The following is a 144,179-nucleotide window of genomic DNA, read 5'->3' as shown; positions in this document are numbered from 1 at the left end:
ATCAGAGCTGTGCGTTTGTGCTCTGCTCAAAGCTAAAGTGAAATTAAGACTGGATGGCATGACACATTTCCCTTCTGGTGATGTCATCTCTCAGGCTCTCCCCCACTCATGCCTCTCTCTGATCCCTGCTCAGGTCTCCACTCTGCCCTGCCGGCTGCGTGCTCTCCCAATAAAGACACTGAAGGCAAACCATGTGTGATCAATGGAAGGTGGGGGGGGGGGGGGGGGGGGGGGGGGGAAGGGACCTTGGTGCAGATGACAACCGTACTTTTGAGGATTTTGGAAAAAAGTGTCGGGACATTGGAACACGGTTAAAAACCCCGGCAGTTCTGGCCAAACCGGGACGTCTGGTCACCTTACATGAGTTCCAAAATTTCTCACAAGTCAGTTGTGCAGAACAGTATCAAACGCACAGTTTTCACTAGAAAGCTAGAAATCACTAGCTTTCGGAGCACAGCTCCTTCCTCGGGCGAATGAAGAGGTATGTTCCAGAAAGTTTCTTGCAATGCTCTTCTTACTCAATAACACCACTCTTCCTCCTTTTCTTGATTTCCTATCAGTCCACAACACCTTGCACCAGGAATCTTAATCACCCAGTCCTGCACTTCTTTGAGCCAGGTCTCTGTTCTAATCACAGCCTCGTATTTCTACATGGCAATCCATGCCTCTAACTCACCAACCTTGGATGTGATTCTATGTTCTGGAGCCGAAGTGCTCCCGCCAATGGAGAATTGCTACTGATCTCCACTGGCACTAGGAACGGTGCCTGGCATGTGAGTCTCTCACCTTTACCATGCTAATTAATGCATGTGGTAGCGCTCAATGGATTCCATTGGAATGTAAGGGAAATCCCAGCAGGAGCGACTGGAGCCCAATACCCAGCTCCTCTTTTTCTCAGCAGAAAGCACTTAGCTCCTTTTGAAGTGGTGAGGAGCAGTCAATGATAGAAAGAGGGTTGACAAACTTTGTGGTACACATCAAAGCAGAGCAATTGAAATGCATTTAAGAACGAAGGGAAATATAAATAAGCAGCTGTGTCTGGACCAATAAAACTGTCAATCACTGGCTAGTGAAATGTATGGCTGTGTGAAATTGAATGGAAGATTTGCATTTCAAAGGCTGTTCAGGGATTTGAAGCTCTTTGAAGTGTATTTGCTTTTCAAGGAAGACCCTGACACTTGTAACAGCTGCTGTGGAGACTCTGGCTTTGAGCCTGTTAATGATAGTAATATTTATTTAAATGCTTGATTTGCATCCTGGCCTGGCGCGGGCGGGTAGCACGCTGAGGCCCCCGGAGGGGGATTGGAGCATCGCAACGGGTGCCAAATTCACGTTTCCCTCGACGCTCCATTCTCCCACCAATCGGAAATCCCGGTCAGAGGGACATTGGGCTGGAACCTTCAAAGAGAGCAATAAAGACATGACATCACCAGAAGGATGTGTCCCCACGCCGGCGTAAAAACGCTGCCATTTCGCGCCAGACTTAAAAAATTACAGCGATTCTCCAACCTGGAGGGGGCTATGAGGGCCCAGCAGTGCTTCTCGCAGCTCTGTGGATAGGGGCCCCCGCACCTCCGGTTGGGAGTCCGTGCATGCGCACGGTGGCGGCCTGCAGCAGCCCGCCTGCGGATCCAAGCCACCCAATCTCTTCGCCGGTCACCCATGAGGCCCCCTCTGGTGCTCAATCCCCCCGGCCCCCCACCAAAGCAGAAGCCACCTGAGTTCCCGACCGGCAATACATGGTTAGAACCACGTCGGCGGGAACTCGTCAAGTTTTGCCCGGAGAATCGCTGGGGGGGCCTCTGTCAATGGCCCCCCAGCAGGCGCCACGAAATCCATGCCCGAGCGATTCTCCGGGGACCGGAGAATCGCGGGAGTGGCGCCAGGCACAATTCCCGTGTAAACATTGATTTTGGTGCGGCGCTGCAGAGAATCCCACCCACTGAATGGAGAATCCTCCCCCTTATTTACCACACTCTGTGCATTCACATACATACACTGGAACCTGAGTTAGACGCCATTATTTTGTTCTTTACTCTGACCCCACCTATTCACTATTTCCTGTTCTAGTGCCAGCTCTCTCTCCCGGTATTCGGTGCCCTTTTGTATTCACTCTGATATTACCTGCTGGTTCGCACATCCCTCCCAAATTACTTTAAACTCTCTCCAATTGCAGTAGATCTAAGCTATTGGCAAAGGAACAAGAGGAGAAGGAGAGGAAAAAAAACTTGACAGCTCCTCAATAAAGTTTTTTTCAGAACTGATTGTGTGAGTACTGGTGAATATGTGTGTGTGTGTGTGTGTGTGTGTGTGTGCCTGTTTTGTGTGTGTGGATAAACATGTGGGTGTGTGTGTGGATGAACATGTGTGTGTGTTGTGTGTGGATGAACATATGGGTGTGCGTGTAGATGAACATGTGTGTGTGCGTGGATGATCGTGTGTGTGTGGATAAACGTGTGTGTGGATGAATATGTCTGTGTGTGGATGAACATGTATGTGTGGATGAACATGTGTGTGTGGACAAACAAGTGTGTGTGGATGAACATGTGTGTGTGTGGATGAACATGTGTGTGTGTTTGGATGAACATGGGTGTGTATATGTGGATGAACATGTGTGTGTGTGGATGAACGTGTGTGTGTGTGTGTGTGTGGATGAACGTGTGTATGTGGATGAACATGTGTGTGGATGAACATGTGTGTGTGGATGAACATGCGTGTGTGTGTGTGGATGAACGTGTGTGTGTGTGTTTGGATGAACATGGGTGTGTGTATGTGGATGAACATGTGTGTGTGTGGATGAACGTGTGTGTGTGGATGAACATGTGCGTGTGTGGATGAACATGTATGTGTGTGTGTGTGGATGAACATGTGTGTTGAGGGAAAATTAAGGTTAAAAAAAACCAAAGAAAACGGAGAGTTGACCAGAGGCAGAGATCTGGAGAAATTATGAGATGTGAATTTGCCTATCAGTGCAAAACGAGGAGCGGTATTTCCCGTCCCACCAGCTCCGTTTTCCTGTGCGATGCCCCCCAGCTGGCAGCGGGGTCCTCCGTTCCGGCAGCCGGCCGATGGGGTTTCCCACTGTGACTATCTCACGCCATCGGGAAACCCGCGTGCATGGGTACGCTGCCGGAGGATCCCGCTGATGGAGAATCCCGCAGAGTATTTTACATGTGTGACCAGAGAAAACAATGAGGCTATAGAGGTGGTAACTTCAAAGTGGACAGATAAGGAAATTGACATATAGCGGCCAAAAAGCCAACTCCACAGGGTGAATAACAACAAAGGGAAAGAAATAGTATAACTATAGAGTCCAAAGGAAAGAGAGCGTACGCGCGAGAGAGAGAAAGAGAGGCAGCTAACATCAGAACTGCAGCAAGATGCACACTCCTGACAGAAGCTATCATTTCTCACCTTCGCTGAGCTGGAAGACAATTCCCCTGACATGGCCACCTGAACCTGCTTGTGGTAACTATTTAGCTCATAAAGTTATTTAATATTGGATATTGTTTGGGAAAAGGGGTGTCTCAGAGTTCAGATAAACGTAGGTAGTTTGGGACCAAGGGATAGTTTCCTGTGAAAGTATGTGTGTGTAGCGTATTACCCTCCCTCTTGTCATGTGTGCATTTGTCTTTCTTTTAAGTTAATAAATATTCTTTATTCATTTTTCACACAGCGACTGGACTGTTGCTCACTGGGCTGCACATTGTTCATCACATTATACCAGGAAAAACACATCATTTGGGCAGCATGGTAGCACAAGTGGCTAGCACTGTGGCTTCACAGCGCCAGGGTCCCAGGTTCGATTCCCCGCTGGGTCACTGTCTGTGCGGAGTCTGCATGTTCTCCCCGGTACTGCGTGGGTTTCCTCCGGATGCTCCGGTTTCGTCCCACAGTCCAAAGATGTGCAGGTTAGGTAGGTTGGCCATGATAAATTACCCTTAGTGACCAAAAAGGTTAGGAGGGGGTTACGCGGATAGGGTGGAAGTGAGGGCTCATGTGGGTCGGTGCAGACTCGATAGGCCGAATGGCCTCCTTCTGCACTGTATGCACTATGTTCTATGTACCACAATGAACCGGAGTACCAGGTTACCCTTCTGGGTTTTGAGATACCCTCGCATTAAACACTATCGTGATTCAGTAGCACTGTTGCTTCACAGCGCCAGGGACCCAGGTTCGATTCCCGCCTTGGGTCACTGTCTGTGCGGAGTCTGTACGTTCTCCCCATGTCTGCGTGGGTTTCCTCCGGGTGCTCCGGTTTCCTCCCACAGACCCGAAAGACGTGCTGATAGGTGGATTGGACATTCTGAATTCTCCCTCCGTGTACCCGAACAGGCGCTGGAATGTGGCGACTAGGGGATTTTCAGTAACTTCATTGCAGTGTAGTCTACTTGTGACACTAATAAAGATAATTATATGATTATTATGTGTATTGTGTGTGGGTATGTTCTGTGTGTGGATGAATATGTGTGTGTACGTGTGTATGTGGATAAATGTGTGTGGGTGAATATATGTGTGTGTTTGCGTATGAGTGAATGTGTGCATTGTGTGTGATTGTGAGCGAATATGTATGTGTGTTTGTGGACATGTGTGTGATGTGTGCATGCAAGTGAATATATTTGTGCATGCATGTGAGTGAACATGTGTGTGTGTGGTGAATACCTGTGTGTGTGTGAATATGTGTGTGTTGTGTGTGTGGGTGAATGTATGGAGATGAATATGTGCGTGTGAGTGAATGTGTGTCGATATGTGTGGGTGAGTATATGTGTGTGCATATATGTGAGCATGGGTGAGAATGTGTGTGTGAATATGTGGGTATGTGTGTAAATATGTGGTTGTGGGTGAGTATGTGGACGTAAATATGTGGGTGGGGTGAGTGTGTGGGTGTACATATGTGGATGGGGGTGTGTATGTGTGTATAAATATGTGGATGTTGGTGAATATGTGTGTGAGTTAATATGTGTGTGTTGTGTGTCTGGGTGAATATGATGTATGTTGTGTGTGGGGGGGTGAATATGTATGTATATGGGTGACTATGTGTGTGTGTTGTGTACATGGATGAATATGTGTGTGTGTTGTGTACATGGATGAATATATGTGTGTGTTGTGTGTACATGGATGAATGTGTGTGTGTTTTGTGTGGGTGAATTTGTGTGTTGTGTGCGGGGTGAATATGTGTGTGTGTGTGTGTGTGTGTGTGTGTGTGGGGAGGTGAATATGTGTGTTTGTGGGGGTGAATATGTGTATGTGTTGCCTGTACATGGATGAATATGTGTGTGTGTTATGTGGGTGAATTTGTGTGTGTGTTGTGTGGGGGTGAATATGTTTGAGTGTATGGGTGAATATGTGTGTGTCTGTTGTCTGTATGTGGATGAATATGTGTGTGTGTTGTGTGTACATGGATGAATATGTGTGTGTATTGTCTGTACGTGGATGAATATGTGTGTGTGTTATGTGTACATGGATGAATATGCCTATGTGTTGTGTGTGGGGTGAATATGTGTGAATATGTGTGTGGGGGGATGAATGTGTATGTATTGTGTGAGAGTGTGTGTGTGTGGGTGAATTGGTGTACGTGTGCTGTGTGGGTGAATATGTGTGTTGTGTGTACATGGATGAACACGCGTGTGTGTTGTGTGTGGGTGAATTTGTGTGTGTTGTGAGTACATGGATGAATATGTGTGAATATGTGTGTGGGGGGGGATGAATATGTGTGTATGTTTTTTGTGTGGGTAGGTGAATATGAGTACGTGTGTGTTGTGTGGGTAGGTGAAAATGTGTATGTGTGTTGTGTGAGAGTGAGTAGGTAGATTGTGAGTGTGGGTGAATGTGTGTGTGTGTGTGTTGTGTGAGAGTGAGTGGGTAGATTGTGAGTGTGGGTGAATGTGTGTGTGTTGTGTGGCTGCTTTCGGTGCCAGTGCGCCTGCCTTTTATTGGGGGTTGGTTTGGGGGTGGGCTAGCCACCTGTCACATTGTACGTGCCCCTCATGCTGAATACATGCTCCACGGTGGGGAGCCGTAAAAAAAAGTCCAGCCCATTGTCTCGTGCTCCTTAATCTCACAACTGCATGAAGAATATCCCTTTAATCAACGTTTAGTTTGCATTCAGACCCGACGATAACCTTTCCACTTCTCCCCTCTTGCAGCTGTGAGGTTAGAGACGGAAGGATGTTAATTATATGTGAGTCCCTTCCCAGGCCTGGCCTCCCGGGATTACAGACCAATGCACCAGCTGTCCCCGTCCACACTCCCATCCCATCAATTAGACTCTGCTGCATCTCCTCTCTTCAAACATGGGGCAGGTTTCTATGGCAACAGGCGTGCAGCACATTGACACACAATCTCACGTTGGTGCCTGTCGATTGCACAGAGTGGCTCAGCGCTCCAACCCACCCCGGGGTGGGGGAAAGGCTGGTGGGAAAGGGGGGATTAATCCGCGCTGCACAGGACCTGGGGCTGCAGACTGTCCTGGTGGAATAGCTCTGCTTTCAGCCTGTCAAACTGCACGTGATGGACTTCAGCAAAAGCAAGAAACACATCTGAACGGAAAATGGCAGAACTTCATCTATCTCACCCCTTCTTTCAATTTGGCTTACTCTGTCTGTGTATCTCCCTGTCTTTATCTTTCTGTCTCATTCTCTGTGTTTGCTTCTCTTTTGCTCGTTTGTGGGGAGATCGGCCCTCCCCACCCCCATTGTCCTCCCTCCCCATTCCCCAACCCCGCCTTCCCTCTTCCCCCACCCATTCCGCATCCCCATTCCCCACCCCACCCCCTATCACTCCGCTCCCTCCCCGACCACACTATCCCCCCCCCCCCCCCCCCCCCCTCCAAGGGTCTGTGTAACACCACTCCAGGATGATGGGCCTGTGTGGGCACGGTCAGCGGGTCATCCGCACAAGGCAGGGGAGCGATGATCACTCGCTGTGAGGGAAGCTCCTCAGTAAATCTGACTCCTGTCTTTCTGCTGACAGCGCTCACACCCATCCTCTGATCGGGGTCTGCATCGGGGACGTCTGATCTTGGACCACTGTGCCTGGGGGGGCGATGGGAGTTGGGGTGGGAGCGGAGGCCGGCTGGGGATGGGGTGCGGAAAGGCCCACTGTGAAGATTACCGTGACAGAGGCTTCACATGTATGAGTTGTGACATGGATTAAGAGTGAACATTTACGTGTGACAGATTTCCATTCCGCCCAGTTACAGATAGTGACCCCCACCCAGAGCTCCTCACTCGTCTTGATCCTCCAAGGTCTAGCGCTATGTCTAAGTGTGTCCTTAGGTGGAGGCAGCCGGCTGCTTTCCGCACCCTGTGGCCTTCAGTGCCCTTGGCGGATATCCTCTGGAGAGTCTGGACCGGGGGGGGGGGGGCTGCAGTGGCTGTGCCGTACGACATGGCGCCAGCCGCTCGTGGACCTGGCCCGCAAAATAGTACCCCCCCCTTTGGCCAGCTCGCGCGCCCTGGACCACCCCCACCACCCCCCCCCCCCTCACAGTGCCCTGATAAAGCCCCCCCTTGCCCGTGGATCTCCCCTACCCCGACTGTGGGGGCGCTGGACTCAGACCGCAGCCTCCACACCGAGTTCCCGACGGATGAGAACACACGCCCTCGGGAATACGGCCGGTTGGGGGCAGAGTATCGTGTGGGGGGGGGGGGGGGGGGGGGCAATGTCTTGAGGCCATCGATACGGCGGGCGCCGCTTTGAAGGGGGTGGAGCATCGCGAAAGCGGTGCCGCCCCCGATTTGGTCGGGAACTGAAATTCTCCGGCTGATCGCCAAACGCGGTTTCGCCGTCGGCGTCGCCGACCGCAGAATCCAGCTGCTGTTTCCCATTTGCGGGATTCTCCGTTCCTGAGACTAGGGGGCCAGATTCTTCGATTCTGAGGTTAAGTGCGGAGGACCTGTGGCGTTTTACATGGAATAAATTGGGCCTCCCCCTCACTGATGCTGCGTCTAGTGAGGGGTTAGTGGCTGCGCCACGTAAAGCCCCCGTCCTCCAGAGAATGGCTGGGTCCGTGGCCACACATGCGCACAGCGCCGATCTGCAGCAGTCGCGCCGTACAACATGGCGCCGGCCGTGCGTGGACCCGACCTGCCAAATAGCGTCCCCATGGGCACCACTTGCCCACCCCCCCCCCCAACCAGTGCCCCCAGCCCTCGCAGAACCCCCCCTCCCCGGGCCAGCAGCCATGGCTCCCGCCCGACTGTGGTGGCACTGGACACAACCGCAGCCGCCATGCCGTGTTCCCGCACGGCTGAGACCACACGCCCCCCCGCGTGGTCAGGAAACGGCCCATTGGGGCAGAGCAGCAGGGGAGGGCCTTCAGGTGACATCCGCCGCGATGACGCCGTTTCGGAGGGGGCAGAACATACTAAACCTGCGTCAAAGCGGCACCGCCCCCGATTTCAGTGCCAAAAGGGATTGTCCGCCCGATTGCCGATTATGGAATCGGCGTGGGAAACGGAGAATCTCACACTAAGTGTCGACGTCGACGCAGAATTCTTGAACTTTCATGACAGCAAAATTGGGGCCGCACCTGGATCGATTCAGCGACTGTTCAGGGGCTAGCACCGGAGCCACATGGAACACAATCGATTCCAATGAGAAACGGTGCGGGATTCATCGGTTTCAAGATTGTAGCTCAGGAGGCTGACAGGCTGCAGTCACATATACACACTGCACTCCCCACACACACCATCCCAGCCAACAAGGTGGCAAAGAGGAAAGCAGCCCAAAGGTTCGGGACACAGACCTCGAGACACTCCTGGACACCAGGGAGAAGACAAGGATGACCCTGTACCTCTGCCCGGGAAGGAGGCTGCCAGCCGCTGCCGTTTGCCATACCTGGGCGCAGCTGGCAGAGGCGGTCAGCGCCGTGGGAAACGTCGTTCGGACTGGCCAGTGGTGCTGGAAAAACTGCATAACCTCCTCAGGGTGGCCAGGATGAGTAGGCAGAGCTGTGCCCTTGGAACAAACTCCTCCCCCCCCACCCACCCGGAGGGTGGGCAAACCCCCACACTGCACCACATGCTGGCCGGGTGCCCTGGCTACTGAGACCACCAGCTACCCACCCCCTGGGCTGCATACGTCGGACTGTCTAACACAGCGGTGGGCAAACTACGGCCCGTGGGCCGCATGCGGCCCGCCAAAGGTCTTTATGCGGCCCACCAAGATCAAGTCATATAAAAAAATTTTTTTTTTTTCTTTTTTTAAATTTTAAGGTTAATGGGGGGGGGGGGGGGAGGGGGGGGGCTGTTGAGTTACTGGTATAGGGTGGATACGTTGACTTGAGTAGGGTGATCATTGCTCGGCACAACATGTGTTTCATGTGAAGTTTCTACTTTAAAATATTAATTAATAAAAATGAAGTGCTTTTTTTCTTTAAACTGAGTTACTTTGTTTTTCAAATAAATGTGTTTCATGTAAAGTTTCTGCTTTAAAATATTAATTAATAAAAATTAATTGCTTTTTTTTTCTTTAAAAACCTTTTATTTTGGCTATTTTAAATATTAATTATTTTACTTAATATACTATGCGGCCCTTTAAAATTGTGAATTTCTGAATGTGGCCCTTGCATGGAAAAGTTTGCCCACCCCTGCAATAAGCCTTATTATTGTTTGTAACCTGGACTCCTATTGGTCTCACACCCAACTAAGCCGACCAATAAGGCAGCCCCACTCATCCACCCCACTACGCGCGTTTTTATCATTGACTCGGCTAGGCTGTGCTTCTGTCAGTGTTAAGGATCAGCACAAGCAACTTGACACCTGATTTCAACAAACCGGTAAATGACTGCAGTCAGATGCATCATTCTCATTGACATTGTTCTGTTACTTACTGAGTTACTTTGTTTTTCAAATGAATGTGCTTTTTTTTCTTTAAAGACCTTTTATTTTGGCTATTTAAAATATTAATTATTTTACTTAATATACTATGCGGCCCTTTAAAATTGTGAATTTCTGAATGTGGCCCTTGCACGGAAAAGTTTGCCCACCCCTGGTCTAACACTATTGTTTCCGGACGTCCGGAGTGAGCGGTCGCATATTTGGCAGCTCCCACTCATGGTGGTCTTTTTGTGGCCTTTAGGCCGGTTTGTCGCAGGAATTTTGTAGGAATAAGGTGCAAAAGTGAGAGCAGAAGAGAGCGACCCCCGAGTTTATGGAGTGGCGGTCCAAAGGTGCCCGGGAAAAGGCGAACCAGTTGGCTGAGGCGAGTGAGGAGCGGACAATGCACGCGGAGATGGCGGATGTGCAGGGTCTGTCCCTGTCGGCTCAGTGGTCGATGGGCCAGTTGGTGAGCTTCCTGAATGAGAGGTTTACCAAACTGCGGAAGGAAAGTTCGGAGGAGCTGGCCCGGGCGGTGGACTCGATCAAAGCGGTGGTTGACCGCGTGGAGACGAGACTGGCAGCCCAGGGTCAGGCGATCCAGAAGTTGGAGGAGCTGGCGGGGGAGCAGGAGGAACAGTCCACCTCGATGGCAGCAGAGATCGGGCTGATGCGTGACCAGCAGGAGCGACTGCTGGAGAAAGTGGGGGACCTGGAGAACCGTTCTCGGAGGCAGAACATCCGGATAGTAAGTCTGCTGGAGGGAATTGAAGGACCGGATGCGGGTGCATATGTTGGGAAGATGAAATGAAATGAAATGAAAATCACTTATTGTCACGAGTAGGCTTCAAATGAAGTTATTGTGAAAAGCCCCTAGTCGCCACATTCCGGCGCCGGTTCGGGGAGGCTGTTATGGGAATTGAACCGTGCTGCTGGCCTGCTTTAAAAGCCAGTGATTTAGACCAGTGTGCTAAGCCAGCCCCAGATGCTGGAGAAGCTGCTTGGGGAAGGTGCTTTTGACCGGCCATTGGAGGTGGACCAGGGACCAGGGGCGCTGATGCGCAAGCCCCGGGGAGGGGGGAGGGGGGGGGGGGGAGCCGCAGAGGATGATGGTGGTACGATTGCATCGGTTCCTGGACAAGGAACGCATTATGAGGTGGGTCAGGCAGACGAGGTGATGCACTTGGGAAGACGTCGGGATTCGGGTGTACCAAGACCTGGGAGCAGAGCTTGCGAAGAGGAGGGCGAGCTTTAATAAGGTCAAGTTCACGGAAGCAAAGTGGGGGGTGAGCTGAAGGTAAATGGGGGGGGGGGTAGTGGGTGTGGGGGGGGGGGGGTTGGGTTGCTGACGGGGAGTGGACTTTCAAAGTGGAGGAGGAGGAGGATCGATGACAGTAGTTGCCCCAGGGGTGGGCCAGGGGAGGTGCGGGGCATGGGCTGCAGACTGGCTGCAGGGAAGGGGGGAATCGCCAGGCTGGTCATATGGAACGCTTGTGGACTGAATGGGCCTGTCAAAAGGGCCCGTGTTTACGCACACTTGAGGCAACTGAAGGCGGACATGGCCATGTTGCAGGTGACACATCTGAAGGTGGGGGATCAGATTAGGTTAAGGAAGGGATGGGTTGGGCAGGTGTTCCATTCGGGGTTAGACTTTAAAACAAGGGGGGTGGCAATCCTGGTCAATAAACAGATGGCATTCGAGGTGGGGAATATAAAAGTGGACCCGGGGGATAGATATGTTATGGTTAGAGAGAAGCTGGAGGGAATGGCCGTGGAATTGGTAAATATATATGCCCCAAACTCGGATGACGTTGAGTTTGTGAGTCGGGTTCTGGGGAAGATCCTGGACCTAGATTTATATCGACTGATTTTGGGGGGCGATTTCAATACGGTATTGGACCCAAGGCTGAACTGGTCGAGTTCTTGGTCTGGGAAGGTATCAGCTATGGCGAAGGAGCTCTGGGGACTCATGGAGCACATGGGGGGGAGGGGGGGGGGGGGGGGGGGGGGTCAATCCGTGGAGATTTGGGAGGCCGAGGAGAAAGGAGTTTTCGTTCTACTCCCATGTGTATTAGGTGTATTCCCGGATAGACTTTTTTGTTACGGATAAGACGCTGTTGGCTGAGGTGGTAGATGCTGAACATTCAGCAATAGTGATGTCAGACCACGCCCCCCCCCACTGGGTGGACCTGCGAGGTTGGATGTGGGGCTGCTAGCGGAGGAGGAGGCGTGTGAGCGGGTGAGGGGTGCCATTTGGGGATATATAGGGATCAATGACACGGATGAGGTTCCGGCAGGGGTGGTTTGGGAGGCACTGAAGGTGGTTATTAGGGGAGAGCGCATCTCAATTCGGGCCCATAAGGAGAAGGCTGAGCGGGCGGAGTTGGACAGACTGGTAGGCGAAGTTTTGCAGACGGACAGGAGGTACGCGGAGTCTCCGGATGAGGGACTTCTGAAGGAGCGTCAGAGAGTGCAGCTGGAATTTGGGCTCCTGTCCACAGGTGAGGCGGAGGGACAGCTGAGGAGGGCGAAGGGGGCGGTGTATGAATATGGGGATAAAGCCGGCAGGATGCTGGTGCACTAGCTGAGGAAACAGGAGGTGGCGAGAGAGATTGGGAAAGTGAGGGATACAGGGGGGGAAGGTGATTCTGGATCCGGCGGGGGCGAATGATGTATTTTGGGAGTTTTATAGTAAATTGTATAAATCGGAACCCCCCAGCCGGGGAGGAGGGTATGAAGCGATTTCTGGGGGTGGTTGAGTTCCTGAGGATAGATGAGGAGTTGGTGGAGCATCTGGGAGCGCCAATTGGGTTTGGGGAGGTTATCGACGGGTTGGGGGGCAATGCAATCGGGTAAAACCCCGGGACCAGACGGATACCCAGTTGAGTTTTATAAAAAGTTTTCCGGGCTGTTGGGGCCGCTCCTGGTAAAGGCTTTTCATGAGTCAAAGGAGTTGGGAGTGCTCCCCCCCCCCTCCCCAAATGTTATCGCAGGCATCGATTTCCCTCGTTTTGAAACAGGATAAGGATCCGGAGAGCTGTGGTTCGTATCGGCCACTCTCCCTGCTACATGTAGATGCGAAATTGCTGGCAAAGATCTTGGCCATGCGGATAGAGGATTGTGTTCCGGGGGTAATAGGGGAGGACCAGATGGGATTTGCTAAGGGACGACATCTGACGTCCAACATTAGGCGGCTCCTCAATGTAATAATGATGCCTGCGGAGGGGCGGGCGCGAGGTCGAGGTGCAGAAAAGGCCTTTGATCGGATGGAGTGGAAATATCTGTGGGAGATCCTGGGAAGGTTTGGGTTCGGACAGGGATTTGTGGTTTGGGTCCGGTTGCTATACCAGGTACTGGTGGCGCATGTAAGGACAAACCGAGTTCGATCAGAGTATTCTAGTCTGTGCAGGTGAACAAGGCAGGGGTGTCCACTCTCCCCACTACTGTTTGCCCTGGCCATAGACCCTTAGGCAATGGCGCTGGGAGCATCGAACATTTGGCGGGGGATAGTGAGAGTCGGGGGTGGAACATAGGGTCTCGCTCCGTGCGGACGATTTGCTCCTTTATATAACAGATCCGTTGGGGGGGAATTGCAGGAATGATGGGGATTCTGAAGGAATTTGGCCGGTTCTCAGGTTACAAACTGAATATGGGCGAGAGTGAAGCTTTTGCGATCCAGGCAAGGGGGCAGGAGAGGAGACTGAGGGAGATGCCGTTCAAAGTGGTGGGAGGGAGTTTTTTTGTACCTGGGGAATCAAGTGTCAAGTCAGCTCCATAAACTAAATTTGGGCAGGTTGATTGAGCAAATGAAAGGGACTTCCGTAGGTGGGATATGCTCCTGCTGTCATTGGCGGGAGGGTACTGTGAAAATGACAGTCCTCCCGAGATTGCTGTTCGGGTTTCAGTATCTTCCAATCTTCATCCCCAAGGCTTTTGTTAGGAAGATGAATGCGGCGAACTTGTGTTTTCTATGGGCCGGGAAAGCCCCGGGGGCGAAGAAGGTCCTTCTTGAGCAGGGGGCACAGGGAGAGGGGCTTGGCCCTTCCAATCTTAATCAATTACTACTGGACGATGGTTAGGAAATGGGTGGTGGGGAGGGGTCAGTGTGGGAGCGATTGGAAGTGGCAACTTGCAAGGGCGCGAGTCTGGAGGCTTTGCTAATGGCACCACTCGCTGGCTCGGTACTCCACAGGCCCAATGGGAGTGGCAACCCTGAGAGTGTGGGGGCAATGGAGGTAGCACATGAGACTGGAGGGGACGTCGCTGTGGTCACCGATCTGTGATAGTCACCGGTTCGTTCCGGGGGAACTGGACGGGGGCTTCTGGAGGTGGCAGTGGGTAAGGATTGAGATATTTTGGGATCTCTTCATTGAGGAGCGTTTCCCGAGCTTGGAGGAGCCAGAGGAGGAGTTTGAGTTCTCGGGTGGGAACGGATTTCGGTACCTGCAGGTACGGGATTTTGTCTGGAAGCAGGTCCCTCGCTTCCCTCGCCTCCCACTAAGAGGACTACAGGATAAGGTGATGTCTAAAACAGGGGTGGGGAGGGTCTCGGAAATATACAAGGAGCTGATGGAGTGAGAAAGGGTTCCAATTGGGGAGGTGAAAAGGAAGTGGGAGGAAGAGCTGGGAGGGGAGGGGAGAAGGCCCTGAGGAGAGTCAATGCATCCTCATCGTGTGCCAGGCTCAGCCTGATCCAGTTCAAGGCGGCCCACAGGGACTCGTATGACTGTGGCCTGGATGAGTAGGTTTTTTGAGGAGTTGGAGGACAGGTGTGGGTGGTGCGGGGGAAGTCCGGTGAATCATGTACATATGTTTTGAGCGTGTCCGAGGCTGAGGGGATTTTGGCAGGGATTCTCAGAAGTCGTGTCAGAGGCCCTGGAAGGGAGGGTGACTCCGAGCCCAGAAGTGGCAATATTCAGAGTGTCGGAAGTTCTGGGAGCTCAGGGGGGGAGAGTGGCCGACGTTTTGGCCTTTGCCTCTCTGGTGGCCCGGAGTCGGAATTTGCTGGGATGGAGGGACTCAGAGCCTCCAAAGTCGGGGGTGTGGGTCAGTGACATGGCTGGGTTTCTTAGGCTAGAGAAAGTTGAGTTCACCTCTTGGGGTTCATTACAGGGGTTCGCTCGGAGGTGGCAGCCGTTCATCGATTTCTTCGAGGAGAATTGACCGTCAGCAGTGGGGGGGGGGGGGGGGGGGGGGGGGGAGAGGGGGGGGGGGTAGGCGGGAAGGGGAACGGGGGAGGCATGGAAGTGACGAATAAGGGCAGTGAATCGAATGTATGGTAGTTAGGGTTTAGGGCTGGGGGAAGTTGGGTATGTTATTGTGAGGTTTTTGTGTGTGTTGGATCTCTCTGTTGTTTAAAAGGTTAAAATCATAAATGCCTCAATAAAATATATTATTTTAAAAAACATTGTTATTTCCATTTCCCCCCAACTACCCCCAGGCGGAGGCCGTATACAGCCGCCGGGAGCGGGAGAAGACGGAAGGGGGACCGCAGGACCTGCGAACCCCCACCGGGGCAGAGCCCTTCCTATTGATAAAGGGCCCTCCCCACTTGTCGAACTAATGCTCAAGGGCAACATGTGAGCCATCGATCGCCCCCAGGGCTGGGGCATGCCAGCGATGGCGGCCAATCCTGCTGTCTGGGCACCCAGTGGGGTTTACTGTGGGTCTCCTCACTGGGTCGGCCTTGTGCTTCTCCCACCAGGAATGTGGCAACTGGTTGTGTGGTTGAGACGGTCAAGCTGTGCAGCCAATCATCTCCAGGCTAAGAGCCTGGTGTGCGAGCAGGTCCAACAGATCGGGGTGAGCGGGGGATGTTTGCAGGGGCCTCAGCTGCAGTGTTGTGACAGGGATCTGATCAGGTTTCCTGGCTGGGGTGGGCTGGATGGGATCAGGGGCACGGTGGACAGGCAGAGGACAGGTGGGATAGCTGGTGGGGCTTTTACTCTGAGAGGGGCTGTGTGCCAGGGAGGCTTCCAGCAGCAACGGTGCATTTGTCCTTTGTTTGGGGTGAGTTCTGCTATTCCACTGCTCCCTCTGCTGTGTGGCAGCGGCTCTGAGGGGTGCCGACGCCTGATGGGCTGGCGATTGAGTCTGGTCACGCCCATCCCCTTGATGATTCTGCTGGAGTATGAGGGTTTCCAGAGGGATGAGCTGGGTGGGTTTCCGCATGACTAGAAGCCCTCAGAACATTTACAGGATACTGTCAGTAGTCTTAACAGCCAGGAGCCTGTCTGTCACAATTAGGGGGCAGGGGGTTAAATCAATTAATGCAGCACGTACTTGCCGCCAAGTGGCTCCCTGCTACTCCCTGAGGTCCAGGCACCCCCCCCCCCACCCCATCCCATCCCCCCCCCCGACCCCCCAAGCAAATCCCAAAAGTTTGAAAACTTTTCTTACCTCCTTGCTCCCCCTCGACGGCCATGGTGCCTGGGTCCCGCTTGTAGATACTTGCACCGACTTACGACCACGTGATTCCCACCTGAGAGGGGTGGAGCTTCTCCAGGGGTCTGGAAAATCGGGCTTCCAGCTCGTTAATCAGATTTAAATTCATGCGAGTCGCGGTTTTGCATGGTGTCGCCGCGCTGGCATGTAGCTCGCTGCCTCCGCCGGCAGGGTCTCAGGACATCGCAACGGGATTGGCGCCTGATGCGGATCCCGTTTATGGGGGTGGCACGGGAGCCCAGTGGGTTAGCACAGTTGCTTCACACCCCAGGGTCCCAGGTTCGATTCCCGGCTGGGTCACTGTCTGTGCGGAGTCTGCACGTTCTCCCCGTGTGTGCGTGGGTTTCCTCCGGGTGCTCCGGTTTCCTCCCACAGTCCAAAGATGTGCGGGTTAGGTGGATTGGCCACGCTAAATTGCACCTTAGTGTCAAAAAAGGGGTGGGGTTACGGGGATTGGGTGGAGGTGTGGGCTTAGGTAGGGTTCTCTTTCCAGGGACCGGGGCAGACTCAATGGGCCGAATGGTCTCCTTCTGCACTGTAGATTCTATGATTCTATTCTATCACCCGATGTCCCATTATCCACCAAATCGAGAAATCTGCCACTGACGTCGACTAATGGAGAATCCATCCCTATAATATACATGGGGCTTCTGCTCTTTATAATCTGCACCAGGGCTGATATCCTCTATCACCTCAGCAGAGGCTGCAATTCTCAATATTGTACAGAGGGGGTGCTGTTCCCTGAAATATATATAGGGGCTGCTATTCTCTATAATGGCCACAAGGGTCTGGATTCTCCCTTCTGGAGACGGCCTGAGAGGAGACTCACTCTGCTGGTCTTGGAAGCGATGCTCATGTGCGATTCCCCCTCCTTTTCCGTGCTACTTTATGCATGGAGGAGAGCTTGCCAGATTCCATCGGTATCGCGGTATCGGGCCACTCGCTCTAAATGGAGGCTCATTTGGTCCGGTGACGGGCCCCGTTCCTCCCCTCCCCCTCACAATGCAATTCCTGTCCTGCCCTCTCCGCTGGCAAGTAGCGACATCCTCTTCACATCAAAAGCAGCTTCCACTTTTTTCACAGCAGAAAGGATTCAGCTGCTGTTGATGTGATCAGGAACTGTCAACGTAGCAAGAGTGTTTCTAAACATTGTGGTTAGCATCAAAGCAGGGTAATGGAGATGCATTCAAGCATGAAGGGAAAGATAGATCAACAATCCAGGAAGCACATGTCCCTGGAATGATAAAATTGTCAATCACTGACTGCAATGTTTTGAAATGTGGAATTGATGGAAGATTTGCATTTCAAAGACTGCCAAGCGATTTGAAGCCCTTTGAAGTGTATTTGACTTTCGAGGAAGCCTCTGGCACATATGGCAGCTGCTGCTTTAAACACTTTTGTCTGAGGCAGCAGATGTTAGGGTAAGGGAAAATGTAACAGTTTTTCACTCTACTGTCTGGACTGCTCTTCAGCCTTCAGGCAAGGGTGACTGATGGGAATCTCTGATTGGACCTCTGCTGGGGGGGGGGGTCTCTTTTGGGGGTCACTAATGGAGGTCTCTGATAGGGGCTTCGACTCTAGGGTCTCAATCTTAAAAGGGATTTTCACCTACCACTTCACTTTCAAAATCTGAAGCCTCTCTCATTCGCCAGTACTTCCCTTCATGAATGCCCACCTTCTCAACATAGTCCCTCACCTGAGGTGTGGCAACCCTCAGGTTAAACCACCACCAGTCAACTCTCCCCCTCAAAGGGGAAAGCAGCCTATTGTCATCTGGGACTATGGCAACTTTACCTTTTACTTCCTTGCATATAATACACATGGGGCTGGATTCTCCCAAAATGGGGCTATGTCCCCACGCCGGCATATAAATACTGGTGTTCTACTCCCCAGTTTCCCGCAAAAAATAAAAGTCGATTCATTTACCTTCTGGGGGCTAGCAGGGACCCGGTGCTTCACGGAGCTTTGTTTGCGAATACGGGCCCCCGCATTTCCAGTTCCGAGACCGCGCATGCGCATGGCGGCCTCCAGCAGCCGCACCCAGCGCCATGGCGGAATCGGACCGCTAACCAACACCAACAAACTGCCCCCCCCCCGATCGGCCGCGCGCCCGAGGATCCTTCAGCCTCGATCGCTGCCCGGCCGTCCATAAGGCCCCCCCTGGTGCCCATTCCCCCACCAGGGACTGAGTCCGCAGCCACCACGCTAGAGTCCCGACTGGCCATACATGGTTAGAACCACGCAGTCGGGAACTCGGCCTGCTGGGACCGGAGTGTCGCTGGGCGGGCCTCTGTCAAATGCTCCCCCCCCCCACCCTTAGACGCACAGCATAATTTGCGGATGTGTGGATATTCGGGGCCTGGAGAATCGCCGGAACGGCGCCGGGCCCGATTCCATCGGGAACTTTGATTTTCCACCCCCGCGCCAAACGTGATTTTGGCGCAGGGCTGCGGAGAATCCAGCCCACGGGCTTTGCATCTTTATTTGCAATGACGCAATTGACCAAACCGTACCTCAAAAAGTCATCTTTATACTGCTTTGCTCCCGAGTTAAATTTCTTCTTTGTAGGCTGGTAACCAGAGGTCCGTCCCTGGACTCTCCTGTGCAGCTCTCTCAAGCAGATTCTATTGTGAGATCCTGTCCAATAGGCAAACTGTACATTTGAGCATCTGGATGTTTCTTAATTTTCAGGAAATGATCCATCTTCACAATCCTCTTGCCTGCAGCTGGAAAATAGAAGCAACTCTGCTCCGTGATCTGGTGCCAAAAGCACGTACGAGGCACTTGACATCAAGTGTACGCGCAGGGCGCGTGACTTGCTCTCTGCTGCCGCTTCTGGCCGGAAGACTCCACACAACTTAATTTATTTCCATTGAAATTGGGGCAGCGGCCGCCATTCTTGATGTAAAAGCCAGCAGCGGCTGTTGGGCGCTTCTCCCGCAGTCATGACCACCGCGGTAGTGGCACGACCGGTCGCTCTGCGACCCTCCCGACACCCTGCCGCAGGTCACAACGTTCACTTTGTAAACCCTGCTCTATATATACACAGGGGGTGCTGTTCTCTATGATTTACACAGGGGATGCTGTTCTCTATGATTTACACAGGGGCTGCTATTCTCTATGATTTACACAAGGGGGTGCTGTTCTCTATGATTTACACAGGGGATGCTATTCTCTATGATTTACATAGGGGGTGCTGTTCTCTATGATTTACACAGGGGCTGCTATTCTCTATGATTTACACAGGGGCTGCTATTCTCTATGATTTACACAGGGGCTGCTATTCTCTATGATTTACACAGGGGGTGCTGTTCTCTATGATTTACACAGGGGATGCTGTTCTCTATGATTTACACAGGGGATGCTATTCTCTATGATTTACACAGGGGGTGCTGTTCTCTATGATTTACACAGGGGATGCTATTCTCTATGATTTACACAGGGGGTGCTGTTCTCCATGATTTACACAGGGGGTGCTGTTCTCTATGATTTACACAGGGGGTGCTGTTCTCTATGATTTACACAGGGGCTGCTATTCTCTATGATTTACACAGGGGGTGCTGTTCTCTATGATTTACACAGGTTTATCCGTACACATAAAAGCTGTTATTCAGTGCAATAAAGTTTACAAATAAATGACATTAATCATAATGGTTGAAGGATTTTTACTGATCTTCTGTAGATTGCAGCCTGTAAATGCCCCTGCCTTTCAGTGGAAATCTAAAGCTGCTGTGGAGAAGCGGTTTGTATCGATTCTTGTATCTAATTACCAATGAAACCCAGCAGAGTTTGGTTTTCAAGTCGAGTGTAAAGATCATTGCCGCTGACTACACCATTGTCTTTGCCTTAGGCAGTGAGACAGTGGCTACTGTTAAAGATAGACTGCTGTTTCCCTGGCGTACCTATCCAAAACGACCAAACTGTTGGCCTCCTTTTCCTCTTCTTCCCCGTTGGAAATACAGAGTCTACATGAATCTGGTTTGAGAATCTCTGAAAGCTGACTCCCTGTCCACATGACCCCTCTCTCCTCCTCAGCAAATATTTCTTTGGAGACATTTGCAAGCCTTACCCTGAGTGACTCACATTCAGCGCACAGAACGGTCTCGACATAATGCGTTGCCCGCCAGTTCACTGTTGATCACTGTGACGACATTAATAACTAATGCCAATGTGGTCCACTCTGCCCCAGCACTCTTTTCAGATGCCTGCTTCTGCAGCTTGCACCTGGCAGACAAGGGCAGCACGGTAGCATTGTGGATAGCATAATTGCTTCACAGGTCCAGGGTCCCAGGTTCGATTCCGGCTTGGGTCACTGTCTGTGCGGAGTCTGCACATCCTCCCCATGTGTGCGTGGGTTTCCTCCGGGTGCTCCGGTTTCCTCCCACAGTCCAAAGATGTGCAGGTTAGGTAGATTGACCATGATAAATTGCCCTTAGTGTCCAAAATTGCCCTTAGTGTTGGGTGGGGTTACTGGGTTATGGGGATAGGGTGGAGGTGTTGACCTTGGGTAGGGTGCTCTTTCCAAGAACCAGTGCAGACTCGATGGGCAGAATGGCCTCCTTCTGCACTGTAAATTCTATGATAATTTGAAACATTCCCGGTGTTAGCTTCCTTGTTATTTGAGTATGTCCAGCTGTAAGTGACGTCCTCCTCTTCTGTGAAGAGTCCCATGTGGGGTTGGCATCATGCCCACAGGCAGTGTAGAAGGAGCTTTACTCTGTATCTAACCCCATGCTGTATCTGTCCTGAGATTGTTTGATGTGGACAACGTTGAGAGAGATTTACTATATATATTATCTATTCTTAACTGCTTTGCAATTCCCTCCCTAAACCTCTCCATCTCTTCCCCTCACTCTCCATTTCAACTTTTAAAACATGGACTGCCAATTCTTTGGATACTCTCTTGGGAGAGGGGGGAGAATGGATTTTAAAAACAAGATGAAAATATGAGAAGTTCCTCTCAGATGCCTGTCATGTTCAATGGTTTGATTGATCTGTGTTTGATTATGTTATCACATAAATTAATCTCTGTTCACTGTGCTTGAATGCTTATGCCTGAGTGGAGTCTCTGGGTGCTAATGTGAACAGAATTCTCCAGAGAAAGACCCATAAAACCAGAGCTGGAACATGTATGTAGAAAGCTTGCAACTGAAGAACTATGTTAAAGTATTATAACTAAACCTGTTATAGACGTAGAAATAGTGTTATCTCTGCATTGCTCTGAGAAAAATCATATATAAAATATCCAGCAAACCAGTGAATACAAAACACACTACTTTAGCGACCAAAGCTAGTCCAACAGATCCCTGATAATATTTCATGGTACATAGCTTGTGTACATTGCAATCTCTGCTGCTCTCGCTAGAAGGAACTCAGTGAATTGGTGTCCCCCGGACAAGCCAGCCAGGTGTCCCAGGTATTCTCTTGATAAAACATCCCCTCCAGATGTCTAACCAAGATCTGGTCATGTACAACTTGAGATTCCTACCTCAGATCCTCGCTCAGCAAAGCGATTAGAAAAAATGCAAGCAGAACACTTTTTATTCACTTAGAACATAGAAACATACAGTGCAGAAGGAGGCCATTGGGCCCATCGGGTCTGCACCGACCCACTTAAGCCCTCACTTCCACCCTATCCCCGTAACCCAATAACCCCTCCAAAACATTTGGTCACTAAGGCGCTTTATCATGGCCAATTCATCTAACCTGCACGTCTTTGGACTGTGGGAGGAAACCGGAGTACCCGGAGGAAACCCACGCAGACATGGGGAGAATGTGAAGACTCCTCACAGACAGTGACCCAGCAGGGAATCGAACCTGGGACCCTGGCACCGTGAAGCCACAGTGCTAACCACTTGTGCTACCGTGCTGCCCGAGAGAGAGAGCGCTAAGCTCCCTCTACACCAACTTCATCAAAAATTCCCAGGGCAGGTACAGCACAGGGTAAGATACAGAGTGAAACTCCCTCTAACAGTCCCAGGACAGGTATGGCATGGAGTTAGATACAGAGTAAAGCTCTCTCTACACTGTCCCCATCAAACACTCTCAGGACAGGTACAGCACGGGGTTAGATACAGAGTAAAGCTCCCTCTACACTGTCCCCATCAAACACTCCCAGGACAGGTACAGCACGAGGTGAGATACAGAGTAAAGCTCCCTCTACGCTGTCTCCATCAAACACTCCCAGGGCATGTACAGCACGGGGTTAGATACAGAGTAAAGCTCCCTCTACACTGTCCCATCAAACACTCCCAGGACAGGTACAGCATGGGATTAGATACAGAGTAAAGCTCCCTCTACACCAGGGGTGGGCAAACTTTTCCGTGCAAGGGCCACATTCAGAAATTCACAATTTTAAAGGGCCGCATAGTATATTAAGTAAAATAATTACTTCATCCGGTTATGATTCTGGGCGCCTCATATAGAACATAGAACAGTACAGCACAGAACAGGCCCTTCGGCCCTCGACGTTGTGCCGAGCAATGATCACCCTACTCAAGTCAACGTATCCACCCTATACCAGTAAGTAACCCAACAGCCCCCCCCATTAACCTTAAAAAAAAATTAAAAATTAAAAAAAAAAATTCTTTAAAAAAAAAATTTTAAAATTTTTTTTTAATGACTTGGTGGGCCGCATAAAGACCTTTGGCGGGCCGCATGCGGCCCGCGGGCCGTAGTTTGCCCACCCCTGCTCTACACTGTCCCCATCAAACACTCCCAGGACAGGTACAGCACGGGGTTAGATACCGAGTAAAGCTCCCTCTACACTGTCCCCATCAAACAATCTCAGGACAGGTACAGCACGGGGTTAGATACAGAGTAAAGCACACTCTACACTGTCCCCATCAAACACTCCCAGGACAGGTACAGCACGGGGTTAGATACCGAGTAAAGCTCCCTCTACACTGTCCCCATCAAACAATCTCAGGACAGGTACAGCACGGGGTTAGATACAGAGTAAAGCTCCCTCTACACTGTCCCCATCAAACACTCCCAGGACAGGTACAGCATGGGGTTAGATACAGAGTAAAGCTCCCTCTACACTGTCCCCATCAAACACTGCCAGGGCAGGTACAGCACGGCGTTAGATACAGAGTAAAGCTCCCTCTACACTGTCCCCATCAAACACTCCCAGGACAGGTACAGCACGGGGTTAGATACTGAGTAAAGCTCCCTCTACACTGTCCCCATCAAACACTCCCAGGACAGGTACAGCACGGCGTTAGATACAGAGTAAAGCTCCCTCTACACTGTCCCCATCAAACACTCCCAGGACAGGTACAGCACGGCGTTAGATACAGAGTAAAGCTCCCTCTACACTGTCCCCATCAAACACTCCCAGGACAGGGACAGAACGGGGTTAGATACAGGGTTCACCCAGTGTCCTGACCAACATTCCTCTCCCAGCACATTCCAGTTGCTGAGGTTGAGCTTTGCTGTTGTATCCTGCCCTCATTACAACAACCCTTTCACTTTATTATAATTCTTTGTATATTATGTACTGCTGGAAAATACTCTGTAGAAATGTAAATCTTTTTCTGCTCTTTTGTTTGCGCGCAGCCTGGGATGCATAGTCACAGCCTGATGATCCCATCTTGCTCCCACAGGCTCCCTCAGGGCCTAGCTTGAAGCCAAGCCTGACTGAATTAAAAGGCAGCGTGTTGGATAATGGGAAGTGATCGATGGAGACAGCCACATGAATAAAACATCAGGGGCGTCGAGTGGGTTTCGCTGTTCTGTGATGGTTCCACTGGTTTCAGGAGTGTTTACTGGTGAGTTGCTTTGAAAAATCCTCTGTGGAGTAAATCAGGAGAATTGCAACTGCACAAAGTCAGGAGCGTGATGGAATACTCTCCACTTGCCTGGATGAGTGCAGCTCCAACAACACTCAAGAAGCTCAACACCATCCAGGACAAAGCAGCCCAGCTTGATTGTTGCCTCATCCACAAACATTCACTCCCTCCACCACCGACGAACAGTGTCAATTGTGTGCACCATCTACAAGATGCACTACGGGAACTCACCAAATCTCCTAAGGCAGCACATTCAGCTGTGACCACCACCATCTAGAACAGGGGTGGGCAAACTTTTCCGTGCAAGGGCCACATTCAGAAATTCACAATTTTAAAGGGCCGCATAGTATATTAAGTAAAATAATTAATATTTTAAATAGCCAAAATAAAAGGTCTTTAAAGAAAAAAAAGCACATTTATTTGAAAAACAAAGTAACTCAGTAAGTAACAGAACAATGTCAATGAGAATGATGCATCTGACTGCAGTCATTTACCAGTTTGTTGAAATCAGGTGTCAAGTTGCTTGTGCTGATCCTTAACACTGACAGAAGCACAGCCTGGCCAAGTCAACAATAAAAACGCGCATAGTGGGGTGGATGAGTGGGGCTGCCTTATTGGTCGGTATAGGTGGGTGTGCGACCAATAGGAGTCCAGGTTACAAACAATAATAAGGCTTATTGTTTGTAACCTGGACTCCTATTGGTCGCACACCCAACTAAACCGACCAATGAGACAGCCCCACTCATCCACCCCACTACGCGCGTTTTTATGCGGCCCGCCAATGAGGTGCCCGGAATCATAACCAGCATTTTTGAAAAGCCGCCGGGGAAAAGCCGCTGAAGTAAATGCGCTTATTGAATAAGCGCAAAAATGCCGGTTATGATTCCGGGCACCTCATTGGCGGGCCGCATAAAAACCTTTGTCGGGCCGCATGCGGCCCGCGGGCCGTAGTTTGCCCACCCCTGATCTAGAAGGACGAGGGTAGCAGACACACGCGAACCCCACCACCTGGAGGGTCCTTTCCAAGTACACACACCACCCTGACTTGGAAATATATCGGCCGTTCCTTCACTGTCACTGGGCCAAAATCCTGGAACTCCCTCCCTAACAGCACTGTGGGTGTACCTACACCTCAGGGAATGCAGCGGTTCAAGGTGGCAGCTCCCCACCACCTTCTCAAAGGCAATTAGGAATGGACAATAAATGCTGACCAAACCAACGATACCCACATCCCAAGAATGATTAAGAGAAAAGATAGCAAGATATGAAAATATTCCGACACTGGGAATCTTGTGAAGTCAGTCTCTGAGGCAGTCAAGCCATCTGATTTTCTCAAACAACAGCAAAACCTTAAAACAAATGGCTTTGGGGATATTGTCCTTCAGGTAGAGTATTAGAGTGAGGCTCCATCAGCCAATTCCAGTCAGTATTGGTAAAAAGAAAACTAGGTTTATTTGATTTAATTTGATTTGATTTATTGTCACATGTACCGAAGTACAGTGAAAAGTATTTTTTCTGTGGCCAAGGGAACGTACACAGTACGTGCATAGTAGACAAAAGAATAATCAACAGAGAACATTGACAAATGGTACATCGACAAACAGTGATTGGTTACAGTGCGGAACAAGGGGCCAAACAAAGCAAATACATGAGCAAGAGCAACACAGGGCATCGTGAATAGTGTTCTTACAGGGAACAGATCAATCCAAGGGGGGAAGAAGCTGTTCCTATGTCTGGATGTGCGGGTCTTCAGGCTTCTGTATCTTCTGCCTGATGGAAGGGTCTGGAAGAAGCCAAAGCCTGGGTGAGAGGGATCTCTGATAATGCTGTCTGCTTTCCTGAGGCAGCGGGACGTGTAGTCAGAATCGATGTGGGGGTGGCAAGCTTGTGTGAGGCGTTGGGCTGAGTTCACCACACTCTGCAGTTTCTTATGATCTTGGACCGAGCAGTTGCCATACCAGGCTGTGATGCAGCCGGATAGGATGCTCTCTATGGCACATCTGTAGACGTTTATGAATGTCGATGCAGACAGGCTAAATTTCTTTAGCTTCAATAGGAAGTAGAGACGTTGTTGGGCTTTCTTGACTGTTGCATCAACGTGAGTGGACCAGGACAGACTTTTTATGATGGTGACCCCCGGGAACTTAAAGCTATCGACCATCTCCTCTTGGAGCCATTGATGCAGATGGGAGTGTGTATTGTGCTATGCTTCCTGAAGTCAATGATCAGTTCCTTGTTCTTTCCAACATTTAGAGAGAGGTTGTTTTCGGTACACCATGTAACCTTCTAGCTCCCTTCTGTAGTCTGATTTGTTGTTGTTTGCGATACGGCCCACCACAATTGTATTATGAAATGAAATGAAATGAAAATCACTTATTGTCACAAATAGGCTTCAAATGAAGTTACTGTGAAAAGCCCCTAGTCGCCACTTTCCGGCGCCTGGTCGGGGAGGCTGGTACGGGATTATCCGCAAACTTATAGATTGAGTTGGAGTACATTTTGCCACATAGTGTACAGGGAGTACAGTAGAGGACTGGGCACACATCCTTGCGGCGTCTGCTCTGTCGGTTCCATACCTGGCCGACTTGAGATAGAACTCAATCCTGAATGTCCTCGGGTTCCCCACCCCCGTAGCGAGGGAGCTCCTCTTCGACAAGACTCATGGGGAGATTGAATGCTCCCCAGCCCCGTAGGTCTCATGCGGGCTATAACACCATTCATCTCATTACTATCTGTGGGATATTGCCGGTTGCAAAATACAAATTGCAAATCAATACAATTCAAAATAATTCAATGTATGTGAAATGTTTTGTGATGTCTATGGGGCATTGTGAGTGCTTGCTTTAGGCAATATTTCTGAATTGCCACTAAGTTCTAATATCCCCAATCTTACCGCTTTGTGAGAGAATGTACAAATTGTTCCTTTCGCCGGAATCTTTCTCATTCTGCAGATATTGCAACTCCTGTCGGTTGCCCAGCAACAGAAGAAACAACCAATGAAATTGAGTGTACGTTTGTGGATGGAGACCTCAACACAGCCCCCATCACAGGAACAGTGAACTGAGGGACTCGTTTATAAATTATTTTCCCAGTGATGATTCATGTTGCAGTGATGATTTTGCTTCTGTCTCTTTCTCAATGCCTCCCCCTCTCTATCTATCTCCACCATCCCCCATTCTTTGTGACTCTGTATTGATCTGTTTGGCTCTGCCTTAACTCTGTCTCTACATAGCTCTGCCCATTCTCTTTCTCTTCCTTCCTCTTCCTTCCTCTCCCTTCCTCTCTCCCCTCTCTTTCCCTCTTCCTCACACTCTCCACCATTCTTTTCCTCCCTCTCCTGCACCTCCTCTTCTTCTTTCTCTGCCTTTTTTCTCTTTCTCCTGTTGCTATCTTTATTAATAACCACAAGCTACGAGTATGTTTGTTGTATTAACCAAATGGCCACACAACAGGTATGTTAATTCAAAAGACAGTTTATTATTAAACACAAGATTTATCTCTCTGTGCAATGATACACGCGGCTACACATTAAACTACACCTATCAACTAAGATGACCTTTACTTAACTTCTGGATGACCGGCTCTGTGCGGATGGATAAGGCCTTTATCTGAGTCCCCACGTGTGTTGGCTGGAAGTCGTCAGGTTTGTCTCGGCTGCGGCTCTTCTCTCTCAGGTAGCGATCGCTGGTCTTGAACTCGGCACAGGCTGGCCCCAAAAGAGACCGATCCCTAGTTCCACAGGGCCTCTTATCCTTCTCCTTTTTTGTGCCCTTTTGGGCGGGGTTAACTAAGGATTCAATGGATCGATGGGGGTCTCGATCACCCTAATCGATTCCGGCCAATTAGGGTCGGGTCCCTCGAAGGCTGCGTGGGTCCTAGTTACCATTGTCCCAAGTACGTATGCCTTTCCAAATAAGGGGAAGTGGCGCTGGTGAGTCTGTTACTGTTGCTATTTCTTGATTTGAGTCTATTGTCCTGGGGAAATCGCCGATTGACCTTTAACAGTGTGGTGAATGTGTAACCACTATAATTCACACTGTACATTACTGTGTCCCTGTAGGCTCCATCTGTGAGCCGTTGCGCGGCTCTGCCCACAGGGGGAGCTGAGGAGCATGTACAGGGCTCCGCCCTTGGCTCCGCCCCCAGCAGGAAGTATAAGTGCTGCGATCCTGCGAGTCCGCCCTCAGTTCAGCATAGTCGCAGGCAGGCTCAGTTGTAAACCGATTAAAGCCACAGTTTACTTCAACTCGTGCCTCTGAATGAATTGATGGTTGCATCAATTTAATCGACTTAAAAACTACTATGGAATCAGCCCTCAAACCTGACCGACTGGAACTCGATCACCAGGCCGCAGAAGCAAAGGAATTTTTAAAAATTGGCTTCGGTGCTTCAAGGCCTACCTGGCTGCGTCGGCTACCTCCTCTGTTACAGAAGAACAGAAACTCAGTCTTCTCCACGCACAGCTGAGCCATCGTATTTCAACTCAACTTGATGTAACTGACTCTTATACTGAGGCCCTCGCGATACTCGACCGCCTGTACATGCGGCCCGTGAATGAAGTCTACGCGTGGCACATTTCTACAACTCGCCACCAGCGCCCTGCAGAGTCGCTAGAAGACTATCTGCGCGACCTTAAAGCCCTAGCACGAGAATGTAACTTCCAGGCCATGACAGCCTCCCAGCACATGGAACTCGCCGTCCGAGACGTGTATGTTGCAGGGGTCCGATCCAATTATGTGCGGCAGCGTCTTCTCGAGAAAGGGGCCCAGAACCTGGAGGACACGGTAAAACTAGCGACCTCGTTAGAGGTCGCTTTCCAAAGCCTACCTGCTTTTCCGGCCGATCACGCGACCCCATTGTGGACCCCCGACCAGAGACTGCCCCAGGTCTGCGCCGCGCCGCCTCCCGACCCCCACAGAGGGCTATCGTGCCACTTTTGCAGCCAACACCAACACCACTGGCAGCATTGCCCGGCCCGCAACGTGACCTGCAGCAACTGCGGGCGGAAAGGACACTTTGCTAAGATCTGCCTGGCCAAAGCTAAAAACTCGAACCCTAACCCGAACACTCGCTCCTCCGACTCACAGGCCCGCAGACCCCGCAATGTGGCAGCGTGTCTGCCGACTCCGCCTCCGCACAACATGTGCGACTCACGAGGGCCGTCATCTTGGCAATCCTCCCCCACAAGGCTGGCCATGTGCCATTCATGGGGGCCGCCATCTTGGGTACCATCTTCCTCGCCGCCCGCCACGTGCGATCAACGGGGACCGCCATCTTGGCCATCACCCGCTACGCCACTCGAAGGTTACGACCTCCGCGGACAGTCATCACGGGGCCGCTCCAGCACCGCCGACCACGCCACCGACTACCCGCAGCTCAGCGCAGTCACTTTGGACCAGTCGCGTCCAAAGCACCTCAAGAGCTCCACGATGTCCGTCCAGATCAACGGATACGAGACACCGTGCCTGTTCGACTCCGGGAGCACTGAGAGCTTCGTTCACCCAGATCTGGTAAGGCACTGCTCGCTCCTGATATTCCCAACACAGAAAACAATCTCCCTCGCCTCGTCGCACTCAGTTCAAATACAGGGGCGCACTACTGCGACGCTAACAATACAGGGCGCCGACTACACCAATTTCCAATTGTATGTGCTCCCAGACCTCTGATAACCTCCTAGGACTGGATTTCCAGTGCAATCTCAGGAGCCTAACACTCAGCTTTGGCGGACCCCTTCCCCCACTCACGATATGTAGTCTAACAACTTTGAAAATCGACCCCCCTCCACTCTTCGCTAATCTCACCGCCAACTGCAAACCAGTGGCCACTCGCAGCAGGAGGTATAGCCTGCAGGACAGGGCCACTCGCAGCAGGAGGTATAGCCTGCAGGACAGGGTGATTATCAGATCCGAAGTCCGGCGTCTGTTGCGTGAAGGAGTCATAGAGGTCAGTAATAGCCCCTGGAGAGCTCAGGTGGTGGTCGTCAAAACCGGGGAAAAGCTCCGGATGGTGGTGATTACAGCCAGACTACTAACCGGTTCATGCACCTTGATGCATATCCCCTCCCCGGATTGCAGACATGGTAAATCAGATTGCCCAGTACTGCATATTCTCCATGGTGGATCTGAAATCTGCATACCACCAGCTCCCAATCCGCCCGGAGGACCGCCACTACACGGCGTTCGAGGCAGACGGCCGCCTTTTCCATTTCCTCCGGGTTCCCTTTGGCATCACTAACGGGGTTTCGGTGTTCCAACGAGCAATGGACCGAATGGTGGACCAGTACGGGCTGCGGGCCACGTTTCCGTACTTGGATAACGTCACCATCTGCGGCCATGACCAGCAGAACCACGACGCCAACCTCCACCGATTTCTCCAAACCGCCCAAAAATGCAATCTCACCTATAATAAGGAGAAATGCGTTTTCCGCACAACCAGACTAGCCATCCTCGGCTACGTTGTGGAAAACGGGGTCCTAGGACCCGACCCTGACCGTATGCGCCCCCTCTTACAACTCCCTCTCCCTCACTCTCCCAAGGCCCTCAAGAGGTGCCTCGGATTTTTTTCATACTACGCCCAGTGGGTCCCCCAGTATGCGGACAAAGCCCGCCCATTTAAGGCCACACTATTCCCATTGTCAGCCGAGGCCCGCCAGGCCTTCAACTGCATTAAGGCAGACATCGCCAAAGCCGCCATGTGGGCGGTAGATGAATCCGTCCCCTTCCAGGTGGAGAGCGACACCTCAGAGGTCGCTCTCGCTGCCACTCTGAGCCAGGCAGGTAGGCCAGCAGCGTTCTTTTCCCGAACCCTCTCCGCTTCGAAACTTTGACACTCCTCAGTCGAAAAGGAAGCCCAAGCTATTGTGGAAGCCGTACGGCACTGGAGGCACTACCTCGCAGGTAGGAGGTTTACCCTCATCACTGACCAGAGATCGGTTGCCTTTATGTTTGACAACTCGCAGCGGGGCAAGATCGAGAATGACAAAATCTTGCGGTGGAGGATTGAACTCTCCACCTATAATTACGATATAGTATATCGTCCTGGGAAGGTCAATGAGCCCTCAGATGCCCTGTCCCGCGGCACATGCGCCAGCGCGCAAGACGACTGACTACAGGCTATCCACAATGACCTCTGCCATCTGGGGGTCACCCGGCTCGCTCATTACATAAAGGCCCGCAATCTGCACTTCTCCACCGAGGAGGTTAAATCCGTCACCAGGAATTTCCCGATCTGCGCGGAGTGTAAACCACACTTCTATAGACCAGACAAGGCCCACCTGGTAAAGGCATCCCGGCCCTTTGAACGCCTGAGTATTGATTTCAAAGGGCCCCTCCCTTCGAACAACCGTAACATCTACTTTCTCAATATTACAGACGAGTTCTCCCGTTTCCCTTTTGCCATCCCATGCCCCGATATGACCACCCCCATGGTTATCAGAGCCCTGCACAGTGTCTTCACCTTGTTAGGCTTCCCCAGCTACGTCCACAGTGACAGGGGTTCGTCCTTCATGAGCGACGAGCTGCGTCAGTACCTGCTCAGTAAGGGCATCGCCTCGAGCAGGACTACCAGCTATAACCCCAGGGGGAACGGGCAGGTGGAGAGGGAGAACGCGACGGTCTGGAAGACCGTCCTACTGACCCTACGGTCCAGGAATCTCCTGACCTCCCACTGGCAGGTCCTTCCCGATGCGCTCCATGCTATTAGGTCTCTCCTTTGTACAGCCACAAACCAGATTCCTCACGATTGATTATTTATCTTCCCTAGGGGCACTACCACGGGGGCCTCGCTTCCATCCTGGTTGAGGACACCGGGCTCTGTCCTCCTTCGGAAGCACATCCGGACACATCAAACAGACCCCCTGGTAGAGAGGGTCCTGCTCCTGCACTCAAACCCCCACTACGCGTTTGTCAAACACCCTGATGGCCGACAGGATACCGTTTCCCTCCGGGACCCGGCACCTGCAGGATCTACTACCACTACCACCACCACTACCGCCGATGTACCTCCCACACTACCCCCCACCCGACCTCCCATGCCCTGCGCCCCTGCACCTATTTGCTTCCCGCGCTCCCTTCCGCCTGACACACCGGTCCGCAGGAACGAAGCTCAGGAAGAACCACCCCCGGAGACCACCCTCGGACTCGCACCGAACATCCTTCCACACCAATCCAAAACGGCTGCAACACCAGTGCTTCGTCGGTCGCAACGCACAATTCGGGCGCCGGACCGACTGAACTTGTAGACTCGTCACCCCCGCCGGACTTGATTTTTTAACAGGGGGTGAATGTGTAACCACTATAAATTCACACTGTACATTACTGTGTCCCTGTGGGCTCCATCTGTGAGCCGTTGCGCGACTCTGCCCACAGGGGGAGATGAGGAGCATGTACAGGGCTCCACCCCCAGCAGGAAGTATAAGTGCTGCGGTCCTACGAGTCTGCCCTCAGTTCAGTATAGTCGCAGGCAGGCTCAGTTGTAAGCCAATTAAAGCCACAGTTTACTTCAACTTGTGTCTCTGAATGAATTGATGGTCGCATCAAACAGGTGCGAGTTTCAGTCCAGTCTGGTTTTCCTTTGCTCAATACACAGGGGCTGTGTACTGTCTGTGTCCCAACATGACCACAATGCCCATTATCCTTTGCAGGTGCCATTTTAGATGGCCACACTCCCCCACCTCGCTTCCTGGCTGGCTTCCTTCCCTTTGCTATTTCTCTTTTTCCCCCACGCTCACCTTTCTTTCTTCACCTCTCGCTGTTAACAGTACTTTTCAATGTCATTCTCATCTCTGATGTTCTAACAAAACCCCCTGATTTTGCCCTGCTGAATTCCTTAGCCACTGTTTCCCAAGGGCATTGGGAGAGTGTGAGCCGAGTGTCAGTGTACAAGACTGTTGCCTCTTGTGGGTTTCAAGGCCCACTCCAGACACTTGAGCACTAAATCTAGGCTGTCTCTCCGGTGCGGTAGTGAAAGAGGGCTGCACTGTCGCAGGTTTCGTCTCTTGGATCAGACATTAAATCAAGTTTCTATATGCCCTCTCAGGTGGGTGTAAAAGACTCCAAGAGCTGAATTTTACGTTGGAGATGGGGAGCCGCCCGTGGGGTGCAAACGTCGGCAGAAAGTCGGCTCATGTAATGATATGTAGAATATCGTTTGTGTATATAACATAATAACCAAACTGTATAGAAACATCAGTGCCTGCATGCATACATCCCAATCTAGCATCCGACCACAGGTGGCATGGCTACAGGAGACCGTCACTGGAAGACACCCACATGGGAGACAGGACCTATTCTAGCATCCGACCACAGGTGGCGTGGCGGCAGGAGACCGTCACTGGAAGACACCTACATGTGAGACACAGAATCTGGGTAGCACTGAGACACAGCCTGGACTGCAGGCACAGATCGAGCAGCTCTGGAGTCAACAGTAATTAATAATAGTTAATCATAGTTGTTTGTATTTAGCTGTCCTATCCAACTGTAATCTTAGTAGACATCATAGAAACCCTTTAGTGTTTTAGCTAATTAATAAACAGTTTGTTAATTTATAAAGCCATATGTTCTCTGATCACTTTAACTACAAAGACCTCACCATCTATTCTGTGCATACAGAGAACATTACGGGCTGACACTGGAAAACTTTTCCCCACCATTTAAGGGCTGTTGTGCCTTTAATTGGCTTGAGGCAGGCCCTCCACCCCCATTCTTGGGAGGACATTTTATCTCTGAGCCGGTCGGGAGGCCGGTGCCAAGCGTTCAGCTCGTCAGGTGAAACCTAGTGAACTTGTGGCTAGGCAGGAGAGGGGCTGCCTCCCTTTTTCTACCCTCTGTGCCAATCAGAACGCTTCCCCCCCCCCCCCTCCATGGTATTCTGTCCTCCCCTGTTTCTCCTCCCACTCACCCCTCCTGTCCAGTGTGGCCTCCCTTCACCTGGCTATTTAGGGGCCTCAATCGGCCAATGGGCGAGCAGGCCACCTGACGCCTCTCCCGCCACGGGTAAAGTTTCAGCGGGACGGGCGGAGGTGGCCAGGCACCTGGAATGGAACTTCTGGCCTGTGATAGCCCCCAGGAGGACCACGGAGAATCACTCACTGCTCTCCCCATGGGGCTTGCTGAGTTCCCATGGTAACGGACAGAGGCCCACCCAACTGGGACTTGCTACCGAGCCCTTTAAACGGCGTCCCGAACCCGGGCCGGGAGGGAGTGCTGTTAGTACGGGGCTGGACACCTGTGCGTTACAGGTGCAGCTTTACGTTTTAGCTTAAAATAAATCAGTTTGATAAATCATCTGCAAATCATGCTACAGCACCAAACTTTACAACCCCTCCCCGCCCGCTATCCCACCCCCACACAGGCCATATAATTCTGTCCCATGTCATGGGGGTGGGAGGGGGGTGGAGTTCTAACCTGTGCCTTGCCCAATATTTATCCTTAAATCAACATTACAGAAATTGACTGCTCTGTTCCCACACAGCAACAGTGACTGCACAACGAAAGTATTTAATTGGCTGTAAAACACTTTCGGATGTCCTGGGGTTGTGAGCAGTGCTACATCAATACAAAACCTGCTCTTTAAGGTGCGAGGGGCAAGGTTTAGAGGAGACGTACGAGGCAGGTCTTTTACACAGAGGGTAGTGGGTGCCTGGAACTCGCTGCCGGAGGAGGTGGTGAAAGCAGGGACGATAGTGACCTTTAAGGGGCATCCTGACAAATACATGAATGGGATGGGAATAGAGGGGTCCGGACCGAGGAAGTGTAGAAGATTTTAGTTTAGATGGGCAGCATGGTCAGCACGGGCTTGGAGGGCTGAAGGGCCTGTTCCTGTGCTGTACTTTTCTTTGTTCTTTGTTCTCGTCTCTCCAGAATTGTATTGGGGTAGAGATGGTCCGATGACAGGTAATCTTCTGTAGAATTGCTCTTCACCCCCAGCCGTTGGGTTAACAATGTAACTGTAGCAAACAGAGCGACATTTACACTTCACTGGGCCTCATCGTTTATGCTGCTAATGTTTGAAGCAGCTGCTAATTGTTGCCTCTCACTTCCTGGAATAACATCACAGTATTGATCAGCTCAATACAGATCTGATTGATTGCTTTTCATCTCCGTGACAACCCCTCCCGAACAATGGTCATCACTCCTGCTGGCGCTTTCAATGATCTGAAGGGGCTGTTGGACTGCTTGTAAATCCACATGGCTTCATGTGCGCAGCGATTACTGATCCCCTATGAGGCGGACTGACACTTTATGGGGACCCCACCCCCCTTCCCAGCGGCCGGCCGGCTCACCACCTCTCTCCCCCCCCGTGGCTTTCTTTCCCCAATTCACAAAAAAGTTAGTTAAGTCAACTCAGGAGATCTTGGCCTTGACTGCTGCCTCTCTTCCTTCCAAGTCGCCCCAGCCTTCACCAGTCTGTTTTCCCGCTCTAAGGGGACTCAACCAATGAGAGTCTGATGTCGCCCTGCATTGCCTGCTGAGGTGCCCACTGACACCGACCAGCATAGGCTCCCTCATTGATCGGGGACCAGTGCCCGAGGGCATGGCGTGTAAATCCGTCTCTGCCCCATATCCCTCATGAAGGAGAGCCTCTTCAAAATGTCTTTACTTATTGTGACCCATACATGCCCATTTGGGCAGCACGGTAGCATACGTGTACAGCACTGTGGCTTCACAGCGCCAGGGTCCCAGGTTCGATTCCTCGCTGGGTCACTGCCTGTGCGGAGTCTGCACATTCTCCCCGTGTCTGCGTGGGATTCCTCCGGGTGCTCCGGTTTCCTCCCACAGTCCAAAGACGTGCAGGTTAGGTGGATTGGCCATGATAAATTGCCCATAGTGACCAAAAAGCGTAGGAGGGGGTTATTGGGTTACGGGGATAGGGTGGAAGTGAGGGTTTAAGTGGGTCGGTGCAAACTTGATGGGCCGAATGGCCTCCTTCTGCACTGTATGTTCTATGATCCAAGCTGCCTATTCCCTCAGCTCTGGCATCCCCTTTCTAAACTCCGTTGCCTCACCATCTCTCCCGCCTGCTCTAATCTTCGTTGCTGCATTCCAATCCCTCCATGGTCTTACCCCTCCGTACCTGTGTAATCTCCTCCAGCCCTACAACCCCCACCCCCTCCTCCCAGATCTCTGCATTTCTCCAACTTGGTGGCGACGCTCTACGCTCTGGAATTGCCTCCTCAAACTTCTGGGTTGATGGAACCATCAATTCACTAGACATGTGCTTTAAGATATGAACAGTGGTTTTAATCTACTTACAACAGAGCCAGCCTTTTCCGCGTTGAACTCTTGATGAACTGAACGACTGGCTCTGAGCATTGGTATTTATACAGCAGTCCAGGGGGAGGAGTCATGGGCGGAGCCAAGGGTGGAGCCCTGTACAAACTCCTAAGCATTCCCAGCGCTACTCCCCCTAGTGGTCGGGCAACACAACTACACTTACAAATGCATGGTCTCATGTATATACAATACAGTGTGAATTACGGAGTTACATTCACCACATTCACCCCCTACAGAAAAATCAAGTCCGGTGGGGTTGGTGGTTCATAAATTGAGTCTGTCCGGTGGTCGGACTGTCCACTGCGATCTGCGGAGCACTGGGGTTGCAGCCTCTTGCGGTGGCTGGACGGGTGTTTTGGGTTGGGGTACGATGGCGGACTCCAGGGAAGATCTCGTCCGAGCTCCGTACCCGTCTGGTTCGACTGGGGACTGAGGGCGCTGGGGGTTAGCCGGTGCGGGTGCGCGGAACAGGTGGAGCGAGCTAGTGGGCTTGGGAGCTCGAGGGGGCGGCTGGGTTGCCCGGAACCAATGCAGCGAGCTAATGGGCTCAGGAGCCCGAGGGGTGGCAGGATGGGGTGTAGGGTGAGGGGTGCATCTGTAGTGATAGAGTGGATGCTGGATCCGGGGGGTGCAAGGTCCCGGAGGGATACGGTGCCCTGATGGCCGAAAGTGAACTCGACGAAGGCGTACTGGGGGTTGGAGTGAAGCAGGCGCACCTTTTCAACAAGGGGGTCGGTTTTGTGCGCCCTGACGTGCTTCCTGAGGAGTACAGGGCCGGTGTCTTCAGCCATGCCGGAAGTGAGACCCCCGTGGTAGTGCCCCTGGAAAAACTGAAGAGCCTCTCGTGAGGGGTCTGATTGGTCGCTGTGCAGAAGAGGGACCTAATAGCGTCGAGCGCGTCTGGGAGGGCTTCCTGCCACTGGGAGATTTGGAGCTTTCTAGACCGGAGGGTCAGTAGGACGGTCTTCCAGACTGTCGCGTTCTCCCTTCCACCTGCCCGTTCCCCCTAGGGTTATAGCTGGTAGTCCTGCTCGAGGCGATGCCCTTGTCGAGCAGGTACTGACGCAGCTCATTGATCATGAAGGACGAACCCCGGTCGCTGTGCACGTAGCTGGGGAAACCAAACAGGGTGAAGATGCTATGCAGGGCCCTAATGACTGTGTGGGAGGTCATGTCGGATCACGGGATAGCGAATGGGAAGCGGGAGAACTCATCTATGACATTTAAGAAGTAAACGTTCCTGTTAGTTGAGGGGAGTGGCCCTTTGAAATCGATCGCGAGGCGTTCAAAGGGCCTAGAAGCCTTGACCAGGTGGGACCTGTCTGGTCTTTAGAAGTGCGGTTTGCACTCCGCACAGATCGGGCAGTCTCTGGTGACAGCTTTTACCTCCTCAGTGGAGAAAGGCAGATTTCGGGCTTTGATGTAGTGGGCGAGCCGGGTGACCCCCGGGTGGCAGAGGTCATTGTGGATGACTTTCAGGCGGTCGATCTGCGTGCTGGCGCATGTCCCGCGGGATAGGGCATCTGGGGGCTTGTTGAGCTTCCCCGGTTGATACTTAATATCATAGCTATTGGTGGAGAGTTCGATCCTCCACCGCAGGATTTTATCGTTTTTAATTTTGCCCCTTTGCGAGTTGTGAAACATAAAGGCAACCGATCGTTGGTCGGTGCTGAGGGTGAACCTCCTACCTGCGAGGTAGTGCCTCCAGTGACGAATAGCCTCCACAATGGCTTGTGCTTCTTTTTCGACTGCCGAGTGTCGGAGTTCCGAAGCGGAGAGGGTACGGGAGAAAAATGCAACTGGCCTTCCTGCCTGATTTCAGGTGGCTGCTAGAGCCATATCTGAGGCGTCGCTCTCAACCTGAAATGGAGTGGATTCATCCACCGCCCGCCTGGCCACCTTGGCGATGTCCTCCTTGATGCAGTTGAAAGCCTGGCGCGCCTCAGCTGACAGGGGAAATAGTGTGGCCTTAAATAGTGGGCAGGCTTTGTCCGCATATTGAGGGACCCACTGGGCGTAGTAGGAAAAGAAACCCAAGCACCGTTTGAGGGCCTTGGGACACTGAGGGAGAGGGAGTTCTAAGAGGGGGTGCATACGGTCCGGGTTGGGACCCAGGACTTCGTTTTCCACGACATAGCCGAGGATGGCTAGTCTGGTTGTGCGGAAAACGCATTTCTCCTTGTTATAGGTGAGGTTTAATTTCTGAGCCGTCTGGAGAAAACGGTGGAGGTTGGCGTCGTGGTCCTGCTGGTCATAGCCACAGATGGTGACATTGTCCAAGTACGGAAACGTGGCCCGCAACCCGTACTAGTCTACCATTCGGTCCATTGCTCGTTGGAACACCGAAACCCCGTTAGTGACGCCGAAGGGGACCCGGAGGAAATGGAAGAGGCGGCCATCGGCCTCGAATGCCGTGTAGTGGCGGTCCTCCGGGCGGATTGGGAGCTGGTGGTATGCAGACTTCAGATCCACCGTGGAAAAGAGCCGATACTGGGCGATCTATTTTACCATGTCTGCAATCCTGGGGAGGGGATACGCGTCAAGGAGCGTAAATCTATTTATGGTCTGACTATAGTCGACAACCATACGGAATTTTTCCCCGGTCTTCACGACCACCACCTGAGCTCCCCAGGGACTGTTGCTGGCCTCTATGATCCCCTCACTGAGAAGCCTTCAGACCTCCGATCTGATGAACACCCTATCCTGCAGGCTGTACTGCCTGCTGTGAGTGGCTACGGGTCTAAAGTCCTGTGTGAGATTGGCAAAGAGATGAGGGGGGGAGATTCGCAGCGTGGCGAGGCTGCAGATAGTGAGTGGGGGCAGGGGCCTGCCGAAGCTGAGGGTGAGGCTCTTAAGGTTACATTGAAAATCTAGGCCTAATAAGAGTGGCACACAGAGTTCGGTCCAGAGTGACTGCGCTGAGTTGCGGGTAGTCGGCGGCTCGATCAGCTGTGCTGGAGTGGCCCCGTGATGACTGCCCTCTGAGTTCGTAGTCGTCGAGGTGAGTTTCAGAGTTTGAAGGGGATGGATCCCAAGATGGCCGCCCCCATGAGTCGCACATGGCCGGCCGCATGTAGGAGGATTGCCAAGATGGCTGCCCCCATGAGTCGCACATGGCCGGCCACATGGAGGAGGATTGCCAAGATGGCTGCCCCGATGAGTCGCACATGGCCGGCCGCATGGAGGAGGATTTCCAAGATGGCCGCCCCCATGATTCGCACATGTTGGGTGGGGGCGGAGTCGGCATACAGGCTGCAGTATTTCGGGGCCTGCGGGCCTGTGAATTCAGGGAACGAGTGCTTTGAGCCGTGGGAAGGTTAGAGGCTGGGGCTTTCTTCGCCAGACACACTCTGGCATAGTGTCCTTTTCGCCCGTAGCTGCTGCAGGTCGCGTTGCGGGCCGGGCAGTGCTGCCGCGAGTGCTGATTCTGGCCGCAAAAGTGGCAGGTTGGGGCAGCATTGTGGCTGGGCGGCCGCACAGCGCAGGCCTGGGGGAGTCACTGGTCGGGGGCCCATGACGGTGTCGCGGGGTCTACGGGGAACGAGGTGAGGCTGTGGAAGGAGACCTCCATAGTGGTAGCAAGTTCAACAGTCGCTTCAAGATTTAGGGCCCCCTTTTCCAGCAGTCGTTGGCGCACGTAATTTGACCTAAGGCCCACAACAAAGGCATCGCGTACAGCAAGTTCTCTATGTTCTGCCGCGGTAACTGCCTGGTAATTACAGTCACTAGATAAAGTTTTAAGCTCTCTCAGGGATTATGCGAGCAATTCCGTAGGCCGCTGGCGGTGAGTAGTAAACACGTGTCACGCGTAGACCTCATTTACAGGCCTTACATACATTTTGTCGAGTAGCGCTAAGGCTTCAGTATACGAACCGGCGCAATTTAGTTGAGTAGAGATTCTGTGGCTCACCCTCGCGTGCAGTAGGCTCAGTTTCTGCTCCTCCATTGTTTCGGCTGTGCTTGCTTCTGCCAAGAAGGCTTTAAAACACTGCAGCCAATGAGAAAAATTTCCTTTGCCTCTGCATCCTGCGGGTCGAGTTCCAGTCGCTCAGGCTTGAGGGCTGATTCCATGATTGATCCTGACTGTTTCTTAAGTAGATTAAATTGATGGAACCATCAATTCACTAGACACGTGCTTTAAGATATGAACAGTGGTTTTGATCTACTTACAACAGAGCCAGCCTGTTCCGCGTTGAACTCTCGATGAACTGAACGACTGGCTCTGAGCATTGGTATTTATACAGCAGTCCAGGGGGAGGAGTCGTGGGCAGAGCCAAGGGTGGAGCCCTGTACAAACTCCTAAGCATTCCCAGCGCTACTCCCCCTAGTGGTCGGGCAACGCAACTGCGCTTACAAATGCATGGTCTCATGTATATACAATACAGCGTGAATTACGGAGTTACATTCACCACGTGGGTCTCCACTTTTCTCTCCTCCTTTTCGATGCTCCTTAAAAACGAGCTCCTTGACCAAGCTTTTGGTCACTCCCTCTGAAACATCATGTGGCTCACCAGTGTCAATCTCTGTTTGACCAGGCTCCTGTGCAGCCCCTCAGAGTATTTCTCCACCATGTAAATCTTGTTGAATCGAACAGTCCCTCAGTATAGCACCACAATGTGTGAACGAGGAAATCTCAGATTTGTCCCGATGGTTCTGAGTTGCTGACCACACCCAGGACATTGTTGGGAGCCAATACGTTTTGCGTTGAAACTCATTCCACTGTAGAAACCGTGTGTAATCTCCTTATTGTTGGCTGGGAAAACATGGTTCCAATTTTCAACTGCTGACAGACTCAGGAACGCAATTTGATAATTGTGTTCATGGAGGATATCTCTGGACATGCGCCAATTTTCAAAGGGATGACACGAGGAGGGTAGTGGGCAATCTGCTTGCCTCCAGTTAGTGGCCCATTAAGCTCCCTGAGGAGCTTGTTAATGGGTTGGGATGGTGGAGACCCAATTGCTACATGTGAATTCAGTGATGTTTAATAGTCTGTAGTATGTTAGTGCTTAGCTGTTGGGTTTAATGCGGGGCATTTTTGAAACAGTGAAAATTATTGTGACCTGCTGGATCTTGCGCCGGGCCATGTGCATTGCCTCTTACTTGGCCGTGTGGCCATTTTTGTAAGCGTTTATGCGGCTTACACTCCAAGAAGCTACCTAACTAACTCAAACCTGGGAGGCATTGGCCTCACTTGAAACCTCCCCCAACCTGCCTAAGACCAACTAACTCAGCACAAAACAAGCTGAGAATCGTTAGGTTTGAGCAGCGGAACTGCCAAGCTTACCCAGTATTTGCGATTGCTGGGAGAGAGCGAGAGACACACACAACAGATGAAAGACAGATAGAGAGAAACTGAGAGAGAGAGGGGGGAGGGGGGGGGGAAGCAGAGAGCAAGTAACAGAGAAGGATACAGGCAAAGAAAGAGAGAGGGAGGGAAAAAGTGTGGGCAAGTGACAGACAGGAAAACACGTAAATAAGCACAGAAAATGCTGGATGGAGTCAGCAGGATTGGCAGCATTTGTTGAGAGAGAGAAACAGAGTTAACGTTTTGAGTCAAAAATTACTCTTCTTCAGAGACCTTCAGAATTCGAGCAACCGCAGTACTTTGCTTTTATATCAGGAAAACAGACATACAGGCACTGAAAAAGCCAGTGAGAATGGCAGACAGAGAAAGCGAGACAGAGATAGAGAAAGTGAGAGACAGAGAGAAACCCGGGGTAAGAGAGACAGAAAAACACTAGAAAGAGAGGCACACAGAGTAAGACACAGAAAGAGGGCAAGAGAGGATGCATTGAAAGTGTTCACAATTTGCTTTTATTGGTAAATAACTGCAAGCAAAGGTCACAAAGCACATCACAATTGGGAGTTTTACACTTACATTAATTGATCATTCCCATTGCCACAACATGAATGAAATAGCACCAAGTGTGGTGTTCCCCAGCACAATCAACGGAAAACTATCGGTGTGTTCATGACCGGGTCTGGGCCACGTGGACATCAAAAAGAAACTTCCCATCAGCTTGAGAAACCACCATGAAGAATGTATGACACATTCCTTCATTGCTGTAGTTACTGGGAGTGTTGCTGAAGTAGAGATGCGTGCGATAAAAGTGTCCGTGTGAACATATGCTTACACACTCACGTTAGTGTACGTATGTCCGCATGTGTCTGTGTCATGTGTAGGTACGCACACACACAAGCTTGGGCATAAATGATTGTGTGTGTGTGTGTGTGGGTGTGCGCGCACACACGTGCTTGTGTGTGCTCGTGTGTATATATGCATGTTTGTGTGCACGTGTATGAACATGCACGGGATTCTGGCTTATCTCGTGTTGCCCCTTGTTCAGTGACCAGGCAGACACGTACTAGGGATAGAGTGAGGAGTGGGGTTAAGGCTATCGGGGGGGGGGGGGGGGGGGGGGGGGGGGGGTTTGAATGAGGCCCTTATCCCATTCTGATAAACGCTGGCAGATCAGACCTCCTGGTCTCGGCCGTGAAGTGGCTAACCTTCAGAATGCAGAACAGGGAACATGGAGTATAATGAAAATCAGGACTGACTCGCAGGTTGGAATCTATTCAAGGAGTGCGAATAGTTTATATAAAGAATAACAGCTAACGGGGAGTGAGTTAACAAGTGGGGTCTAATTGAGATGTTTAGGTTTATGCGTCGAATCTAAATGATCATTTCAATAGGCCATAAGGACACGGGCTTCGGTGTTTTATAGCTGGACCCATGACAGGAGATCAATAAAGTGAAGCCACAGTTCAGAAAGTTTCTGTAGCTTGTCAAAGTGAGTGGGAGCCAATTGTTGCTGCTGCGTTTCTTCCCGCTGTGACGGGGATGGTAGTCATCAGTCCGTCAGTGTGACGTGGATGTGTCGATACAGGATTCAGTCTAAGCTGTGTTTGATTATTGGGGCGAGGTGAGGGTTCCTAAGTAAGAGGTGAAGGGAGTAGAGTTACGGATCAGCCCCTCTAGGTCGGAAGGGCTGCTGAGCTGATTAAGGAATGGCCTCAGACCCTTGCAGCACCTGACTGATGAGGAAGAATCTGATTGGTTTCCCGTGGCCCCAGTGTCAGAAGTGTGGTGACTTTACTCTTTCGCCTCGGCTAATTTGTTGTTCATCTCCTGGCTCTTCGCTCCTTCCTCTGGCTTGGGGGCCGGGGTGTTGTCCACCATCTTTTTCTTCACGGCCCGCCCAGATGTGATTTGTTTCTCTTTGACTTTTTTGGGTGCTTTATGGCTTGATGGTTTTTTTGGTTTCGTGCTCTGGACGCTTGGCTTACCTGGCTGGAGGGGAAGAAGCAAACGAAGATCGAGTTACTCGCACATGCCATGTGCAACTGAAGTTACAATCATACAACACAAGAGGAGGCCATTCTACCCATCCTGCATCTGCTGGCTCTTTGAAGGATATATCCAACTAGGCCATCTTTTTACATAGAATTTACAGTGCAGAAGGAGGCCATTCAGCCCATCGAGTCTGCACCGGCTCTTGGAAAGAGCACCCTACCCAAGGTCAACACCGCCACCCTATCCCCATAACCCAGTAACCCCACCCAACACTAAGGGCAATTTTGGACACTAAGGGCAATTTCTCATGGCCAATCCACCTAACCTGCACATCTTTGGACTGTGGGAGGAAACCGGAGCACCCGGAGGAAACCCACGCACACACAGGGAGGATGTGCAGACTCCACACAGACAGTGACCCAAGCCGGAATCGAACCAGGGACCCTGGAGCTGTGAAGCGATTGTGCTATCCACAATGCTACCGTGCTGCCCAGTGAAACCAATCATCTTCTTCCTCACTTCCCCCTAAGTCCTGCCAACTTTTCCTTTTAATTATTTATCCTTATGTGTTTTTGAAACCATTGAAGTAAATAACTTAATAATTTCATAGACATCCTTTGAAGTCACTGGGTTGGTTTTATGGCACCCCCCCCCCCCCCCCTCCCCACCCGCTTCACTTCCCCAACGCCCCCCCCCCCTCCCCCCCAGGCATGTTTTTGGCAGGGATGCACATAAAACACATTGCTTGATGGGTGCCTCCCCCACCCCTCCCCAGCCTCCAGCTCCCCCCGTAATATGCCAGGAGGACAAGGGCTGCAGTGGGCATCCTGCCCACCATATTAAAATGAATATAAGTCAATGAGGCTTGTTGGTACGTCTATTGCCCAGGATACCACCCTGCCGAAGTCTATAATACAGTTGGTGTGGGCAAGTGGGTGGGAGTGGGCAGGTCATTTATTTTTGTGTCAGGGATGAAAAACAGTGGGAGGGAAGTGGGGTGTGGGGATGGGTGGGGGGGGGGGGGGGGGGGAGGGGTGGTAATGTCATTTGGCGCTGCCCTATTTGCATCAGGGGCATGGGCCACCCACAGGGATGGCACAGTGGCACAGTGGTTAGCACTGCAGCCTCACAGCACCAGGGACCTGGGTTTGATTCCGGCCTTGGGTGACTGTTTGGAGTTTGTACATTCTCCTCGTGTCTGCCTGGGTTTCCTCCCAAAGTCCAAAGATGTGCAGGTGGATTGGCCATGCTACATTGCCCGGGCCTGGGACACCGTGCCAGGGCACCGTTTAGAACTGGTTTCCACAAACGTGGACCAGTCGTAAAGGCACCTGGGGCAGCGGGGGTGTCTCTTAAGACATTGGAGGCCCCGGGCGGTCAGGGACAGTGCCAGGGTGACACCCTAGCACTCCCTCCGGCAGGAGGGCATCTTGGCACTGGCAGCCTGGCACCCTGGCAATGCAACCCTGGAAGGTGCCCGTAACACTGCCAGGCTGTCAGGGCCACAACCAGAGTGACAGGATGCCCGAGTGCCAGGGTGTCAGGGTGCCAGGTTGGCATTACCAGGTGGAGGGGGGTGTAAGGGTGGGTCAAAACGGAGTGCGGGGGAGATCAAGGCCGCCAGACAAAATGGTGTCCTGACCCGCGAGGAGCCTTTCCCCTGGGCTCGCCAGCAGGAAATTACTAAAGTTCAGCCTCGGAGGAGCGAAACACCCTGAGAATAAAAGAAAGGGCAAAGTGCCGTTGTATAGCAGAATCAGCAAGTGAGCACACCTGCTATGGGCCCTCGCCTCTGAGGCCCCCCTACCTCAGGAACCTCCCCTTCACTCCCCAAATATTTATGAAGCCCCTTTATACCATCCTTCACCCCCACTTTCATTGGCATATCTCCCTTAGGCCCCAACCCTTGGCCCTGCACATGACACCCTGGCAGTGCCAACAGGGTATTGCCCTGCCCTGTCCCCAACCAGGCGGGGAGTTCTAGTGGCCTCCGAGACCCCCGGTGTGGCCATCACACCTGCTTGTGGAGACCAGTACTAATCGGTGCCCGAATGAGGCCTCGCTTGCGCGGCCGGTGACTCTCGGGCACCAGGGGAATGCCGCCTCAACGAGCCCTTGAATATTTAAATGAGCCTCATGACTCACCTAATTAACATTACCTGGATCATGCCCAGTGCGGGTCGTGTGACTCACGCGGGGTTTTGCGCTCAGCGTGAAGCCCGATTTGGGCCTCTGCCGCGATGCTGGCTGTGCGCCTGGATCGACGCTGGGCACATCATGGTACGGGAGGAGGGCATGGAATCAATGTCCCAAGTGTCCTCTCCTTTCACCAAAGAAAGCAGTCCCAACCTCTGTGTCTAAGGGGGGCTGGAAGATAATCTTCCTGTGCCTCAGAAACCTCCACTCTCACTGTTCTCAGTATCCTTGGATGCACCCCATCTGCTCCTGGCACCTTATCAATTTTAAGTAAAATCATTTATTTTTCACCTCATCACTGGTTACTTCACCCATTACCTTCAATCTGTGAACTCCAGTTGCCAAACCTCCAGTCACTGAAGGTGGTTTATCTTGATCTAACTGATCAAAATCCCACATAACTTTAAACACCTTTATTAAATCTCCCTTTAACCATCTCTGCTCGAAGGAGAAGATCTCTTGTTTCTTGAAAAGTTTGAGTTGTAATGTAAATTTCTGAAATTAAAATAATGAGGGGGCAGCACGGTGGCGCAGTGATTAGCACTGCTGCCTCACGGCGCTGAGGTCCCAGGTTCGATCCCGGCTCTGGGTCACTGTCCGTGTGGAGTTTGCACATTCTCCCCGTGTTTGCGTGGGATTCGCCCCCACTGCCCAAAGATGTGCAGGCTAGGTGGATTGGCCTTGATAAATTGCCCCTTAATTGGAAAAATGAATTGAGTATTCTGAATTTCTGTAAAAAAAGTAAGAAATTAAAAGAATGAGAGGGGAATCTCATTAAAAGGTAGGAAATTCTGACAGGGCTGTGCAGACTGGGTGTAGGTACGCTGTTTCCTCTGGCTGGGGGGAGTCTAGGATAAGGGGTCACAGCCTCAGAATATGGGGTCAGCCAGTTAGGAGAAATTTCTTCACCCAGAGAGAGGTGAACCTGTGGAATTCTCCACCGCAGAAGGTTGTAGAGGCAAATCAATGAATATATTTAAGAAGGAAATAGATAGATTTCTGGACTGTAAAAGATGTTAAGGTGTTTGGGAAGAGCAGGAGTGCGGTGTTGAGGGAGGGATCAGCCATTATCATAATGAATGGTGGAGCAGGCTCAGAAGGCTGAATGGCCTCTTCCCATTCTGATTTTCAATGTTTCTATGTCTATGTTTCTATGTTACGCCATTGTGTGAGAGGAATTTCTGCCTGCTTCAGAATGTGTGTGTGTTTGTGGGGGTCTGTGTAAGTCTGTGTGAGTGTGTGTGTGTGTCTGTGTGAGTCTGGATGTGTCAGTGAGAGTTTGTATGATTGTGTGTATGCGTGAGTGTCTGGATGAGTCTGGGTGTGTCTGTGAGAGTTAGTGTGTGAGTGTGTATGTGAGTGTGTGTGAGTATGCAAGTGCCTCTGAGGGCCTGTGTGAGTGTGTGAGTCCCTGTGACTCTGTGTCTGTGTGTATCTGTGTGTGCATCTGAGTGAGTATGTGTGTATATGTGTAAATATATGTGTGTTTATTTGTGTGTGGCATGTGTGTGTAATAATAATTTCTTATTGTCACAAGTAGACTTCAATGAAGTTACTGTGAAAAGCCCCTAGTCGCCACATTCCGGCGCCTGTTCGGGGAGGCTGGTGCGGGAATTGAACCCGCGCTGCTGCCTTGTTCTGCATTACAAGCCAGCTGTTTAGCCCACTGTGCTAAACCAGCCCCTATGTCGATATGTTTGCATATATGTGTGTATGCCTATATGTGTGTGTGTGTGTGACGATATGTGTGTACATATGAGTGTTTAAATGTATATGTGTGTAGAGGTGTGTGTGTGAGTATATATATGTGTGTCTATATGTGTATTTGCATTTATGTATGTCTGTGTGTCTGTAGATATATGTGTGTGTCTATATGTGTCTGTGTCTATATGTGTGTATGTCTATATGTGTGTATATGTGCATGTGTGAATATATATATGTGTGTGTAGAGATGTGTGTATATGTGTGTGTGTCTATATGTGTATGTACATTTATATATACATAGATGCATAGATACATAGAAGATAGGAGCAGGAGGAGGCCTTTTGGCCCTTCGAGCCTGCTCTGCCATTTATCACGATCATGGCTGATCATCCAACTCAACAGCCTAATCCTCCTTTCTCCCCATAGCCTTTGATCCCATTCTCCCCAAGTGCTATATCCAGCCAGCTCTTGAACATATTCAATGTTTTAGCATCAACTACTTCCTGTGGTAATGAATTCCACAGGCTCACCACTCTTTGGGTGAAGAAATGTCTCCTCAACTCTGTCCGAAATGGTTTACCCTGAATCCTCAGACTGTGACCCCTGGTTCTGGACACACCCATCATTGGTAACATCTTCCCTGCATCTACCCTGTTTAGTTCTGTTAGAATTTTCTAAGTCTCTATGCGAGTCCCCTCATTCTCCTGAACTCCAGCAAGAACAATCCTAACCCAGTCAATCTCTCCTCATACAACAGTCCTGCCATCCCTGGAATCAGTCTGGTAAACCTTCGCTGCACTCCCTCCAGAGCAAGAACATCCTTCCTCAGAAAAGGAGACCAAAACTGCGCACAATACTCCAGGTATGACCCCACCAAGACCCTGTATAATTTCAACAGTAAGTCTTACAACACCAGGTTAAAGTCCAACATGTTTGTTTCAAACACTAGCTTTCGGAGCACTGCTCCTTCCTCAGGTGAAATGTTAGACGTTAACCTGGTGTTGTAAGACTTCTTACTGTGCTCACCCCAGTCCAACCGGCTTCTCCACATCAATTGCAACAACACATCCCTGCTCCTGTACTCGAAACCTCTCGCAATGAAGGCCAACATACCATTCGCCTTCTTTACCGCCTGCTGCACCTGCATGCTTACCTTCAGCGACTGGTGCATAAGGACACACCAGGTCCTTCTCCCAGTTTACAATCATTCAGGTAGTAATCTGCCTTCCTGTTTTTGCTTCCAAAGTGAATAAAGTTTGCATCTGCAAACTTTGAGATGCTACATTTTGTTCCCGCATCCAAATCATTAATATATATTGTGAATAGCTGGGGTCTCAGCACCGATCCTGCCTGTTGCAGTTACTGCCTGCAAATTTGAAAAGGAGCCATTAATTCCTACTCTTTGTTTCCTCTCTGCCAACCAGTTTTCTATCCACGTCAATACACTTCCCCCAATCCCATGAGCTTTAATATTGCACAATAATCTCTTATGCGGGACTTTGTCAAACGCCTTCTGAAAGTCCAAATATACCACATCGACTGGCTCCCCCTTGTCAACTTATTTATATATAAGCGTGTGTGTGTGTGTGTGTGTCTGTATATATGTGTGTGTGTCTATATGTGTGTGTCTATGGCCATGTGTTTTCCACCGCATTGTACCCGACACCGATACGGTTATACCAGGAGTATCACGAGAGAAGCCCAAAACGGGCTTCGCGCTGGGCACTGAGCCGTGTGCGAGTTACCCAACCCATGGCACCCGGCGCTATCTGGGTCATGCCCTCACTGGGAGTGATTCCAGATAATCATATTTAAATGAGCCATTAGTGCCATGGGGCGGATCCCAAGGGGGCCGTGCCCATGAAAGGGAGCTGAACGGGGGTGGGCGGGTGCAAGATGAAGCGTAGGGGTTTGAAGGGGGTATGAAGGGGCATCATGAAGGTTGGGGGGCTGAAAGGGGGGAAGTCAAAGGTGAGGGATTGACAGGTGGGAAATTCCCCAAACCCCCAAAAATTGACCACGTGTGGGTGAATCCAGGTCTGATCTCACCCAAAGAATTGGCAGGGAAACACCCCGTCAAACCTGCTCAAAATTATACTCGGGGCGTGATTCAGCAGAGCTGGAGAATGAAAGGTTTAGTGAGAGGGAAGAACCGAGGGAGATCAATATTAGTTGAGAAATGGTGCTGGGAAAATTGATGGGATTGAAAGTGAATAAATCCCCAGGGCCTGATAATCTGCATCCCAGAGAATTTAAGAAGGTGGCTCTGGAAATAGATGCATTGGTGGTCATCTTCAGGGATTCTATAGACTCTGAAACAGTCCCTGCAGTTTGGAGGGTAGCTAATGTCACTGCAATTTTCAAAAAGGGAGGTACAGAGAAAATTAGGGGAATTATAGACCAGTCAGCCTGGCATCGGTAGTGGGGAAAAGTCTTGTATCTATTATCACGGACTTTATAGCGGATCATTTATAATAATAATAATATTTATTGTTACAAGTAGGCTTACATTAACACTGCAAAACTTACTGTGAAATGCCCTAGTTGCCACATTCTGGCGCCTGTTCGGGTACACGGAGGGAGAATTCAGAATGTCACCTAACAGCACGTCTTTCGGGGCTCGTGGGAGGAAACCGGAGCACCCAGAGGAAACCCACGCAGACACAGGGAGAAAGTTCAGACTCCACACAGACAGCGACACATGCCAGGAATCGAACCTGGGACCCTGGCGCTGTGAAGCGACAGTGGTAACCACTATGCTACCGTGCTGCGCAGCAAAGCAGTGGCAGGATCAGTCAGAGTCAGCATGGATTAATGAAGGGGAAATCATGTTTGACAAATCTGTTGGAATTCTTTGAAGATGTAACTAGTACAGTTGACAAGGGGGAGCCAGTCGATGTGGTATATTTGGACTTTCTGAGGCGTTTGACAAAGTCCCGCATAAGAGATTATTGTGCAAAATTAAAGCGCATGGGATTGGGGGAAGGGTATTGAGGTGGATAGAAAACTGATTGGCAGAGAGGAAACAAAGAGTGGGGATTAATGGGTCCTTTTCAAATTGGCAGGCAGTAACTAGTGCGGTGCAACATGGATCGGTGCTGGGACCCCAGCTATTCACAATATATATTAATGATTTGGATGAGGGAACAAAATGTAACATCTCCAAAGATTGCAAATGATACCAAGTTAGGTGGGAGGGTGAATTGTGATGAGGATGCAGGGATCCTACAGCATGATCTGGACAGGTTGGGCGAGTGGGCAAATCAATGGCAGATGCAGTATAATTTGGATAAATGTGAGTTTATTCACTGGAAGCAAAAACAGGAAGGCAGATTACTACCTGAACAGTTGTAAATTGGGAGAGGGGAGTGTGCAGCGGGACCTGGGTGTCCTTGTGAACCAGTCGCTGAAGGTAAGCATGCAGGTGCAGCAGGCAGTAAAGAAGGCGAATGGTATGTTGGCCTTCGTTGCGAGAGGAGTCGAGTACAGGAGCAGGGATGTGTTGCTGCAATTATACAGGGCCTTGGAGAGGCCCCACCTAGAATATTGTGTGCGGTTTTGGTCTCCTTCTCTGAGGAAGGATGTTCTTGCTCTCGAGGGAGTGCAGTGAAGATTTACCAGACTGATTCCAGGGATGGCAGGACTGTCATATGAGAGAAATTGACTAGGTTGGGATTGATCTCGCTGGAGTTCAGAAGGATGAGGGGGGATCTCATAGAGACTTAGAAAATTATAACAGGACTGGACAGGGTAGATGGAGGGAAGATGTTCCCAGGGGTCACAGTCTGAGGGTTCAGGATAAACCATTTCGGACAGAGATGAGGAGACATTTCTTCACCCAAATAGAATAATAGAATAGAATAGAATAGAACAGTACAGCACAGAACAGGCCCTTCGGCCCTCGATGTTGTGCCGAGCAATGATCACCCTACTTAAACCCACGTTACCCGTAACCCAACAACCCCCCCCCCCATTAACCTTACACTACGGGCAATTTAGCATGGCCAATCCACCTAACCCGCACATCTTTGGACTGTGGGAGGAAACCGGAGCACCCGGAGGAAACCCACGCACACACGGGGAGGACGTGCAGACTCCACACAGACAGTGACCCAGCCGGGAATCGAACTTGGGACCCTGGAGCTGTGAAGCATTGATGCTAACCACCATGCTACCGTGAGGCCCCAAATAGTGGCAAGCCTGTGGAATTAATTACCACAGGAAGTAGTTGATGCTAAAACATTGAATATATTCAAGAGGCGGCTGGATCTAGCACTTGGGGAGAATGGGATCAAAGGCTATGGGGAGAAATCAGGATCAGGCTATTAAGTTAGATGATCAGCCATGATCGTGATGAATGGCAGAGCAGGCTCGAAGGGCCAAAAGGCCTTCACCTGCTCCTATCTTCTATGTATCTATGTAGTTCAAACTAAGGGTGCGATTGGACTCCACAGAAGAATACATTAAGAAAGGCGGGAGCGGGGACAGACAGAAACCAAGTGGTTCAATCTGGAAATTGGAACCAGGTCACTCAGGTGCTCACCACATTGTGAGCTCGATTGATCATCTTAAATTGGCCATCGCTGGGAAAGCCAGCATTGGCTGACAATCCCTAAATACCCTTAAACTGAGTGTCTCGCTCAGCCATTTCAGAGGACAGTTACCGTCAACCACATGAAATGAAATGAAAATCGCTTATTGTCACGAGTAGACTTCAATGAAGTTACTGTGAAAAGCCCCCAGTTGCACATTCCGGCACCTGTTTGGGGAGGCTGGTACGGGAATCGAACCGTGCTGCTGGCCTGCTTTCAAAGCCAGTGATTTAGCCCAGTGTGCTAAACAGCCCCTAAATTGCTGGCTTTTAAAGCAGACCAAGCAGGCCAGCAGCACGGTTCAATTCCCGTATCAGCCTCCCCGGACAGGCGCCGGAATGTGGTGACTAGGGGCTTTTCACAGTAACTTCATTGAAGTCTACTCGTGACAATAAGCGATTTTCATTTCATTTCATGTAGACCAGACCAAGTAAGGACAGCAGATTTCCTTCCCTAAAGAACATGAGTGAACCAGATGGGTTTTTACAACAATCAGTGATGGTTTCACGATCACCGTTACTGAGACGAGCTTTCAATGGTATGTGCGGGCAGCACGGTAGCACAGTGGTTAGCACTGTGGCTTCACAGCGCCAGGGTCCCAGGTTCGATTCCCAGCTTGGGTCACTGTCTGTGCGGAGTCTGCACGTTCTCCTCGTGTCGGCGTGGGTTTCCTCCGGGTGCTCCGGTTTCCTCCCACAGTCCAAAGATGTGCAGGGGTAGGTGGATTCACTATGCTAACTTGCCCTTAGTGTTCAAATAAAAGGTAAGGTAAGGAAAGGTGGGTTTACAGGGATAGGGTGGAAGTGTGGGGATAGAGTGGAGGTGTGGGCTTAGGTAGGATGCTCTTTCCAAGGGCCGGTGCAGACTTGATGGGCCGAATGGCCTCCTTCTGCAATGTAAATTCTTGCGAATTCCAGATTTTATTAATTGAATTTAAATTTCACCAGTTGCCACGGTGGGATTTGAACCCATGTCATTAGCCTCGGCCTCTGGGTTACTATCGGCGACACTACTCCAATGCCACTGTCTCCCCTCAGGCTGGTGATAACATTGGAAGAGTGAGGCAAGGTGACGGGATCTGTGTCTTACCTTGGCAGGTTCCTTATAGCTTTCGCTGTAGAGGCTACGCATTTTCCTGCGCTCAGGGACCTTGGTGTCCGCTGTCCCTGGTCTGATGATTTCTGCCCGCTTGCTAAACTGCCCCCTGAAGGTGGTGTTGTAACTGGTTTCGTGGGCAACCTTAGTCTCTGGTGGGTGGTACAGCTGCTTTGCTTTCACAACCTTTGTCGATTTGACATCTGCTGTCCAGGGCCTGAACTCGTTTCTGTGGGAACAGACACACAGTCATCGGCCACAGTTGAAATCGAGGAAAGAATATGAGAACATTGAGAAATAGGAGTTGGAGGAAGACCATTCAGCCCATCGAATCTGCTCTGCCATTCAACAAGATCCCGGCTGAACCTCCATCTTCCTGCTCAATCCCCATATTCCTTAATCCCCTTAGTACCCAAAAATACATCGATCTTATCTTGAACATAGCTGAAGCCTGAGCCTCCACAGCTCTCCTGGACAGAGCACGCCACTAATTCACGACCCTTTGAGTGAAGACATTTTTTCTTTTTTTTAAAATAGCATTTTATTGAAGGTTTCATGGATCGCACACACGATCCAAACTACGACACAACTCTGAAAATGGTTCAAACCTGTTGGCCGTGACTCTCCGTCCCGCCAGCCCCGTTTTCCGGGGTGGCGCACCCCCGCCGGCAGGGGGAATCCTCTGTTCCCGGCAGCCGGCCAATGGCGTTCCCCATGATGGCCCTCCCGCGCTGTTGAGAAACCCGCGCTGGTGGGTGCACTTCCGACGGCGCGGAAGATCCAGCCGACGGGGAATCCCGCCGTTTACGTTTGTCGTGTGGATAACATGAAAGATCCGAGGAAATGAAAAACAAGAAACAAAGGCTACATCCAATATAACCCCCTGGTCCCACAACCAAACCCTCCCTTCCCCACCCCTCTAACAGCTGATGGTGATTAACTCTTTGATGTATGAGGTAAACGGCTCAGGTAGAGCTCCTCCACCGACCCCCTCATGGTGTACTTGACCTTTTCCGGGTATAAAAAGTCCATAAGGTCTCCCATCCAGGCCGGGGTACTACGCGGAGCGGACACTCCCCACCCCAGCAGGACTATCAGCGAAGCAAGTGTGAGAGTGTCTGCCTCCACCCCTGTCCGCAGTCCCGATAGGTCCGATAGCCTGAAAATGCCCATCAATGGACAAGGCTGCAGATCGATGTGAAAAACCGCTGACATGGTGCTAAAGAAGACCCAAAAGCTCACCATCTTTGGTCATGACCAGAACATGTGGGTATGGCTGACGGGCTCACAAGAACACCGCTCACACCCATCCTCCACCCCATCAAAGAACCCACTCGTCATAGTTTTGGTTCGATGAGCTCTGTGTGCCACCTTGAGTTGGATCAGGCTGAGCCGGGCGCAGGATGAGGTGCAATTTGCCCGACAATGGGCCTCATTCCACACATCCTCACCCAGGATGGGTCCCAGCTCCTCCTCCCATTTCGCCTTCAACAACAGAATATTCCACCACCCCCTTCTATCCGTAACCCACCTCCTCAGATGTATTGAAATAAGAGTCCTTAGCCAGGTACACCACTCTGAATCGAATGCCCTTCCTGTACAGAGTGTCCTTCACCTTGTTAAAAGCCTCCAGCTTCTTCGCCAGCTCTGCCCCCACGTCTCGATAGATCCTAATCAGACTTCTATCCCATTTTGTGTCGCGGTGCTCCTTGGCCCACTGCAGGATCTTCTCCTTATTCCGAAAACTATGGAACTAAATGATGGTCGCACAAAGCGACTCATTTGGTCGAGGCTTCTCCCTGACTCCAACTTGCATCAGTGGCTCTTGATTGTGTTAAGAGAGGGTCAGTAGAATTGTTCGACCAGGCCAGACCTTGAAGGCCATTTTGTGGTTGGATACTGAGTTAAACAGGTTGGAAGAACAAGGCATTATCCAGCCAGTTCAGCTCTTGGAATGGGCACCTATAGTTCCTGTTTTGAAACCGGACAAGACCATCCGCATTTGCAGCGATTATAAGTTAACAGTTAATCAGGCTGCCAAGTTGGATACATATCCAATCCCGAGAATTGAAGACCTGTGTGCAAATCTGGCAGGAGGCCAATCTTACACAAAGCGGTATATGAGTTACGTGTACCAGTCACATGAATTAGATGCCACTTCCTGGTGAGATGTCGTGATAAACACACACAGGGCTGTTTCCAGTACACATACTTGTCTTTTGGTGTGTCTTTGGCATATGCAATATTCCAAAGGAGAGTGGAGAGTCTGCTACAGGGGCTATTGCGGGTTGTAGTGTACTTTGATGATGCCCTTATAACTGGATTGACAGGGACGAGCATTCAGCAAACTTAGAAGAGGTGTTAAAGAGATTTAAGGAGGCTGGAGTTCACATCAAGAAAGAGAAATGCACCTTTCAAGACACTGAGGTGACCTACCTGGGTCACTATGTAGCTGCACAAGGATTACACCCCGTGGAAAACAAGGTCAAGGTGATAAAGGAGGCTCCTGTCCCCACAAACACAAATGAACTAAAATCGGTTTTGGGGACAGCAAACTACTTTGAACATTTTTTAACCCAAACTTATTGATGACATTGGCTCCCTTGTATATTCTGCTGAAAAACACCATTGTTGGTCTTGGAATGCTCACCAGGAGGAAGCTGCCAACTGAGTAAATCAATTACTGCATTTCTCAAACCTTCAACCCATCTAAAGAACTGATATTGACCTGCGACCCCTCTCCATATGATGTTGGTGCCGTGTTGCCTCACGTGATGGACGACAGCTCAGAAAGGCCGATAGGGTAAGTAGAGAAAACCCTCTCAAAGGCTGATAAAGACCACTCACAAATCGAGAAGGAGGAACTAGTCTTTAACATCAGGAAATTCCATCTGTACATACATAGTAGACACTTTACTGTCATTTCTGAGCACAAATCGCTCTTGAGTCTCTTCAAAGAGGACAAGGCTATCCCGCCAATCACCTCGGCGAGAATTCAACAATGGGTGTTAACTTTGTCCACCTATGAATACACTTTCATGTATTGGTCCGGGACACGCATAGTGAGTGTGGATACTCTTAGCCACCTACACTTGTAAGAAAGTATCAGCTGTACTCCACTACCACAAGAAATCATCATGGCATTAATATTTAGCCAGTCTCAGTGAAACGGGTCAGGAACTGGACCAATCGAGATCCACTTCTGTCCAAAGTGAGAAGCAAAACACTTACAGGATAGATAACTGAGCCCGTTTCCGAGGAAATGAAACCATGTTTTATCCATAAGAATGAACTGAGTTGGCCAGATGGTATCATACGCTGGGGAGCAAGAATAATTGTTCCTGTACCAGGCAGAGAGCTGAACTGAATTACTCAGCGCTCATCCTGGTACCTCAAAGGTGAAGGTGTTGTCAGGAGTTATGTGCAGAAACCGGGGGCGGGATTCTCCGGTATCCGGCGGGCGGGCCGTACCGGCGCCAAAGAGTGGCGCGAACCACTCCGGCGTCGGGCTGCCCGGAAGGTGCGAAATTCTCCGCACCTTCGGGGGCTAGGCCGGCGCTGGAGTGATTGGCGCCACACCAACCGACGCCAAAGGGCCTCCACTGGCTGGCGCGAGTTGACGCACGCGTCGGAGTGCCAACGTATTCCCAGAACCGCTGGCTTGATTCCTACGCATGTGCAGGGGGTTTCATCTCCGCGCCGGCCATGGCGGAGCTTTACACAGGCCGGCGTGGAGGGTAAGAGTGCCCCATGGCACAGGCCCGCCCGCAGATCGGTGGGTCCCGATCACAGGCCAGGCCACCATGAGGGCCCCACCCAGGGCCGGATCCCCCAGCGCCCCTCGAGGACTCCGCAGGATGCCCTCAGAGGCAGGTGCCGCCGGTACTGACCTTATGTAATTCACGCTGGCGGGACTGGCCGAAAGCAGGCGGCTGCTCAGCCCATCGGGGACCGGAGAATTGCCGGGGGGGGGGGGGGGGGGGGGGGGGTACTACCAACGGACCCCGACCGGCGCGGCACGATCCCCGCCCCCGCCAATAACCGGCGCCGGAGAAATCGGCAGCTGGCATCGGAGCGGCAGGGCAGGATTCACGCCGGCCTCCCCGGTGATACTCTGACCCGGCAGGGGGGTCGGAGAATCACGCCCCAGGTATTGATACATTGTCAACAGTGTCAACTACAACAACGGTTGCCTGCACCCGCCCCACTGCATCCTGGGGAATAGCCTGCCCGGCCATGGGTACAAATCCATATCGATTATGTTGGTCCATTCCTGGGCACAATGTTGTTGCTCGTGGTGATACACACTCTAAATGGATGGACATTATTGAGGTGAAGTCACCTCCATCGCATGCTCCATCGAAAGATTAGTGCAATACTTTTCAACTCATGGAAGTCATGGTACCCGACAATGGAACCATATTCACAAGTGCTGAGTTTCAAAGCTTCACTGCTCTCAACAGTATTAAACACATGAGAACCACGCCTTACCACGCAGCATCAAATGGACCTGCTGAGACATCCTGTCTAATTCAAGTCTGGCCTAATGAAACTATCAGGAGGAACCTTGGAGACCAAAATCACACGATTCCTCCTTAGCTATTGTACCACTCCAAGGGCAACAACGGGAGTTCCACCAGTCGAACTGCAAATGAAATACCGTCTTAGAATAAGACTGAGCAACGTGTTTCCAAATTTGCCAGGGATGTAGAAGCCAAACAAAATAATTAGAAAGCAAACCATGATTCACACAATACAGCACGATCATTGATGGTAAATGAAGCCGTATACGTGAGAAACTTTGGTAGTGGATCGAGTTGGATCCCGGGAATTATTGTCCCCAAGACCGGACCCCTTTCATTCTGAGTGGACATGGAGGGACGGATCATTCATAAACACGTGGATCACTTGAGGAGCAGAGAGACGCTCCAGCAGTCAGTGTTGTCATCAGGAAATGTTTACGAACCCGGAAGCAGCAAAGTACCTGATCAATGTAACTGACGTCTCCTTGGAAATAATCGTTGTTGTTTTGCATCGCCCCCCCCCCCCCCCCTCCATCTATTCACCGTGATGTTGCTGCCCTTCAGAAATCCCAGTAAATCGAGGGAGACACATTGTCCCATCCAATCATACCTCAAAAAACAGCCCTCAACACTGAAATCACGCCAGTCTTATTGGGTCTCACACGCTTAACATTCGATAATACGACTTCAACTCAGATGAAGTTTGAAAAACCGAATGGAGTTCACGAGAAGTGAGAAACAAACATCTCAAGATAGACCTGGTGCTGACTATCCCTGGCTTCAATCATCTACGAAGCTCCTGGACAATCCTGAACTATATCTACACGAATCTCGGCAGGTGCAGTTACTTGACGCAGAAATGGAAAATTAAAAGTTCTCCAGTGTGCGTCTGGCGGTACCCAGTACATAGTGCGGGAGATATAACGGCCAGATGGCTACATACCAAGGAGGTATCACAGCAACAACACTCTGTGATGACCTGATACACCTGAGTGTGAAATTTTAAACATCAAGCAAGCCCACATCTGCCTGGGGAAAGACAGCATGACCTCCACGAGCAAGAAGGGGAACAGCAGCGATATCACAGGAACAGCAACAGCCCATGTCGTCCACTGCCCTGTTTGTAACTCCCTGATGTCAAATATTCCACTCAAATTGCATTTTTGGGCAAGAATGACAGGACTGCTATTCTTATTGACATTCCCACTGACTAATAATTACATGCTGTTGGAAAAGCCTAAAGAAATATCACCAGTGTTCAGCTCCATGGGGAGCCCAGTTCCTATGGGAATGGGGAGGCAGACCGTCTGTTGAATGCTGGGCTCCAGATACATTGGTGCGAAGATCCCAGGGTGTGTGGGACTGGTCCAGAATGAGTTGACAGCAATAGGTCAATGTGGGCAGGGTGATTAATCAGGCAGGGAGAGTTTACAACAGGAAAGAAAAACAGACGATAAACTTACATTTATATAGCGCCATCGTACCCTCAGCACTCCCACAACCCAAATAGCTTTGTAGCCAATTAATTATTTTTGAGTTGTTGCATGTAGAAAGGTGGAATTGGGGGGGGGGGGGGGGCTGGCTGCGGTGTGGGTGGGTTAGTTTAGTTTGCTAGATGACTAGAGTGTGTGTTACAGAATGATACCACCTCACCTTGACCCATGTGTGACCCCGAGTGCTGCAGAGATGCCTCATGCGCTATGTCTAATTGCCTTACCTATCACCTAATGTAGGGACGGGAATGCAGCGGCTAATGGGTGCACAGCAATCTCTCACAAACAGCAATGTGATTAAACATGGAATCTTAGAATGGTTACAGTGCAGAAGGAGGCCATTCAACCTGAGGAGCCCATGCTGCCTCCCTGCAAGAGTAACTGAGATAGTTCCATTCCCTCGCCCTTTCCCTATAGCCCTGTAAACGTTTCCATTTCGCGTGCTTTTCTAATCCCTGTTTGAAAGCCTCGATTCATTCTGCCTCCACCACACTCTCTCACTGAATTCCAGGTTCTAACCAGCTGCCACATAAGAATGGTTCTAATGTCGCCTTTGCTTCTTTTGCCAATCACCTTAAATCTGGTTCTGGATCCTTCCATCAATGGGACCGGTTTCCCCATCCAGACCTCTCATGGTTTTGAACATTTCTAGGAAAAAACCCTCTCGACCTCACCTCAGGCGAGGGGCAAGGTTGAGAAGGCAGGCATGGATAACCTCAGGAGTTTTTGTGCACAGTTCTGGTCACCACATTACAGAAACAACATGATTGCTCTGGAGAGGGTGCAGAGGAGGTTTACAAGAATGTTGCCAGGCTTTGAAATTTGCAGCTATGAGGAGAGATTGAATAGGTTGGGGTTGTTTTCCTTAGAACAGAGGAGGCTATGGGGTGACCTAATTTTGGTGAAAATGTTTTACGAGGAACCTAGACAGGAAAGACGTTTCCCCCCGAGCTGACGGGTCAGTTACCAGGGGGCATAGGTAATTGGTAGAAGTATTAGAGGGGACACGAGAGGAAAAGCCTTTTCACCCAGAGGGTGGTGAGTGTCTTGGGTTCACTGCCTAAGTTGGCGGGTGAGACTGAAACCCCCAACTAATTTAAAAGGTACCTGGACCTGAATCGGAACTGCTGTAACCTGCAAGGCCGCAGACCTGTGCCGGGAGGTGGGGTTAGAATGCGAAACCAGTGTTTAATTTTATCTTTTTTGGCCAACACAGACACGATGGGCTGAATGGACTCTTCCTGTGCCATAACCTTTCTATATTCTAAATGCCTCCAGGTTCTTTCTCCTGCACCCACTTTCCAATTGTACCCATTTGTTTAAATTACCTCTCCACTTCCTACTTCACACCTCTCTGCATTATGTTTTATCTGTCCATTCCACAAGCCTCTTGAAGTCCATCACAATCTTCCTCACAGTTCACTATACTTTAAGTTCTGAGTCATCTGCAGATTTTGGAGTTGTGCCCTGTGCACTCAAGTCCCAGTTATTAATATATACCAGGAAAAGCAGCGATCCTGGCACTGACTGGTATCAGCCACAATGACAGTGAAACTGTCAGGTGGTCATAAAAATCCGACTGGTGCACTAATGTCCTTCAGGGGCGGAAACTTGGGATGGAATTTAATTCCCCGCACAGGACATGGGTTTGGAGACAGGGTGATCGGCCAGGAGGGTGTTGGGTAGAGATCCCACTGCCTTCCTGTTTCCCTCGAATTGAGTCCAGGACGGAAAGATTTGCAGGCGGCTTTCCTGTCCACAGGCCAATTGATACCGAGACCATCTTTCCCGATGTTCTTGTAAAATGAATCATATTCAGGCAGGTTCAACTGCAACCAATCAGAACTGTGTTGCGCAAATGTTCACATTTTTTTTTGCTTAAAATTTAGAATAGCTAATTATTTGTTTTCCAATTTTAGGGGCAATTACGCCTGGCCAGTCCACCTAACCTGCACATCTTTGGGTTGTGGGGGTGAAACCCACGCAGACACGAGGAAAATGTACCAGCTCCACACGGACAGTGATCCAGGGCCAGGATTCGAACCCGGGTCTTCAGCGCCGCAGTCCCAGTGCTAACCACTGTGCTACACGCCACCCAATTCAAATTGAGGTAAAAGCAAATTACTGCGGAGGCTGGAATCTGAAGCCAAAGAGAAAATGCTGGAAAATCTCAGCAGGTCTGGCAGCATCAGTGGGGCGAGAAAAGAGCTAACGTTTCGAGTCCAGGCGACCCTTTGTCAAAGCTCTTTGGTTTGAAATTGAGGTCACGTTTATTGAGTCCCCCCCCCCATTGAAAAGTAATATTGTTTTCACATAGCATTGATTAGCAGTATAACCATCATGTTGGAAACATCATGACCTGATTTTTCAGGTGACCAAATGGTGTTCATTAAACCATAAGATATAGGAGCAGAATTAGTTCATTTGGCCCATTCAATCATGGCTGATATTTTTCTCATCCCCATTCTCCTGCCTCCTCCCCATAACCCCTGATCCCCTTATTAATCAAGAGCCTATCTATCCCTGTCTTAAAGATACTCAGTGATTTGGCCTTCACAGCCTTCTGCGGCAAAGAGTTCCACAGATTCACCACCCTCTGGCTGAAGAAATTCCTCCTCATTTCTGTTTTAAAGGATCATCCCTGTAGTGTGAGATTGTGTCCTCTGGTTCCAGTTTCTCCTACTCATGGAAACATCCTCTCCACATCACTCTATCCAGGCCTCGCAGTATCCTGTAAGTTTCAATAAGATCCCCCCTAATCCTTCTAAACTCCAATGAGTACAGAGCCAGAGTCCTCAACTGAAAAGGCCTGTTCAACATCGGTTATGGTGCCTGGCATTTACAAAATAAACACAACTGCTGTTGCAAGATTTGAGCAGTCTACTTGCCTTATTGTCTATCTCATTAAAAAAAGAGTTGTGGCCAACTTTCAAAAACAGGTGCTCCCTGAGTGTTCAAGTCAGACATGTGATGGGAGTTTATTGGGTTTTGCATTTGCCTGATCTTCAAAAAGATGGCTCTAGTCTATCAAACTTAGGGTGGGAATTCTTGGCTGGCAATATACTTTGTATATTATCCTGCACTGGCATGCATCGCAACAGGGTCCATTAAACTAATGTGGCAGGGGGATGGGAACCGTGCAGGAAGTCGTAAGGTAGTAAAACGGACAGAAACAAAAGGCAGTAAGGGGGAAAGTATAAGGCAGAGAAGCCACTGTCAAAAATCAAAAAGGGTGACAGTACAAGGTACAGTGACTGAGGGGAGCTCAGTGAATAGGCCCAGAAATACTAAAAGGAATAAAACGGTAAGTAAAAACATAAACGGTAAGTGACGCGGCAGGTTGTTACATAAACATATGGGTTCAATGACAAGGAAAATTAGGAGAAACTATAAGAGGAAATATAAGTTAGGAGAGGTTACTGATCGAGGTGTTAAGATTCAAAACAGAGGTATAAAAGCCAACAGAAGTGTACTTTACCTGAATGCTCGTAGTATTCGGAATAAGGTAAATGAGTTGATGGCATAAATCATGGTGAATGACTATGATTTAGTGGCCATTAGAAACATGGTTAAAGGATGGTCACGACTGGGAGTTAAATATCCGAGCGTATCAAACTATTCGGAAGGACAGAGTGGGTGGTAAGTGAGGTGGTGTAGCTCTGTTATTTAAGGATGACATCCGGGCAATAGTAAGGGATGACATCTATGGAGGATAAGGTTGAATCTATTTGGGTGGAAATCAGGAATAGTAAGGCGAAAAAGTCACTGAAGGAGTAGTCTATCGGCCACCAAATAGTAACATTATGGTGGGGCAGGCAATAAACAAAGAAATAACTGATGCATGTAGAAATGGTACAGCAGTTATCATGGGGGATTTTAATCTGCATGTCGATTGTTTTAACCAGGTCGGTCAAGGCAGCCTTGAGGAGGAGTTTATAGATTGTATCCGCGATAGTTTCCTAGAACAGTATGTAATGGAACCTACGAGGGAACAAGCGGTCCTAGATCTTATCCTGTGTAATGAGACAGGATTAATTAATGATCTCACAGTTAGGGATCCTCTCGGAAGGAGCAATCACAATATGGTTCAATTTAAAATACAGATGGAGGGTGAGAAGGTAAAATCAAACACTCGTGTTTCGTGCTTAAACAAAGGAGATTACAAGGGGATGAGAGAAGAACTAGCTAAGGTAGACCGGGAGCAAAGACTTTATGGTGAAAGAGTTGAGGAACAGTGGAGAACCTTCCAAGCGATTTTTCACAGTGCTCAGCAAAGGTTTATACCAACAAAAAGGAAGGACGGTAGAAAGAGGGAAAATCGACCGTGGATATCTAAGGAAATAAGGGAGAGTATCAAATTGAAGGAAAAAGCACACAAAGTGGCAAAGATTAGTGGGAGACTAGTGGACTGGGAAATCTTTAGGGGACAACCCCTAAAGCTACTAAAAAAGCTATAAAGAAGAGTAAGATAGATTAAGAGAGAAAACTTGCTCAGAATATAAAAACAGACAGTAAAAGTTTCTACAAATATATAAAACAAAAAAGAGTGGCTAAGGTAAATATTGGTCCTTTAGAGGATGAGAAGGGAGATTTAATAATGGGAGATGAGGAAATGGCTGAGGAACTGGACAGGTTTTTTGGGTTGGTCTTCACAGTGGAAGACACAAATAACATGCCAGTGACTGATGGAAATGAGGCTATGACAGATGAGGACCTTGAGATTGTTATCACTAAGGAGGTAGTGATGGGCAAGCTAATGGGGCTAAAGGTAGACAAAGTCTCCTGGCCCTGATGGAATGCATCCCAGAGTGCTAAAAGAGATGGCTAGGGAAATTGCAAATGCACTAGTGATAATTTACCAAAATTCAGTTGACTCTGGGGTGGTCCCAGTGGATTGGAAATTTGCAAACGTGACACCACTGTTTAAAAAAGGAGGTAGGCAGAAAGCGGGTAATTATAGGCCAGTGAGCTTAACTTCGGTAGTAGAGAAGATGCTGGAATCTATCATCAAGGAAGAAATAGCAAGGAATCTGGATAGAAATTGTCCCATGCGTTCACAAATGGCAGGTCATGCCGAACTAATTTAGTGGAATTTTTTGAGGACATTACCAGTGTGGTAGATAATGGGGAGCCAATGGATGTGGTATACCTGGATTTCCAGAAAGCCTTTGACAAGGTGCCACACAAAAGGTTGCTACATAAGATAAAGATGCATGGCATTAAGGGTAAAGTAGTAGCATGGATAGAGGATTGGTTAATTAATAGAAAGCAAAGAGTGGGGATTAATGTGTGTTTCTCTGGTTGGCAATCAGTAGCTAGTGGTGTCCCTCAGGGATCAGTTTTGGGCCCACAGATGTTCACAATTTACATAGATGATTTGGAGTTGGGGACCAAGGGCAATGTGTCCAAGTTTGCAGACGACACTAAGATGAGTGGTAAAACGAAAAGTGCAGAGGATACTGGAAGTCTGCAGAGGGATTTGGATAGGTTAAGTGAATGGGCTAGGGTCTGGCAGATGGAATACAATGTTGACAAATGTGAGGTTATCCATTTTGGTAGGAATAATAGCAAAAGGGATTATTATTTAAATGATAAAATATTAAAGCATGCTGCTGTGCAGAGAGACCTGGGTGTGCTAGTGCATGAGTCGCAAAAAGTTGGTTTACAGGTGCAACAGGTGATTAAGAAGGCAAATGAAATGTTGTCCTTCATTGCTAGAGGGATGGAGTTTAAGACTAGGGGGGTTATGCTGCAATTGTATAAGGTGTTAGTGAGGCCATACCTGGAGTATTGTGTTCAGTTTTGGTCTCCTTACCTGAGAAAGGACGTACTGGCGCTGGAGGGTGTGCAGAGGAGATTCACTGGGTTAATCCCAGAGCTGAAGGGGATGGATTACGAGGAGAGGTTGAGTAGACTGGGACTGTCGCATTGGATTTTAGATGGATGAGGGGGGAATCTTATAGAAACATATAAAATTATGAAGGGAATAGATAGGATAGATGCGGGCAGGTTGTTTCCACTGGCGGGTGAAAGCAGAATTAGGGGGATTGCCTCAAAATAAGGGGAAGTAGATTTAGGACTGAGTTTAGGAGGAAGTTCTTCACTCAAAGGGTTGTGAATCTATGGAATTCCTTGCCCGGTGAAGCAGTTGAGGCTCCTTCATTAAATGTTTTCAAGATACAGATAGATAGTTTTTTGAAGAATAGAGGGATTAAGGTTTATGGTGTTCAGGCCGGAAAGTGGAGCTGAATCCACGAAAGATCAGCCATGATCTCATTGAGTGGCGGAGCAGGCTCGAGGGGCCAGATGGCCTACTCCTGCTCCTAGTTCTTATGTTCTTATGTTCTTATGTAAGCTGTTTTGAGCACTCGGAGACAGGTTTCCAATGTTCCACGTGATGCAGGAGATATAGGGAAAAAACTATCTCAACCGCACTATATCATTCCTTTTCCTTAATTTTCGCAATCTCAACCAGAAATTGCAAAAGGATCTTTGTGTCTGACTTTGAATTCTTTTCCCTGAGCCTCTCCACTGAACGATCTTGAGAGGAACGAACACAATTACTGTCGCGGACAAGTTGTTTCCTCGATTTCCTCTCCTCATCTTCTGAAATGTGACTGTTTAGGTGCAAAATAAAGCCCCACCTCGTGCACAGGGTAGTGAAGGCTTTTGTCCAGTAAGATGTTTTACAACACCAGGTTAAAGTCCAACAGGTTTGTTTCAAACACGAGCTTTCGGAGCACTGCTCCTTCCACATCAAGGCTTATGTCAACAGTGTTGGGCATTGTCTTGAGGGAGATAATGTGCCTCGAGTCTGTTGAAATCTGCCTTTCAGGTAATGCAGCATGATATCACTCGAAAGGAACTGCGACAGGCGATCCAGTTTTTATTCTGCTTTTGCTTGTACGACAACTAATTCGGAAAACAAATAGAATGTTAGCATTTATTCCCTGTTGAGGGGGGTCTCTCTATTACAGGGGTTCCTGTGGGAGGGGGGTCTCCCTATTACAGGGGATCCTGTGGGAGGGGGGTCTCCCTATTACAGGGGTTCATGTGGGGGGTCTCCCAATTACAGGGGTTCCTGTGGGGAGGGGGGGGTTCTCCCTATTACATGGGTTCCTGTGGGGGGGTTCCTTATTACAGGGGTTCCTGTGGGAGTGGGTGTCTCGCTATTACTGGGTTTCCTGTGGGGGTGGGGTTTCTCCCTATTACAGGGTTTCCTGTGGGAGTGGGGGTCTCCCTATTACAAGGGTTCCTGTGGGAGTGGGGGTCTCCCTATTTCAAGGGTTCCTGTGGGGGGTCTCCCTATTACAGGGGTTCCTGTGGGGGGGTCTCCCTATTAACAGGGGTTCCTGTGGGGGGGGTCTCCTTATTACAGGGGTTCCTGTGCAAGGGGGGGTGACCCTATTACAGGGGTTCCTGTGGGGGGGGGTCTCCCTATTACAGGGGTTCATGTGGAAGTGGGGGTCTCCCTATTACAGGGGTTCCTGTGGGAGTGGGGGATCTCCCTATTACAGGGGTTCCTGTGGGAGTGGGGGATCCCTATTACAGGGGTTCCTGTGGGGGGGGGTCTCCCTAATACAGGGGTTCCTGTGGGGGGTCTCCCTATTACAGGGGTTCCTGTTGGGGGTGGTCTCCCTATTACAGGGGTTCCTGTGGGAGTGGGGGATCTCCCTATTACAGGGGTTCCTGTGGGAGTGGGGGATCTCCCTATTACAGGGGTTCCTGTGGGAGTGGGGGATCCCTATTACAGGGGTTCCTGTGGGAGTGGGGGATCCCTATTACAGGGGTTCCTGTGGGAGTGGGGGATCCCTATTACAGGGGTTCCTGTGGGAGTGGGGGATCTCCCTATTACAGGGTTTCCTATGGGGGGGATCTCCCTAGAACAGGGGTTCCTGTGGGAGTGGGGGATCCCTATTACAGGGGTTCCTGTGGGAGTGGGGGATCCCTATTACAGGGGTTCCTGTGGGGGGGTTTGCCTATTACAGGGGTTCCTGTGGGGGGGTCTCCCTATTACAGGGGTTCCTGTTGGAGGGGGGTCTCCCTATTACAGGGGTTCCTGTGGGAGTGGGGGATCCCTATTACAGGGGTTCCTGTGGGAGTGGGGGATCTCCCTATTACAGGGTTTCCTATGGGGGGGATCTCCCTATTACAGGGGTTCCTGTGAGGGGGGGGGTCTCCCTAATACAGGGGTTCCTGTGGGGGGTCTCCCTAATACAGGGGTTCCTGTGGGGGGGTCTCCCTATTACAGGGGTTCCTGTGGGGGGGTCTCCCTATTACAGGGGTTCCTGTGGGGGGGTCTCCCTATTACAGGGGTTCCTGTGGGGGTCTCCCTATTACAGGGGTTCCTGTGGGGGGGGGTCTCCCTATTACAGGGGTTCCTGTGGGGGGGGGGGGTCTCCCTATTAACAGGGGTTCCTGTGGGGGGGGTCTCCTTATTACAGGGGTTCCTGTGCAAGGGGGGGGTGACCCTATTACAGGGGTTCCTGTGGGGGGGGGGTCTCCCTATTACAGGGGTTCATGTGGAAGTGGGGGTCTCCCTATTACAGGGGTTCCTGTGGGAGTGGGGGATCTCCCTATTACAGGGGTTCCTGTGGGAGTGGGGGATCCCTATTACAGGGGTTCCTGTGGGGGGGGGGGGGGGTCTCCCTAATACAGGGGTTCCTGTGGGGGGTCTCCCTATTACAGGGGTTCCTGTTGGGGGTGGTCTCCCTATTACAGGGGTTCCTGTGGGATTGGGGGATCTCCCTATTAAAGGGGTTCCTGTGGGGGTTCTCCCTATTACAGGGGTTCTGGGGGTTGTCTCCCTGTTACAGCGGTTCCTGTGGGAGGGGTTCTCCCTATTACAAGAGTTTCTGTGGAGAGCGGGACTCCCTGTTTCTGAGGTTCCTGTGTGGGGGTTGTGTGGAAGTTGGGGTCTCCCTATTACATGGGTTCCTGTGGGGGGGGGGGGTCTCCCTAATACAGGGGTTCCCGTGGGGGGTCTCCCTAATACAGGGGTTCCTGTGGGGGGTCTCCCTATTACAGGGGTTCCTGTGGGGGGGTCTCCCTATTACAGGGGTTCCTGTGGGGGGGTCACCCTATTACTGGGGTTCCTGTGGGGGGGGGTCTCCCTATTACAGGGGTTCCTGTGGGAGTGGGGGATCTCCCTATTACAGGGGTTCCTGTGGGAGTGGGGGATCTCCCTATTACAGGGGTTCCTGTGGGAGTGGGGGATCCCTATTACAGGGGTTCCTGTGGGAGTGGGGGATCCCTATTACAGGGGTTCCTGTGGGAGTGGGGGATCCCTATTACAGGGGTTCCTGTGGGAGTGGGGGAATCTCCCTATTACAGGGTTTCCTATGGGGGGGGATCTCCCTAGAACAGGGGTTCCTGTGGGAGTGGGGGATCCCTATTACAGGGGTTCCTGTGGGAGTGGGGGATCCCTATTACAGGGGTTCCTGTGGGGGGGTCTCCCTATTACAGGGGTTCCTGTGGGGGGGGGGTCTCCCTATTACAGGGGTTCCTGTTGGAGGGGGGTCTCCCTATTACAGGGGTTCCTGTGGGAGTGGGGGATCCCTATTACAGGGGTTCCTGTGGGAGTGGGGGATCTCCCTATTACAGGGTTTCCTATGGGGGGATCTCCCTATTACAGGGGTTCCTGTGGGTGGGGGGTCTCCCTAATACAGGGGTTCCTGTGGGGGGTCTCCCTAATACAGGGGTTCCTGTGGGGGGGTCTCCCTATTACAGGGGTTCCTGTGGGGGGGTCTCCCTATTACAGGGGTTCCTGTGGGGGGGTCTCCCTATTACAGGGGTTCCTGTGGGGGTCTCCCTATTACAGGGGTTCCTGTGGGGGGGGGGGGGGGTCTCCCTATTTCAGGGGTTCCTGTGGGGGGTCTCCCTATTAACAGGGGTTCCTGTTGGAGGGGGGGTCTCCCTATTACAGGGGTTCCTGTGGGAGTGTGGGATCTCCCTATTACTGGGGTCCCTGTTGGGGGGATCTCCCTATTACAGGGGTTCCGTGGGGGGGGGAGTTCTCCCTATTACAGGGGTTCCTGGGGGGGGGGGGGGTGGTCTCCTTATTAACAGGGGTTCCTGGGGGGGGGGTCTCCCTATTACAGGGGTTCCTGTGGGCGTGGGGTCTCCCTATTAACAGGGGTTCCTGTGGGAGGGGGGCTCCCTATACAGGGGTTCCTGTGGGGTGTCCCGATTAACAGGGGTTCCTGTGGGAGTGGGGGTTCTCCCTATTACAGGGGTTCCTGTGGGGGTTCTCCCTATTACAGGGGTTCTTGTGGGAGGGGGGTCTCCCTATTACAGGGGTTCCTGTGGGAGTGGGGGTTCTCCCTATTACAGGGGTTCCTGTGGGGGGTCCCTATTAACAGGGGTTCATGTGGAAGTGGGGGTTCTCCCTATTACAGGGGTTCTGGGGGTTGTCTCCCTGTTACAGGGGTTCCTGTGGGAGTGGAGGTTCTCCCTATTACAGGGGTTCCTGTGGGGGGTCCCTATTAACAGGGGTTCCTGTGGGAGTGGGGGTTCTCCCTATTACAGGGGTTCCTGTGGGGGTTCTCCCTATTACAGGGGTTCCTGTGGGAGGGGGGTCTCCCTATTACAGGGGATCCTGTGGGAGGGGGGTCTCCCTATTACAGGGGTTCATGTGGGGGGTCTCCCTATTACAGGGGTTCCTGTGGGGAGGGGGGGGTTCTCCCTATTACATGGGTTCCTGTGGGGGGTTCCTTATTACAGGGGTTCCTGTGGGAGTGGGTGTCTCGCTATTACTGGGTTTCCTGTGGGGGTGGGGTTTCTCCCTATTACAGGGTTTCCTGTGGGAGTGGGGGTCTCCCTATTACAGGGGTTCCTGTAGGAGTGGGGGTCTCCCCATTACAGGGGTTCCTGTGGGGGGTCTCCCTATTACAGGGGTTCCTGTGGGCGGGGGTCTCCTTATTACAGGGGTTCCTGTGGGGGGGGGGGGTCTCCCTATTACAGGGGTTCCTGTGGGGGGGGGTCTCCCTATTACAGGGGTTCCTGTGGAAGGTGGGTGACCCTATTACAGGGGTTCCTGTGGGGGGGGTCTCCCTATTACAGGGTTTCTGTGGGGGGGGTATCCCTATTACAGGGTTTCTGTGGGGGGGGGTGTCCCTATTACAGGGTTTCTGTGGGGGGGTCTCCCTATTACAAGGTTTCTGTGGGGGGGGGTCTCTATTACAGGGTTTCTGTCGGGGGGGTATCCCTATTACAGGGGTTTCTGTGGGAGGGTCTCTATTACAGGGTTTCTGTGGGGGGGGGTGTCCCTATTACAGGGTTTCTGTGGGGGGGGTGTCCCTATTACAGGGTTTCTGTGGGGGGGGGGGTCTCCCTATTACAGGGTTTCTGTGAACAATGCAGCCAACGGCAAAGACCTTTTGCCCTAGTTTGACACGTGAGTTTTTCACCAAGTGTCACCACCTCCCACAAGGTCCCCTCCAAGCCACGCGCCATCCCGACTTGAAACCATATCGCTGTCCCTCCACTGTCGCTGGGTCAGAATTCCACAAGCCTCCTCTCCTAACTGCACTGTGGGTGCACCTACACCACATGGACAGCTGCAATTCAAAATGGCGGCTCACCACCAACTTTCTGAAGGCCTACATCCTGTGAAAGGGGCAAGAGAGCCCAGCCCCACACCCAAAGAAAAACTTGCATTTATATAGTGCCTTTCTCAGCCTCAGGAAGAACCAAATCATTCTTCTGCTAACCATTTTCTTATTTTTTTTAATTATTTTTTTTTATCTTTTTATTTTAAAAAAAATTTAGATTACCCAATTATTTTTTCCAATTAAGGGGCAATTTAGCTTGGCCAATCCACCTACTCTGCACATTTTTGGGTTGTGGGGGCGAAACCCACGCAGACACGGGGAGAATGTGCAAACTCCACACGGACAGTGACCCAGAGCCGGGATCGAACCTGGGACCTCAGCGCCGTGAGGCAGCTGTGCTAACCACTAGGCCACCGTGCTGCCCTTGCTAACCATTTTCAAGTGTTGTAATGTAGAACGCGCAGCAGCTTATTTGTACACAGCAAGATCCCACAGACAGCATGGTGATCATGATCAAGCTTTAATTGTGCTTTAATTACGTTGATTGAAGAATAAATATTTACCAGGATAAATCTCCTGTTTCGTTTTTTTAATGGTGGCTGCGGGATCTCCTACATCCATTTGAGAGGACAGACAGGCCCTCCTCAATTTGAAGTCTCATATGAAAGGAGGTAGATGCAGCCCTCCCAAAATACTGGCACTCAAACCCTCCAGGGTGGGACGTGAACCCGCAATCTACTGGCTCAAATGCGGGAGAGATACTGAGTGAGTCAGGCCCCGACACGTCAAAATAATTGACTCCGCTCCGAGCTGTGCTTCGCTGTTCCCTCAGCTCTGGTCGCCAGGGACGGGCAATGAATGCTGCCCTTGTCAATAATGGCCCCATCCCGGGAATGAACACAAAGAGAGAATCTCCAGCTGGATGCACTCTGACCCCGGTTGAGTGAGCAGGAAGGTGCTGACAGGTCCACTCTTGCTGCTCTCTCCCTTCCCTCCAGGCAGTGTGTTTTGTGTCCCTTGTCGCTTGTACCCAGGGGGTGGCTGACAGAAGATTTGGGGAGACCCACACCCACCACCCTCCTCTCCATGTCCACCCAGACATCTGATTGGAGAATCGAGAGCTTTCTAATTATTCACAGAAGGCAAAATAACAACAAGTTGTTGGGCTGACTGAACAAGACCACTAATTAAACCCGTGGGGTCTGATTGGATAATGAGCAGGTTACATGAACCCGCCTATTTCACAGCTGCACTCTCACATCTCTGCAGAGCCTTATGCATTCGGCAAATCCCTGATTGGATTCAGGCACAGTGCTGCAACAAGCATCTGTTACGTTGCAACACTTCCCCTGTCTGAACTGTTATTAGCAGAGAATTCTTTTTGGAATTAATTCTGTTCTCTATTTTCAGTGAGAAGAACCAGGCCTAGGCCATTCAGCACTCGAGCCTGATCAGTTGGTCATTTTCACTTGACCAAATCCCCACCTTGAACAGATTTTTGTGGGGGAGATTTCTAGACCTCCGCTACCCTTTGTGTGAAGAATAATGCTCCCCAACTCACCCAGCTCCTATTTTAAATTACACTTCCTTGTTCTGGATTTTCCATCCAGAAATGGATGGTTAGCAGTTTCAAATTCCTTGGGGTGCACATCACCAAATCGCATTTATTGCCCATCCCTAATCGTCCTCGAACTGAGTGTCTCGCTCGGCCATTTCAGTGGACAGGTAAAGGTCAACCACATTGCTGTGGGTCTGGAGTCACATGTAAGCCAGACCGGGTAAGGACGGCAGATTTCCTTCCCTACAGGGACATTAGTGAACCAGATGGGCTTTTATGACAACTGAATAAAGAAGATTGAGGTGTTTCAGAGCAGACAGTGGCACAGTGGCAACGTCACGAGGTTAGTAATCCCGACTAATGCTGTGGGGGTGGCACGGTGGCAGAGTGGTCACCACGGCTACCTCACAGTGCCAGGGACCCGGGTTCATTTCCAGCCTTGGGTGACTGTGTGGAGTTTGCACGTTTTCACTGTATCTGCGTGGGTTTCCTCCGGGAGCCCCGGTTTCCTCCCACACGTCCCGAAAGACGAGCTGTTAGGTAATTTGGACATTCTGAATTCTCCCTCTGTGTACCAGAACAGGCGCCGGAATGTGGCGACGAGGAGATTTTCACAGTAACTTCATTGCAGTGTTAATGTAAACCTACTTGTAACAATAAAGATTATTATTATTATCACTGAGGTGGCTCGCCTCCCAGGAAATCGAATTTTGGCACCTTTAACTGAAACTCGCCGTCCAGAACCAAGAACTCCTCAGCACCCTCTTCAATCTCTAAACGAAGATATAAAATATAAACTAAAATTCTGAATAACAGGAGCACCAGAGACCGCAAGGAAGCGAGAGGCGACAAGAGCCTGGAGAAACCAATGAGGGAGATGGTGGACCCACGAGGTGAGGAAGCCCTGGCCTCCCTGAAGGAGAGGGACCAACAAATTGTGCACGGAACCTCGCCCTCGCCAGAGGGCAGCCAGAGGAAGTCACTCACCAGAGAGCTAAAGGAGCTCAATGAGGACATAAGGTTGGTAATCCAGCCAGCAGTCAACGTGGCGATCACGGAAGCACTGACCACCATGAAGGTGGCCCTCAACAAACTGGAGAGGCAACCAGAGGCCCAGGCGAGCACAATCATGGAGCTGGAAAGAGCCTCCATGGACCAGAGCGACCTGATCGTCACCCTAGAGACTGAACTAGTAAGGTTGGGGGCGGCCCAGGGGAACCTTAAGGGGAAGCTGGAAGACCAAGAGAACCGGTCGAGGTGCCAGAACCTCAGAATAGTGGGACCGCCGGAGGGAACCAAAGGCAGGAATCCCACAGACGACGTGGCCCAGATGTTGGGAAAGCTGGTGGGAAGGGACAGCTTCCCCAGCCCGCTAGAGATAGATAGCGTTCATGGGTCACTCCAGCCGAAACCCAGGGCTGGGGAACAGCCGAGGGAAATAATTACGAAGATTCACCAGTACCAAGACCAGGAAGAAAACCTGCGAATGTCCAGTCAGCCGAGAACCTGGGAGGGATACAAATCTCTCAGGACATTGGGGAAGACCTGCCCAAGGGTCGGGCTGAGTTCAACGAAGCGGTGGCCATACTGCTTCACAAGAGGACACTGTTTACTGCAATGAAGACGGTTATGGACCCAGGGGGAAGGTATTTCCTGGAAGAGGCACCAGGGGTCCTTCTTAACATGTACGTTCCCAACTGGGACGACACGAAGTTTATAAAAAAGACCATGGTGGAAATCCCCGACAAAGACACAGATGGACTCATCATGGCCGGCAGCAAGGTAGCATAGTGGTTAGCACAGTTGCTCCAGAGTTCCACGATCCCAGGTTCAATTCCCGGCTGGGTCACTGTCTGTGCGGAGTCTGCACGTCCTCCCCGTATCTGCGCGTGGGTTTCCTCCGGGTGCTCCGGTTTCCTCCCACAGTCGAAATATGTGCAGGTTAGGTGGATTGGCCATGATAAATTTCCCTTAGTGTCCAAAAAATGTTAAGTTGGGGTTACTGGGTTACGGGGATAGGGTAGACACGTGGGCTTCAGTAGAGCGCTCTTTGTAAGAGCAGGGGCAGACTCGATGGGCCGAATGGCCTCCTTCTGCACTGTAAATTCTATGATTCTATGATGCTATGGGGAGGGGTGGGTCTTTAATTGTTTACAGGACCCACGGCCAGACAGGTTGAACCTCAAAACAGGAAGATCTCTAACATGGCAAAGGAACTCAGCACATTTATGGAGCAGATAGGAGCAGTGGACCCATGGAGGTTCACACACCCAGGGTAGAAGGAGTTCTCCTTCTTCTCCCAAGTACAAGATATATACACGCATTGACTTTTATGTGGTGGGGAAGATGGTGCTTCCAGAGCAGAATACTCTGCGATCGTGATCTCCAACACTACATGGGCATGAGGCTGGAGATGGACTATGCCCAGCATCTCCCATGGGGGTTGGGCACAGCCCTCCAGGCCGAGAAAATATGGCAAGCCATAGATGGGTATATTATCAATAACCAGAATGGGAAGGTCTCACCCTCCATGCTCTTGGAGGCGCTGAAGGTTGTGTTTAGGGACGGGCTTATTGGCCGTAAAGCACATAGAGATAGGGAAGAGAGAACTGCCAGGCAACAGTTAGTCGAGTCCATACTGGGGGTGGATCGGCAGTACTCCGAGCCCCCGACGGTCGAGCTTCAGGCTGAGAGGAAAAAGCTACAAATGGACTTTGACCTGCTGTCCACGGGGAAAGCAGTGCACCACCTCTGCCAGACACGGGGACCTTCTACGAACATAGAGACAAAGTCAGCCGTCTACTGGCTCACCAGCTGAGAAAGCAGGCAGCCATGAGGGAAATAACACAGATTAGGGACAACAAAGGAAGACTGGTAGCAGAGCCGGGAAAGGTCAACGATGCGTTTGAGGCCTTCTACTGGGTGGTGAACACCACCGAGCCCCCTGAGGGGGATTTGAGGATGAGGCAGTTCCTCGATGGACTGGGCATGTCAATTGTGGAGGAGGATGGAAAACGGAGGCTGCAAGCACCATTCGAGCTGGGGTAAGTCATAGAGAGTGTCAACTCTATGGAGGCAGGGAAGGTGCCGGGACCTTAATGCTCTTCCTAAAGTTCCTATTCCCTCTTTCATTACTGAGGCCAATTTCCACATGCAGCAAGACCTGGAAAACATTCAGGATTGGTCACACCACACAAGTGTCAGGCAATTACCACCTCCAACAAGAGAGAATCCAACCATTGCCCCTTAACATTCAATGGCATTGCAATCACTGAATCCCCTACTACCATATTATAGATAAATTCTTGATGTCGCGAGGAATTAAGGGCTACGGGGAGAATGCTGGTAGGTGGAGTTGAAATGCCCATCAGCCATGATTGAATGGCGGAGTGGACTCGATGGGCCGAATGGCCTTACTTCCACTCCTATGTCTTATGGTCTTATGGTCTTATCAACATCCTGGGGGTTACCATTGACCAGAAACTGAACTGGACCCGGCCATAGAAATACTGTGGCTACAAAAGCAGGTCAGAGGGTGGGAATTCTGCAGCGTGAAACTCATCTCCTAACTCCCCAAAGCCTGTCCACCATCTACAAGGCACAAGGCAGGAGTGTGATGGAATACTCTCCACTTGCCTGGTCAATACTCAAGAAGCTCAACACCATCCAGCGGACGAAGGGGGTGGCTTGGTGGCATTGTCACTGGACGGGTAATCCAGAGACCCAGGATATTGGTCTGGAGACCCAGGTTCGAATCCCACCACAACAGAAAGATGAATCCAACAAAATCTAGAATTAAAAGTCTAATGATGATCTTGAATCAATTGTCATAAAGGCCATCTTGTTTACTAACATCTTTCAGGGAAGGACATCAGCCACTCTTTGTTGGCTGGTTCGCTAGCCGATGGGTGACTCCAGAACCACAGCAATGTGGTTGACTCTTAAATGCCCTCTGAAGTGACTTAGGGAGCCATTCGTTTCAAGCCAATGATACCCACATCCCCAAACGAATAAGGACAAAGGAGCCACTTGATCAGCACTCCATCCACCAACTTAAACATTCACTCCCTCCACCACCTCCGCACAGTTGCAGCAGTGTGTACCATCTATAGCAGAGTTTTTAAAACTGTGGGTCATGACTCGTGCGTGGGTCGCGGGCAAGGCTCGCAAAGCAATCAGTTTCAGTGTTCCCGATCGCGGGAGAAATGCCCAATATTCGCGACTGGCTTTTACATTGAGAATGCCGGCCACAGCCAACTTTTAAATGGAACGTTAAAGTCTTCTGGCCAAATATGGCGGCAGAGAACAGGTCACGCACCCGGTTCGCACACTGACGTCACTCACCTTGTACGTCCGTGCTTTCGGTGCAAAATCACATTCCTCCATTTTCTAGCGGCTAGCAAGCAAGGCAACAGGACTGTAAATAACCGAAGACTTAGGAAAAGAGGGCTGGAGACACAAACAGGCCTGGATCTCACAACTGCTGGAGAGAGCTGCGCAGGAGAGTCTACGGCAGGACAAAGCAGTTCTCGTGTTAGCTCTGTACGGAGCTCCAGGGCCCCTGGTGAACAACCAACAAAGGGAAAACTGAAAGCGTGAACAAAACCATATAAAGATGATTTCTTGAGGTATGGCTTTGTTAATTGTGCCAGTGCAAATTAGGATGCAAAGCCCATGTGTGTTGAATCCAGGGAAGTGCTGGGAAATTAGAGTTTAAAACCCTCAAAACCTCAAAGGCATTTCAAGGCGGAGAATCGGCGGGCCGGGCCGGCGTGGGCTCGGAGAATCCCGGCCCATGTACACCATATAATCCCCCATAAATAATAATAATCTTTATTAGTGTCACAAATAGGCTGACATTAATACTGCAATGAAGTTACTGTGAAAATCCCCTCGTTGCCACATTCCGGTGCCTGTTCGGGTACACAGAGGGAGAATTCAGAATGTCCAATTCACCTAACCAGCATGTCTTTCAGGAAGGAAACCGGAGCACCCGGAGGAAACCCACACAGACACGGGGAAAATGTGCAGACTCCGCACAGACAGTGACCCAAGCCGAGAATCAAACCTGGGACCCTGATGCTTTGAAGCAACAGTGCTAACCACTGTGCTGCTGTGTCACCCATACAATAGGAATTCAGGAGAAATATTTATACCCAGGTGGTGATGAGAGCATGAGATTCACCAGCATCGGGAATAGTTGAAGTGAATCATACAGATAAGGGGGAGCTAGATTGGCAGATAAGGGAGAAAGGAATAGCAGAATAGAGTGAGATGTGAGGATAGGCCTTTCAAATGGATCAATAGGATTGGTCAAACAAACACCACCGTTGGGGTCTGGACACTTGGAATGGCCCAATCAAACTAGAAACATTGCCAAAATAAGCAACCAAAATGAAAGGAACTTATAATTGATATCTTTCCTCCCACAAGTCCCGAAATACGTGCTGATGGGCGAATTGGACATCCTGAATTCTCCCTCCGTGTACCCGAACAGGCGTCGGAATGTGGCGACGAGGGGCTTTTCACAGTAACTTCATTGCAGTGTTAATGTAAGCCTACGTGTGACACTAATAAAGATTCTTCTTATTATTACAAGATATACTCAATATACCTATCACAGAGAAATCAAGTTTACCGATGGGCAGTCCACCTCTGTCCATGATCTTTTCCATGTGGTGGAGTGGGACAACCTCACAACATCACAAAGCAACTTACAGCCAAGGGAAACATTTTTGAAATGCAGCTGAATAATTCTCAGGCTGAAACCAGGTGGAATTTTCCAGCTGGCCTTCAGAATAGGGTCATGAGATTCTTTGCATCTAGGTGTTAGAGGAGACGGATCCGCAGTTCAGAGGGAGAGACATTTGCACAGCTAGGTGCAAGAGAGGATCGGAACTAAATGGGTAGCTCTTCCAAAGAGCTAGCATAGGTACGATGGGCTGAATGAATGTATGCATGACCACGGCTCGCAGTGTAGATTGGACAGATGTTTGAAAAATGCCTCCACTCCCTCTTTCATTACGGAGGTATTAGCCTGAATGGCAAACACAAAGAGATAAATGAGGCCTCGGTGACAGATGGTCCTCTGCAAATGACATTTTGTGCTGCTCGTACTGGCTTAAGAGAGTAGCTGGCCCGTGTGTAAGAAATATGAGTCTGGCTGCTGAAAATGTCAGCTGTGTCTGACTGGGTGTCTCTCTCGTTTCTCAATCCAATGCTTGTGAGTCAAAAGACTGAACCACAAAGTGTCTAGGCTGACACTGTCTGCAGCGCAGCGTTGAGGGGGTGCTGCATTATCAGAGATGTTGCCTTTTGGATGCGATGTTAGAAGTTACGATTAAATCTCTGTCCAGCGCCTTTCTGGAGAGCACATTCCAGATAATAAAAAAAACTCCTCATCTCCCTCCTCTGGGCTGTGTCACGAATTATCCTCAATTTGTATCTTCATGAATTATCTTCAATTTGGGGTGGCACGGTAACACAGCGGTTGGCACTGTTGCTTCACGGTGCCAGGGACCAGGGTTTGATTCTCGGCTTGGGTCACTGTCTGTGTGGAGTCTGCACGTTCTCCCCGTGTCTGCGTGGGTTTCCTCCGGGCCCCTTAGTATCCAGACGTTAGATGGGGTTATGGGGATAGGGTGGAGGTGTGGTCTTAGGTCGGGTGTTCTTTCAGTGTAAACTTCATGGGCCGAATGGTCTCCTTCTGCACTGTAAATTCTATGATTCATTCTATGATTCCTTGGGCGAAATTCTCCCATTGGGAGACTAAGTCCCGAGGCCGGAGTGAAAACCGGAGTGTTTCACTCCAGCGTTGGAGGCCGCTCCCAGCCCCCTATTCTCCCACCCCCAGGGGGCTAGGAGCGGTGCCGCGTCATTTACGCGCGCCGGGTAAATGACATCACCGTGCATGCGCAGGTTGGCCGGCGCCAACCCACGCTTGCACGGTTGCCGTTGTCCCCTCGGCCACCCCGCAAGAAGATGTCGGATGGCTCTTGCGGGGCGATGGAGGAAAGGAGGTCCTCCTTCAGAGACGCCGGCCCGCCGATCGGTGGGCACCAATGGCGGGCCAGACCCCTTTTGAGGCCCCACCCCGGTGCAAGAACCCCCCTACCCCTCCCACAGGCCGCTCCCCCCCCCCCCCCGCGTTCCCGTTCTGTTCCCGCCGGCACCAACCAGGTGTGGACGGCGCCGGCAGGAACCTGTCGTATTGGGCAGTCTGCTCGGAGCATCCAGGCCGGAGAATCGTCGCTTGCCCGTTACAAACGGCGAGCAGCGATTCTCCCAGCGGCCAGCCGTGAATCTCGCCGTGCCGGTTTGGAGGGGGTGGGAGAATCACGTGCGGGTGCCGGGGCAGCGTGGCGGGACTCGTTCAGTGCGCCGGCGATTATCCCACCCGGCGTAGGGGGGGAGAAATCCGCCCCTTGTATCCCCAGTTACTGACCATCCCTCTCCCCTAGGATAGCACAGTGGGTAGCACTGTTGCTTCACAGCTCCAGGATCCCTGGTTCAATTCCTAGCTTGGGTCACTGTCTGTGTGGGGTCCGCACGTTCTCCCTGTGTGTGCATGGGTGCTCCGGTTTCCTCCCACAAGTCCCCAAAAAAATGAAATGAAATAAAAATCGCTAATTGTCACAAGTAGGCTTCAATTAAGTTACTGTGAAAAGCCCCGAGTCGCCGCATTCCAGTGCCTGTTAATTGTACATTCTGAATTCTCCCTCTGTGTACCCAAACAGGGGATGGAATGTGGTAACTAGGGGCTTTTCACAGTAACTTCATTGCAGTATTCATGCAAACCTACTTGTGACAATAATGATTTTTAAAAAACAGTTTCTCCTTATTAACGCGATCAAATCTGTGACAGAACAGAACCTAACATGATATATTTTAATATCCTCATTGTTTTTTCTTACTTTCCAACTCAACCTTTTGGCTGAACGAAGACCATCAATACGGTTGACACTCTGAGTTATTGTCTGAGATTCACAAGAACAAAAGAAGCCATTCTATGTTTCAGGAATGTCACACTTCGTTATATATGAGGATCCCCTAACAGGTCACCTGGGGACTACACAGCCCAACATCAAAGGAGGCGGCAGGAAGGCCATTTGCATTTAACAAACCAGGTTTGCCTTGGTGACAGAGAGTATATTAAGACAACGGCCTTTCAAACATTCCTATTAACCCATAATGGCAGCAGTCTTAGCAGTCCTGAAGACCAATCTAAATTCCAAACATCCTTTGTTGAAGACCTTATAGAGAGGTAAGGTCACATGATCTAGGGCTCTGGCTGGTTGGACATGGTAATATTGCCTTTGTGAGTCGCAAGCCATTCTGCTGCTTTAACATCTGACTAGCAGGCCACACCGAAGGTGCTCTACGCTACATCTGGTGAAAGTTCTGTACCACCGCCTACAAACTGATACATCTCGGCGTACCTCTTGTGAAGTCGCCACCACCAGAAAAGTGAATTTTACACCAAAAGCTTCAGCCCTCATCCTCCGTCAAGGAAATCCTCACGGGACTTTGATTCTGGACTTCATTGAAACAATATTTATTTTATCTGTGGTCTTTGTACTGCAAAATATTCTTTGCTCTATCCCTCTCATTACTACATGTGTGCAGAGGGGGATGTTGCGGACTCTCTTCTTCACAGTTTTTTGAATGTGTGCAATCAACTAACCCTTTGAGTTCATCCTAGCTTCAGTTGTTGTGGGGATATAAGTAGGAAATGAATCATCAAAAAAACTGAGGAGTAGGGAGATATACCACAACCTAGCAAAAAGGAAACCAAACAAACACCTGTCTGTACACAGGCGGGTAGTGAGAGGAGAAATTAGCGCAGTTTAAATTAACCCTTCCCTGTCTGGAACAAAATCCTTCCTTATGTTGAACATCCTTCCTAAATTTTCCTTTCACCTTTCTCTGCTCTAAAGGAAAGGGCTTAGCTCTAATTTTCGAGTTATTCTCCCTATTTTGGACTGCCCCACCAAAGGAATACCTGCTCTGTATCTAACCTTTTGATACAGGCAAATTACTGCGGATGCTGGAATCTGAAACCAAAGAGAAAATGCTGGAAAATCTCAGCAGGTCTGGCAGCATCTGTAGGGAGAGAAAAGAGCTAACGTTTCGAGTCCAGATGGCCAGCTTTGACAAAGGGCCCTATGGACTCGAAATGTTAGCTTTTTTTCTCTCCCTACAGATGCTGCTGAGATGTTCCAGCATTTTCTCTCTAATCTTTTGATACTTTTGCCTTAAGCACCTCGGTGGGATCACCTCACAACCTACTCAAGGGAATAGAGCCGAAGTTTATGAAATGTTCCCCCATGATTTAATTCAAGGCAGGGTGAATGGAGTTAGGATCAGCCATTGCCTCACTGAAAGATGAACGGACTCAAGGGGCTGAATGGCCTCCTCTTGTCCCTATGACCCTATGTCTGAAGACCTTGACTTCCTTTCCAAAGTGCGGTGGCACAAAATTGGACATGATGCTCTAGCTAAGGCCTAACTAGTGATTTATTTAAGGTTTCAAACAAAGAACAATACAGCACTGGAACAGGCCCTTCGGCCCTCTAAGCCTGTAATTGTCTATACCCCGTCTGTTCATGTGCCTATACAGATAAGTCTTAAAGATCGCTGCCATATCTGCCTCAACCACCTCACTTGGCAGTGCATTCCAGGCCACCACCACCTTCTGTGTAAAGACTTTCCCCCGCACATCTCCACTGAACCTTCCCCCCCCTCACCTTGAACTTGTGCCCTCTTGTAATTGTCATTTCCGCCCTGGGAAAATGCTCCAACTGTTCACCCTATCTATACCCCTAATAATTTTATTAACTATTAGGTCGCCCCTCAGCCTCCGTCTCTCTAGGGAGAACAATCCCAGTTTATTCAATCTCTCCTCATAGCTAATACCCTCCATACCAGGCAGCATCCTGGTAAACCTTTTCTGTACTCTCTCCAAAGCCTCCACGTCCTTCTGATAGTGCGGTGACCAGAATTGGACACAGTATTCGAAATATGGCCTAACCTACTTCCTATATAATTGTAACATAATTTCGAGCTTTCATACTCGATACCCCGTCCTATTTCGTACCACCGCGGATCTACCTGTTACCTGTAAGAGGTGTTGGTCCCTCTCTCCTCTTTGATCTGCCTGTTTAGAGCGTCCGCCACTTTGCCCTTTGCCAGATCGGGACCCACCACTGGCAGTGCCGCCGGCGTCGCTGCTGAACCCGATGGCTCCTCTCTGCTGGGCACGGGTGTCTGGCTCCCCCGCTCCCCCTTGGGTATCCAGGGATAGTGGTCGCTCCTCTTGGAGATGGGCCAGGCCTTGAAATCCTTCTTGTACTGTGTCTCTTTCTCAAAGGGCGTGTCCGTGGGTGTGTACTCCTGCTTGGGTTTACAGCTGGGCTCGGGACGCACCTTCCACGGACGATAGTCCTGCCTCATGACTGACTCCCGGTGTGATCCAGGCTTGGTACTCACTGTCCCAGCTTCGGTTGCTGCTTCAGATGCCTGAATTTAAAAAGACATTGTGACATGGATCATCTGACCACGTGTAATGTAACATTAATACAACAGCAACCTTGCATTTCCATAGTTCCTTTATTTTACCAATTAGCTATTATGGCTGAAAGGGTTAAGTTAAATTGGCATTCTTTTTATTCTTTCACGGGATGCAAGCATTACTGGCTAGGCCAGCATTTGTTGCCCATCCCTAATTGCCCTTGAGTTGAATGGGCCTTTTCAGTGGGTCAGTCAAGTGTCAACCACATTGCTCTGTGTCTGGAGTCACGTCGATTTTTGATTTGATTTATTATTGTTGCATGTATTAGTATACAGTGAAAAGTATTGTTTCTTGCATGCTGTACAAACAATGCATACCGTACATAGGGAAGGAAGGAGAGACTGCAGAATATAATGTTACAGTTATAGCAAGGTGTAGAGAATGCTTTCTGTGGTGCATCTATAAAAGTTGGTGAGGGTCGTAGGTGACATGTAGGGCAGACCGGGTAAGAATGGCAGATTTCCTTCCCTTAAAGGACATTAGTGAACCAGATGGGTTTTTACAAAAATCGCTGATAGTTCCCTGGTCATCATTACTGAGACTTGCTTTCAATTCCAGATTTATTAATTGAATTTAATTTTCATCAGTTAACATGGATTTGAACTCATATCCCCAGACGATTAGATTAGCCTCTGCCTCTGGATTGCTAGTCCAGTGACATTACCACCACATCACCAAATCTCTTATTAATTCTATAGACGAGGATTGTTTTCTCTCGAGTAGAAAACATGATTGAATGGATGTGTTTCACTATCGCTGAAAATAGACATTTTGTCGAAGCTTTTCATCTTCCACTCATCAGAGTAATCACAAAAAGACCAATGTCAGGGTAAACAACAACTTTATACTGTACGAGAAGACAGTGCTGATTGGTTGACAAGTGGACTCTGATTGGAAGAGGCATTGCCACTACATGAAATGTGCCACTCTGTGAACCTGACTGATAATCTGAAATTGGTTGTCAGTGTAATTCTTTTAGCAGACGGGGGATTATTCATCAAATGTTGTCTAATCGCAGAATCACATCTAATGTTGGACATTGTTTGGAGTTTTGTAAGCACAGGTTGTTAACATAAGAACTAGGAGCAGAAGTAGACCGTCCGGCCATTCGAGCCTGCTCTGCCATTCTATAAGATCATGGCTGATCTTTTCGTGGTCTCAGAACCCCTTACCCGCATTCTCGCCATATCCCGTAATTCCTTTATTTTTCAAAAAAACATCTACCCTATCTTTAAATATATTCAATGAAGTAGCGTCTACTACTCCTTTCGGTAGGGAATTCCATACTTTAACTACCCTCTAAGTGAAGAAGTTCCTCCTTGATTCAGTCCTAAATCTGCTCCCCCTAATTTTGAGGCTATGCCCTCTTGTCCTACTTTCACCTACCAGTGGAAACATCCTTTCTACTTCTATCTTATCCATTCCCTTCAAAATTTTATATGTTTCTATTAGATCCCCTCTCAACCTTCTGAATTCCAGTGAATATAATGCCAATCTACTCAGCCTCTCCTCATACGATAACCCCCTCAACTCCGGAATCAGCCTAGTGAACCTCCTCTGCACCCCCTCTAGTGCTAGCACATCCTTTCTCAAGTGTGGAGACCAAAACTGCACACAGTACTCCAGGTGTGGCCTCACCAGCACCTTGTACAACTGCAACATTACCTCTCTACTTTTAAACTCAGTCTCCTTCGCAACGAAGGACAAAATTCCATTTGCCTTCTAATTACTTGTTGCACCTGCAGACCAACCTTCTGTGCCTCATGTACAAGTACACCCAGATCCCTCTGCATAGCAGCATGCTGCAGCTTTTTACCATTTAAGTAATAATCCGTTCTATTGTTACTCCTACCAAAATGCACGACTTCATACTTATTGACATTATACTCCATCTGCCAGACCTTTGCCCACTCACTCAATGTGTCAATGTTCCTCTGTAAGGTTTTACAGTCCTCAGTACACTTTGCTCTGCCACACACCTTCGTGTCATCTGCAAACTTGGATACCTTACACAAAGTTCCCAACTCCAAATCGTCTATATAAATTGTAAATAATTGTGGTCCCAACACCGATCCCTGAGGCACACCACTCGTAACTGATTGCCAGCCAGAATAGCACTCATTTATTCCCACTCTTTGTTTCCTGTTAGACAACCAATCCTCTAACTATGGTCTGTACTTTGCCTTGTTGCAAACAGCGGCCGGGACATGTTTGATACGACCTGCCAGTCTATGGGATGTATGGCATACTTATCTAGCTCACACTAGCATTGAAATTCATATACCATTGTCCCTTTGTGCGACAGGCAGAACATGTACTGTAAGCTATATATATTAATAATTAATGAGGGATGGTTTAGCTCAGTGGGCTCACAGCTGGTTTATGCTGCAGAGCAAGGCCAGCAGCGCGGGTTCAATTCCCGTACCAGCTGAGAATTCTGAATTCTCCCTCAGTGTACCCGAACAGGCGCCGGAATGTGGCGACTAGGGGCTTTTCACAGTAACTTAATTACAGTGTTAATGTAAGCCTACTTGTGAAAATAAAGGTTATTATTATTATTATTAATATACAGGACCCTGTTCTTTACAGACGGAAAGAACATGTAAACACACTGTGCCTGTTTCAGCAAAACAAAATAGGTGATAGTCATTTGTTGGTTCATCTCTCAGGGCAATGCCTTGACCAATCAAAGTCACGCTGCCTCGCTTAAATTTCAAACAATGCTTGGCAGTTAACTGTCAGTCACCATCAACTAGTGCATTCACCATGGCAATGCCTCTGCCAATCAGAATCCTGTTGCCAGCCAATCCGCACTCTCTTCTCATGCAGTATAAAGTTGTTGTTTCACCTGACATTGGTATTCTTAAGATTATCCTGATGAGTGCAAAACAAAAAGCTTTGACAACAATTCCCGAGTGCTGAACTACCAAATTCCCATTTGAAGTGTTTAATATGATTATACAAAAGAGAAAACTTTGCCTCTGGTTGGGCGGGGTGGAGGATACTAGACTCACAGGACCAAGGTGGGGAGATGGAGTTAAGGTACAAGTCAGTCATCATCTGATTCAGTGGAGTGGCAGATAGTGTTGAGGATTGTCAGAGGATACAGCAGGACATAGATAGGTTGGAGACTTGGGCAGAGAAATTGCAAATGGTGTTTAACCAGGGCAAATGTGAGGTAATGCATTTTGGTAGGTCGAACATAGCGGGGAATTATACCATAAATGGCAAAACTCTTAGGAATATAGAAAGTCAGAGAGATCTGGGCGTGTAGGTCCACAGATCTTTGAAAGGGGCAACACAAGTGGACAAGGTTGTCAAGAAAGCATACGGAATGCTTGCCTTCGTTGGACGGGGTATTGAGTATAAAAACTGGCAAGTCATGCTACAGTTGTATAGAACCTTGGTATGGCCGCACTTGGAATATTGCGCACAATTCTGGTCGCCACACTACCAGGATGACATGGAGGCTTTGGAGAGGGTGCAGAGAGGGTTTACCAATATGTTGCCTGGTCTGGAGGGTATTAGCTATGCGGAGAGGCTGAATAGACTCGGACTGTTTTCATTAGACCGATGGAGGTTGAGCGATGACCTGATAGAGATCGATAAAATTGCGAGAAGGATGGTCACCAGGGGGCATAGGTTTAAGGTCCATAGGGCAAAGTTTAGAGGAGATGTGCGAGGCAGTTTTTTTACACAGAGGGTGGTGAGTGCCTGGAACGCGTTGCCAGGGGAGGTTGTGGAAGCAGATACATTAACGGTGTTCAAAAGGCATCTCGACAAATACATGGATAGGATGGGTATAGAGGAATACAACACTAGGAAGCGCTGAGGAATTTGACCGGGACAGGCTTGGAGAGCCAAAGAGCCTGTTCCTGTGCTGTATTGTCTTTGATCAATGATACAGCATGTTCAAGGGGCTGAATGGCCTACTCCTGTTCCTGTGTCCTTCTAAAAAGCAAACCGTTCCAAGATCCCGTGCTGTAAGATTTTATGGAACCACAATATTTTTTCCCGCTTCAGAATTCAAGCAATAACATGAAACCCAAGGTTGAGTAACAGACTGGAACGTAATTTAAGGTTTCAGGTAATTTATTCTTCGAGTGATCAATTTGGGGAGTGAGTTACAAGCTGGAATCTTTCTTGAGGGATTTGATGGACTCATATGTTAGATATTGAATCTTGGAAGAGAGTTTGAGGCTGGAAGTTATCAAAGACTTCTGGACTAGGTGGGTACAGAGAGTCCAGTCCCCAATGAACTGTACCAATCTGGTTCAGTAATAGCAGAGGAGAAAGAATACAAATAATACAGTAAGAATTAACTACCATCCTTCCTGTAGTCCTTGGCAATTGTTGGGGAGAAGCCTGTAAGTTAATTATTTCATGTCTGCATGGTGGAGTATTTGATGCCTATCACTGGAAATTAGATTATGGATGAAATGCAGTGCAGGAAACAGAATCTTAGAGTTCAGCAAATCAAGATTGATGTTCAAATTGATCAATTACGTTACATTCCCAATCTTCTAAAGGTCTGTCGCGTGTGAGGGGGTCCAAGAATCCACAAGGGGATTTCTCCTCCCCACTTCCAAGCAAAATTGGGCTAAAAATATTGGGCAGTTGGGATGACACGCCGAGCTCTTTCTCACTACCTCCAGCTTGTATTCTCAATCTTTACTCCCTTGACAGGTCTCAGCTAGTAGCTGCTGTTGAGACTATTTTTAGCAATCGTCAGGCCGGATTTTATCATATCCCTCCCTTCTAAGTTTTAGTTTAATTTTTACTCTGTCTGGAGCTGTGTTCTTTCATTCATTTCCCCCTAAGGGTGTTTTAAAATAAAATTCTGTGCTTTATTCCTTCTCATTTTTGATTGCTTGTCTGCCTGTTAAATTTTCTGCTTCAAATCCTTTTTATTCTGTTTATGTCCCCGTCCTGCACCCTTGCACCTCAAGATATCCCAAAGCACTTTATAACCAATGAAATATTTTTGGAGTGTAGTCACCCTTGCAATGTGGGAAATGTGGCAACCAATTTGCGGACAGCAAACTCCCATACATAGCTACGTGATAATAACCAGATAATCTGTCTTTAGTTTATTGATTGAAGGATCAATATTAGCCGGGATGTCGGTGGGGGTGGGTAGGGTGGGGGCAGCGGGAGGCACGGGGGAGTGGAGGGGGGGGGCGCAAGGTGCTACTCTCCTGCTCTTACTCGAAATTGTGCCGTGGATTATTTTATGTCCACACAAGAGAGCAGACAGTGCCTTGGTTTTAAAGTCTCGCCTCAAAGATGCTTTTCATGCATTAATGGATTCAAACTCATTTACAGCACAGAAGGAGGCCATTCGGCCCATCGCATCCATGCTGGTCAACAAAGATCTGACTAAGGGCAGCACGGTGGCGCAGTGGTTCGCACAGTTGCCTCACGGCGCCGAGGTCCCAGGTTTGATCCTGACTCTGGGTCACTGTCCGTGTGGAGTTTGCACATTCTCCCCGTGTTTGCGTGGGTCTCACCCCCACAACCCAAAGATGTGCAGGGTAGCTGGATTGGTCATGCTAAATTGCCCCTTAATTGGAAAAAATGAATTGGGTACTCTAAATTTACTAAAAAAAAATGTTCTGACTACATGAATGCCATTTTCCAGTGCTTGGCCCACAGCCCTGGAGGTTACAGCAGCACGAGTGAGCATCAAAATTCTTCTTAAATGTTACGAGAGTTCCTGGTACGATCACCCTTTCAGGCAGTGAGTTTCAGACTCCCACCACCCTCTCGGTGAAAAGGTTTATCCTTAAGTCCCCTCTTACTTAGCCTTCTACCTCCAGGACGGCACCGTAGCACAGTGGTTAGCACTGTTGCTTCACAGTGCCAGGGACCCGCATTTGATTCCCGGCTTGGGTCACTGTCTGTGCGGAGTCTGCACGTTCTTCCCGAGTCTGCATGGGTTTCCTCCGGGTGCTCCGGTTTCCTCCCACAGTCCAAAGTAATGCGGGTTAGGTGGATTGGCCATACAAAATTGCCCTGAACGTCCAAAACGTTAGGTGGGGTTACTGGGTTATGGGGGGAGGGTGGAGGCATGGGCTTAAGTGGGGTGCTCTTTCCAAGGGCCGGTGCAGATTGGATGGGCTGAATTCCCTCCTTCTGAACTGTAAATTCTATGATTCTATTACCTTGAATCTATATCCTCTCATTTTTGACACCTCTACTAATGGAAAAGAGCCTTCCTATCCAACCTATCTATTCCCCTCATAACCTTATATATCTCTCGCATATCCCGTCTCAATCGCGCTTCTTCAACGAAAACAGCCCCGGCCTTGAGAAATAGATAGAACAGTACAGCACAGAACAGGCCCTTCGGCCCTCGATGTTGTGCCGAGCAATGATCACCCTACTCAAACTCACATATCCACCCTATACCCGTAACCCAACAACCCCCCACCCTTTAACCTTACTTTTTAGGACACTACGGGCAATTTAGCATGGCCAATCCACCTAACCCGCACATCTTTGGACTGTGGGAGGAAACCGGAGCACCCGGAGGAAACCCACGCACACACGGGGAGGACGTGCAGACTCCACACAGACAGTGACCCAAGCCGGGAATCGAACCTGGGACCCTGGAGCTGTGAAGCAATTGTGCTAACCACCATGCTACCGTGCTGCCCTTTTCAATCTTTCCTCATAGCTCAGATCCTCCAGCCCAGGCAGAATCCTGGTAAATCTCCTCTGCACCCTCTCCAGTCCAATCACATCTTTCCTATCATGGCGACCAGAACTGCAGACAGTACTCCAGTAGTGGACTAACCAGCTTTTTACACAATTCCAGCATGACCTCCCTTCTCTTGTATTGTGTGCTTCAACTAATTCAGACCAGTATCCCATATGTCTTCTTAACGACCTTATCTACCTGCCCTCCACCTTTAGGGATCTGGAGATATGCACTCCAAGGTCCCTTTGATCTTCAGTACTTCCAAAGTCCTATCATTCATAGCGTAACCCTTTGCCTTGTTAGACCTCTCCAAGTGCAATACCTCACATTTTTCCGGGTTAAATTCCATTTGCCACAGCACTGCCTACCCAACCAGCCCATCGATATCCTCCTGCAGTATATCCTCCTCGCTATTTACAGTCCTACCAAGTTTTGTGTCATCCATGAACTTAAGTTCGCAGATGACACAAACAGTAGCAGTATGGTAAATAGTGAGGCGGAAAGCCTTAGATTACAGGATGATATATACGGGCTTTAGATTGGCAGAAGAGTGATAAATGGAATTTAATCCTGAAAAGCGTGAGGTAATGCATTTTGGGAGGATTAACAAGGCAAAAGGAATATACAATGAATGGCAGGACCCGAGGAATTACAGAAGATCAGAGGGATCCTGAGGTGCATGTCCGTAGATCCCTGAAGGTGGCAGGACAGGTAGATAAAGTGGTTAAGATGGCTTTTGGGAGACCTGCCTTTATTTGCCAACACATCAAATATAAGGGGCGGAATTCTCCGACGCCCCGGGAATCGGCGGGGGCGGGAATTGCACTCCGCGGCGATTCTCCGGCTCGCGATGGGTCGAAGTCCCGCCGCTGACAGGCCGTTCCCGCTGGCGGGAATCAAAGCACGTCTGGTGCCGGCGAGATTGGAGGTGCGGGCGGGTGCCGGGGTCCTGGGGGGGGGGGGGGGGGGCGGGGCAATCTGGCCCCGGGAGGAGTGCCCCCACGGTGGCCTGGCCCGCGATCGGGGCCCACCGATCGGCAGGCGGGCCTGCGCCGTGGGGGCACTCTTTTTCTTCTGCCCCGCCATGGCCTTCACCATGGCGGGGGCGGAAGAGAGCCCCCTCCGCTGCGCATGTGCCGGTATGACGTCAGCAGCTGCTGACGCACCGGCGCATGCGCGGAGTTCCGCCGGCCGCCTGGCGGGGCGCCAAAGGCCGTTCGTGCCGGCCGGCGGAGCGGGAGCCACTCCGGCCCGGGCCTTGCCCCTAAAGGTGCGTAGAATTCCACACCTTTGGGGAGGCCCAACGCCGGAGTGGTTCACGCCACTCCGTCCCGCCGGGACCCCCGCCCCGCCAGGTAGGGGATAATCCTGGCCAAGATCTGGGAGGCTATGATGGAGCTGTATAATATGTTGGTTAGGACACAGCTAGAGTACTGTGAGCAGCTCTGATCACCACTCTGATTGGTAAGTTCGCAGACATTACAAAAATTGGTGGAGTTGCAGATAGTGAAGAGGATTGTCAGAGGATACAGCAGGATATAAACTGGTTGGAGTCTTGGGCGGAGAAATGGTAGATGGAGTTTAATCTGGACAAGTGTTAGGTAATGCACTTTGGAAGGTCCAATGCATGTAGGAATTATACAATCAATGGTAGAACTCTTGTGAGTACTGACAGGCAGAGAGATCTGGGCATGCATACCCACCGATCAATGAAAGTGGCAACGCATGTGGATAAGGTGGTCAAGAAGGCATACGGCATGTTGGTCTTCATCAGTCGGGGCATTGAATATAAAAATTGGCAACTCATGTTGCAGCTGTACAGGACCTTAGTTCGGCCTCATTTGGAATATTGTGTGCAATTCTGGTCGCCACACTGCCAGAATGATGCGGATGCTTTGGAGAGGGTACAGGAGCAGTTTACTAGGATGTAGCCTGGTATGGAGGGCATTAGCTATGAGGAGAGGTTAGATAAACTCGGTCTGTTCTCACTGGAATGACGGAGGTTGAGAGGCGACCTGATAGAGGTCTACAAAATTACGAGTGGCATGGACAGAGTAGATAGTCAGATGCTCTTTCCCAGGGTGGGAGAGTCAAGTACTAGGGGACATAGGTTTAAAGTACATGGGGAAAAGTTTAGAACAGATGTGCGAGGCAAGTTTTTTACACAGAGGGTGGTAAATATATGGAACGCGCTGCCTGGGGAGGTGGAGGGAGCAGGTATGATAGCGGCATTTAAGGGGCACCTAGACAAATATATGAATAGGGTGGGAATGGAAGGTTATCGAATCTGTAAGTACATACGGTGTTAGTTTAGGCAGGTACCATGGTCGGCGCAGGCTTGGAGGGCCGAATGGCCTGTTCCTGTGCTGTATTGCTCTTTGTTCTTTGTATAAGAAGGATGTGATTGCACGAGAGAGGATGCAAAGGAGATTCACCGGGATGGGTTGCCTGGGCTGGAGTGTATCAGCTATGAAGAGAGACAAGTTAGGCTGGGATTGTTTTCCTTAGAGCAGAGAAGGCTGAGGGGGTCCTGATTGAGGTGGACAAAATTGTGAGGGGCATAAATATGGTGGTTAAGAAGAATCTTTCCCCTTAGTGATCCTAGGGCACAGATTTAAGGTCAGAGGCGGGAGATTTAGAGAGGATGTGAGAAAGATCTTTTTCACCCAGAGGGTGGTGGGAATCTGAAACATCTGCTTTTCAGGCAGATGTTTCTGGAATCATAGAATCATAGAATTTCTAGAATCATAGAATCATAGAATTTACAGTGCAGAAGGAGGCCATTCAGCCCACTGAGTTTGCACCGTCCCTTGGAAAGAACACCCCACTTAAGCCCACACTTCCACCCTGTCCCCGTAACCCCACCTAACCTTTTTGGACACTAAGGTCAATTTAGCATGGCCAATCCACCCAACCTGCACATCTTTGGACTGTGGGAGGAAACCGGAGCACCCAGAGGAAACCCACGCAGACACGGGGAGAACGTGCAGACTCCGCACAGACAGTGACCCAAGCCGGGAATCGAACCTGGGACCCTGGAGCTGTGATCCAACTGTGCTAACCACTGTGCTACCGTGCTTCCCCCTTAGAGGCGGGAAACCTCACATTTAGATGAGCACTTGAAATGCCACAGCATATAAGGCTACGGGCCAAATTCTGTAAAATGGGATTAGAGTAGATCGAAGTTTGATGGCTGACACAGACATGATGGGCAAGAAACTTCAGAGAGTTGTGAACACACCCCAGTCCATCACACGAACCTGCCTCCCATCCATTCACTCCTTCTACACCTCCTGCTGCCTGGGGAAAATGGGCAGCATAATCAAAGACCCCTCCCACCCGGCTGACTCACTCTTCCAACTTCTTCCATCGGGCAGGAGATACAATAGTCTGAGAAAGCACACGAACAGACTCAATAACAGCTTCTTCCCCGCTATTACCAGAATCCTAAACGACCCTCTTATGGATTGACCTGATTAACACTACACTCCTGTATGCTTCACCTGATGCCGGTGTTTATGTAGTTACATTGTGTACCTTGTGTTGCCCTATTATGTATTTTCTTTCTGTTTTCTTTTCTTTTCTTGTACTTAAGGATCTGTTGAGCTGCTTGCAGAAAAATACTTTTCATTGTACCTCGGTACACGCGACAATAAACCAATCAAATCCAAACCAATCCAAAGGGTCTCTTTCCATGCTGTACAAACTATGACTCTAACTTCTTGATCATACCCCCTACATTATTTTCAAATCATTAATGTACACCACAAATAGCAAGGCCTCCAGCGTCGAGCCCTGTGGACCCTCACTGGTAACAGACTTCCAGTGACAGAAACATCCTTCTGCCATCACACTCTATTTCCTGTCCCTTCACCAATTTTGGTTCCAAAGTGATACTTTGCCTTCAATTCCATAGGCCCTTACTTTCTTTGCCAGTCTGTATGAGGGATCTTATTAAAAGCCTTGCTAAAGTCCATATAGACGACATCAAATTATCAACACTCCTGGTTACCGCCTCAAAAAAATTGATTAAACTTGTAAAATATAACCTTCTCTTCACAAATCCACGCTGACTATCCCTGATTAATCTGTGTACATCCAAGTGCAGGTATACTCTGTCCCTCAGAATTATTTCCAGTAATTTCCCACCACCGAGGTTGGACTGACTTTTAACTGCTCTCGCAAATGGCCACTCAGCTCAAGCATGTTTAGGGATGGGCAACAAATGGGCTCGGGCTGGTTTAGCACAGTGGACTAAATAGCTGGCTTGTAATGCAGAACAAGGCAACAGCGCGGGTTCAATTCCCGTACCAGCCTCCCCGAACAGGGGCCGGAATGTGGCGACGAGGGGCTTTTCACAGTACCTTCATTTGAAGCCTATTTGTGACAATAAGCGATATTCATTCATTCGTTCAAACGCTGGCCAGTGACGCCCACACTGAATTTTTAAAACTGGCCGGCCAAACCTTGATTCAAGGCGAAGGGATGACACAGTTCCCATTATGCTTCCCACACCCTCCCAGTGAAATCCAGCCTCATATTTGCGTCTACTCTTGATAGTATGTCAACATGTAGGAGATAGATGTAGTCACCTGTCTCTAAAGGGCATTAGTGAATCAGATTTGTTTTTACAACAGTGGACAATGGTTTCATAGTCATCATTAGATTTTTAAAAAATATTTTTTTTTTTCTCCTCCTTTTTCACAATTTTTCTCCTGAATTTACACCCAACAACAATCAATAACCAACAACAAATATCTCAAACCCCATAACAGTAACAACGATCCCATCCTCCCACCATGCCCGGGCATCAGCCGATAGGATTTGAACTCCCCACAGCATTATCCTGGGTTTTTGGATTGCTAGCCCTGAGATACTCCCACTGCCCCACTGCCTCTCTAGCATTGTGAAGGGTTGTTCTGCTCCTAATCAGGCATTTAGGGCAGCAGGGGAGGAGAGGAGTTGGATTCTGACCAGATTAAAGGCCCCACTGACCTTTTCATAGCATAGAATTCCTCGAGTGCAGAATCATCGAATTTACAGTGCGGAAGGAGGCCATTCAGCCCATCAAGTCCGCACTAATCCTTGGAAAGAGCACCCTACTTAAACCCACCTCCACCCTATCCTGCAAACCCAGTAACCCAACCTAATCTTTTAGACACTAAGGGGCAATTTAGCCTGCCCAATCCATCTAACATGCACATCTTTGGACTGTAGGAGGAAACTGGAGCACCCGGAGGGAACCTATGCAGACAGGCGGAGAAAGTACAAGCTCCACACAGTCACCAAAGGCTGAAATTGAACCTGGGTCCCTGGAGCTGTGAGGCAGCAGCGCTAATCACTGAGCCACCGTGCTGCTCTTCAGGAGGCCATTCAGCCCATTGACGTCTGTACCGATCCTCTGGAAGAGCAAACACCACACAGACAGTCACCCAAGGTTGGAATTGAACCCGGATCCCTGGCGCTGTGAGGCAGCAGTGCTAACTACTGTGACACCGTGCCGATCTTACTCGCTGCTATGTTATTTCAGCCCGGACAAACTGAACAAATCAAGTTCACTCGTAGCCATACTCTGTGACCTTCAGCAGCAGATTCTGCTGCTACTTACAGTCATGGTCACATTTGCAGGACTGTCTATCTGCCTCCTCATACCTGGCGTAACTGACGACCAACATTTGTCTTGTGAGACTAGCAAACAAAATGTAATGGGAAGCAAATAACTGCAGTCAATTGTACCTTAACAAGCTCAAGAACTTGTTAACTGCAACAGGCTTTCGGCTTTGACAGCCACTCGCTGTCCATATTTTTGGAGATTGGCGAGATGATTGTGGATCGCCAACCCGATATCACCACATCATATTCTGGAGAGGCATGGGAGGGTAATGCGATTAGCGGCTGTAAAATCCAACGCAATACTACAACTGAGGTATAACTTATGACAGCTAAAGATTTTGCGTACCCTCATGACTAGCAATATTGATATGCACTCAATGGTGAACTACACTCTGGTAGAAGCTCAGATGGCTGGACGGCTGGTTCGTGATGCAGAACAAGGTTCAAGTCCGGTACCGGCTGAGGTTATTCATGAACCTTCTCAACCTTGCCCCTTGCCTGTGGTGTGGTGACCCTTGGGTTAAATCACCACCAGTCAGCTCTCCCCCTCAAAGGGGAAAGCAGCCTCTGGTCATCTGGAACTATTGGCGACTTTACCCTTTAGTTTGGGTGTTTTCAATATGATGCCAGTAGGATATCATATGAAACTTTTAGCATCTTTTAGCCTGATGATATATGCATCAGTAGGAATCCATACATCACTCCCTAGAGCCTGTATTTGGTGATACGGAATTATCTGAATCACAAATTCAGTATTATATAGGAAATCCCTAAATGAGGAAAATTTGTTCAGCTAATCAAACCCCATTCTCTCCCAGAACTTGTACTTCCTTCAATTCCATCCACCTGCTGTATTTGACAGACAGCGAGTCGAATGGGGGACAGGCAGGAAAGTGGAGTTGAGTCTATGGGCGGGATTCTCCGACACACACACACACCCCCCCCCCTCGGGCCGGAGAATCGCCCGGGGCGGCGAGAATCCTGCCCCTATCGGCTGCCGAATTCTCCGATTCTCTAATTGCACGGTGGCGAATTTTGCTGGAGTGGCGGTCGGCATCGCCACTGGGGGTAGCGGCTTGATTGGGTGACCTCTACAGCTTCCTGTGATTGGAGAAGATAAAGTATAAGTTAAGGGACTCTGCAAGGGTTTTTGAGGAAAGGTGGGGGATGTTTGTGACTATGTTTGAGGGGCTATTCATCGCGGGGGGGGGGGGGGTGAAATGGGGAAAATTCTGTACAGACTGTATAGTTGATTGTTGGGAAGTGTGTTTCCAGTGGTGTTTATTTGCTGTAGCCTGTTTTGATACATGTTTGTAACAAAATACATTTAAAAGAAAAAAAATTTATTGTATGCCCCATAGTTTGGCCATGAAGTAGCCAATAATGAAACCTTCTTCACCGGTCCCTTAATCGGTAAGGGTTCGGCACTGATTTTGGCATCGTAAAAAGCCACTGTTCACACATCAGCATCGGCACGCAGCCGCAAATTCGGAGAATCCAGCCCCATGTCCATAACCGCTAACAGTACTGGATCACTTCTGGTATGCTTCTTCACCTGTCCTGTGGTTACAGGTGTGTCATCTACTTGCTCAAAGCAGAAAGTGCTTCCACACAACCTGCTTATGGATTAACATTTGGTAAGGGCAGTCAGGAGAGTCCATTTGCGTTCCCATGAAGGTTTGACTGACGATACGTGATTGTGTATGCATGTGTTGACAAGAGCGATGGGATCCGGTTTGACGTCCAAAAATCAAATTTCCTCCCAGGGAATGATTGGTAAAACTGTTTTAGTCCACAAATGATTCCTCAGGCTTCTTCCTCCATCTGCACAGAATTGCTTTCAGAACATAGAACATACAGTGCAGAAGGAGGCCATTCGACCCATCGGGTCTGCACCGACCCACTTAAACCCTCACTTCCACCCTATCCCCGTAACCCAATAACCCCTCCTAACCCTTTTGGTCACTAAGGGCAATTTATCATTGCCAATCCACCTAACCTGCACGTCTTTGGACTGTGGGAGGAAACCAGAGCACCCGGAGGAAACCCACGCAGACACGGGGAGAACATGCAGACTCCGCACAGACAGTGACCCAAGCCGGGAACCGAACCTGGGACCCTGAAACTGTGAAGCCACAGTGCTATCCACTTGTGCTACCGTGCAGCCCAAAGTTTTCAGTTTTACTCAATGTCCTCAATGCGAAGGCTATCGGCTTCTCTTCACCTGTGGGCATTATGTGGGAAACCACCACCCCAACCCGATAAGGTGATGTGTCACATGCCTGTTGCAGGGGTAAATTTGGTGCAAAATGTGTCAAGACTTCTGATATGAGTCGCACATAGGGGCTGGTTTAGTACTGTGGGCTAAACAGCTGGCTTGTAAAACAGAACAATGCCAGCAGTGCGGGTTCAATTCCCGTACCGGCCTCCCTGAATAGGTGGCAGAATGTGGTGACTAGGGGCTTTTCACGGTAACTTCATTGAAGCCTACTCATGACAATAAGCGATTATTATTATTATCTTTAGTTTGTACGGATGCCCTCGCACATCGATCCCCCCACTCCACTTTCTATTTTGACAGAGTAGATTGTGATAGGGTGTTAGATTCGGGGCATAATTTAGTAATTGAGTGAGGCTAAGAAAGATCAAGGTCGATTGATATATTGAGGTGCGGGTGCTTCACTGATTAATGGCTTTGACTTTGAAGACAACTTACGCAGTGCAGTCCCTTGGTGACGAAAACATGACCCAGATATTCAATTGAAGGTTGGAAAATTCACACTTGTCTTTTTGGACTCTTAGTCCATAATCTTCTAATCTCTGGGGCGTGACATCTAGATTGTAGAGATGTTCTTCTCCATTCTTCCCAGCAACCACAACGTCATCCAGGTAACACGTACTCTGTCTAAACGTCTTAAGATTTTGTCCAAAACTCGTTGCAACAACGTGGTGCTGAAGTGATGCCCAATAGTAATCTTTTGTATCGAAATATCCCTTTGTGTGTCACAATCGTCAAGAACTGTTATGAATCCTGATCCATGTTCATGTAAAGATACATTTGACTGAGGTTGATTTCACTGAAGTATTGTCCTTCAGCCAACCCAGCGATTAGGCCATCAATCAGAGGTAGAGGATACTGCTCTTCCCACAGTACAGGATTAATAGTGATGTTAAAATCACCACGAATGCATACAGATCCATTTTTTATAATCATCGGTATAATCGGCGTAGCCCAATCACCCATGTTAATGGGTTCAAGGACTCCCATTCTGACCAGCCGTCCTAATTCTGCCTCTACTTTAGGTCTGATTGCATATGGCAATGACCTAGCCTTTAAGCATCTCGCTTGACTTTCCTCTTTGATCTTCAGTTGTACTAGGATATCCTTCATGCTTCCCAGATCACCGTAAAAGAGAATGGTACATTTGTTCAAGATTTTGGGTCGGCCTGATTTGGGATCTGTCATGAGATTTACCTTGGACAAATTTCACCTGATCTTTTCCAGCCAAGTTCTTCCCATTAATGCCTGATAATTTCCTTTGACAATCTGCCGTTTATCCATTTAATTGCAGCTTTACATCAATACAGCCCCTCAACCACTACTCCAGAATAGGTTTTAAACACTATCTTTGAGGATACCAGAGCAATGTGTCAGAGCTTCTCTTGATTAATAGTGGCTGGCACCAGTGAGACAGCTGCCCCAGTGTCCACCTCCATCTTCACCGGCTGACCGTCCAGTAATGGAGAGACCCAATACTGGATTGTTGTACCAACAAGCACATTTATTGATGGTTCATTCTTTGGATTCTGAATCGAGTTCCTTCTCACAGTCTTTTTGTACCAAGTAGCCACTTTTTTCTTGATTCAGCTTGCCATTTGTCTTATTTGGCTCTTGCTTCCTGCAACTTTTTTCCTGAAGTTTGTTCCTTTTTCCAACAAGCAGATGCAACATGGCCCTTTCTGCCACAATTTCTGGACATGATGTCTTTGCATCAACAAACTGCTGCTAAGTGCCCCATGGCAAGTGCGAGTCTGTGTTTGGGTTTAGGTCTCAGGGTAGTTGTCATGGGTGACTTTAACTTTTCAAATATTGATTAGAACCACTCTAGGTCGAACAGTTTGGATGGAGCAGTTTTTGTACAGTGTGTGCAGGAGGGTTTCCTGACACAATATGTGGATAGGCTGACAAGAGGGGGGGCCACATTGGATTTGATACTGGGTAATGAACCGGGCCAAGTGTTAGATTTGTTTGTGAGAGAGCACTTTGGAGATAGTGACCACAATTCAGTGTCTTTCACTATAGCAATGGAGAGGGATAGGGCCACGGCAGGGCAAGGTCTATAATTGGGGGAGGGGTAATTATGATGTGATTAGGCAAGAATTAGGGAGCATAAGATGGGAACAGAAACTGTCAGGGAAAGGAACAAATAAAAAGTGGAACTTGTTCAAGGAACAAATACTGCATGTCCTTGATAGGTATGTCCCTGTCAGGCAGGGAGGAAATGGCCGTGTGAGGGAACCATGGTTCACAAAAGAGGGTGAATGTCTTGTCAAGAGGAAAAAGGAAGAGTATGTAAGGATGAGAAAACAAGGTTCAGTTGGGTCGCTTGAGGGTTACAAGGTAGCAAGGAATGAGCTAAAAAAAAGGGCTTAGGAGAGCTAGGTGGGGGCATGAGAAGTCCTTGGTGGTTCGGATTCAGGAAAATCCCAAGGCTTTTTACTCTTATGTGAGAAATAAAAGAATGACCAAGGTGAGGGTAGGGCTGGTCAAGGACAGTAGTGGGAACTTGTGCATGGAGCCAGAAGAAATAGGAGAGGCGTTGAATGAATACTTTTCTTCAGTGTTCACCAAGGAGAGGGGCCATGTTTTTGAGGATGAGAGTGTGATGCAGGCGAGTAGGCTGGAGGAGGTAGATGTTCTGAGGAAGGATGTATTAGCAATTTTGAAAAACCTGAGGGTTGACAAGTTCCCTGGCCAAGATGGGATGTATCCAAGGATTCTTTGGGAGACAAGGGATGAGATTGCAGAGCCTTTGGCTTTGATCTTTGGGTCCTCACTGTCCACGGGGATAGTGCCAGAGGACTGGAGAGTAGCGAATATTGTTCCTCTGTTCAAGAAAGGGAATAGGAATGACCCTGGTAATTATAGGCCAGTTAGTCTTACTTCGGTGGTCGGTAAGTTAATGGAAAAGGTCCTGAAGGATAGGATCTATGACCATTTGGAAAGATGCAGCTTAATCTGGGATAGTCAACATGGATTCGAGAAGGGTAAGTCTTGCCTCACAAATTTGATTGAATTCTTTGAGGAGGTAACTAAGTGTGTGGATGAAGGTAGAGCAGTTGATGTCGTATACATGGATTTTAGTAAGGCGTTTGATAAGCTTCCCCATGGTCGCCTCATGAAGAAAGTAAGGAGGTGTGGGATAGAGAGAAATTTGGCCAATTGGATAAGTAACTGGCTATCACTTAGAAGACAGAGGGTGGTGGTGGATGGAAAATTTTCAGACTGGAGACCAGTTACCATTGGTGTACCACAAAGATCAGTGCTGGGTCCTCTGCTATTTTTGATTTTTATCAATGACTTGGAGGAGGGGGCTGAAGGGTGGGTCAGTAAATTTGCTGATGACGCCAAGATTCTTGAGCAGATCCCCGATTCTTGTGCTTGAACTCAACCATTGAGCTTCTTTGAAATGAAATGAAATGAAAATCACTTATTGTCACAAGTAGGCTTCAATGAAGTTACTGTGAAAAGCCCCTAGTCGCCACATTCTGGTGCCTGTTCAGGGAGGCTGGTACGGGAATTGAACTGTGCTGCTGGCCTGCCTTGGTCTGCTTTAAAAGGCAGCTATTTAGCCCAGTGTGGTAAACCAGCCAAACCAGCTTTGGCTGCTAATTCCATTCCACAGCGACTTCCAAAGCTTTCTTTAAGGTCACATTGCTTTCGATTAATAACCGCTCTTGAATAGTTTCGCTCCTTAAACCACAGACTAATCTATCTCTGATATTATCATTTAACACATCCCCAAATTCACAGTATTCGGCCAGACATTTCAGGGTAGCTATTAACTGCAAAATTGATTCACCTACTTTGTGGTTCTGCTCAAGAAACCTAAAGCTTTCTGGGATGATGAAAGGTTTTGGTAAATATTGGCCCTGCAAAATTTCCACTACTTCTTCATATGCTTTTGTGCCTGGCCATCCGGCTGTACCAGACTCCTAAGGAGATTAAGAGTGTCATCTCATTATTCTCAGGAATGTTGAGGCTTTTATATCTGCTGCTATCTTGTTCACTTGAACAAAATTGTTGAATTGTTCTTTCTACAAGCTCCATTGCTCTGTATCTCTGTATTCTCATCAAATGGTCCCACGGTGCAAAACACTCCCACCATTTTTCTCCATGGAATGACTTGCTTGTGCACAATGTGCCACAAGATTTTCACCCTATCTTGCTTCCTTCCTTCCCAAAACAAGGCACAACCTGAGCTCAGCCTGTTTGTTGTTGCAGGGTACTTGCTACACACGGCTACCGAGTTTGTTTCTGGCAGTGTACATGACGGGCTTCTCTCCAAGGTTGTTTCCTTCGGATTGATCTGTTCCCCCGATGGCTGCAGCCATTGTTTGGCTCCCCAGAAGGCCGGCTTTCACGTGGTGACGATTTCAATTATTTATTCTATCTTCGGGTGCCGACAAACTCTGCTCGCCTATCTCATCGGCGGTTTTGATGTGCTGGATTCAGGATTCAGTCTGCAGTGCCTTAGAGCTCCAACGAGAACATGGAGCTTTATTGAGAAGATGTTAATGCTGCAGGCTGCGATGTTAGACTGTCCATCTGCCTGTGCAGTCGGCCTCCGATAACATCATGCCAGCATTCTCTTAAAGTTCAACCACAAGGCTGCTAAAAACACTATGGGCGGAATTCTCCGTTCCCCACGTCGGGTGGGAGAATCGCGGGAGGGCTGGGCGACTCACGACACGCCCCCCGGCGCCCCCCGTGATTCTCCTACCACCTGCTCGGAAGAATCGCCGCTCGCCATTTTTCATGGCGACCGGCGATTCTCCTGCCCGGATGGGCCGAGCGGCCTGCTGTTCCCGACCGGTTCACGACGGCGGCAACCACACCTGGTTGCTGCCGTCGTGAACATGGGCGCCAAATGCTGGTTTGAGGCTTGTGGGGGGCGGAGAGGGGAGTGAGCACCACGGCCGTGCTTGGGAGGCGACTGGCCCACGATCGGTGCCCACCGATCATCGGGCCGGCATCTCAAAGCGACGCAGTCTTTCCCGTCCGCCGTCCCGCAAGATCAAGCCGCCACGTCTTGCGGGGCAGTGGAGGGGAAGACGGCAACCGCGCATGTGCGGGTTTAAGCCGTGAGCCGTCGTGACGTCAGCCGTACATGCGCGGGTTGGAGCCGCCCAACCTGCGCATGCGCGGCTGACGTCACTTAGGCGCCGCCGTCGCGTCATTCTCGGCTTGCCGCCTTGACGCAAGCCTAGCCCCCCGGGTGGGGGTGAATAAGGTGAGAGGAGTGGCCTCCGAGGTCGTCGAGAAACTCGGCCGAGTTCACGACGGCCTTCCCGATTTATCGCGGGAGCGGAGAATTTATGAATACATAACAAGAATGACTGGACACAGAATGAATTTAATGATTTTGTTTCCATGATTCAGCAACGGAAATTCTCTATCACACCATTGGCACACTAGCAACTTTGGCGATCCTCTTTACAGTATCAGCTTTGTGTGTTTCTCAGTGGGAAGTGCTCTTGTTTGTCTGTCAGATGATTGTGGATGTGAGCCCCACCCCAGAGACTCCAGCACAAAGCCTCCACTGACGTTCCCAGGGCCGTACCTGGGAGGTTGATCTTAGATTAGGTCAGCACAACATGGTGGGCTGAAGGGCCTGTACTGTGCTGTACTGTTCTATGTTCTGTTCTATGTTCTGGTACCGTGGGAGTGCTGCATTATTGGAAGTGACGTATTTTGGATGAGAAATTGAACCAAAGTGCTGTCTGCCTTCTCGGGTAAATGAAAAAGATCCCGTGGCACTATTTTGAAGAGGAGAGGGGCAAGTTCTCTCCGGTGTTCTGACCAATGATTACTCTTCAACCAACAACACAAAAACAGATGGCCTGGCCATTGCTTCATTGCTGCATTATTGTGTGCAATTTGGCTGTTGTGCCCCTTATATTGCCACAGTGACTACACTTGAAAGAGTGCTTTACTGGTGGGAAATCATGTCAAGACATCCTGAAATTCTGAAAGGTGCTTTACAAATGCAAGCTCCTTTCTTCATCGTTCTAAGAACTTTAATTAGTTTCCCATAAAGTCTTTTTATCTGCATGAATGAGTTTGATCCTCACCTTTTCTCGTGACTTAGCTTCCTGGTATCTGGAAACATCTGGTTTGCTTGCCTAAAGAGCAGCAAAGAAACAGAACGTTGACATTTCACGCCATAAGCTCGGATGAACAGAGGAGTGTCAGTGCGGAGGGTACAGCGGGGTGTTTCTGTCAGCAGGACCTGTGCTTTGGATGGGTGTTGGAGACATCAGAGCTCAGGAAGCTTCAGCATTGTTTCAGAATGGACTGGCGGTTCTGGATTGGTCCTGAGGCCAGATGGAAATTGCTGCTCACTCCCCCTCTGTCATAATGGAATGATTGAATCTGATGCCAGAGTAACATTCCAGGAAGCACGGAATTCCTTACATTCATGTCAGTGTATCATGAATATTTTTGAAAAACAATTCAATAATTGCACCCCCAGTAGGTGTGCCAGCCACAGGTCAGTCGCATCCGCCTTTCTGAGTCAAAAGGTTGTGGATTGAAGTCCTTTTCCAGAACCTGAGCACAGAAATCTAGGCTGATACTGAAGTAGAGTACGAGGTGCTAACTTTTGGGTGAGACATTAAACCAAGGCCCCACTTGCCCTCTCAAGGGCATCTAAAGGATCATATGGCATTATATCAAAGCAGTGCAGGGGAGTTCTCCCTGATGCCCTCGTTAATATTTATCCTTCAATCAACAACGCTAAAAACACAATCTGTGGGAGCTTGCTGTGCACAAATTGGCTGCTGCATTTTACCTTACAACAATAACATTTCAGATCTGTTTCATTGGCTCCAAGTCACTGGGGCTGTTTAGCACAGGGCTAAATCGCTGGCTTTGAAAGCAGACCAAGCAGGCCAGCAGCACGGTTTGATTCCCGTACCAGCCTCCCCGGACAGACGCCAAAATGTGGCGACTAGGGGCTTCTCACAGTAACTTCATTGAAGCCTACTGGTGACAATAAGCGATTTTCATTTCATTTCATTCCCGTAAAAGCCTCCCCGAACAGGTGCCGGAATGTGGCGACTAGGGGCTTTTCACAGTAATTTGATTTGAAGCCTACTTGTGACAATAAGAGATTTTTCATTTCATTTTCATTGGGACATGCTCTGGTTATGAAAGGTGCTTTTTGAATGCAAATCTTTTAATTTCCTGTTCAGTATTGTATTTCTTTTCTTAAAATTCTCCTCGTATTCACCACCAGAAATTGTCCCCCCAACCCTAATGGATCTATAATGCACCAATAGCCAAGTTGGGTGTTGGCTGGCTCACTCTCTCTTCAAAACACAACCTAAGTTTTCGAGGAAAAAAACTTGGTGCCTTTCACAATTTCAGGACATTGCACATCACTTTACAGCCAATCAAGTGCTTCTGAAATATTGCAATGTAGGAATTAAAAAATATACATTAATGTGTGTGTCTCTGGCTGGGCCAGCATTTATTACCCATCCTTAATTGGCTTTGAGAAGGTAGTGGTGAGCTGCCTTGTTGAACTGCTGCAGTCCCTGAGGTGTAGGTACACCCACTCCCACTGTGCTGTTTCGGAGGGAGTTCCAGGATTTCAATCCAGTGACAGCGAAGGAATGGCCGATATATTTCCAAGTCGGGGTAAAGTGTGGCTTGGGGAGGAACCTCCAGGTGGTGGTATTCCCATGTGTCTGCTGCCCTTGTCCTTCTAGGTGGTAGAGGTCACAGGTTTGGAAGATTGTCGAAGGAGCCTTGGCAAGTTTGCAGATGATTTGTGCACTGCAACCTTTTACAAACAGCACTATGATAATGATCAGATCACCTGATGTTGGTTGAGCGTAGACATTGGGAGAACTCTCCTGCTCTTCTTAAAAGTAGTGTCACCAGATTGTTCATGCCCAACTGAGAGGGGAGGCAAAGTCTCAGTTTAATATCTCATCTGAAAGCCACCACCACCAATAATGCAGCCCTCCCTGCATACTCCACTGAGAGTGTCTGCTTAGATTTTTGTGTTTAAGTTGTTGCGATGGGACTCAGCCCTGCTGACTCAGAGGTGAGAGAGATGCCCGCTGAACCACTGCCAACGACTATTGATTTGGAGCAAAAAGGTAGCATGGGTCGCATGGTACCACAATGGTTAGCACTGTCACTTCACAGCACCAGGGACTCGGGTTCGATTCCGGTTTGGGTCACTGTCTGTGCGGAGTCTGCACGTTCTCCCCGTGTCTGCATGGGTTTCCTCCGGATGCTCCAGTTTCCTCCCACAATCCCGAATGACATGCTTGTTAGGTGAATTGGACATTCTGAATTCTCCCTCTGTGTACCCGAAGAGGCGCCGGAGTGTGGCGACTAGGGGTTTTCACAGTAACTTAATTGAAGTGTTAATATAAGCCCACTTGTGACAATAATAAAGATTATTTTAAAATTATCTAAAACGTGTGAGTTTTGGGGGTTTTTTCTGGTGCAAAGGGATAGAGATAGGAGATCACTAACTCTCACTGCAATCCAAACCAGAATGCTGAAGGCAAGTTTTTTTTTTAATGCTGTATTTTAGTACTTGCTGTTTCAACAAATGATCACCCAACCCTAATGAGGGAGAATAACAAAGAAGATCAGATTATCCCATTAGAATTGCATGCATGCCAATAATAAATCAGATACGGGAATCTCATTCTAGCTGAAAAGATCCTTGTCTTGACTGCAGTGCAGCTGACAGCTTTGGTTTACAGTCTCTACCGTGGCTCTGCATAGAGGCGCTGCACATCAGGTGGTATGACGCAGTTTAAGAGGGTCTTGGTCAAACAAGGGATGCGGGATCTTGATCTGAAAGAAAATTAGGGGTCCGTGGGCTTTAGACAATGAAGTATTCCCGGCCCATCTGGTTTAATGGGTGTGAGAGGTCAAGAGGGAGTGGAGGGGGTGGGGCAGCGGCGGGGGGTGGGGGTGGGGGGCGGGTGAGAGTCTGCACTGCTGGAACAGTAACAGGATGTGTGCTTGATGCTGTCTACGTGTGTATTTGTGCGTCTGCTTTTTTTAAAATCTCTTATTGGGTGAGCACCCTGCAAAGTCGCTGGTTTCTTGAAAAAATATTTCTGGAAGGGAACCCAGGCTATAGAATCGGTCATGTTTGTGCCAGACACCATCATACCACATTCCCACATAAATTTTGTTGAGCTGATTAAGTGTGTGACTGTTTTAAAAGAGGTCTTTGGTCAAGCTTCACTTTTAACTTATTTTGAAATTAATTTGTACCGGATTAATTTATTGACGCCTATATAATTGAACAAGATGGACAACATTTCTACGATCAATTAGATCTATCTATCTATCTACCTATCTATCTATCTATTTATCTATCTATCTACCTGTCTATCTATTCATCTCTCTGCATATATTATTCATGTTTACATTGGCCCAGTTTTTAATTCAGTTTCGGTCTGACAACCATCCTCCACCGGCTGCGCCGTTTTGCATTGAATGAATATTAAAAAGCTATTTTAGTGGAAGGGAAGGGGGTCACTGGGTCGCACATCCACAATGAAAAGAACGCCAGGGTGGAGTAAACAGCGAAAAGTACTTGAAAGGACGCGACATCAAAGGAGGGAGGAGGGAGGGGTGGAGAGCAGTTAGAGAGGGAACCACATCTGCTGCTTGTAGACTATGTGCCGGTGGAGATGGAGGAGCACAACCAGCAGATGAAGGGTATTCTCGGGGACACTATATTGTGTAGCTAAGTGTTACACAGAATGCTGGAACACACAATCCGAGTCAGGAATTAATCCCATGTAAAATATGATGCTAACTTTAGCCCTGCAAGTATCTAGGCAGGAATATGAACTGCAGCGCCTAGTAAACGACGCGAAACCATTGAAGATTGCATTTTAATATATAAATGTGTGCGTCTTGTTTTTTTAATTTAAAAAAAACATATTTTAGAAATGGTACCTCGGTCGTCTTGGCAACAGAATCCTGGTCGCCCCCGGAAGGCTGTACGTCGATGCCTGGGGCTCGGAATTGATGGTGTGAAGTAGCCCCATCGGTGACCTCGGAATATTTAGTGAAAACCAGAGGCACGGCAATGTCAGCCTTGTCCAGCTGGTTCCAGAAGCGAGCGATGCAACACGCCCGGCTGATGCACGGCCAAGCCATCTCTGTCCAGGGTGCTGAAACTCCCCCTCGCTCCTCCGCCTTGTTATCCAAGGTTCTGAAACCCACCTCGTTCCTCTGCTTCGCTGTCCAAGGTGCTGAACCCCACCCCCTCCCCGCCTCGCCCCTCCGGCTCGCTGTCCACGGTGCTGAAATCACCCTCTCGCCTCCGCCCCGCTATCCAAGGTGCTGAAACCCTCCCTCTCGCTCTCCAACCCACCAAAACACCTTAACGTCCTACAATTGTTAGAAATATTATTGACTTTGCTCAATCTCTTTGCCGTGAAATGTTTTCCATCTACAAGACAGCTCTGTTGCCTGGAGGAAATCGCTCAAAGGGCGGTTTGGGAGTCGCCGCCTGCAGAGGTAGAAAGAGGCATGTCCACTCGCGAGGACCCCACCCAATCTGGTTCCAACATCCTCGATCTCAGGATGTTCGACGGGGAATTGGAGCCAAAGAAAACCTTTTATCCTCCCCGCCGCCAGCACACGCTGTGTGGCTGCAGAGATGGAGAGAGGGGGAAGGGACGAGAGGAAGAGAAAGAGAGAGAGAGAGAGAGAGACAAGCCCTTTAACTGTTTGCTGCCCAGAGTGCCCTCGAGTCATCACAACAGCTTAGGATCTCAGAATAAAACGCAGCTCTCACTTTAAAAGAAAAAAACAATTGGATTAACACAGAACAGACTGGAAACATCCAGTCAGTGCCTGAAAGCAGGTGCAACCTTCATAGTTAATAGGATAAAAATGCAACCTTGGGAACCCGCCCTTATTCACACACCTGCTGTGCACTCCCAGCATATTCCGTTTTATTTTTATCCCCAGCAATTGATGGTGTCAAATTATTGAAACCTAGAGTCATCCAACATCGAGCAAGGCCATTCGACCCATTGATCCTGACCTAGCTCTTTAAAAGTGTTATTCCATCAATGCAATTCACATACAGATTTCTCCCCCCGAATGTTGGAAAAATATATTTTCAAGTTTATATGCAACTCCCTTGAGAAATTTATGATTGCATCTTCTTTCATCATTCTGGTGCAGTCTAGGTTATTGCAATTCATGGTATAAACATTCTCGTTTCCATTCTGGTTCAATTATTTACTAATTATCTTCAATCGATGTCCACTGGTTGCAGAACCTCCTGCCACCGGAAACAGTTCCTCCCCAATTCTCTCCATTAAAATGCATCACAATTTTGAACACTTCTATTCAATTACCCCTTAACCTTCTCTGACCCAAGGAGAATAATCCCAGCTTCTCCAGCCTATGGAATATGGAACTCGGGACCATAACAAATCATTGACGTGAATTGCATATTCACATGTAAGTCGGTACATACATAATTATAATAATAATAATAATCTTTATTGTCACAAGTAGGCTTACATTAACACTGCAATTAAGTTATTGTGAAATGTCCCTAGTCGCCACATTCTGGCACCTGTTCGAGTACACAGAGGGAGAATTCAGAATGTCTAATTCACCTGATGGGACGTGTTTCAGGACTTGTGGCAGGAAACTGGAGCACCAGGAGGAAACCCACACAGACACAGGGAGAAGGTGAAGGCTCTGCACAGACAGTGGCCCAAGCATGAAATCAAACCTGGGATCCTGAAGCTGTGAAGCAACAGTGCTACCCATTGTGCTACCGTGCTGCCTATGAGGGAGAAATGAATTTTAGGCTACGTTTTTAAGATTAGATTCTGCTCGACCCAATGAAATTGAGACATCTGACAACAGAAAAAAACTAATTTAACACACAGGGAGGGTCAAACCTCCACATATGTGTCTTTATGCCTTAATGCACTCAGTACACTTATTGATTTTTGCACGGGGTCTCAGAAAACCACTTCAGTGTACTGTCCTCCAGAGGGGACCTGGAACATAAGTGAACAAAGCAAGAAACTGTTTATTGTCTCAGATTGATAGATCCTCACTGAGACACGCTGAGTCTAAACCAGGAAAGAAAGTTAGAATATTTAATTAAATATCAAAGCATGCACATAAAGTAAAATAAAGGGAAGGGAATAAGTACTGTGTTGGAACCAACAATTCTACGGACACGTGCTTGTAGGATTAGAATAGCGGTTTTAATATACTTACAACAGAGCCAGCCTGTTAGCCATTGAACTTTCGGTGAACTGGCCGGCTGACCCTGTGGCACTGATCTTCATACAGCAGCTCCCGGGGGAGGAGTCCTGGGCGGAGCCAAGGGAGAAGCCCAGTACAACTCTCGAGTATTCCCAGAGCTAATTCCCCTGGTGGTCGGGTAGTGCAACTGCACTTACAATATAGACATATATATATACAGATTATAATCCCGTGTGAATCACATTCACCACATTCACACCCTGCAAAAAAAATCGAGTCCAGCGGGGGTGGTGGCTCACAGAGGTAGTCTGTCCGGTGGACGAATTGTTCTTTTCGATCTGCGGAGCACCTGGGTTGCAGCCTCCGCGGTGGCTGGGTGGGTGTTGAGAGCTGGGGTATGATGGCAGACTCCGGGGCGGGTCTCGTCCGCACTTTATACACCTCTGTCTCGACCGGAGACTGGGGGCACTGGGGGCGGGCTGGATCTGGCACGTGGAACCGGTGGGGTGAGCTTGCGGAATCGGGGGTGCAAGGGGGCGGCAGCATAGTGAACGGGGTAAGGGGTTCCTCAGTGGGGGTGGAGGGGGGGGCTGGATCCAGCAGGTGCCAGGTCCCGAAGGGATACTGTGTCCTGACGACCGTCCGGGAACTCCACGAATGCATACAGGGGGTTGGAATGGAGGAGGCGCACCTTTTCAACAAGGGGGGTCAGTTTTGTGCCCCCTGACGTGCTTCCTCAGGAGGATTGGGCCTGGTGTCCTCAGCCACGCCGGAAGTGAGACCCACGTGGTAGTGCCCCTAGAAAAAATGAAGAGCCGCTCGTGAGGGGTTTGATTTGTAGCTGTACAGAGGAGGGATCTGATTGCGTGGAGTACGTCTGGGAGGACGTCTTGCCATTGGGAGACTTGGAGTTTTCTAGACCGGAGGGTCAGCAGGACGGTCTTCCGGACCGTCGCATTCTCCCTCTCCACCTGCCCGTTCCCCCTGGGGTTGTAGCTGGAAGTCCTGCTCGAGGCGATGCCCTTGTCGAGCAGGTACTGACGCAGCTCGTCGCTCATAAAGGATGAACCCCGGTCACTGTGCACGTATCTGGGGAAACTAAACAGGGTGAAGACACAATGCAGGGCCCTAATGGCTTGTGGGAGGTCATATCAGGGCATGGAATGGCAAAAGGGAATCGGGAGAACTCGTCGATGATGTTGAGGAAATAAATGTTCTTGTTAGTGGAGGGGAGTGACCCTTTGAAATCGATCGCAAGGCGTTCAAAGGGCCTAGAAGCCTTGACCAGGTGGGCCCTGTCTCGTCTATAGAAGTGTGGTTTGCACTCTGCACAGATCAGGCAGTCCGCTTTTACCTCCTCGTTGGAGAAAGGCAGGTTTTGGGCTCTGATGTAGTGGGCGAGTAGATGGCAGATGGCAGAGGTCAACATGGATGGCTTTCAGATGGCTGATCTGCGCGCTGGCGCATGTCCCGCGGGATTGTGCATCCGAGGTTTCGTTGAGCTTCCCCGGTCGAAATTTAATATCGTAACTATAGGTGGAGAGTTCGATCCTCCACCGAAGGATTTTATCATTTTTTATTTTGCCCCTTTGCGAGTTGTCAAACATAAAGGCAACCGATCGTTGGTCAGTGATGAGGGTGAGCCTCCTACCTGCGAGGTAGTGCCTCCAGTGACGAACAGCCTCCACGATGGCTTGTGCTTCCTTCTCGACTGAGGAGTGGCAGAGTTCTGAAGCGGAGAGGGTACGGGAGAAAAATGCAACAGGCCTCCCTGCCTGATTTAAGGTGGCTGCTAGAGCTACCTCTGAGGCGTCGCTCTCAACCTGAAAGGGAGTGGATTCATCCACCGCCCGCATGGCTGCTTTGGCGATGTCCTCCTTGATGCAGCTGAAGGCCTGGCGCGCCTCAGCAGACAGGGGAAATCGTGTGGCCTTAAAGAGTGGGCGGGCTTTGGCCGCATATTGAGGGACCCACTGGGCGTAGTATGAAAAGAACCCCAAGCACCGTTTGAGGGCCTTGGGGCAATGAGGGAGGGGGAGTTCGCGGTCCGGGTCTGGGCCCAGGACTCCGTTCTCCACGACGTAGCCGAGGATGGCCAGTCTGTTTGTGCGGAAAACGCATTTCTCCTTGTTAAAAGTGAGATTTAATTTCTGTGCCTTTTGGAGAAAACGGTGGAGGTTGGCGTCGTGGTCCTGCTGGTCATATCCGCAGATGGTAACATTGTCCAGATACGGAAACGTGGCCCGCAGCCCGTACTGGTCTACCATTCGGTCCATTGCTCGTTGGAACACCGAAACCCCGTTAGTGACGCCGAAGGGAACCCGGAGGAAATGGAAGAGGCATCCATCGGCCTCGAATGCCGTGTAGTGGCGGTCCTCCGGGCGGATTGGGAGCTGGTGGTATGCAGACTTCAGATCCACCATGGAAAATACCCGATATTGGGCGATCTGATTAACCATGTCTGCAATTCTGGGGAGGGGATACGCGTCTAGGAGCGTAAAGCGATTTATGGTCTGGCTATAGTCGACGACCATGCAAAATTTTCCCCCGGTCTTGACGACCACCACCTGAGCTCTCCAGGGGCTATTACTGGCCTCTATGATCCCCTCACAGAGCAGCCGTCGGACCTCCGATCGGATAAATACCCTATCCTGCAGGCTGTATCGCCTGCTGCGAGTAGCTACTGGCTTGCAATCTGGAGTGAGATTGGCGAAGAGAGGAGGGGGGGAGATGCGCAGCGTGGCTAGGCTGCAGATAGTGAGTGGGGGCAGGGGCCCGCCGAAGCTGAGGGTGAGGCTCTTGAGATTGCACTGGAAATCCAAGCCTAATAAGAGTGGCGCGCAGAGGTCGGGCAGGACATAAAGTTTAAATTTAGAATAACTAGCGCCTCGAATTGTGAGCGTAGCGATGGTGCGTCCTTGGTTTTGGACTGAGTGGGAGCCCAAATAGCGATAGTGTGGCTCACCGGAAAAATAGAAAGCAAACAGCGTCTTCCCAGCTCTGGATGTATAAAGCTCTCGGTGCTCCCGGAGTCAAAGAGGCATGGCGTGCTGTACCCGTTGATCTGGACCTCCGCCATCGAACTTCGTAGGTGCTTGGGGCGGGATTGATCTAGGGTGACCGCGTTGAGTTGCGGGCCGCGTGGTGAGTGCCTGGGGAAGTCGTATTCTTCAGATGAGCTTTCTGAGCATGCCGATGCAGATGGGGCCCATGGATCGCACGTGGTGAGCGGTGAGGAAGATGGCGGCCCCCATGAGTCGCACGTGGCCGGCCGCATGGTGGGGGTTTGCCAAGATGGCGGCCCCCATGGATCGCACATGGTGGGAGGGGGCGGAGTCGGGGCGTAGGCCGCAGCATTTCGGGCCCCGCGGGCCCGCTGGTGTTGGGAGCGACTTGTTCTCTCTGCTGGGGAGTTAGAAACTGGGGCCCTTTTCGCGAGGCACACTCTGGCATAGTGGCCTTTCTTCCCGCAGCTGCTGCAGGTCGCAGATCGGGCTGGGCAGTGCTGCCGCGGGTGCTGGCTTTGGCCACAGAAATGGCAGGCTGGGGCAGCTGAGTAGCTGACTGGAGCAGCTGAGTAGTTGGCTGGGGCAGCAGAGTAACTGGCTTTGGCAGCGCGGTAGCTGGGGGGTCGTGCGGCACAGGCTTGGGGGGATTGTTGGTCGGGGGCCCACGATGAGGTCGTGGGGTCCGCGGGAAACGAGGTGAGGCTGCGTAAGGAGACTTCCATTGTGGTAGCAGCCTCCACAGTAGTGTCTAAGTCCTGGGCCCCCTTATCTAGCAATCTTTGGCGCACATTGTTAGATCTAAGGCCCGCTACGAAAACGTCCCGCACAGCAAGCTCCCTATGTTCAGCCGCGGTAATGGCTTGATAATTACAGTCATTGGAAAGATTGTTCAGTTCCCGTACAAAGTCAGCAAGCGTTTCTGTAGGCCGCTGACGGCGAGTCGTTAACACGTGGCGTGCATAAACCTCGTTAATGGGCCTAATGTACATTTTTTTTTTATATAAATGTTTTTTATTGAGTTTTCATATTTTATATATGACAAACTACAAATTATTAGAGAGAAAAAAAAAGAAAACACAAAAATTTAGCATGAATATTTACAGGTAAGCATCTTCATAACAACAATTGTGGCCGCCCCCTTTAGCCAACATACATATTTTACATTCCCCAATATGGCCGAGGCACATGTTTATAGGCATTTATTTATAGTTTGGTTTTGGGCCTTAGCTTGCCAGCAAACCCCCATAATGAGCCCGTAACCCCCCCCCCCCGGCTACCCTCCCCCGATTCCCGTCCATTTTCCCCTGATTCTTGGCCACCCGACTATTCTTCCTCTTGTACGTTGGCCAAAAACAGGTCCCGGAACAGTTGCATGAATGGCTCCCACGTTCTGTGGAAGCCGTCATCCGACCCTCGGATGGCGAATTTGATTTTCTCCATTTAGAGAGATTCCGAGAGGTCGGACAGCCAGTCTGCAGCTCTGGGCGGTGCTGCTGACTGCCAGCCAAACAGGATTCTACGGCGGGCGATCAGGGAGGCAAAGGCAAGGGCGTCCGCCCTCCTCCCCAGGAATAGATCTGGCTGGTCTGAAACCCCGAAGACCGCCACTATCGGGCATGGCTCCACCCTCACCCCCACCACTTTGGACATAGCCTCAAAGAAGGCTGTCCAGTACTCCACAAGTCTGGGGCAAGACCAGAACATGTGGGCGTGGTTGGCCGGGCCTCTTTGGCACCGCTCGCATCTGTCCTCCACCTCCGGGAAGAACCTACTCATACGGTTTCTCGTTAAGTGGGCTCTATGTACCACTTTTAGTTGCGTCAGGCTGAGCCTTGCGCACGTGGAGGTGGAGTTGACCCTATGCAGTGCTTCGCTCCAGAGTCCCCACCCTATCTCCATCCCCAGGTCGTCCTCCCATTTCCTTCTTGTTGCGTCCAGTACGGTGTCGTCCCTATCTACCAGTCGGCCATACATGTCACTACAGTTCCCTTTCTCTAGGATACTTGCGTCCAGTAGGTCTTCCAGTAGTGTCTGTCGTGGCGGTTGTGGGTACGTCCTTGTCTCCTTTCGTAGGAAGTTTTTGAGCTGCAGGTACCGTAGCTCGTTCCCCCCAGCTAGCTGAAATTTCTCCGTCAGTTCGTCCAGTGTTGCGATCCTGTCGTCCGTGTATAGGTCCCTGACTGTCAGTGTCCCCCCGTCCTGTCTCCACCTTTTGAAGGTGGCGTCAGTCAGTGCTGGTTTGAACCTATGGTTGTTGCAGATGGGAGCCTTGTCCGACATTTTGTACAGGCCAAATTGCTGCCGCAGTTGGTTCCAGGATTGGAGGGTGGCTGTCACCACTGGGCTGCTGGAGTGTTTTTTGGGTGGGGATGGGAGTGCTGCCGTGGCGAGGGCCCGGAGGGAGGTTCCCATGCAGGAGGCCTCCTCCGCACGCACCCACTTGGCTTCTGGCTCCTGGATCCATCCCCTTACTCGCTCGGCTATTGCCGCCCAGTGGTAGAATTGTAGATTCGGGAGGGCTAGCCCCCCCCTGGATTTTGTTTTTTGTAGGACCTTCTTTGGGATCCTAGCATTTTTACCCCGCCCCATACGAACGCCATGATAAGTTTGTCCAGCGCTTTGAAAAAGGCCTTGGGGATGTAGATCGGAATGGATCTAAACAGGAAGAGGAACCTGGGCAGTACGTTCATTTTGATCGTTTGGACTCTCCCCTCGAGGGAGAGCGGGAGTGTGTTCCATCTTTGCAGGTCCTTTTTAACTTCCTCCGTCAGGCTGGTGAGGTTCCATTTGTGGATCCCTTTCCAGTCATGGGCTATTTGGATCCCCAGGTAGCGGAATTTATGTCGGGCTTGTTTGAACGGCAGCCCCTTTAGTGCTGCCCCCCCCCCCCCCCCTTGCGGGTGTACTGGGAAGATCTCGCTTTTGCTCATGTTGAGTTTGTAGCCCGAGAAGGCTCCAAACTCTTTCAGGAGCGCGATGATTCCGTCCATGCTGCTTTGTGGGTCCGAGATATAGAGGAGCAGATCATCGGCATAGAGTGAGACTCTGTGCTCTCTACCTCCCCTTCGGATCCCCCTCCAATTTTTTGCTGCCCTGAGCGCGATTGCTAGCGGTTCGATTGCTAGTGCGAACAGCAGCGGGGACAGTGGGTATCCTTGTCTGGTGCCCCTGTGCAGCTGGAAGTATTGGGAGTTGGTATTGTTGGTCCGTACACTCGCCATGGGAGCGTTGTATAGGAGCTTTACCCAAGCGGTGAACCCTGTTCCCAGCCCGAACCGCTCCAGTACCTCTATGAGGTATTTCCATTCGACTCTGTCGAAGGCCTTTTCTGCGTCCAGGGAGACGATCACCTCTTGTGTTCTCTCCCCGGAGGGGGTCATTATCACGTTCAGCAGGCGCCTGATGTTCGCGGTAAGCTGTCTACCTTTGACGAAGCCCGTCTGGTCCTCTGTGACCACCTCAGGTACACAGTCTTCTAGCCTTTTGGCTAGGATTTTGGCCAGTATTTTGGCGTCTGCGTTCAGCAGAGATATGGGTCTGTATGACCCACATTCCGTTGGGTCTTTGTCTTTCTTAGGTATCAGCGAGATTGAGGCCTGTGCTAACGTGGGTGGCAGTGTGCCCCTAGCTAGCGAGTCTGTGAACATCTCCCGCAGGTGCGGGGCCAGCGCTGTCGCGAATTTTTTGTAGAAGTCCGCCAGGAATCCGTCCGGTCCCGGCGCCTTCCCCGTCTGCATGGAGCTAATGCTCTCCATGATCTCTCCCAGTGCTAGTGGTGCTTCCAGCTCCCGTTTTCTGCCCTCTCCCACGACTGGTATGTCCAGTCCATCAAGAAACCGGTTCATCCCAGCCTTCCCCGTTGGGGGCTCTGAGGTGTACAGCTCTTGGTAGAAGGCCTTGAAGGTTTCATTAATCCTCTCTGGTTCTGTTTCCCATGTGCCTCTGGTACCTCTGATTTGCGCAATTTCTCTGCTGGCTGCCTGCTTTCTCAGCTGGTGTGCCAACAGGCGGCTGGCTTTGTCTCCGTGTTCGTACAGGGCCCCGCGTGCCTGGCGGAGTTGGTGTACTGCTTTCCTGGTGGAGAGCAGGTCAAAGTTCCTTTGTAATTCTTTTCTCTCCGCCAGGAGCTCTATGGTCGGGGCCTCGGAGTATTTACGGTCTACCTCCAGTATGGAGTCGACCAGCTTCTGCCTAGCCACCCTTTCCTCCCTATCTCTTTGCTCTTTGTTGGCAATGATTTCCCCTCTTAGTACGGCCTTAAGTGCTTCCCAGAACGTGGAGGATGAGACCTCCCCGTTTTGGTTGTTCTCCGTGTATTCCGCTATGGCCCGCGCTATCCTTTCGCTGAAGGCCTTGTCAGCTAGTAAGGCACCATCCAACCTCCATGTGGGGCGCTGGGCCCTTCCCGTCTCCAGCCGCATGTCCATGTAGTGTGGGGCGTGGTCTGATATCACAATTGCGGAGTATTCCACCTTGTCTATCCCTGGAAGCACCGTTTTCCCCACCACAAAGAAGTCAATTCTGGTGTACACATTGTGTACTGGGGAGAAGAAAGAGAATTCTTTCTCCCCCGGGTGGGCGAATCTCCAGGGGTCCACTGCTCCCATCTGCTCCATATAGTGACTGAGTTCCCTTGCCATGTTTGAGGTTTTCCCCGTTCTGGGATTTGATCTGTCCGTCTTTGGATCCTGTACACAGTTGAAGTCCCCCCCCATGATTAGTCGGTGCGTCGCTATGTCCGGGATTTCTGCCATGGTCTTTTGGATGAAGCTCGTGTCGTCCCAGTTGGGCGCGTACACGTTGACTAGAACTAACGGCGCCCCATCCAGGGACCCGCTGACCATGACATACCGCCCCCCTGGGTCTGTAACCGTCTTTGTCGCCCTAAACATTGTCCTCTTGTCAATCAGGATCGCCACCCCCCTGGCCCTTGTCCCATAACAGGAATGATAGGTTTGTCCCACCCAGCCCTTTCTTACCCGCAGTTGGTCCTGCTCCCTCAGGTGCGTCTCTTGGAGGAAGACTATGTCGGCCCTCATGTTTCTGAGGTGGGTGAGGACTCTAGATCTCTTCACTGGGCCGTTAAGTCCCCTTACGTTCCAGGTGACTATCCTGGTGGGGGGCTTCTGCCCCCTCGCTCCTGTGGGATTAACCATATTTGTCCGGTGGACGCGCCCCTGCCCTCTGGGGTTTCCCTTTGTTAGGGGGCCGTCCAGGATGGCCACTATCACTGCTCTCCCCATGCGGTCGGGTCTCTGCGCTCCGGGGTTTCCCCTTGTCCCGGGGGCACCCGCCATGGCCGTCCACTGTGTGTCTGCCACGCGGGTAGTCCCCTGCACTCCGGGGGGCCTCTTCGCTCACAGACCGTACTGGGTGGGTGCTTGCAGCGGTTCCCTGTTTCGGGCCCTTGGTTGTGGCACTTTGTGGCCCTGTTCCTTTTCTGGCCTCTTTTGTCCCTTTGTCCCTGCATTTCCCCTCCCTGGTCTCTCGCACCCCGAGTGCCCCCCCCCCCCCTCTCTCCCTTTTCCCCCCTCCCCTGTATACCCCTCCTTTGCCCCTCTATCCCCTATTCCTGTCCCCATTTGCTCTCCCGTCTTTGATGGGTGATCCCCCCCCCTCCCCTGCCTGGCGCCTTCCCCCCTGTTGGGGGTGCGCTGCGGCCCTGCTTTGTTGCGTGCCCCCGTCGCTAGCTTTCCTGCTAGCGCAGTGGCTCCCCTCTCGGAGGTTGCTGTCTCGCTTCTCCTCTCCCTTCTCCAATACCCCCGTTCCCTCGTGCTGGGGCCTGGCCTCCCACCTGGAGCGGTCCCTTGGGCAGTGGGTTGTTCTTTGTGTTCCTGCCGGGGGGGAGGGGGCTGGCTTTGCCTCGCCCCTCCCCACCCCCCCGTCGGCATGTCGTTTCTCCTTGCCATGGGCCCCTCGTCCCTACCTCCCATGGCGTTTTTCCAGCCCGTGCTCCTCGACGAACCTATTTGCCTCAGCAGGGGCTGTAAAGAAATATTCCTTGTTTTGGTATGTGACCCAGAGTTTTGCTGGGTACAGCATACCAAAACGCACTTTGCTTTTGTAGAGAGCTGCTTTCGCTCTGTTGAACTCAGCCCGTCTCTTAGTTATGTCCGATCCAAGATCCTCGTAGACTCGGATGGCGTACCCGTTCCATTTGCAGGCTCTATTTTCCTTGGCCCAGCGCAGGATTGTCTCCCTATCCCGGTACCGGTGCAGTTTGGCTATGACTGCTCTCGGTTGTTCCCCTGTCTTGGGCTTCGGGCGCAGTAACCGATGGGCTCTGTCCACTTCCGGTGGGGTGGGAAAAGTGTCCCCCCCCACTAAGGAGCCCAGCATCGCAGCCACGAATGTTGTGGGGTTTCCGCCCTCGATCCCCTCTGGCAGGCCCATTATCCTAACATTTTGCCTTCGCGAGCTGTTCTCCTGGTTGTCTACCCTGCCCTTCAGGCTCCCCTGTGTTGCACCCAGTCTCGCCACTTCCCTCTCCAGGGCCGTGACCCGGTCGCTCATGTCGGTCGCTGCTTTCTCCAGCTCTTTAATGGTTGCCTCATGGGCTACCAGTTTCTCCCCTTGGGCATCCACTTTCTCCTCCAATCTGGTCAGAGCCTGCTGCACCCCTGACATGGCCCTGGCCACTGCTGTCTGTACTGCGGCCTCTCCGTCCGCTTTCAACTCTGCCTTGATTGCCTGCAGCTGCTCCCTCACCACCTCGGCAAAGGCTGCCTTCCAATTCACGCCCCCCTCTAACCCCAGGGGAGAGGGTACCTGTCTGTCCAGCTCTTTTTGATGTGGCGATACATCCTTCCCGCCGCTTCGTGTGCTGATTCGTTCGCCCGAGCTGGCTTGCCCTTTGCCCCGTCTACTTCTGGTGCCCCCTTTCTCTTGGCTCCCTTCTGGCATTTTTTTCTCCCCCTTCGCTTTCATCTTTTCTTCTCCCCTTGTTTTTCTTTTCCCCCCTTTTCCGCACCCTATTTTTATTTTATTTATTATTCTTTTTTTAAATTTATTTCCCCCCCCCCCTTCTTTCCTTTACCCCTCTATTTTATTTATTTATTTCTTAATTATTTTCTCTCCTCCTCCCCGCTTTTATGCAACTCCTCTCCGATGGGCTTACTTTTGCTGGGAGCGAGTGTAAAAAGAGAGAAAATAGTATATACTCCCCCCTTTCTCTTTACCAGTTTTCTTTTGGGTTTTTTTTTAAAAACAGAAATATAAGTCTTTTTTTTTGTTTTCTCTCCCCCTTCCTTTCTCCTCACTCACCCAGGAGAGAGAGAGAGAGAGAGAAAGAGAGGCTTTTGCCCAGTCCCTTTGTTCTTGCCACGTGGTGGTCGCTGCCGTTGGGGGGGGGGGGGGGGGGGGGGGGGGGGTGGGCCGGTGGTCACTGCCGGTTGGGGGGGGGGGATGGTCGCTGCCGGTTGGGGGGGTGGTCGCTGCCGGTTGGGGGGGGGGTCGTCCCCGCTGCCGCACTTTGCACCCCGCGACCTCCTGCGTCGCTGCCTCCGGCTTGGCCCCCCCCTTCGGTCCCGCACCGCTCCTGGCCTGCGTTGGGGGGGGGGGAGGGAGGGAGGGCCTGCCGCTGCCGCACCACTCCTGGCCTGCGTTGGGGGGGGGGAGGGAGGGAGGGCCTGCCGCTGCCGCACCGCTCCTTGCCTGCGTTGGGGGGGGAGGGAGGGCCTGCCGCTGCCGCACCGCTCCTGGCCTGCGTGGGGGGGGGGGTTGGACCTGCCGCCGTCAAGCCCCGCCGCTGCCTCCAAGCCCCGCTGTCGCCGTCACTGCCGCCGAGCCCCTCTGTCGCCGCCGCCGCCGCCGCTGCCGCCACCAAGCCCCGTCGCCGCCGCCACCAAGCCCCGCCGCTGCCGCCACCAAGCCCCGTCGCCGTCGCCGCCGCCGCCACCAAGCCCCGTCGCCGTCGCCGCCGCCGCCACCAAGCCCCGCTGCCGCCGATGATCCTCCGCCGACCGGCCTGCCCAGGGGGTCTCTTCCCTGCTCTCTGCCGCTTGCGGGAGCCCCTCTCCCTGCGACCGCTTCGCTCGCCGGCCGGAAGTCGAATCGGCCTAATGTACATTTTGTCCAATATTGCCAGCTCTGCGTTGTAAGAACCGGCCGGATTCAGCTGTGTGTAGATTCTGTGGCTTGCCCTCGGTAGGCTGAGTTTTTGTTCCTCCGTTGTTCCGGCGGTGCTGGCTTCTGCCAGGTAGGCTTTAAAACATCTCAGCCAGTGGGAAAAAATTTCCTTAGCCTCTGCATCCTGTGGGTCGAGTTTTAGGCGTCCGGGCTTGAGGGCTGCTTCCATGATTTTCTTCGACTGTTTCCTAAGTATATTAAATTGTTGGAACCAACAATTCTGTGGACACGTGCTTGTGTGATTAGAATAGCAGTTTTAATATACTTACAACAGAGCCAGCCTGTTAGCCGTTGAACTTTCGGTGAACTGGCTGGCTGACCCTGTGGTACCGATCTTTATACAGCAGCTACCGGGGGAGGAGTCCTGGGCGGAGCCAAGAGAGAAGCCCAGTACAACTCTCGAGTATTCCCAGAGCTACTCCCCCTGGTGGTCGGGTAGTGCAACTGCACTTACAATATAGACACATATATATACAGATTATAATCCCGTGTGAATCACATTCACCACATACTGGATTATCAGAGGGATAGATTAAAGAGAGATAAAAAAAGTAAAAATAAAATATTTTTTAATTTTTCAGTAATAATTAAAGTCCAAAGGAATAAAACATGACACCAGGAGAAGTTAATTATCATTGCCAGAGAATGTGTTTGGCAGTAATTAAGACAAACCATAGCATTAGTATTTACACTGGAATATAGATGCCCTTTGTTTTTCCGGTTTCATACAGACATACAAACATATGAACAAGGAGCTGAATTGATCATTGATCCCTTAAGCCTGCTCTGCCATTTAATGAATTCATCGCTAATCTGATTCTAACCTCAAATCTGCATCCCACCTACCCTCGATAACCTATCATCACCTCATTTACCAAGAATCTTCCCACCTCTGCCTTCCACTGTTTTTTCAGGAAGAGAGTTCCAAGACTCACATCTCCAAGTGAAAATATTTCACCTCAAAGAATTCAAGCAAATTTGTCAAACATAATTTACCTTTCATAAAGTCACGTTGACGAATTTACAGAATTTACAGTGCAGAAAAGGAGGAGGCTATCCGGCCCATTGTGTCTGTATTGGCCCTCGGAAAGAACACCCCACTTAAGCACACACCTCCATCCTATCCCAGTAACCTGACCTAACCTTTTAGACACTAAGGGGCAATTTAGCATGGCCAATCCACCTAACCTGCACATTCTTTGGACAGTGGGAGGAAACCAAAGCACCCGGAGGAAACCCACGCAGACATGGGGAGAAGGTGCAAACTCCACACAGTCACCCGAGGCCGGAATTGACCCTGGTTCCCTGGAACTGTGAGGCAGCAGTGCAAACCACTGTGCCATCATGCCACCCTAAATAGTTTTGATGCTTTTTTTAATTTAAAGGCGTTTTTATTCCATTTTTCTCCTCTGCCTCTTGATTATTTTTTAATTTTTCCAATTAAGGGGCAATTTAGCTTGGCCAATCCACCTACCCTGCATATCTTTGGGTTGTGGGGGTGAGACCCATGCAGGCATGGGGAGAATATGAAAACTGCACATGGACAGTGACCCAGGGCCAGGATCAATCCCAGGTCCTAGGCGCCATGAGGCAACAGTGCAAACCACTGCACCACCGTGCCACCCTATATTCAGCATTCCCAAATGATTAGCTAGTTCTTCTTTGATTATTGACTCCAGCATCTTGCCAATAATAGATGTTAAGCTGACTGGCCTATAGTGCCCTGCCTTCTGCCTTTCTCCTTTTTGAACATGGGAGTCACATTGGCTGTTTTCCAATCTTCTGGCACTCTCCTGGAATTTAGCCAGTTACATAAAATTTCAACCAATGGGTCCACTATCCTTGCAGCTACTTCCATTAAAACCCTAACGAGCAGTTCATCAGGTCCTGGTGACTTGTCCACCTTTAGCCACTTGAGTTTCTCTAATACTCTATCCCTTGTGATTGGGTTTTTTGTAAGTTCTATTATGTTATTTGAAATCAGGCCATCTGGTATTTTCGGGCTATTTGTAAATGTCTTCCATGGTGAAGACTGATACAAAAAATTTAATTTGCATGTCCACTATTTCTTAGTTTTCTATTATTAATTCACCAGCCCTGTTCAGTAGAGGTCCCACATTTACCTTAGCCGCCCGCTTCCTATTTATACATCCACAGAAACTCTGACTGTTTTTATACTGCATGCAAATTTCCTCTCAAAATTAATTTTCTCCCTTCTCCCTGGCTTTTTAGTCTTTCGCTGTTGGATCCAAAAAATGTCCCAGTCCTCTGGCCTACGACTATCTCTTGCCATTTTGTATATCCTGCTTTTTAATTTAACATTAAATTGGGAAGGTGACTCTGAACCTATGATTTTCCTCACCATATGTCTGGGTGTGTTGTAGACTAATTCATAGAGACTGATTTTCACCATTACCTAAAAACACCATTATTGTTGTGATATGAGACTATCATGTAAGCAAGCTAAATTAAACTTTGTGCAACTAGTGATTGTTATATTCTTATGATTTACAGGATTCACTTTGCTTAACTCCCTTCGCTTTGAGACCTATCAAAGATTGGATTGGATTTGTTTATTGTCACGTGTACCGAGGTACAGTGAAAAGTATTTTTTTGCAAGCAGCTCAACAGATCATTCAGTACATGGAAGAAAAGGGAATATCACAAATGCAACAATTTATTGGGAACCCCATCATTTCCAAGTTGCCTTGCCACCAGTATTCTACTTAGATGATTACCCTGCATGTTTATTTTTAATTCTGTCATGGGGTGTGGGTGTTGCTGGCTGGGGCAGTATTTATTGCCATTCCTAGTTGCCCTTTAACTGAGTGGCTTGTTAGGCGAGGTCAGAGGGAATTATATTGCTGTGAGCCTGGAGTCACATGTAGGCCAGATTTCCTTCCCTGAAGGTGAATCAAATGGGTTTTTTGAACAATCATTTCATGGTCATGTGACATCTAATCGTACATTTATATTGAATTCAAATTTCACCATCTGCTATGGCTGGGATTTGAACCCAGGTCCCCAAAGCATTCCCTGGGTCTGTGGATTAGTCCAGTGATAATACCACTACACCACCGCCTGCCCTGTTGAACACCATGAATGAAGCATTCCTGAATTTGGCTTTTAGCAACTTTAATGTGTACTTACTTCATCTCAATTATTTATCGCCCCTTTGGAGGAAAGGAAGCTGTCTGTTTACCCTCCATTTTTGATATTATTCAATCCAATGGAACCATCCCCGAATCTAGTGAATTTTTGAGAATTAAAACCAATGGATCAACTATCTCACAAACCACTTTTTTTTAAACCATGGGATGAAGTCCATCAGGACTCGCACCCCAACAATATAGGAAGGATGTAAGGACTGGAGTGGGTGCAGAGGTGATTCACCAGGATGTTGCCTGTGGTGGAACATTTAAGTTATGAAGAGAGGTTGGATAGGCTCGGGTTGTTTACGCTGGAGCAGAGAAGATTGAGGGGTGCCTTGATTGAGGTGTACAAGGTTATGAGGGGCATGGACAGGGTGGATACGGTGTCGCTGTTCCCCTTAGTTGAAGGGTCAGTTACGAGGGTACACAGGTGAGGGGCAGGTGGTTCAGGGGGAATTTGAAGTAAAGCTTTTTTACCCAGAGGGTAGTGACGGTCTGGGCTGCACTGCCTGGGAGGGTGGTACAGATGGGTTACCTCACATCCTTTAAAAAGTACCTGGATGAGCACTTGGCCCATCATAACATTCAAGGCTATGGGCCAAGTGCTGGAAAATGGGATTAGTCCAGCAGGTCAGGTGTCTTTCATGTGTTGGTGCAGATTCGATGAGCCAAAGGGTCTCTTTGTATTATTCTGTGATTATGGTAACTGCTAACTCGGGTGCCTTCACTATGGGGTCATTGATTAATCCCATCTCATTCTTGAATCTTGATTAACACGGGGGTGAAAGGTTATCGAGGGGTTGGCAGGAATGTGGGGTTGAAATTGCAAAGAGGTCAGCCAATATCATATTGAATGGTGGAGCAGGCTTGAAGGGCCAAGTGGCCTACTGCTGCTCCTATTTTATATGTTTGTATGTATGTATGTTCATATTTCACAATACAAAGTATTGTAAAGCTTGCTATTCTGTTCTAAAAAAACTATCCCCAAAACATTCAATAAACTTTTCATCTCGGCTATCTTTGCCCATCTGACTTTTCCAGTGTATATGTAGATTAAAAGCTCCCATGATTATCGCCGTACATTTCTGACAACCTCCAATTGTTTCTTCCTTCATGCTTCACCCTATCATGTGGTTACTGTTCGGGGGCCTGTACACGACTCCCACAAGTGACTTCTTGCCTTTACAATTTCTCAGCTCTATCTGCACCATTCAACCTGGTTTCCTAAACTTAGGTCATCCCTCTGTCCTGTGCCAATACCCTCATTAACTAACAGGGCCACTCCTCCACCTTTTCCTCGCTTCCTGTCCTTCCTAAATGTGCTGTACCCTTTAATATTCAGGTCCCAATCCATGCGCTCCTGCAGCTATTAAATCGTACTTATTAATTTCTATCTGTGCTCCCAGTTCATCTGCTTTGTTTTGAATGCTTCATGCATACAGATACAGAGCTTTTAGTTTTATTCTTTTATTCTTTTTGTCACCTCTAATCTTATCTGTTAAGTTACTGTAAGGTTTCTGCATTCTCACGTCCTGCAATCGTCAGGCTTTCATTTCTTGTGACAATACCCTTTTCTTTTGCCTTGTCTTTGATTTATCACATCTTCCCAGATTTGATCCATTGGCCCCATTACTTAGTTTAGAACCCTCTCGTTCAGGTTTCGTTGCACATTCCCCTCTCTGTCTATGAAAATGAAAGTCGCCATATTCCACTTCCCCCTTCGAGAAAGAGAGAGCTGGCTGGTGGCGATTTAACCTGAGGGTTATCACACCTCAGGTGAAGGACAAGGTTGAGAAGGTGAGACCTTCATGAATAACCTCAACCAGTGCAGGAATTGAGCCCACACTGCTCACATCGCTCTACATCATGAACCAGTCATCCAACCAACTGAGCTAACCGATGTTTAGCTGTTCCGATAAAAATCTGCCTTCCTATTTTTGCAAAATAGTGGATAATCTCGGATTCGTCCACATTTTACTGCATCTGCCATACATTTTCCCACTCACTCAATTTATTATATCATACTATGGGCAGCATGGTAGCACAGTGGTTAGCATGGTTATTCACTGCACCAGGGACCCAGGGTTGATCCCCGGCTTGGATCACTGTCTGTGCGGAGTCTGCACATTCTCCCCGTGCCTGCGTAGGTTTCCTCTGGTTTCCTCCCACAAGTCCCAAAAGACGTGCTTGTTCAGTAAATTGGACATTCTGAATTCTCCCTCTGTGTACCCGAACAGGTGCCTGAGTGTGGCGACTAGGGGCTTTTCACAGTAACTTCATTGCAGTGTTAATGTAAGCCTACTTATGACACTAATAAAGATTATTATTAAAGGATCTATGCATCCCCCTCACAGCTCAGTCTCCCTCCCAGCTTTGTGCCATCTGTAAATTTGGACATCTTGCATTTAGTTCCATCATTGAAATCAATAATATATGCGGTGAATAGCTGTGATCCTAACACTGATCCCTGAGGTACTCCACTAGTCACTATCTGCCGTTTGGACAAAGACCCGTTTATTCCCACTCTTTGTTTCCTGTCTGCCATTTCTATCCATCTCAACACATTACCTCCAATCCTATGCGCATTAGATTTACACACTAATCTCTTATGTGAGACTCTGTTGAAAGCCTTCTGAAAGTCCAAATAAATCACGTCCCCTGGCTCCCCTTGTCAACGCTACTAGTTACATCCTCGAAGAATTCAAGCTGATTTGTCAAGCATGATTTCCCTTTTGTATATCCATGCTGAGCCTGCCCGACCCTGCCACTATTTTCCAAGAGCTCTGCTATTAAATCTTTTATAATGAACTCTAGCATTTTCCCCACTACCCAGGGCAGGCTGTCTGGTCTATAATTCCCTCTTTTCTGTTTACCTCATTTTTAATAATGGGGTTACATTAGCTGCCCTCCAATCTGTAGGAAATGTTCCAGAGTCTATAGAATCTTGGAAGTTGACCACCAATGCATCTATTATTTCGAGGGCCACTTCCTTAAGTATTCCAGGATGTAGATTATCGGGCCCTCTGGATTTATCGGCCTACAATCACATCAATTTCCACAACACCGTTTCCCTACTCATACTGATTTCTTTCAGTTCCTCCCTCTCACTATGTTCCCCAACATTCCTGGTATGTTATTTGTGTTTCCCTTTGTGAAGACAGAACCAAAGTGTGTATTTAGTTGGTCAGCCATTTCTTTGTTGCCCATTATTAACTCCCCTGTTTCTGACTGTAAGGGACCTACATTTGTCTTCACAAATATTTTGCTCTTCACATACCTCTATACATGTAAAGACGTTTACAGTCAGTTTTTATTTTCACCACAGCTGACTCTCGTACTCTATTTTCCCCTCCTTAATCAACCCCTTTTCCCTCCTTTGCTGAATTTTAAACTGGTCCCAATCCTTGGTCTGCTAATTTCTCTAGCCAATTTGTATGCCTCTTCTTTGGATCTGGTAATATCCCTAATTACCCTTGTAAGCCACGGTTTGGCTGTCGTTCCCATTTTAATTTTGTGCAAGAAAGAAATGAACAATTGTTACAGTTCACCTTTGCGCTTTTTGAAAGTTTGCCATTGCTTATCCACCATCATCCCTTTGAGTAACGTTCTCAATCCATCATAGCCAACTCGTGCCTCATACCATCGTAGTTTATTTATTTAGATTCAGGACCCTGGTCTCAGAATCAACTAACTCACTATCCACCTTGATGAAGAATTCTATCATATTATGGTCACTCATCACCGAAGGGTCTCGCACAGCTAGATCGCCAATGATTATTTTCTCATTACACAATTCCCAGTCGAGGATGGTTTGTTCTCTAGTTGGTTCCTAAATATAGTGGTCCAGAAAACCTTCTCGTAAACACTCCAGGAATTCCTCCTCTATGGTATTGGTGTAGACTATCCCAATGGTACAAATCCCCCTTTTCCCAGCACTGATGCCAGTGCCCAGAAACCAGTGTTCACTTCACCCACACCAGTCATTGAGCCACGCATTCATCTCTCTAATCTGATTTGTCCTGTGCCAATTTGTACATGGCTCAGGTAATAAATCCAGAGATTAACAAAGAACAAAGAAAATTACAGCACAGGAACAGGCCCTTCGGCCCTCCAGGTCTGCACTGACCATTCTGCACGTCTGAACTAAACCCCCCCTCCCCTTCTGGGGACCATATCCCTCTATTCCCATTCCAATGTACGGTAGCATTGTGGATAGCATAATTGCTTCACAGCTCCAGGGTCCCAGGTTCGATTCTGGCTTGGGTCACTGTCTGTGCGGAGTCTGCACATCCTCCCCGTGTGTGCGAGGGTTTCCTCCGGGTGCTCCGGTTTCCTCCCACAATCCAAAGATGTGCAGGTTAGGTGAACTTGCCATGCTAAATTGCCCTTAGTGTCCATAATTGCCCTTAGTATTGGGTGGGGTTACTGGGTTATGGGGATAGGGTGGAGGTGTTGACCTTGGGTAGGGTGCTCTTTCCAAGAGCCGGTGCAGACTCGATGGGCCGAATGGCCTCCTTCTGCACTATAAATTCTATGATAATCTATTCATGCATTTGGCAAGATGTCCCTTAAAAGTCATTATAGTATCTGTTTCCACTACCTCCCCCGGCTGCGAGTTCCAACTCCCACCACCCTCTGTGTAAAAAACTTGCCTTGTACATCTCCTTTAAACCTTAACCCTCGCACCTTAAACCTGTAATTGACTCTTCCACCCTGGGAAAAGGCTTGCGACTAGTCCTTTGAGATTTTGCCTCTTAATTTGCTGCTGAACTTCTCGTGCTGGCAACGCAGAACCTCCTTCTTTGCCCTGTCGATATAATTGGCACGTTCCAGGGCGGTGTCTGGCATCCTGGTAGGGGAGGGGACGGTGTCAGGCATCTACCAAGAACTGCAGGAGGTGGAGGAAGCCCCAGTGGAGGAGCTGAAGGGCAAGTGGGAGGAGCAGCTGAGCGAGATGTTGGATGAGGGCCTGTGGGCTGATGCCCTGGGCAGGGTCAATTCCTCCTCATCATGTGCCAGGCTCAGCTTAATTCAGTTTAAGGTTGTACATCGGGCACACATGACGACGGCGAGAATGAGCAAGTTCTTCGGGGTGGAGGACAGGTGCGCGAGATATGCAGGGAGTCCAGCGAACCATGTCCATATGTTCTGAGCATGCCCGGCGCTTAAAGAATTCTGGCAGGGATTCTCTGAGCCTGAACCGGGTCGGAGAATCGTCAGGGGGCGTGAGAATCCGGCGACCGGAGAATCAGCGTTAATCGCGCCCATGCGGTCTCCATGGTCGCCGCGGTGCTGGTCGGAGGCCGTTGAAAGCGCCCCCCCTCCCCCGGCGATTCTCCGCGCTCGACGGGCCGAGTGCCCGCTGGGTTCCGCCGAGTCCCGGCGGCGTGGTTCACATATGGTCCCACCCAGCGGGACCTCGGTGTTCTGTCTGCGGGGACCGTCCCGGTGGGGGGGTGAGGGATCCGACTCCCGGGGGGGGGGGTGCCTCCAGGGCTGCCAGGCCCGCGATTGGGGGCTACCGATCACCGGGCGCGCTCATTCTGGGTGGGGGCGGGCTATGTTCCTCCATGCTGGGCCCCTATGGGCTCCACCATGTTGCGCGGCAGTGTAGGGCCGGCTTTTGGTGCCAGGGCAGCGCACAGCACTCCGGCACCATTCTATCCCCCGAAGAACAAAAGAATTACTGGGCCTGGAGGCTCGTTGACGCCGGCGTCGCTCCCGCCCGTTTTGATGCCGGCATCAACAATTGGCCGCGATATCGGAGAATCCAGTCACGGGAATTTGCTGTCTGATTTACGCTTCCATATTTGTGAGCATCACCAGCCACGTTTTTATTTCTGCTGCCCAATCCAGACCATTGTCACATCGGACAATGCCATTGCCCATTCGGTCATTGATGAAAATTGGGAACTGCGGCATTGGTTGTGAGGGGGGGGTGGTTGCAGAGTGGTAATATTGTTGGAGTGGTAATCTAGAGGCAGTGGCTAATCCTCGAGAGAGAGCACAGAGTTACATACCACCAGTTGGTGAAATGTTAAAATAATCAATAAAGGGCGTAGTGGTTAACACTGCTGCCACACGGCGCCGAGGACCCAAGTCACTGTCCGTGTGGAGTTTGCACATTCTTCCCATGTCTGTGAGGGTTTCAGGGCAGGAAATCTGCCGTCCTTACCCGGTCTGGCCTACACGTGACTCCAGACTCAGAGCGATGTGGTTAACTCATAACTTGCCTCTGAAAACCAGCTTGGGGCTGGTTTAGCACACTGGGCTTTGAAAGCAGACCAAGGCAGGCCAGCAGCGCGGTTCAATTCCCGTACCAGCCTCCCTGAAGAGGTGCCGGAATGTAACTTCATTGAAGCTTACTCGTGACAATAAGCGATTTTCAAATGGCCCAGCAAGCCAGTCAGTTCCTGGATAGTAGGGATGGGGAATGAATGCTGGCCTTGCCACCAATCCCCACGGCCCAAGGATAAAAATAAATATATTTTTTTAATCCATTTTAATCTCATTCATATTTTTCCAGAGGTTATTACATAAACATTCCATACTGGTTTCCATTTAACACTTAGGCTTTGATATATTATTATTTTGCTGTAAATCAGTTTTTGGTGAATTACCCACAGCAAAATGGAATTATCATTGACAAGATGTAATCAGGGCTGCAAATTGTATTAAAAAAATAATAATATATGTGGCCATTGTATAAAGTGTAATTTTTTCAAAGGAGTTCATTGGTTGTTTAAATCATCGTGACTGGATGAAACATTTGTTACTTATTGAAGGTTTTTTTGCTTGTGGGCAGTGGAAAATGTTACTTCGATTTTTAAAATTTAGTTTGCCAGCCTGGCACCCCTCCCCCCCCCCCCCCCCTCCAGTTACACCACCTGCTGCCTCTGCCAATTGGCCTGGGCCTCAGGCACAAGCCAAGCGAGTGAATGTCAGAAGGCTATTTGGCCATGTGAGGCATCACAACCGGGCCGGGATTCTCTGTCCAGAGTCGAAGTGCTCCCGCAAGCGGAGAATTGGGACTGGTCTCCGCTGACACTAGTAGTAGTGCCCATGTGCGAGTCACAGTCCTTGGCCATGCGAGTTTATGCCTGGCGGAGAGCAGACGGGGTTCCATCCAAATGACCGTATCAGGCTGCCATTTTGATCGGCCAGCCGGATGCCATTATGTGGTGGCAGCCCCCCCCCCTTTGCTGTGATTGGCAGGTTCTCACCACATGTGTGGGTGGGTGGGGTGGGGGGGGGGGGTGGTGGTGGGGGGGGGGGGGGGGGGGGGTAGCAATTGAGCTCCCAGCCTGTTAATTGCTGCACGCAGATTAGCAACTTGCATTTTCCTGCCGGCGCGGGGCAAGTAGCCAGCTACAGGCAGCGGCGTGGGAGCCGAGACTGGGGACTGGGTCTGTCGCCCGATGCCAAACACGTTTTTCGGCCGACGCTCCATCCTGTGTCCGATCTGCATTTCCGATCATCGTGGTGCAGTATCCGGCCCTGTTCCCAGTCTGGCCCTCACCCATCAATCACAGTTTCCAATGATCGGGATGGGGTGGGGCTCATTTCCCCCACTCCAATCAAAGGGCAAGGAGGCCAATTTTTGTACCTTGAACTTATCAAAGTCATTGCCAACCCAGGAATCAAATCTAAACTTTAGGATTGAAAGAGGGCTTCAGTGTATCACAGTTTCACTTTTAAATCAGAAGGCTGGGGGTTGGAATCTCACTTTACGGATTTGGCTGCACGGTAGCCCAGAGGTTAGCACTGTTGCTTCACAGCTCCAGGGTCCCAGGTTCGATCCCCGGCTTGGGTCACTGTCTGTGCGGAGTCTGCACGTTCTTCCCGTTACTGTGCGGGTTTCCTCCGGGTGCTCCGGTTTCCTCCCACATGTCCCGAAAGACGTGCTTGTTAGGTGAATTGGACATTCTGAATTCTCCCTCAGTGTACCCGAATAGGCGCTGGAATGTGGCGACTAGGGGATTTTCGCAGTAACTTCATTGCAATGTCAATGTAAGCCTACTTGTAACAATAACAAAAATTATTATTATTGAGCACAGAATCCAGGCAGACGTTCCAGTGCTGAAGTGCAGGAGTGCTGCACCCCTGCAGGGTTAGATGTTAAATCAAAGTTCTAAATTGGCTGGAGAAGCTCCCATAGCCATGATTTGGAGGCAGAGCAGGGGAATTACCCCTGCTGACTCAGCAAAGTCATTCCTCAATCAACATCAGAAGGTTACCTGGAGCACCATCACATTGCTGTAAATAGCAGCTTGCCGTGCTCAAATTAACTGCTTGTTTCCTACATTAAAGCAGCGACTAGACTTCAAATAATGTACTTCCTTTGCGGCAAAACACTTTTGGGATGTCCTGAGGCCGGAAGAGACGATTATATAAATAAAGAAAACTTTTTGTGTTTATACCATTGAAGTACAACACTTCCCCCATCTCCTGCCTTGTGTGGATTAACACTGTTGCAAGTGGACCATCAGGGGGAAAGGAGATTTAAAGATTTAAATGCTCGAGGAAAAGAGACCAAGATGAGATATCTATGGAATATGTTAGTTCAGTATTTTTAGATTCTCAGTAAGTCAAAGTGAATTCAGCTCATGTTTGTTTAGCGGAAATGATTGGTCTTGAGGAAGAATATTGCATGAATGAAACATCACTCACCTAATCAATTATTCAAACAGATTGATCCCTATATACAGCGACTCTTAAAGAGACCGTGCACCGATTTCCTTTATCAAAGCCTTTGGAGTATCACAGCCGCTGTATAAGGCACGGCGGCACAGTGGTTAGCACTGCTGCCTCACAGCACCAGGGTTCGATTCCGGTCTCGGATCACTGTCTGTGTGGAGTTTGCACGCTCTCCACGTGTCTGCGTGGGTTTCCTCCGGGTGCTCTGTTTTCCTCCCACAGTCCAAAGATTTGCAGGTTAGGTGGATCGGCCATGCTAAATTGCCCCTTTGTTTCCAAAGGTTAGGTGGGGACGCGGGTATAGGGCGGGGTTGTTGGCCTGGATAGGGTGCTCTTTCAATGGGTCAGTGCAGACTCAATAGGTGGAATGGCCTCCTTCTGCCCTGTAGGTATTTCTGTGATTTGTAATATTATAACAGCCGATTTTCTGGGTATAGATCATTAGCGGAAAGCCTAGTCCATCACCAACACAGCAGATAATTGCGGACAACACACATGTGCCATTTACCAAAATGTGCTGCATTGGGTGTGGCTCCAACACTGGGCTAGAAAATTTACAAAATAGCAACAGTATTTTTATGTTGGCGACCAGTTTCAACAGGTTACACTGTTTGCAGAAGAACTACAACAAACAACTGCATTTATCCAGCACCTTTTCATGTAGTGAATGATATGCATAAGGCAAGTCTGTACATAATGTTATGCATGACCTCTGACCACTAGGTGGCAGTGTAAACTCATCACGTGACCCTGTGGTCCGGGAGTTGGGAGTCGATCGTGCTGGAGGGTAGATGTATATTGCAGTAGCTCTACAATAGTAAATTAGTGTTAGTAGTTTGTTATTTTATTTATCTGAGTTATTTTATCACGCAGTTGTTTCATCATAAATTATTTAAACGAGATGTTCTGTAGTTCATCATTCAATTTGGCCAGTCTACAGAACATGACAGGGATCGGAGAAGCATTGGGTGCCACCTGATATTAGGGGAGGTGACCAACGGTTCGGTCAAAGAGGCAGGTTTTAAGGTGTTCCTTAAAGGAGGAGAGAGAGAAAGAGGGAGGGAGAGATGGAGAGTTTTCGCAAGGGGAACTTCAGGCAGCTGAAAACAGACTGGTATAAGTTAACATTTCTGTCTGCTCTATTCCAGACTCACAAGACCTCCAAGGTGCTTCGTAGCCATTGAATGAGTTTTGATGTTCAGTCTCTGTTGTCTATCTGTGCACAGCAAGATTCCACAAAAGAAATATGAGATAAATGATAATGCGGGTGGAGGGGTGAACGTTGTCCAGCGGCCACGCCCTGGTGAACTCGGACTGCAGAGCTGGACCCAAAAAAGAAACCCCCCAAATCGGCTGCACGCCCGACCCTCAACGCCCGCACAAACATTCCCCGGCTGCCTATAAAGCCCCCGGCCTCCGATCAGCCCGCCCCCGACAAGAGCGGCGACAGACTGATTCCGCAGCCGCCACGCGAGTATCCCGACGGGCTGGACCATATTAGGTCCGCGCCGCCGGGACTTCAGCCGGGCAGGGGTGGAGCGGGCATCTGGCAATTGCCCCAGGTAGGTCCCAGGCAGCGCGCCGTACACCCCGAGGATGCCGCTTTTCGGGGGCCCGCAGAATCGGGAAACCGGTGCCGGTCCCAATTGCTAGCGGGAAAATGGATTCCCCGTCACGATTTCAACGTCGGCGTGCGGAGAATCCAGCCCAGGGAGGGATTCTCCAACCCCCCGCCGGGGGCGGGATTCACGCCACACCGGTCGGGAGCCGTTGACACGCCCCCCCCCCACCCACCCCGGAGATTCTCTGGGCCCGATGGGCCGAGCGGCCATCAGTTTTTGGCCAGTCCCTCCAGCGTGAATCACTGAACTCACGTACCGGCGGGACCTGGCAGGTAGGTCGGCGGGGGCGGTCCTCGCGGGGGGATCCAACCCGGGGCGGGGGGGGGGGGGGGAGGCCAAGGTGGCCTGGTCCGCGATCGGGGCCCACCGATCTGCGGGCGGGATTAATCCGTGGGCACACTCCTTTCTTCCGCGCCAGCCCCTGTCGAGCTCCGCCATGGCCGGTGCAGAGAAGAGACCCCTGCGCATGCGCCAAAATACGCTGGCAGTTCCGCGCATGCGCGAGATCACGCCGGTCCTTTGCCGTATGCGCGAACTCACGCCGTCCGTTTGGCGCCGGCTGAAGCGGCGCCAACCCCTCCACCGCCCACCTGGCCCCTGAAAGAATCCCGGCCCAAATATTGATCAAATTAGTCAAAGCACAACCGACAGCAAATAATCAACAAAGATCCGTGCCTTTGTGACAAGTTAGTTTGTCAGAGCTGTCGGAAAATTTGTTTAGACAATGAGCAAAGGCCAACCAGCTCTCCATAACTCTACAAAGAAAGGACTTACCTTTACAAGTACATGTTACCACCACAGGATGCCCAAGAATATTTAAGAACCAATGGAGTACTTTTGAAGTGCAAAGTGGGCCGGGGATTCCTCACTAAGCTAATGAGGTGGTGCTTCCCCGTGAATTCACCCAATCTCCCACCATCATCTCAGTCCAACATAGGCAGATACAATAGCCTCCCACTCCATTTACATTTGAAATCAGTGACAGGTTTAAGGTCTCAAACCAGCTCCTCGTTTGTTCGGTTGATAATGCTGCTGCAATGCTTCCCACTTTTTAAGTGAGTTCAGCAATAAAACCAAAAGGATGAGGTGTAATGTCAACTCATTACAGTAGCTGCAAAGCTGATCCGAGATTTCATCTGTTACCCAGTGGACAGCACCCTTGTCTTTCAGTCAGAAGGTTGTGAGTTCAAACCCTCCTCCACACACTTCAGCTTTGTTAAATCATCTTTTGCAAGTCCGGAGCGACATTCTCCGTTCCTGAGACTAAGTGTTGACGCCCACACAGAATTCGTGAAGTTTCACAACTGCAAAACTGTGTCGATTCAGCGGCTGAGGAGGGGCTAGCACCGGCGCCACACAATCGATTCCAATGAAAAATGGTGCGGGATTCGCGGAGTCCATGATTGACACTCGGGAGGTTGACAAGCTGCAGCCATGTATACACATTACACTCCCCACACACACTCATCCCAGACAACAAGATGGCACTGGTTGTACTGGAGCGCGCCCATCCGGCTGATGGGTCGGCTGGGGCCAGAGGGCACCTCGGAGGGTGGCCTGGGGGGGGGGACACCTATATGACCCGTGGCCCTATCACAGTGGGTAGTCAGCGGCGTGCGCAGCTGCATGAATGCCTTTCCGGTTGTGGCAATGGTGTCCATGGGTCTGGATTCACATGTAGGTCAGAGCGGAAAAGGCGGCAGATTACCTTCCCTGAAGACAACATTGAGCCTTAGACATTTTTATGACAATCCCGTGGTTTCAAGGTCACCATGACTGATTTGTATTCCAGATTTAACGTCATCAAACTCGGCCCTGGGGGGGTTCACAACGGTGGAGGGAAGGTATTCAGGGGATAGGTTGGGGGGGGGGGGGGGGGGGGGGGGTTGGTGAGGGAGGTCCGGAGGTCATATATCGAAGGATACGGCACAAGGAAGTGCTGAGGGTTTTCGCAAACATTGGTATCATGACCGGTAGAGGCTTGGAGGGCCAAAGGGCCTGTTCCTGTGCTCTATTGTTCTTTGTTCTTTGTCATCAGCCCTTAAGGGGAGGGCACCGCCTGTCAGAAGGAGGATCAGATGGAGACAATCACCCCACCCAAGCTCTTCCACACCCTCTCCCCCACCCACCCCGGCATAGGATGGGCAGTATCCCGGAGGGAATTCTGACCACGCAATTTCACGCTCTCCCTGCCTCAGGACCCTACTGGGCGGGTGGGGTGAGAGTGTAAAATTTTGGCCATTATTTGGCCATTATCACATTGCTGTTTGTGGGAGCTTGCTGTGCGATGAACTGGCTGCCTCATTTCTTCCGTTCCAACAGTGACGACACGTTATTTGGAAAGTGCTTTTGGCCTTTTGGGTTGTACAAACGCAACATATGGATTTGCCCACCCTGACCATGCAGGAAGGGGTTTAGCAGCAGTCGGTGCTATTAAACTGCATCCAACTCGGGCTTTGTACATCCTGTGAATGGGGGAAGGGGGATTTCCAATGCCTTGCCTCATGTTAAATAGCTTTTAAATTCCCTGGGTCTAGGTAAATGGGATGTGTCCCCACAGGGAGACAGTGTGCTCTGCATATCAGGAGAACATAAAGCCTCCTGAAGTGGATTTCTGAGTCCTTTGGTTTAGGGGCTCTTAAAGCTCATTGTGTTTAGTCGGACTGCACTCAGGAGAATTCCAATTACCCTCATCACTCACACTCAACTGTCACCCCTGGCAACGTGTGGCAACCATTAGCTCGCAAAAAAAAAATAATTCCCTGTTAATTATTTGTTTTCCATCTGGTACACACTGAAGCGGGGGAGGGGAGAAAGGGGATTCTGGCTTTCCGCTTTCCAAAACAGCTGCTTCTTATTTGCAGTGTGCCACGTGTATCTTTGTTTGCCTATCCCTGCGTTTGTGTATTTGTGAGAATGTGAGAGTGCTTTTGCAAGTGAGTGTGTGTTTGTGTTGGTATTTGGTGTGTGTGTTTGTCTGTATGTGGTGTGTGTCTGTGGTGTGTGTGTATTGTGTTTGTGCTGTGTTTGGGCATGTGCTGTGTGTGTCTATGTGGTGTGTGTATATTGCGTTTATGTGTGAATGCGCTGTTTTTGTCTGTGTATGTGCTGTGTGCATTTTGTACAAATTAATTTGCGTGATATGTGTGTTGCTGGTTAGGCCAGCATTTATTGCCCATCCCTATTACCCTTCAGAAGGTGGTGGTGAGCTGCCTTCTTGAACCGCTGCAGTCCCTGAGATGTAGGTATACCCGCAGTGCTGTTAGGGAGGGAGTTCCAGGATTTTGCCCCAGCGACAGTGAAGGAACGGCGATATATTTCCAAGCCAGGGTGGTGAGTGACTTGGAGGGCAACCTCCAGGTTGTGGGGTTCCCAGGTATCTGCTGCTCTTGTCCTTCTAGATGGGTTTGGAAGGTGCTGTCGAACGAACCTTGGTAAGTTACTGCAGTGCATTGTGTAAATGGCACACACGGCTGCCACTGTCTGTCACAGGTGGAGTGTTTGAAAGTTTGTGGAAAGAGTGCCAATCAAGCGGGCTCCTTTGGCCTGGATGGTGTTGAGCTTCTTGATTGTTGTTGGAGCTGCACTCATCCAGGCAAGTGGAGAGATTCCATTACACTCCTGACTTGTGCCTTGTAGATTGGGGACAGGCTTTGTGGGGGGGGAGGGGGGGGGGGGGGTCAGAAGGTGAGTTACTCACCATAGGATTCCTAGTCTTTCATCTGCCCTAGTAGCCACAGTATTAATGTGGCTAGTCCAGTTCAGTTTCTGATCAATGGTAACCCCCAGGATGTTGATTGTGGGAGATTCAGCGATGATAATGCCATTGAATGTCAAGAGGCGATGGTTAGATCCTCTACTGGTCTACTAGGGGCTGGTTTAGCTCACTGGGCTAAATCACTGGCTTTTAAAGCAGACCAAGCAGGCCAGCAGCACGGTTCAATTCCTGTACCAGCCTCCCCGGACAGGTGCCGGAATGTGGCGACTAGGGGCTTTTCACAGTAACTTCATTGAAGCCTACTCGTGACAATAAGTGATTTTCTTCTTTCTTCTTCTTAGAACATAGAACATAGAACAGTACAGCACAGAACAGGCCCTTCGGCCCTCGATGTTGTGCCGAACAATGATCACCCCACTTAAACCCACGTAACCCGTATACCCGTAACCCAACAATCCCCCCAGTAACCTTACACTACGGGCAATTTAGCATGGCCAATCCACCTAACCCGCACATCTTTGGACTGTGGGAGGAAACCGGAGCCACCGGAGGAAACCCACGCACACACGGGGAGGACGTGCAGACTCCACACAGACAGTGACCCAGCCGGGAATCGAACCTGGGACCCTGGAGCTGTGAAGCATTGATGCTAACCACCATGCTACCGTGAGGCCCCTTCTTCTTCTTCTGTAGGAGATGGTCATTGCCTGGCACTTGTGTGGCGTAAGTGTAACTTGCCACTTGTCAGCCCCAAGCCTGGATATTGCCCAGATCTTGCTGCATTTCGACATGGGCTACTTCATTGTCTGAGGAATGGTGCTGAACATTGTGCAGTGATCCACAAACATCCCCACTTCTGACCTAATGATGGAAGGGAGGTCATTGATGAAGCAGCTGAAGATGGTTGGGCCTCGGACACTACCCTGAGGACTTCCTGCAGTGATGTCTTCGAGCTGAGATGATTGACCTCCAACCACCACAGCCATCACCCTTTGTGCCGGGTATGGCTCTAACCAGCAGAGAGTTTTCCTCCGATTTCCATTGACTCCAGTTTAGCTCGGGCTCTTTGATGCCACAGTCAGTCAAATGCTGCCTTGATGTCAAGGGCAGTTACTCTCACCTCACCTCTGGCATTCAGCTCTATTGTCCATGTTTGAACGAAGGCTGTAATGAGTTCAGGAGCTGAGTGATCCTGGTAAAACCCAAACTGAGCGTCCATTAGTAGGTAATTGTTGAGTAAGTGCCGCTTGATAGCACTGTCGATGACTCCTTCCATCACTTTGCTGATGATGGAGAGTAGACTGATAGGGCGGTAATTGGCTGGATTGTATTTCTTGTGTACAGGACACACCTGGGCAACTTTCCACATTGCCGGGTAGATGCTAATATTGTAGCTGCACTGGAACAGCTTGTCTTGGGTGTGGCAAGTTCTAGAGCACAAGTCTTTAGTACTATTGCCGGAAAATTGTCAGGGCCCATAGCCTTTGCAGTGTCCAGTGCCTGCAGCTGTTTCTTGATATCATGTGGACCTTCTTTCCTCGTCCAGGTCCGCCGGCTGAGTCCGCCATTGCGTTCGACCCGGCCACTTGAGGCCGCCGCCGTGTGCATGCGCGGATTTGGGAACCGGAAGTGCGGGGCCCCGTATTCGCGGCTGAAGCTGTGAGAAGCACTCCGGGGCCCTGCCCCCCCTGCTAATATTTTCAAGGAATCTCCAGGGTAAAACCCCAGCGGTTCTACGTTAGCGGGGGGACATTTTTGGAGAATCCAGCCCCCTACCTTTGAGTATAGAGGATATCAGAGCTGGATTAGCCACCGACACGGGGAAACCTTAAAGATTATGGGAACCACGACAACCACAGTGACCTGCAAACAGTCAACCCGACTACCACTCATCGTCATGGGTGGGCAGGGACCAGGCCAGGGATTGGCTCCAGCAGATCGGACTGGATTGGCCTGAAATTATCGGATTGGGCGTTGGAGGACTTTACAAAATTATCAGTAAATACCCTGAGGTTTTCCAAGAGGCGTTTGGAAAAACAAAAGTAGTCACAGCCAGATTCTATGTTGACCACGATGCTATGGCAAATTACTCCAGGGCGTGACCAGTTCCGTACGCGCTGCTGGAGAAAGTAGAGACTGAGCTTGGGCATCTGGAGAGTTTAAGGATGATAAAACCTGAGCAATTCGTGGAGTGGGCCACACCCATCGCTCCTGTCCTAAAACCCGATAAATCAGTCCGTCTCTGTGAGGATTAGAAACTCACAGTCAACTGGGTCTCACATATATCTCACATATAGAGGATTTACATGCCAGATTAGCAGGTGGCTAGACATTCACAAAACTAGACATGAGCCCTGCCTATCCCCAGCTCAAACTGGATGAAACCTTTCAGACATACATGATGGTTAATACCCATAAGGGCCTGTGCGAGTATACTCCCCTACCCCTTTGAGGTCTCATTGGCATGTATTCTCTTTCAGTGAAAATATACTCCAGGGGTTACCCAAGGTGGCGGTGAACTTGGATGACGTTCTGATTACAGGGACTACAGAGCAGGAGCACCTAGGAAACCTTAGAAAAAAATGTGGCCTGTGTCCTACAAGGTGAAGATCCAAGAGATTCTGAGGAAGTACCTGGACCACTTCTGAAGTGGGGAACCTGCCACCATTGAGCTCTCACCTCCAGCCCCAGTGGTGGCTGTCGCTGGGGCTACCACCAGAGCCCATCTCTCCCAATTGTAATGTTTCGGGTTCAGATATGGAGGACAAGAAACTGGGGGTTCCCATGACAGCCAATACCAAAGAAGAACAAACATCGGTGACCCTTCGCATTCCCTGTGAAGGCGAAGATCACTGATCCGCTTCACACCCCCCGATGGGGGTCCACCCGCAACCTAGGCCACGTGCGAAGGGGCAGAGGAGACATCCTCACCGTGGAAGCATCGAGGGTGAAACACTCATGAGTTGGGAGGGATGTTGTGATGGCCACAAAGGATCTCCACAAAATATTTGCCTCGTACATCTCCTCTAAACCTTGCCCCTCGCACCTTAAACCTTTGCCCCCACAAATAGACCTCCCCATGGGGTTTGTGGAATATGAGCTCCCCTATTGAGCGAGCGGAGGCTTCATAGAATCGTAGAATTCACAGTGCAGAAGGAGGCCATTTGGCCCATCGAGTCCGCACCGGCCCTTGGAAAGAGCACCCTATTTTTAAGCCCACGTCTCCACCGTATCCTGGTAATCTAGTAACCCGACCTAACCTCTTGGACTCTAAGGGGCAATTTAACATGGCCAATCCACCTAACCTGCACATCTTTGGACTGTGGGAGGAAACCGGAGCACCCGGAGGCAACCCATGCAGACACGGGAAGAACGTGCATATTCCACACAGACAGTTACCCAAGACCGGAATTGAACCCGGGTCCCTGTCACTGTGAGGTAGCAGTCCTAACCACTGTGCCACCTGCCGCTTGCATAATAGAAACTATTTGGTAGGCGTTTAAAACCTGCAGCCCAGACCCGGACCGGAATTTCCGATGGTCCCCTAGCTGTTTTCATTGTCCAAATAAACTAGAGTTTGTATAAAGGCTGGCCTTGCCAGAGTTATTAAACTCCATCTCCTTTTGTCACTGCAACACCATAAGAACATCGGAAACAAGAGTAAAAGTCAGTTATTTTGTCACTCAAAACAGGCAATGCCCGCCAGTACAATCACAGCTGACATCCTATCTCAACTCCACCTTCCAACCTTATCGCCATATTGTGAGTTTCCTCCAACGCCCAGCAATCTCTCCATCTTTGACTTGAGTACAATAATAATAATCTTCATTGTCACAAGAAGGCTTACATTAACACTGCAATGAAGTTACTGGATCGATTGGATCACGTACCAATCGATCGGTTTGAATTCCCCCAATACTGGGGCTGTTCCCTGATCGCTGGGCGTTCCTTGGGTGCTCGTTAGCCTCTTTTGTCTTGGACTCCTGCTGGCGCCGAGGAGTCTGACTTGTTTTGACCGTTCTCGATTGTTACCATTGTGCCCGGGAATCGCTCATTAATATTCAGATTGCTGGTTTCAATTCTGTCTGCTTTCTGCGAGTCGAATATACAGGAAAACTTTGCAAACTGCTTGCTTCTCTGAGCCTGTCCATTTTTCCCTGCGTTCATTGTGAATCTTCATTTTAAACTAGGGAAGTGGCCAACCCAGGTGGCTACAACAGTGCTAACCACTGTGCTACCGTGCTGCCCACTCAGCAACAGAGCATCCATAGCTCGCTCCAGAAGAGAATTCTAAAGATTCACAACCCTCTGGGTGAAGATATTTCTCCTAATCTCAGTTCCAAATGGTTGACCTCTCATCATGAGCATATTGTGTTTTTATCAAATCTGTAGATTGAACATTGCAAACCCTGAAATTACACTGGGTGGGGGATGGTTACTGTCCCCGTTTCCCTGCTGGGAGATTAGCAGATCCTCAGGATAAGGTGACCAACTCCAACTATGCATAACCCTGGAGGGTTCATCATCCCGTCCTCCAACCTCCACCATTGGTTGACTGACATGTCCATCTTCACAGGGCATCACTTTCCTGAGACAATCACAAAGCCAACGGGCTCTTCATTACTCGATTAGAGGCATTTATTTAAGGCCCGGGAGGTGGCCATTCAGCCCATCAAGTCCCTGCCATCTCCCTATGTAGAAATCCAGCCATTCCCACTCCCCCATTCGATCCCAGTAGCCCTGCGAGTTTATTTCCATCAAACGCCCATTCGAATCCCTTTTGAAATGATTGATTGTTCCCACTTCTACTATCCGCACGGGCAGAGGCTGGATGGTATCTGACTGTCAACCGAACAACCTGCATTCCATAGCCAATATTTTCAGAATGAGTAAAGAAATGAAAATGGTTTTAAGAGGACAATTCTATTTGTGCAGTTTTGTTGTTTATTGCACGCAGTTTTGGCGTCCTTATCTTGCTATGGAGGGGGTGCAACAAAGGTTTACCAAGTTGATTCCTGGGAGTTGCTGCCATATGAGGAGAGAATAAGTCAGTTAGGATTATATTCATTGGAGTTTAGAAGAGTGAGAGGGGATCTCATAGAATCTTGTAAAATTCTAACAGGATTCAGAAAGAATGTTCCCGATGGTGGTGTGGGGAGTCCAGAACTAGGAGTTTGAGGATAAGGGGAAATTTCTTCACCCAGAGAGTGGTGAATCTGTGGAATTCACTACCACGGAAAGTAGTTGAGCCGAAAACGTTGTGTAATTTCAAGAAGGAATTAGATATAGTTCTTGGGGCTAAAGGGATCAAGGGATATGGGGGAAAGGCGGGATCAGGGTCTTGAACTTGATGATCAGCAGTTTTGACGGGCCAAATGGTCTCCTCCTGCTTCTATTTTCTTTGTGCGTTTCCATGTATTTAATGACTCAATGGGTTTTCTCTGTGTTTCGGGGTCCCAGCTGTGTCTTGGTGTTTAGCCTTTTCGAGAACAACCCTTGGGAAATGGCAGAGACTTGTCATACCTTGGGTGGCGCCAAGTCTCTGCTGTTTCCCTACAGATTCTGATAATCTCTCACCTGTAACTCCAATGGGAGACTGGGAAAGTGTCAATGGATTGACCCAGGAATCACACAATGGGATACCATTGCATGAATGATTAACACATTACATCATTACTCTAAAGGAACATTCACAAGTGCCAGACAATGAGCATTTCCAACAAGACAGAATTGCACCATCTCCTCTTGATATTCAATTGCATTGCCATCACTGAATCCCCCATTATGAACATCCTGGGGTTACCATTGACCAGAATCATAGACAAGCCACATAAATACTGTGGCTACAAGGTCAGAGGCTGGGAATTCTCTGGTGACTCCCTAAAGCCACCTGACACTAAAATGCCACCCCTACTACCTACTGTGGGAGTTCAGTTCTATTATCCACAGGGGCTGGTTTAGCACAGTGGGCTAAGACAGCTGGCTTCTAATGCAGAACAAGACCAGCAGCGCGGGTTCAATTCCCTTTCCAGGAACCGGAATGTGGCAACTGGGGGCTTTTCACAGTAACTTCATTGAAGCCTACTTGTGACAATAAGTGATTATTAT

At 49.9% G+C, this 144,179-nt stretch overlaps 1 protein-coding gene across 1 annotated transcript; it reads right to left on the bottom strand.

Annotated features, from left to right (window-relative positions):
* Positions 1-43,190: 43,190 nt before the first annotated feature.
* On the bottom strand, positions 43,191-108,184 carry map6a (microtubule-associated protein 6a). Its single transcript, XM_038818786.1, has 4 exons — positions 107,456-108,184; positions 82,458-82,858; positions 53,209-53,443; positions 43,191-43,624 (listed from the first exon to the last, which is right to left on the bottom strand). Exons 1-4 carry the CDS (start codon positions 107,657-107,659, stop codon positions 43,427-43,429), a joined length of 1,038 nt encoding a protein of 345 aa, XP_038674714.1. The 5' UTR covers positions 107,660-108,184; the 3' UTR covers positions 43,191-43,426.
* Positions 108,185-144,179: the final 35,995 nt, after the last annotated feature.

Source organism: Scyliorhinus canicula, chromosome 14 (genome assembly GCF_902713615.1).
Source record: "Scyliorhinus canicula chromosome 14, sScyCan1.1, whole genome shotgun sequence".
NCBI lineage: Eukaryota > Metazoa > Chordata > Chondrichthyes > Carcharhiniformes > Scyliorhinidae > Scyliorhinus > Scyliorhinus canicula.
Note: the sequence above shows the minus strand (reverse complement) of the source record. Positions and strands in the feature narration are given on the sequence as shown.

What these genes read in the sequence shown, in the direction of transcription:
- map6a (XM_038818786.1), bottom strand. Translation starts at nt 107,659, where the DNA reads ATGGCTTGGCCGTGCATCAGCCGGGCGTGTTGCATCGCTCGCTTCTGG. An exon ending in CTGTTGCCAAGACGACCGAG is followed by an intron (nt 82,859 to 107,455) that starts GTACCATTTCTA and finishes TTTTAAATTCAG; the next exon opens with GCATCTGAAGCAGCAACCGA. An exon ending in GGGACCAACACCTCTTACAG is followed by an intron (nt 53,444 to 82,457) that starts GTAACAGGTAGA and finishes CTGTTCCCACAG; the next exon opens with AAACGAGTTCAGGCCCTGGA.